A 144,179-nucleotide genomic window follows, 5' to 3' on the forward strand; every position below is an offset into this window, starting at 1 on the left:
GCATGGTGGCACAGAGGGTGATATGCTCCATAACCTTCCCTGGCACTGAGGTCAGGCTGACAGGCCTGTAGTCCCCTGGATCCTCCTTCCAACCCTTGTTGTAGACGGGCGTCACATTGGCTAGCCTCCAGTCAACTGGGAGCCCCGTGTTAGCCAGGACTGCTGGTAAATGATTGAAAGTGGCTTGGTGAGCACTTCAGCCAGCGCCCTCAGTCCCCTTGGGTGGATCCCATCTGGCCCCGTAGACTTGTGTGTGCCTAAGAGGTGTAGCAGGTTGCTGACCATTTCCCCTTGGATTATGGGGGCTTCATTGTTCTCCCTGTCCTCGTCTTGCCTGTTATAGAAGTTACTCCTTCTCTCCCCAGGAAAAGTCTGGATCCAAAATAATGGATTTCTGTAAATGCCTTTTTATTCCATAAACTGAGTACAAAGATACTTTATTCACTTGAAATCAAAGGTAAATTAATTTGACTTCTAATGTCTTCCTGGAATCTGCTGTTTTGCTTACATAATAATTCCTATAAATTATTAGACCACCTAAATAATTAGGTATTTAAGAAGTGTTACTTACCATCCTGAGCAAAGATTGACAACTTTTACTGCAGAAAAATTGTTTTACAATTTGACTGCAACTGAAGCAAAGACAATCTTTTTTTATAGAGAATTCCTTTTGCTGTTACTAGTGCTAACCATCTGAAAGAGTCCTGTTTTTGACAAATAAAGATACTATATTAAATTCTTGTAGTGTCATCCACTTCCCTTTCTGGAGATCACAGTTCAAATTACTAAATTTTCCAGAGCAGAAAAACATGGAATGGAAACACTTCTGCTTAAGATATTGTTTATTGGCAAAGAGGAAGCACACCTTAGATCTGCTAAGAGTTTACTGTGGTGAGCTTGTTACTATAACTGGAATTTTATGAGTCTCGTTATTAGTCCGGATCTATTTATTACAGAGGAAGAGAGAATAACAATGCGGTCAGAAGTGTTACCCACACACTCTGCCTAGAGTTGTACACAGCCATCCCCTGCTCCTCTGGGCCCTAAGGCTGATGGTCTCATCCTGGTGGGGGGTGGGTTATGAGAAGTTATCTGCGTCTCCAGTCCTTTGTTCTTTTTTTTACTGGTCTGCAGCTCCACATGGCCTCTGAATTTACTAGATAATGGTGCCTTTTATGCATGTTAGATACTGTTCCTTTGCCTATCTCTTTGTTTGACTGCTAGACATCTGGTAGCAGTGGCCAGGTTCAGCCAAGAGCCCCCATCTGCAGACAGCCCCCAGGGGGTGAGGCAGGTCTGGGGTTCAGATGAGAACTGAAGTCAGCACATGACCCCAGCACCCAAGCTTAGGCACAGCCCTGCGATCCACAGGCAAGTCCATGGTGACAAGGGAGGTCTGAGTTTGAGCCGCAAAGTCAGGCCTGTTGGTCAAGGTAAAGGTCTGGATCAGCTTAACCTGGACTGAGGACAACGTCCGAGAACGTCCCCTTAGCGGGCTTTCCTGCGTGAAGATGGAGGGGGAGTCCCCTCTGTAGAGAGGCTCTCCCTCATGGCTGGGTGCCCGCACCATCCTCTGAGCTGGCCCTGAGCCCAGTACAGGCTATGTGCTCAAGGCCCTGACACCAAGAACTGCTGAAAATGGTAATAACTAACAGACTTTGACCCCGATAGCTTTTGAAATGCAAAGCAGGCACTTCAGCCATCAGCCTTTCCAGTATTTCACAACCCCTGGAAATGTAAGGGAGTTTCATATCTTCACGTCCCTATAACTGAAAACTACTGAGTGTGACAAAACACTTTTTGTAACATTTTTAAAGCTACAACAAAGAACATTTAAATGCCCCTGGAAATCACAGCGAAAGCTTGGGAGAGGCAGAAGGATCTATCTCACTACTTCTTTCTTTCATCCTCCAATTCCTCAAAGTGGGAGGAAAACACCTGTGTTCACAACATGCAGAATTTAACTGTATTTACATTATAAAGCTTTAATTACACAAATTAAGGTAGTGATATTTAAGAGGCAATTCTTATGTTACATTATATTTCCCTGCTTTTAGAGGGGAGTATTTCTGTAACATCTCTTAGCCTTCAAGAGAATAAATGCTGAGCTGCTGCTTGCCGGGTTTCATGAAGCTGTGGAGAGAATAATTTGCTACACAAATATCTCTGCATTAATTTTAGTCCCTAGGTGAAGAAAAATGAGATATTAGACCTTCAGACTACAGCTAGACAAGCTAAAAGGGTCTTGCAGCTTGAAGTGAAGCTGGGACTGGGGCTATTTAAAATAAGTGGGGAGGTTGGATAGGGCAAAGTTTGGTAACGTTTATTTTCCTAGCTTGATTTCCAGGACCAAATTTCACAAGAAAGCAACATGAGTATGTACTTCTACTCTGGGCTTGCTCTGCATCCTTTTTAGGCACATTCAGCATTGCAAGGAATGTGTGGACTCTGGGCTCGAGCAGTCCTCGCTGCTCCCAGGGGGCCAGAGCTCAAGCTTGGCAACTCAGGTTTTGAGCAAGCTAGAGACTGACTGAGAATGCAACGCATGCAAAGGTAATTTGTTTAATTTCCCCCTCCACAAAGGTCAAGACTGATGTCTAAGGCTAGAAGCAGCCACTATATCAATGAGGATGATCCTTGTGTGAGTCAGAACATGGAGCTTCACTTGGAGGGTTAGGAATTTCAGTGATCTTTCAAAAAAATCAGTGGTTCTCCTCTGAAGATTTCAAAAGGAGTAGTAAGCAATTCCTAAGTGTAATAGGACTGTGTAGTGGGTTTGTATGGCAAGAGTTTTGTAGCAGAGGTCTACAGGTGTGGCTTCTGTGAGAGGATGCCAGAAGCTCCCCCCATGTCCAATGGAGCCAACGCCAGCCGGCTCCAGGATGGACCTGCCGCTGGGCAAGGCCAAGCCCATCAGCGATGGTGGTGGCACCTTGGAGATAGCAAATTTAGAGAAGGAAGGGGGGTGGGGGGGTGAATTTTGCACAAAAAAAAACCCGCAGTGGAAGAGAGGAGTGAGCAGGTGTGCGAGCAGCAGCCCCGCAGACACCCGGTGGGTGCAGGCAGGGCTGGAGGGGCTCCAGGCGCCGGAGCAGAGGTTCCCCCCCAGCCCGCGGTGAAGGCCGCGGCGAGGCCAGCTGTGCCCTCAGCCCATGGAGCCCGCGGGGAGCAGGGACAGACATTGGGAGTGAGGCGTGAGGGTGAGCCCGGGAAGGGGTGGGGGGAAGGTCTTTTTCTGATTTGAATGGTAATAAATTAAACTAATTTTCCCCAAGCCTGTTTTGCCTGTGACAGTAATTGCTGAGTGACCCCCTTGTCCCCTTGTCCTTATCTTGACCCATGAGCCTTTTGTTATATTTTTGCCCCCCTGCCCAGCTGAGGAGGGCACTGACAAAGCAGCTTTGGTGGGCACCTGGTGCCCAGCCAGGGTCAAACCACCACAGACTGCTGATTGGAAAAACAGTTGTGGTAGAAATTGTCTGCCTGCTCTTGATGCCTATAATGAGATTTTAGAAAAAGATTCATAAAGAATGCATCTGCCAGGGTATAGCTGCCTGCTGGAAGCAGGTTTTGCTACCACTTAAGAGAGGAGGAAGGCTGAAGCCCTTATTACCCTGGTGAGAAGAAGTTTTCTTGCTTACAGCATTAATAAAGACTACTCAAGTAGCAGTAGAAACTGCTCAAATGTGGTAGTCTTGGGAATTTTGAAAGTATTCTCCAATGCTCAACAAAAAATTACTTGGGTGCTGCGTACTCTGCCTTCTTCAGGATTGACCCCAAAATTACCATCCTAGAAGTCCTTCATTTTGGGGCATAATCCTTTATAACAAGATTTATTTTGAGAGTGTTTTCTTTCCACCTGGAATGAACCTGTACCCAGGAGCAGCTTTGGTCTTAACTCAGGGCATGACCTTACAATATAAAAGCTTTCATTGTCAATATTTAATTCAACATTTACTAAATGGCAGGTGGATGCTATACTGACTTCACTGGAAATAACTTGGCAAAGATTTAACTAGCTTTAATCTACATGGAAGGTAATGTTGGAAATAACCCTAATATAATGACAGCATTAAATGCATGGCTCATAAGTTTTTTTCCTAAATGATGACATACCAGACTTGCATGTGTAAATGAGAGAAAATGGTTAAAACATCACTAATGGCCACACAGCAAAAGGTAATTATTAACTGCTTTTTCTTGCAAAGAACTGGGAAATACCCTGCTGCAGCTGATTCAAGGCACTGTTTTGTAAGAATCAGTAAAACGTATTTTTAAACACTTAATATTCTTGTTCCTCCTTCCTCCCCACCCCAATCTGTTAGATCTGTTTATACTAACATCTACATATTGGGAACTTTGAGGGTTTTAAGATGATAAGACTACTTAATAATGATGGTCAGTGTCCTGGCTTTTCTCTCAAAACTATGTTTTTAGCAGTTTGGGAATACAATACATTTCCATAAAGACATGCAGCCATGAAAGACACCAAATTCCAGTTTTGAGGGTTTGACTAAGTGAGAAGCTAGATGTTCTCACTTTCACTAGTGAAGTACTTATGTACATAACTAATTTTCCTATGGAATTGGGTTTAAAACTAAACTGTATACTGCTGCTTTGCCAGATCAGGGCATTTTTATATAACCAAAACCTAAGCATTAATTTGGCTTAGCAATTTGAGACTACATTTCCAAAGGGGCCTATCTGCGTAGAAACCAACTACATCTTTACATGTGAATAAGCATTCACACATATAGTTAGAGACACTGTATGCTCTCTGGTTACCACATTTACGCCAGCATTTCTGTTTCCAACCTCCTAATTATTCTTGAACCTGAAATTAAAATTTCACAGACTGCTGCCTGAATATTAGCCTTGCTTGTAAAGATTCTCTCTATTTTTTCTGTTCTGTTTATAATTTCCACCAAGAATATCTTTGCTACTTTCTGCTGTGGTGTCTAACAAAGTAATTCTTGGTTTGTTTGTCCTACTGCTTGGTCATGACTGCGTAAATTGCCCTTGAGATGGTTTCTTTGTATTCTTGCTCAGGTTGATACAGGACAAATGTATAACCTTGAATCTAAAACTTGGGAAAACTTGGAACAAAGAGGTAGCTTTATTTAGTCTGAAAAGATTAGTTCCAGCGTGGAATGGGCTGCTCTTCAATAATCATTAATTCCTGCTTTTTGAACAGGCACGTCTTCCCAAAGCCTACATAACCACATGTAACATGTTCTATAATGTAGCAGTGCCAGCTTCATAGCCTTGTCTTGTTTATTTCCCTGTCCTTATGGTAATTGTGGGTCATGCTGAGTAACAAGTCCTTTACACAAATGACAGATGCTACTAAGTAGTAGGGCATCTTGGTTTCAGATGTCACTTTGCATTAATTTAGAATTTGTGAACATTTCCGTTAAAATGTTGATGATCTAAAATGTAAATTAAAATATATATAGGTCTGGAAGGCATCACCTGTCACTTGTATCTGAGATACAAGATCTGTTTGAAACTCACCTCTCTGCCCACTCTCACACCAGAGATTAAGAGAATCTCCTATTGTCTTATAACTACCGTGTTACAGAGAGCTAAAGTACAAGACTTTATTATTTTAATGTTAATTATCAAATATTGGGTGCCAAGTCTAAAGACACTTTTAGATAAAATATGCTAGGGGATATTAGGGAGAACTTCCTGTCTCTCAAAAGTGGTGTTTTCATTGATTAGCTTCTTGTAACCCAAGAAGGATGCCTATATTTAGCTGAAGTAAATTTGATGGTAATATCTTTTGAGAACTTCACTGAAATTTATGGAACAGGGTCAAAAGTGATCCATAGGAGCTGCCAGAACAATCATAACCTGAAATACAAACCAAGCATCGCTTGTTCAGTAATGCCACCTTCCCTAAAAGAACACAGTTACTTCAAATCCTAGACAGAATTTACAGTTTCAGCAAACTTACATCTGTACAACTGCCTCTCTACCTAACACATCTTGGATAGCTTATCGTCTGCAAGCTTACAGAAAATCCAACTAAATTTGCTACCAAGGTCCTTGAGGAAACAATGATGACCCTAATTTAACATAAGTTGGATTTTCAAAGAAATCAATACACCAGCGGAGAAAAGCCAAAGCAGGGCATACTTCTTCACATCAAAGAGTGTTCTTACCTCTGCTTAGCTCTGGGGTGTAAGGAACTGATAGCAAAAGCAAAGTCAGAACTGCCACACCCTTGTCCTGACCAGTGTTTTGTTTAGTATTTAAACCAACACTGATATGGAGTTCCTCTCTATGGCACAAAGCCAGAAGAGTAGACAAGGTAAATCTTTTTATGAAATACCATGAGGTTTGTTACTGTACAGTATGTCTTGCCCCAGTCTTTCAAAATCTTGTGAAGAGGTGACTCCCAACAAGTAGCACACACTGTCTCACGTGCACAAGTACTGGCCCAACACATCACTGTTAAAAGCCTTTTGCAGTACATGGAATGCTGTGGGTGTTCCTCCACCTGGTCACTTGTAATCCTGTAAGAGTATATGAATGCGAGTCCTAGCCTTAGGCACTTGCATTTCAAAAGTCTGATGGTTTGAATGTGGGAAGCAAAGCTTTTTCACATTGTGTGGTGACTGAAACAAAGACCTATTGTATGGTATTGCAGCCATACAAGGCAGTTTGTTCTCAGTTGAGTAGGAAAGAATTATTGCATGAATTCCAGCTAAAGCATCATACTATGCTTTGGTTTAACTGTTAATCATTTATTACTTCTGAAAAGGTATAAAAGAGTTAAAGCTGGCTTTAAATTTAATTCAGCAATTTAACTGTCCCTATTTCAGAGAAGTGGGCTGCGGTAGCAACCCTGACAAGGGCTGCTTCTGAACTGCTTTGAACTTGAGAAACCGCTGGAAGTGAAGAATACTTTGGATAAGTGGTGAGTAGCGCCTGGAAATTGGACTTGATACTTTGGAGCTACTTCTCAAATTTGGCAATGTTCTCAAGGGTTTGATTCAGGGAGGGAGGAACATTTATCTTGGTATAAACCAATTTTGTGAAAATTGTAAGCAAATAATTTCCCGTGATCCTCTCCTGGTTATTAGATTTCTATGGAAAATAACTTTATTTTTTCCCCTAGTTTATATTTTTAAAACCCACACAAAGCATTTAATTTTGAAATAGAAATTCAGTCTTTCCCCTTCTCAGTATAAGAGATCAGATTGTGACTTGTATGGAATACTGAAATCCAGGTACAATAATTCATCACCTTGTAAACACACTTTAGGACTGATGCCACAGATAGAGGGAAAAAGCGACATACTTTTTTTTTAATGTTATGTCAACTGATTATTTAAAAGAACAGGTGTTTCTGGAAGTTGGGGGGTCTACAGTATTTGAGAATTTAAGAATCAGAATACATAATTTGAGAACTCTTACTAAATAGTTCAGCACCATAGAAATGCTCTGTGCCCCATTAAAGTCATGCCACACCTAACTCCGGCAATGGTATTTTAATATTGGGACTGTTTGACTTTTTGCATAAGCAGTATAAGAAACATTGACTAGTACAGTATTATTTGCACCAGAATACATCTAGCTTAACAGAACTACTTGAGAAGAAAGTAATCCCTTCAGTTTCTAATGGGGTTCCAGAACACCTATTTTAACCAGATAGTTATGTCACTTAATCAAGATCTAATACATAAAGTGTTCCTGATTTGGGCAACACAGAAACTTGAAATGTATTCTTCACACTGCATACTCTCATTAATCAATCTTTTCATTAATCAATGGTGGATTTATTTTGTGTGGGTATATATGTGTGATTTACAGTACCAGGGAGAGGAGCACATTTATTGAAATAGACGCGATAGACTAATGACAGAAGCATCTAGCTTCAAGCAGAGAGGTCTTCAGCTTGTCTGTTACATTGCAAGGACAGCTCCTGTTTTGAAAGGTACAAGTGTTCACCCATGGAGAATTTCAGCTGTAGGTGAGTGGAAAAAAGGTAGCAGCACACAAGCTACAGGACAGAAGTAAGATTCAGAACTTTTCTCCTCTGTCCTCTTTTATTACAATTCTAGTACTGAATCAGGAAAAAAAAACAAACAAACAAAAAACCCCCCAACCAATAAAGGTCTTCTGAAGCACCTACCGATTTCCAGTACAATTAGATATCAGTTTACCATGGCCAAATAGGACTTGCTGAGTCTGTCTCAGTTATTTTTATACCACCATTTTTTCCAAAGCTTTGTGATTCACCATACTGCAGTGTCGTCTCTCTTTTGTCTTTCTCCCATTTAAAAGATACCAAACTATTCTGTGCTACACCTGAAAGAGGTTTACTCTGAGGAGTGCAAAGCAGTCCCTTTCCATTCCTGAGAGGCTGTGCTGGTTTATAATTACAAGTGAATTTTGTCACTGGAGGCTTCTCTTCACACATTTTCCTGTCCATTGTAGCACAATGTTGACACAGACATAATCTTTCTACAGAGGTAATATATTTTGCATTCGGGAGACAGACATGGAAGCTGCATATGCCCATCATGAGGAATTTTTGTCAGCATAACCTTTTATATTGCTGATAAACTGCCTGAAGCCTGCTTGTGTTGTGCCTTAGTTGGAGTGACCAGTGACTTGGTGTAAGTCCAGGCACATCTGAACAAGATGGCAAATGGGCCTTCACTGGCTACTGGCCCAAACAGTGCTTTATGGTCAGACTGGACAACAACAATAATTGATCTATTCCAGGTCTTATACACTTCTTATTTTGGTTTTTGGGGTTGATTTTTTTGTTTTGGTTTGGTTTTTTTTAGTAACTGTGGCTTATAACTTAGCTTTTCTGAGGTGGTCAACTCCTTCATGATTTTGTCATCTAACATAACAAATATGGCCATTTAAAATTTGAGTTCATCTGAAACAACTCCCTTTGCATATTTGCTTCTTGTGAACACAACAGCTTTCCAATGTCTTTTGTTTTTCCTGACTTGCCGTCAGTTAATGAATGCTGAATGTTCTGTAGAAGTTCAGAACCAAACCTAGATTACCTAGATTACAGTAGGTTTATCCACACCTCCCTCAAGTCAGTTTGCTGTGCCAGCCATAATGCTCCTGCTCCGCAAACTGCTGAGCCATCCTTGCCAAGGCTAACAATTTGTAGGACTCGGATTGCATGTCCTACTAATGAAGTCAACCCATTCATTGCTGAATAAACTGCTGGATAAGTAGGTAAGCAAACTGTAGCTCTGATCATAATGCTGAAACGGATGGTGCCCCCTGGCCTGGCGTAAATCAGCCATTCCTGACTCATGGGTCACCTCCTGACTAACTGTGGAAGCTAGGAAGCAGAAAGATCTAATCTTCCGTAATAAAGAATGGATCATGAATGAATATTTTTGGATCCACAATTTAAACAACTTACCTGGTACTAGCAATATGAACTTCAGGGGGAAGGAATACACTTTTCCACCCCATCTTTTAAAACCTTTCAATGAACGGCTAGCAGCAGCAGTAGTGCACATTTCAGACTTTCATTCCCCTAAGTGGAACTTCACTTCTTCAGATTTTGTTAAACACTGCAATTTGAAGACCGGGTTCCCGCTTGCTGTAATCATGTCTCTCTTCCCTGCACACAAGTCAGTAAGACTACAAAAGTAATACTGACAAATCCATGCAGGATTTCAGTGATTTCTACTCCCTCCTCAGCCCAGATTTCTTTTTTTTTTTTTTTTTTTGCATCACATTGAATGTCTGTCCTGGATATCATAACATGCCTTCTTCCACAGTCAAGTGGATATGTTCAAAAACAAGTGGAACAGGAGGGACAGTTCAGTCTGAACAATTCTGCAGATGGTGCACTGCTAGTAATTAAACCTTCCAGACACAGGAGACATATCTTAAGAGCATTTTAAAGATGGCTCAAAGAACAAGACAAAGAATCAGACATATAAAAAACAATGCCGTGAGGGAAGGTAGATACAAGTTATCCTTGCCTAGTGGCTTAGCTGTGAGGCTGCGTTATGTCTCTTTAGATGCTTGGCAGACTGTTCTTGACTGAGCCTGTGCTGTCTGTTCAAGTGCTACGCCCCATACATTATTTGTCTTGTAAGCTCTTAAATTCCAGTTTGATCACACTTTGTTTGTGCTTTATTGGAACCTTCGTTAATTTAATTATCCACATTATCTATATATGAGATACAGTATAGCATGTGGGAGCTGCAGTGAGCCAGTCTGATGTTATTTTTTGCTATGCTTGTTAAATGTGATATGAGACATGTGAACTGTTTGATGAGACTGAGCATCTCTCCTAGAAAGTGAAATACATTTGCCTTGAAAGCTCTTTTAGAAGAGTAATTTAGCAGGGATTGACAAAGGCCCTTTGCAGCAGAGTAAAAGGAGTTGTTTGCAGGTTTTTAGTATTGAGTGCACTGGGAGGTAAAGAGGGATGAAGGTAATTTTTCTGGCTTCGGCACTTACAGTATGCTGTCATGTCTCTAGCTTCTCTAACTTAAAAGCTCAGCCTGATGTCTTGGAACCATTTGATATAATGTCCCCAGTACTGCCAATGGCAGTACTTCTATCAGACAGGATTTCTTCTTAGAAAATGTATTGTTTGTGTGATGGCCTCAACACAATTTCCACTCCAATGTGCTGTTTCACTAAATTGACTGTTACTCCCCATGTATTATATAGCTCGCTATCTTGTAGACTCTTGTCTACAAGACAACTTGCATCCAAGATTGGATCTACTGATACCATAATGACCAAGTAAGCAAAGATCTTGAAATGTGCTGTCATCTGAAGATGTTGAGATAGAAGAACTTGGTAACCCATATTCCAAATGAACTGAACAGACTGATGGACTGCCCAAGACTATACAAAGAAGCACAGTGTAAATAACAGATAATCCATCCTCTTTGGAACTCCAGAAATCAGTTTAGTTTCTTAATAAATGATGATTAAAATGTCCTTTAACATTATTAAAGCATGTAAGGGGATGTTCAGGCAAGAATTTTCTATACAGAGCAGTAAATAAATGGACCTCTCCTTTGCAAATGCATTCAGGCAATGCCCCAGCTACTATAAGGTCTAATAATCATTAGAATCACACCACCAATTAATCCAGATGTCCTGGCTGCAACCCAGCGATAGTAAAGTAGTTCCACCTGACTATCTAAACTCCTTTTGTAGTTGCAATGGGTCTGATGCTCCTATTCTAATAGAGACAGCACATTCACTGAAGGGCCTGATACTGCAGCTTTTTCCCCTTCACTGCTTAGTTGGGGCTAGGAACTACTGCATGCTGCCCTCTGAGTAGACTACTTAAACACAGTTAGCATGTACGTTTCGATTGCTGCTAATTTGGTGCTGCTAATGCCTTCCTGAATGAGGAATCTGACTTTGAAGGGAGTAGCTAGACTTCTTATAGGCTTTGTCAAGTCCCTTCCTGGGTCAGGTTTATGATTTATTAAAAAAAGAAATCTGCATCAGCTGAACAGTACCACAACTTTCCCTCTTTTCTTCCTCAGCTATCACCTAACGAGGTAACGGAATGGAGAGCAAACAGCAAAGCAATGGTGAGATGAAAGAAAATAAGGTGGTGAAGAAAAAAGTGGTGAGTGGAATTCCCCAAACCTTCTGTCAACACATTTGTTTGCTATTTGGGGGACTGGAGGCAGAAAAATAACTTTTGGAACCTATCTGAATACTTGCAGGTGCAGGCTCAGTGTCTTGAACGCAGGAATGCTGCTGTTTCCTTTCTGCCTTTGGTACCTGCACTGCACCTGGTACCACAGGACTCTCATTTTCTCCTGTGTTTCTCTTTAACATGTATGTCTACTTTAAACTAGCCCAAAAAAGGGTTTAGGCAAATCATACTGGGATTACCTGACTTTAGGGATTTGACTAAAGCCCTCCCTTTTATGGGAGGGACTCTGTCATTTGAGAGCAGTGGTACCAGTTTTGAAGGAGAGTTTCTGTGCCTTCAGAAGGAATTTGTTGGAGGATCTATTCGTGGGAGAAAAGCTTTGATTTTGTCTCTGATACCTTTCTTATACAGAACCCACAAGCTGGTGTGTTCTTCCCCTTTTTGCCCTTCTGCTCTGACATGCGCAAGAAGAGCAAAATTATGCTTCTTTCCATAGGAATATGGAGACTTGAGCAAATGGAGGCTTCTGGGATGAAAATTTGAGGGGTATAGAGAGTAGCGTGTGTTTAGTTTCTGTAACTTCCTAACAGCAGCTGTAAAAGGTCAAAAAATGGGAGTGTGTTAAGGTGAGAAACTATGTATGCATTAATCACATGCAGACATATTATTTGTATTTGAGTACTAACAGAACTACTTGCACTGCACAATTTTAAATGAAACTAAATAAAATACAGGTGTGTGATTCATCTCAAATACACTCCATGCATTTTAGAGGCTTGATTCTCCTGACTTGACCCTTTTACTGCTTATGATCATTCAAAGACATTACAAATTATGTCTGGATCACCTATCTACGATGACATTTCTCAAAAAGTACAATAATTTTACATGTTAATGAGTAGCATCTGGCTTTCTACTCAAATACTGCTCAGCTTGATCTGAGTCAACGACACATTGAAGTTGCTGCATCATAAACTGCTTTCAAACCTGCAGTGCTTTACGGCATTACTTATTGTGGCTTTGAGAGCTCTAAGCTAGCTGTGAGGTCCGTAGCCTGTCAGAAGTGGCAACAGCACAGATTTACACCAATATAACCGCAGCCAGCTGGGAATAGTTCCTTATGCACTTAATACTCATCCACTGCCAACCTGAAGGTGTAGTATAACTCTGGGGAGGCCAAGATGCCCATGCTTGCAAATAGGTACCTTCAAAAATAATAGCAGCAGCTTTTACCTTCCGCAGGTAGCGTGTCTCATCACCATCTGTTACACAGCTGTAGTATGGCATACATCCATGCGCCGTGCGGTTAACGTCTTAATTGGCTACAAGGCTTGTGGTATCTTCACTTGCCAGCCTCGGCAACACGGGAAAACTCTTCCCCTCCTTACTCTAGCGTCTCGCCTACAGAAAGGCAGCCCAGGTTTCCAGACCGCAGCCGCGGCAGCCACCCACTCCAAGCCGTGGACCCCAGCCCCCATGCCACTCAGTGGAAGGCCGTGAGGGACACTCAATCGTGACATTTCCCCGCACTGGTGGGTAAATCCCTGCTGAGGGAAGGGTCCTGCCAGGAAACCACCCGCACGGCGCCGGGCACGCACATTTGCTGAAGTTACGTACAAGCAGGCAGATAGGTGAGCTCGCGCTCCTCCGTCCCCTGCGTCCCGCCCGCACCCCGGGGCGGCGTGCGCCGGGCACGGACTCCCTGCCCCCCCGGCAGCCGCCTCCCCCCGCGGCCGGCGCTGCAAAGCCGGCCCGGGCACCCCCCGAGCGCCAGGCGCCCCCCCCGCCCCCCCCCCGCTCGGCCACCGCCTCCCGCGGCCGCGCCCCCGCTGCGCCCCGCGCGCTGCCCGCCGGAGATGCGCGGCCGCTGCGCACGTGGCGGTAGCGGCATGGACCGTGCGGCGGGGCCGGAGGCGGCCACGCTGGTGGCGCGGGGAAAGGGGGGCGGCCGCCGCCGCGCTGGCAGGAGCGTAAGTAGCGCGGGGCAGCGCGGCGTCTCCCCCGGGCCGTTTTGTTTTGGAGGTGACCGTCGCCGTTTCAGCAGCGTGTCATCGGCGGAGCGGGCAGTAGGGCGGGGAGCTCGGCCTGCGCTGCCCGCGCCTGGGGGACGGGGAACCGGGGTGGGGGCTGAGTTCAGTCCTTTCCCGGCGCGGCGGGGTGGGAGGAACGGCGAGGCTGGCGCACGGCGGCGGGGGGGGCCGGAGCGACGCCGAGCCCTTCCCCGCTCGGGAAGTTGTTGGTGCCGGTGCAGAGAGGCCGGCGGCGGGCAGGCGCGGGGGCAGAGCTAAAATACCGCGGCCGCCGCGCCGGGACCCAGAGGACGGGCGGAGGGCAGCGCCGGCCGCCGCTGCGCGGGGAGAGCAGCCGCCCCCGCGGGCGGAGCGGAGCAGGGCGGGGGCGCCGGCCGCCCCCCCCGCTGCCTCCCGAGACCACCGGGACTGGCCGGTCCCCGGGGCAAGGGCAAGCGCGGGGCGAGCGGGGTGGCGGCTCCCCGCCCGCCGCCGCCGCGCCGAGGGCAGGGCAGCCGGCGGGGCCCCGTGTCCGCGCGCGCACCTGCCGGCACGGCCCTTCTCCGGGCTTAACGGTGCTGGGGTACCTGCTGCTCTCCTACAGCTGCATCTCCTCAAGGGTGGCGAGTAAGGTGCGCCAATTCCAGCTTCCCAATATCAGTAGAGAGTCTTAGAAATATCCGTTTAAGAATATTAAAACTTCCACGTAGGAGCGTGCAATGTTTACTCCTTATGGCTGAGAAGGGGTTTATAACTAACCAAAGTACAGTATTCTAAACCGTGTTTTGAAAACCAAAATGCGAACTGTCATACATTTAAAAAAAAAAAAAAGACAATTTAAGACTTATCGTAGTTGACAGTGATGTTACAGTGTATGCTGAGCTGGGATGGGAGTTGGCAAAAGCATCTTGTAGAGCATGGTGCCCTGGGATCTGTGGTAAGAACAAAACTGTGGACTTTCACAGGTAAGCACTTCCCAGGTATCTGGAGGTCTTTGCTGTGAACTGACATGCAACTTTCCTGCCTGAACACTTACTGCTGTGGTGGCGGTCACACCTACCTGCCCTTGCGCTGGTGGCTGCTACGCATGAGCACACGGATGGCAGTGAAGTCAAGGAACACCTATAAAGGAGGCGTGGTTGCCACCTTGTTTCCTGGTCACTGTAAAACACATTGGATTTTTGGGGGTGGTTTTTTCCTTTTTTTTTGTTAACGTTGTCACAGGGTTAATATTTGTCTGAGCAACAGATTTTTATTTTTTTTTTTTTTTTTTTTTCATTCTGTCTTCATTATGCTTTCATCTTTTATCTGGTGTTGCTGAAGCCTGAGCAAATATTTAAAATAGTGTATAAGGAGAATGAGGAGACAGGTCATGGAGAAATTGAAGTTCGTGTTCCAAGAACTGTGAACTGTGAATCAATTAAGTCTGAGGTTTTCTGCAGAGGGCTGTATACTTGAAAAATTCTTGGTATTGAAGTAGGTTATTTGCGATATTTTAAAATAAAGTAGATGTGGAGTTTTCTAATTTGGCAGCACTTTGTGATTTGTCCTGCCTTAGCTTCCACTTAGCCACATGTGCATATAATTTGCCAGCGCTGAGAGGTTTAAGCATTCACTGGAGTTTTTAATAACCACTACACTGTATGATCTGAATTGTTCTGTTTGCAGGATTTTTCTGATGGGTCTAACACTGTTAGAGTAGAGCGCTTTAGCAATATTGCGTCAACATTACCACACAGCACTTGTGAACTTGCACTTACCATTTGTGAACCCTTTGGGAGCAGCCTGGTAGACGTCCAGGAATATTCTCAGTGTTAATAGTTCAAAGTAGTAGCAGCTTCTGCTAAGTGTAGGAACACTTGCACATAATAGAGAAATAATGGACACCTAATATGAGGTGTTATCACCAGAAGCTAAATAAAGTCCTATGTCAACATTTCTACTTTTTGCTACCAAAGTAATGGTGCAAAGCTCTGTGTGTGTGTGGCAGGTTCATTTTAAGAAGCTGGCTAATAATAAGAAATTGTATTTGGCTTATGTAACGAACTCCACAGGATATATTTCTTAATGAGGCTTTTTTTCCCCCCTCGTACACTTCCTCCTGACCTGACTGAAAACAGGCTGGTTAATGAACTGTATAATGTCTTTAAAAGGTCCCGCATCATGTGGAAGAAATTAAAAACACTCAGCTATCCCACAGGGCTTGTTTTGAGCTCCACAGGGCAGCTGTGGAGCACCCCACTTTTGCTGGGTTGTACACTGTGGTCTCTGCCCTGGCACCTGAGAATCTCATCCTTCTTCATGGGTCATAGTGAGCCTACAACGATCGTGTGGAACATCAGCTCTGGCACATGCTAACAACCACAGTGCATTCACTTGCCCTTCTCTGCTGGTGATGCTGGTGGAGCTTGTTCAGTCCATCATCACTGCTTGTATGCCATGTGCTGGTTACACAAAACCTAGTTCGTGCTCCACGTCTTCGTTTTCCAAAGTGAACATACAGCTTTGTGCAGCTGACAGAATTTATTGACTCATTAACCCATTGTGCCTGCTGTAAGTGATATAACTGAAGCTGAGTTTATTAAGCCTGCTCAAGCAGGCCTTTCTCCTTTAGAAAGGATTGATGCTTCAGTGAGTGATGAGGCTGGGCATAAAATGACAGTGAGCTGTGTCTGAAGTTCTAGATTCTTAGCAGTTTTTGTTTTATTCAAAACATGTTAAAAAGCCACCTACTTTATCATTCAGAAGTCAAGAAAAGTGAGGTGTTTTCCATGATCTGCAAAACTTCATTCACAACTGACCAGCCACCAAAACACTGACTTTAACATCTCTTGGGGATAGCAACGGTCAATTCTGATGCCCTCTGATAATCCAGTAGGAGAACTGAGTGGCAGAAAGTCATACTGAGGAAGGTGGAAAGGACCCTGAAAATGCAAAATCTGTCAAATAAAAGCAGTCCTACGTTTTATTCAACAGCTAATGTGGAAGAAGTTGTTAGCATAGGTGGGCTAAAAACAGGATGAGGGGGATGGAGGGGAGAGACCTGAGGAGGGAGAAGTACAGGTGTGTCACTGGGGAAAAGGGCAAATGGCATCTCCACCAGAGAGTGTGTGTGTGTCAGCAAATTGCTGCTGGAGAGTTGCATTTGGGTTACAAAACCTAGTTTGTAGGCATAATTTTGCTTTTTTGGTCACAATTTCACTAATCTTTATACTCACGGGACTGGGGGGCACACGATCTGACAGGTTTTCACAGAAGTCAGGTCTACCCACGGACCTGTTGCATCAAATATATACAACTACTTGCTTTGTTGCATTAGTGCTATGTTGCCAAGTTACCTTTCCTGAGAATGTGCTTCTTCAGCATTTTACTTTTTGGGTTGCTTACACAAAAATCTGTGAGGTTGAAAGAAGTTCAGATGTTCACTTATGCCTTGGTAAACGTTAACTGAGATGCTGTCACTCAAATTTACTGTTCCTCATCGCAGCAAGGGGAGGTGTTTCAGGGTATTATTTTGCCGCAAGGATATATGCCTGCAGAAGCTATACAAGATAGTGTAAAGAGTGTTTAAAACCTGAGGCACGTTAATTTAAAGTATACTAACAACAGCTGCATCTTTCTTTGTTTTTCAGAATTGGTCTGGGAGTCTTGTTGTTGCCTCTTTAACTGGTGCTTTCGGATCATCTTTTCTTTATGGTTACAATCTCTCAGTGGTGAACGCTCCTGCAACGGTAAGTGGCTGACAAAACTGCAATTTAGTATCAGTAGAGGGCAGCCTTGTCCAGCTAGTGTGCACTCCTCAACATGCTGCTTTTATGATCTTGATGTAGTAAAAGAGGTTAAATCTCATATGTTAACTTTCCTTTGCCTGAAAACCTCTTTCTGCTGTCCATGAGGGTTTTGCACAATTGCAGTAGCTGTCATGAAACTAAATGTTGCTGCTGAGGTGAGAGAGTGCACGTGGTTTGCTTCTCATTCTCCCTAAGCCCAGACTTAATACTAAATCTTCTTGCACACTTTTGCAGAAGGTATTTTTAATAGTCTGTCTTTATGACTAGCGAGTACTTGGTGGCTCTATGCACATGTTCAGCAACTTCTGTTCACTTCATTCAGTTCTGGAAGTTTGCACAACATTTCATTCCCACAGTACTGACATTATAAATAATGCCTCTGGCATCATCTTAAATAATGGGCCTCTTCTTCTGTGTTTCGTGGTGATGCCTTGTTTAGTTCTGAGTCCAAAACTGCTGTGTTGACCATCTGTTGGCTGCAACATATGGAATAGATTTGATGAATAGAGTACTGTGAAATCAGTGTGCAGTATTTGGGGGAATTTCATTAAAATATCAGTTATCGCAAACGGCACTCGGAACATTTGGGTTTTACACTGGCTGTCTAGAGATCCTCAATTCAGTCAAGCATAGCAATGGGTAATAGCATAGGTAAGCATATACCATAGCATAGGTAAGCAATTCAGTGGGGTTGCAAGCAACACTATTTTGAAAAGGTAGCTAGTAAATTTTGGGAACTAACTGTGGAAATGCTATTGTGAAACAGTTCCTTTCCAAAGCTAAGCTCCTTCTTTTATGGAAATCTCTTATGAAACCGTGTGGTTAGGTTTCCACCTATGCAGGTTGGTTAAATTAAAGATGGATACAATATTTATGCAAATAATGAAAGAAGATTTTTTTTTTTTTAAATGATGTTTCATACGTGTATTTTATTTGGTAAACTGATGACCCGAAGAACTAGGAAGAGGCTTACTCTGTTGGAAGCTCTAATTGCCCCCTTCTTAACTTCTGGGAATTTTCTTGGAAGTTCCTGTTCCTTTTTGTACAAATAACACAGGGTTGGACAAACTGGGTATTTATTCTAGCATGACATGTCTGGGTATCACTTCACCTCGCATTCGTCAGAAGATAAACATAGGTTAGAAGAAATCAACAGGAATCCGAATTTCTGTGAGCAATGGTATTGATTGTTCTGATGGTAGACATTCTTCCTGCACAGCCTCGGTACTGTCAACAGAGGGGTGAGAATTATCTGATTTCTAAAGTGTTAAGTGCCATTTAAAAAATGGACTGTCCTGGTAGTCAGGGCTATCCTGTCACTTTCTGCGGGAGTAAAGGAAAGAAAGGATGACAGGATGCGCTCTTTGGCAACACTCAAATGGTTAGGTTTGAGCCATTTGATAGATTATAGTGATGACCAGAGTGTGGGTGGGGAGGATGGAGGTGCAACCATACCATGAGAAATGCTAAATTCCAGGCGTTGTGGTTAGTAACGCTTCCAGGATTGTCCATTTTTGCTTGAAATCTTTTCTGTTGATTTTGGACTGAAACCGGGCACTGTGGTAATGGCTTCAATCATACCGTTGACAGGTTTGCATGAAGTCCTCCTTTTTGCATTGTGGTGTTTCAGTGTTTGAGCATTTTATGTCTGTCTTATTCATGTTGTCACACATTAGCTAGGGCTAAGAATAGTCCTACTGACAGGGAATGCATAGCTGTGTAGTTCAAGAGCAAAATACCAGTGTGGCATCTGGTCCCCCCTCTAGTCCCAGGGTTAATCTGTATCATCCATTTGCCTAGGACAGACTACCTTCCTGTCCCTGTCCCCAGAGCTGTGGTGACTAGGTTGAAGGGAAGAGTCTGGGCTCTGCTGGTAGCCGTGGTGGGGAGGAGCGAGCTATACCAAAGCTGTGCTTCTTGCAGCACAAGAAAAGGAACCTCTGCCCCATCTGTTTTCCCCCTGAATGTCACCAAATCAGTCTGCTGCAAGGCGACCCTTTGGGAATAGCGATGTGAGGTGACTTGAGGTAGACCAAAGGGGAGCACCTGTAAACAGCAGTCCTGTAAGAGGTTATATTGGGAATGCAGTAATTCCTAGAAGTTGTGAGCTAAGTTTCGTTTATAAACTTGGTAGGACAAATAACTTCTTCTGGTGACATGCAGCTTACAGCTTGCATTATATGAGCATCTCTCTGTAGGATGTTGGATATCTGCTGCCCCCATTTACTTCACTACAGTTCCTTTTGATGTCTAAATTTCTCCAGCCTTAGAGAAGGACTGTATGATGCTTTGAGAGGTATTGAATAAATGGTTGATAATGACTAAAATATGGGATGTTTCCAGGATCCTGGAACTGAACATATCAGCACAATGACTGAGCTGGGGCGGGGGGAAGTTCATTTATGACTGAAGCATTGGAAGAACTGTTTGTAAATTCATGTGTACATTTCCTTTTGGTGTGGCAACTTGTGCCAGCTCATCAAATTACAGGGGAGTACCCCTGCAGTTCTCACCAGTGAACTTCACTGCAGGTGACCTCATAACATGGAGTCAGTCCAACTTCCTTTTTGTTGCAAGAAGGGAATAAACTGCACCAGCTCTGCTCAGAGCAGAATTGCTTTGCACTCAGCCCCCTGCTATTCTGTGGGAAAGAGCAGTGACCCACCGCAGGTATGCTTCCCCCTGCCCATAGCACCTGACAACATGAGAAACCAGCATTAGAAGCCTCCATTAGCTTGTTCAAAGAGTTACAAGAATTTGTTAAAAACATATGGGAGCATTTGGCAGTAGACAAATGCAATTGAAGCTGTCTTTTTTTGAGCTGAATTTCTACAATTCATTTCATGGACTGACTGCGGGCAAGGTCTGTAGAACAACGATGTGCCTTGTGCTCTGTATGGGAAGCAAAGTCCCTGCTACTGACTGCCGGGCGGTGCTTGCCCCCTTCCCACAGGTGGCTGCAGCTTGGCATTCCTTTTAGAGCTGATACAGGGAAGGTAAGACTCTTGCAAAAATGTATAGAGTGCTACATCAGCCAGTTCAGTAGCTGTTTCTGTGTGTGAGTAACCTTCATAACTATGGGTAAGACAAGGAAAATGTTCTCCTGTATTTAAAATATATCCCTTATACTTATAAGGCATAGATATTTTTATATCTATATTTCCCACCCCAGCACTAGTGCTTTGATGAGCTGAGGCAGCCCAAAATGAGATACTGGTATCAGTCAGCTACCATTCCTTGTAGGCTTTGGTTAGGGGCTATAATTTTTGTATACAGCTTTATGCCATTAGTGTTGTTCAGACAACTGATTAAAATACCAAAGGAGCCTTTCCACAGAATTAGTGGATTCAGATCCAGTGGATTTGGTATGTTTCATGTGCAATTTCTCAAAACTCGTATGTGTTACTAGCTTCCCATTTCTTGGCAATGGGAATCAAGACACCGGTGAGGTACATGCCAGCACATTTATCTGCTACTGTTGACTGTAGTAGTTTGTACTTTCTTTTCTTGAATATTTGCAGTTATTTTATGTCTCCTTGTAAATAACAAAGCTATGCTGAGACAATTAGTCGTAACACAAGGGGAGAATAATTTGCATACTATTTTTAGCCATTATCATTAGCAAGAAATGCTAATAGTGTTCTAAAAATGTGTTCTTTTAGTATTTATTAGTATCAGAAATGAACTTCAAATAAATAAGAAGATATCCAAATCTAAATATAGTCTGAGTACTGATGTTAAAGAATAAGATGTATTTATTGTATGTACTTGATTTAATGGCAGATTAATTTGGAGTTTTACTGTGAGATTCTTCTAAATGGATTAAGCACCAGCTTGACTTTTTTTCCTTCTTTTTTATGCTTTTTTCTGTCTGTATAGATATATGTTTGTATAGAAACATGTAAGATAGGATGGGAGAAATATCCCTGTCCTCCTTTCAATAGAGGGCATAACAGACCTAATAGAAACTTGATAGAAGGAAGACAGTAAGTGGTACATTCTACCTCTACCTTTCTTAGGTACTTTGCAGATGGAGAGGTGGTGTTTCAAACTAAGTCCTCAAATTGAATAGTCCATGTGTCCAAGGCTGGAATACCTAAAGTCTGAAATTCCTAGTTTGAACAGGGAAAATGTAGTGTTAAGCTTATACTGCTGAGTCCTGTCCCAGGATAATTTAATACCTATGACACGTACAGGACAGCCAGGTGATCAGGCCCAGCCAGCATGGGTTTGTGATCGGCAGGTCCCGTTGGACTGGCCTGATCTCCTTCTATGACAAGGTGACCCGCTTAGTGGATGAGGGAAGGACTGTGGATGTTGTCTACCCGGACTTTAGCACAGCCTTTGACACCGTCTCCCACAGCATTCTCCCGGAGAAACTGGCTGCTCGTGGCTTGGACAAGTGAACTCTTTGCTGGGTTAAAAGCTGGCTGGACAGCTGAGCCCAAAGAGTCAATGAAATGTGCAGTGAAACTGCAGAGTTCTTCAAAAGACACACAGGCCAAGCTGCAAACGGACACCCAGACAGAGCATCCAGTGTATTCCATAGGCACACTCAGACAGCTCTTTCCAACAGGATGGGTGGTCCCATGCTGTTACAGGTGATAACAGGAGCCTCAGCGGCAGTGGCATCTCCAGCTGGACCGGCGGACATTCCCCACACGCCGGTGATGCTGAGCTCCCCTCGGGCGGTGTCATGTCCGTGCCCAGCTTGCTCAGAGCTGCGGCACGCACTCCCCAGGCAGTCTCTGGGGTGAGCAGATTCTCTGTGCCAGTGTCCGCAGTTGTCCCTCGGGCCCCACCGTTGAGAGATGAGAGGAGATCCTCAGGGTCGCAGGCACGGGTGGAAAAGCCTGTGACCACCAGGAGACGGGTGCAGAGCTGCAGACCTCTGAGGTGGAAACTGTCCTGCTGGGTGCGCCTTGCCATGTGCCTGCAAAGCAGCATTTCGACAGCAGCGTGGCTCTCTGGCCGTGGCGTGCTGCTGGTGAAGCTGGCCTCCCTCCGCCTACTCAAGGCTCAGCCTGGCTGTCCTGCCACACCGCAAAAATCATTTCAGTGCAGATGTCCATCTTGGAGGCGGTTGTCAGCTGGAACCTGCAGGACTGGGAGGAGGGCAGCAGCGTTAGCTGGCAGTGGCGCGACTCAGGCAAAAGCAGCCAGGCTGTTTTTACTAGCATTTGGGTCCAGCAGACGATTTTCTCCACGTCTAGGCAGGAGTGTGTGCAGAGGGTGTGGAGGAGGGGCGACCTCTGGTCCCTCGGCAGCTGGTCCTCGGGGTGGTGGAGAAAGCACAGTGTGTCTCCCAGCAGCTGCTGCCTCAAGCACACGCACTCCAGCCCCACACGGATGTTGGGCTGCTCTTCTGGCAGCTGCCCCGTGGTGTCCGGCTCCAGGGTGAAAGAGTGCCCGGGGGGTGGCCACAGGAACACAGGCAGGTGGTAGGTGATGCTGTCCCCGTGCACACTCCAGGTTTCATGGGCACCCTCCTCCCCAGTGGCTGGGTACGGCTCTGGCATGAAACTCCTCTTGCACAGTATCTGGCAGACCTTAAGGAGGTCACCCACCAGCTCCTTCAGGGCCTTGCACGTGTCAGGCAGCTCCTGCATTGGCGGTGGGGTGGGCACAGCCATAGAGCTGACACCGCTGTGTGCACCATGGAGGTCTTCCTCCTCCCTGTCATCCTCCTTTCTGTCCTGCTCACTGCGGCTGCCAGAGGCAAGCTTCATTTTCCTGACCAGCCAGCAGATGCTAACGAGCAGCACCAGGGCCCCCGCAACAGTCCAAAGCGGCCACTGCTGCAACGCGGGAAGGAACGTGCCCCTGCTCCGGTCAACCTCCTGCATCACCCGAGTCGTCTGCTCATCCAGATACGCCTTACGCTGCCGCATCCGCTCGTCCGTGGCCGTATCTCTGTGGTGAAGGCCCTTCTGCATGGGCTGCATGGCCAGTATAGCCAGGATGAGGGCGATTGCCGCAGCCATGGCCTAGAGGAGGTGGGAGAAAAGGGGGCTGAGCAGGGCTGGGTGGGAGGGAGCGCGGGGCTGGGGGAGCGGGGCAGGAGCCGGCTGGAGCTGGGGGCCGGTAGGAGAGGGGGTGATGGAGGTGCGAGGGAGCAAGGGCAGGGTTTGTGAGCACTGTACCGGCGGGAGCTGCGGGCTGTCCTCATAGAGTCTCCCGAGGCCCCATCCCTGCCACAGGACAGCGTCCCATGGAGCCACAGGCACCCGTCCCATCCCCAAAGCCGCTCTGGGCACCTGCCCCCAGCGGGAGCCCCCAGCAGCTCTGCCCCAGCCCCGAGGGCGGTACCGTGCCCTGCCCTGAGGGGCTCGCCTCTCGCTCTGGGTTAGAAAGGCCCTGGGCATCTGCCCCGTCCCGCACCCAGCCCAGCCTTCCCCCTGCATGCTGCACTCACCGAGCGCCGAAGGCAAACTGCAGTGGGGCTGCCTGGTGATGTCCCTGAAGACAGCTCCCATTGTGACACGTCCTCGGTGATGTCACAGCCGCTGGGACAGCATCACCCACCCAGCAAGTTCCAGCCTTTGTCCCCACCGCCCGACTCAACGGGTCCTGGGCATCGCACCAAGAACAAAGCAGCCTGGCGGGAGCAAGTCCCCAGGGGCTTCTTGACCAAGCGAGCAGACACCCCCCAAAACTGAAATGAAGACGGGGACTGCAGGTGGATGTCCCTGACTTATGTAGAGAGGTGCAAAGTTTTCTGGGCCGGGTGGTCTGACTTCGAGCTGTCTTGAAAAGAGGAGCTAGGAGCCCTTGGGCAATAGACAAAACTCCTCCTCCCTGTGCTCCTCTCGGATTCCTTCTGGCGGGGCAGGACTGAGCCCTGCAGACACTGACGGTTAAGCCAAATGCAAATTGTGTCCCTGGTGCAGGTGGGAAAGATCCGGCGGCTCCTGTCTCTGGTTACCAAGTTGCCCCCTGCAAGGGCACGTGAAGGAGCTGGAGAGGCCATGCCGGGGACCGCGTCTCTCCGCTCCCCTGAGATATTTCCATGGTTCAGGACAGCCCTCTGTACAGCGTGCTGCATCGTGCTTCCCAGAAACGTGGCCTGTACTGCATGAGTGCACGCCCTGAGACCCAGACAGCTCAAAAGCTTTCTTTAGCATTGCTGAATATCCACCAAGACCGACATGGGTGCCGTGTTTCTGTCTGTTCAGCATGTGCAGGACTGTACATCTGATGGGCCTCCCGTGCAAAGCCTTCTGGAGGTGAAAAGAGGGAGGGAATTGTGCCCCAGAGTCCCTTTCTGTGTCAAGCTTCTTGTTGAGGTGATGGGGACCTGAGGTCCCAAGTGGAGGGAACCTAGAATCATGGAATCATCTAGGTTGGAAAAGACCCTTGGGATCAACAAGTGCAGCCATAAACCCAACACTGCCAAGTCCACACTAAACCGTGTCCCCAAGTGCCACCTCTACACGTCTTGTAAATACCTCCAGGGATGGTGACTCAAGCGCTTCCACTGGGCAGCGTGTTCCAATGCTTGAGCACCCTTCCAGTGAAGAAATTTTCCCCAACAGCCACTGTCATCCTCCCCCGGCACAACCTGAGGCCATTTCCTCTCATCCTGTTGCTTGTTGCTTGAGACAAGAGACCGACACCAGCTTTGCTACCGCCTCCTTTCCGGTAGTTGTGGAGAGTGAGAAGGTCCCCGCTGAGCCTCCTTTACTCCAGGCTAAACAACCCCAGTCCCCTCAGCCGCTTCTCGTAAGAATTGTGCTCCGGACCCATCAGCAGCTCCGTTGCCCTCCCCTGGACACGCTCCAGCACCTCTGTGTCTTCCTCGTCCTGAGGGGCCCACAGGTGAACACCGTAGTCGAGGCGCAGCCTCACCAGTGCCAAGTACAGGGAGATGGTCGCTGCCCTGGTCCTGCTGGGCACACGGTTTTGGCCTTCCTGGCCACCTGGGCACGCTGCCGGCTCGTATGCAGATGGCCGTTTTCTGCCCCAGGCCCTTTTCTGCTGGGCAGCTTGGCAGCCGCTCTGCCCCCAGCCTGCAGCGCTGCGTGGGGTTGGTGTGACCCCAGCGCAGGCCCCGGCACTGAGCCTTGTTGAAGCGCACACACTTGGCCTCGGGCCATTGCTCCATTCTGTCCAGGTCCCTCTGCAGAGCCTCCTGCCTTCAAGCAGATCAGCTCTCCCACTCAACCTGGTGTTGTCTTCAGACTCACAGAGGGTGTGCTCAATCTCCTCATCCAGATTGCTGGTAAAGACCTTAAACTGAACTGGCCCCAGTGCTGAGCCCTGGGGAACACCACTTGTACCCAGCAACCAAGTGGATGTAACTTATTTACCACCACTCTTTGGGGTCAACTGACCAGCCAGCTTTTTACTCAGTGAACAGTACACCCATCCAAGCTATGAACAGTCAGTTTTTCCAGGAGATGCAATGGGAGATAGTGTCAAATACTTTACTCAAGTCCGGGTAGACAACATCCACAGCCTTTCTCTCATCCACTAATTGGGTCTTCTTGTAACAGAAGGCCATCAGGTTCGTCAAGCAGGACCAGACTTTTATAACACTGTTGACTGTGCCTGATCATTTGGTTGTCCTGCACCTGCTACGTGATGGCACACAAGGTGATCTGCTCCATAACTTTCCCTAGCACCAAGGTCAGGCTGTAGAGGATGTATTGGAGATGCTGAAATGGCAGTAGAGGTAAGGAATAAAATTGGTGATAATATTGTGTCAGGTTGCCAAAATACCTTAACGTTTGTTCAAGACTGGAAAAATAACTCAAAATATAGCCTTCATATCACAGTGCTGCTTCTTTTTAAATAGCCTCAGTTACTGAGAAAGTTAATGTGACTTAGTTTTTAGGGGACAAACGTGGAACATGCATGCAAAGAATCAATTATTTGTACCTGATAAACCAGCAGACACTGTAGTAGAAAAGTGAGAATTTGGAGAAGAGCTGGCATGGTTTTTGTGAACGAGAACTATGACTCAGATATCTATCAGAGTTCTCTAAAGTTTCAAGAGGGCCTTGGACTTTCAAAAGATACCCTGGAAGGGCCCTTATGGAAGGGTCTTAAGGAAATTAAGCTTCCATGGGAGGAAAGTGTAGGTCTTAGGATAGCTGAAGCATTAGAGGAGAGGTCTTAGGTTTTCATTCCTTCAGAGAACCAGCTTGTCTGGTGAATAGATTCATATCAGGGTCTTAGGTGTCCAACTTCATGTTTGATACATCGCTTACGTTATTCAGCAACCTGTACTTCATTCAAAAACCAGGTTATGTAAATTTGAAGAGGAGAAGCTATAACAGACTTATAAAAGTGATTTGGGATCCTTAATTTTAACAGTGTCAGACAGCTAGCTCTTTTTGACTGATACTGTGGGCTTTTTTCCCCTATCAGTATCAAACAATGGCTGTCAGCTCTTGCCTCCCTCATCTAACAGTTATTTGTCTTGGATGTAAATTCTTTGGGAGAAAAATGTTGCCTTTCATTGCTTGGCTTAGTAGGTCCTTGATTTTGCATAGCTCCTAGATGTGGCACTGTCATAAATACAATGCAAAAGTGGACACAACCTCCCTTCTTCCCTCAATGCATGAATGCCAGTTGTTTTCAATTCACTCTATCTTGTTTTTTCTAGTGTTATGCTAAAGAATTTATAGAATCACTCACTTTTACAATACTAGCCCTTTGGAAAAAATAGACTAGTGAAAGGCACTTAATTTTGAGCAAATCTGAGATCTGCATTCTGGGACTGAAACAGAAAATAGAAATTATGATAAATGTTGTTTCATGGTGAGTACAGTGTAGAGTTTTGCCAAAACGATTCCTACTTCTATAACTTTTAAAGCATCTTTAAACATTTCCCAGGGAATTTCCCAAGTTGCATGTGAACTCCATCTGGCAGGAATTGGTTGCAACTCCCTTCCTCTACGTTACCTTTACATTTCTGCCAATTCACCAACTTCTTCAAGATGTTTTCACCTGTACCTGCTACTGGAGCCTCCTTTTCTTCCTTTGCTTCCTTAGTTCCAAGTTATTGGCACTACAGATCTATGAAAGAACAGTAAAAATAATTGCTTTTAGCCTAAGACTCTGATTAATGATCATTGGCTAATAGTAGTTAGCATTTAAGATTTGTGCATGTTCTTTTTTTAAAAGTCATGGCAAATGCTAGGCAGTGCAGTTTTCCTTGGCTTGTCCAAAAAACTGTTGTGCTAGGATGTGGTATATCAAATGCATGAGGTTAAGAGTATGTATGCAAGCAGTGAGCAGAGCTCAGCTGACCTCCAGTACCTTGCCAAGCACAGGTGACATAATTTTGTGGAGTCTCCCTTCTTAGAGATGTTCAGAAACCTCTGTACACAGTCCTGGGGCCTAGGCGGCCCTGCTTGAGCAGGGGAGTTGGACAGGATGGCCTCCAGAGGTTCTTCAAACCTCAACCGTTCTGTGATTTTATGTCTGAGCCCTTAGCCCCAGTTCAGGCTGAAATGTTTATGTATGTGTACCTAGTAAGGGTAAAGCAAACTGTTGTTAATTTTGTACCAACAACCTAAATGTCAACATCCTTGATTTATAGGAGTTTGTCTTTTAAAAGCCTCTTCTAAATTCATATACACCTATGGTTTTTTCTCCGCCTTGTTTATGTATGTAGTTAAACATTTGTATGCTTTGACTGGTTCAGTTGGTCTGTATTGCAATTGCATCTAGAAGTGAGGCCCCATTTTCTGGAGGAGGGAGACAGAAGAGCAAGGGTGATTCCTGCCAGCAAGCTACTGGGGTTTTTTTGTTCTCTTCCTCTCAGTTCTGTTCTTAAAGTGTGATTTTGTACATGTATTCTTATTGTTATGTATTTTCTTTCAGTATATCAAGAAGTTTTACAATGAAACTTGGGAAAGAAGATACGGTTTCTCAGTGGATGAAGGCACACTGACTCTCCTCTGGTCCATAACTGTTTCTATTTTTGCCATTGGTGGCCTTGTGGGTGCCATTATTGTTACCCCAATTGTGAAGTTCTTTGGACGGTAAGTGTGTTGGAAAACTTTTATTTTCTAAAGCAGTTTCTCACTTAGGCTCTCTAGAAGGCTTTACTTTTCTTTTAAAACCCTCTTCAACAGAATGCAAATTTAAACATAACATCTTCAAATTATGAAAGCTCATTTCTAAGAGTTCTGAATTTCCAAGAGTGTTTTTTCTAACCCTGCAAGGAGTAAGTAATTTTCATAAATGTATGTTTTTAATATCATGGATTTAAGGATGAATTATAATGACATAAATATGTCAGTGTTGGGGAGTTCCCAAAATGGCATAACTGTATGTAGCTTAAAAATGCCTGTAGTTACATCAGCTTATTGCTATTTGAAGTATATTCTCTGGTTCCTACATACATACATTTACCCAGAGTATGCTTGTTTAGTTCACATTCATACATAGAGACTTGGTCATCGCACTTGAGTTCTTAGGGTGTGTGGGCTGGCTATTTGCCATGCCTTTGAAGTACAGCTCTTTAGTTAACTGCAATATGATTTATTTTAAAGCTGTGGTATAGGTTTGGAATTGTATACATTTGGATATTTTGGAACTCCACACAACATCGAAGAGGCAGTGTTTGTTAGGCACTTGTTGGTCTTATGGATATTTAAGAATAATAACCTGGTGTGATATGAATATGACTAGATCCAACTGTTGTGATGCTGGTATCTACATAAAATATGTTTCCCTTTTAGGAAATGTACTTTGCTGCTCAATAACGTGTTTGCGGTGACAGCTGCATTGTTGATGTCCCTCTCCTTGTTAGCAGGGTCATTTGAAATGCTCATACTGGGCCGAGTTATAATGGGTGTTGATGCAGGTAAGCTTTTATCGTGCTGTACATACCTGAAATGCTTACACAATGCATGATCCATCTCTTCTCCCCCAGCTAGATGTTTCTTTACTTTAAAGAGGCATTTCAGGCACTAACCACACAGATGGGGACAAAACAGCAGACTAAGAAGTTGTTGGATCCCATGCTAATACCAGTAGGATTAAGTGGAAGGTTTGGTACATCATCATTTACTCCTAGCAACATGGTCTTACCCATTTAAAAGTAAACCATGGAGGCAATGCTGCACCAGAATAGTCTTGCAGCAAGCAGCGAGGGTTTCAGCAACTTCACAGATTGCTAGATGGTGAAAAATATTTACCTAATGTGCAGACAGACTTAATGAATTTAGATGGTTTTACACTCTCAGTGTAATTATGTGACTAAACAGTGGAAAGTGCTCTGACTTTTGCATCGCTATGCCCCATTTTTGGCAAGCTTTGGCTATGTTAGTAAGCACAAACTATGGTTGTTTGAAAGTGAATGTGTCTGTCACAGGCAGTGTGAAGTTCATGGGTAATTTTGGTGCTGACTGCTAATTTTTGTCTCAAATTGCTACCAAACTTCTGGAGCTGTGTAAATATTGTCAGTATAATGTATTTGTTTTCTCCTTGCTTTGGGCAGCATTCTCACACTTAATTTATGCCTGCTATTAAGAGTTCATTGCAGCTGTAAGCCTGTATTGAAAGGAATGTCTGCTAATACCGTTTACAGTAAAAACATTTCACCTGTCTGTGTCTGCTTTCTCTGCCTGATGCATTGGGGTGTTTTTTTTTCCTTACCTGTACCAGTGCTAACTTGATTTTGCTTGCTTTGGGATGAGCAAATTTAAAACATGTGTTTTCCAGGTGCTGCTCATCTCTGAGTAACCTTTGGTGCATTTCATCAAATAGCCTACTCGCATCACTGTAGATCTCTTAACAGATAATCAATCCCATGGTCATTAAATGGTGCAAGAGTAATTAGACATGCGGAGAAGATAATTCATATTATCTGTGGATAGGTATAATTCTGTTCTTTGCCTGTTTTTGTGCCACTCTTGTGAGCAGATTAGCACTTCAACTTCCTTCAATAGATGTTTGTTTCATACCTGACATAATGAAAAAGCGATTTGATGTAATATATGGGCTTTTTCTTCCTTTATAGGCATTTCTCTGAGTGCCCTTCCCATGTATTTGAGTGAAATATCTCCTAAGGAAATCCGTGGTTCATTGGGTCAGGTCACAGCAATTTTCATCTGTATTGGTGTTTTCACTGGTCAAGTTTTGGGGCTGCCAGAAATATTTGGGCAAGTGAGTATTTAACAGATGTTTTCTGTGAAAGGACACAAGCATGCTTAAAGTGTTACATTTTCATATTTTGACTGAGTTCCTTACAAAAGTGCAAACCAGAAACATTGGGGTTTTGTTTTGAAACAGTTTGAAAAGTGGTTTCTTCTGTGTCTTTTAAAAGCATGTGTGTGTGACTGAGTTTGGTAGATGTGGGATGCAGTTTTAACAGCTTGAGCAGCTTCTGTGTGTGTATATACGCAGATGTCATGTGTGTACCCTTCTTGATATACATTTATTTTTGCTGGTTTATGGTTTCTTTGGGCATTGTGAAAGTGCTTAAGAGTTTTTTGTGGTTTTCATTTGTAATTTTTCAATGTGAGACAGAACTGGAAAAGGCTTGGTTAGAGTTCGTGTGAGGACCTGAATAGGAAAACTCTTGCTCAATGATTGTAGTGTTCCTTGTAATGCCTCTTCCTTTTAGACTAAGAGGTGGAAGAGCAGAGTTAATATGTACCTTTATGGAAGGAGATTATCTGTTCTGATACAAGAGGTTGTCTTGCTTTTGTAAACTGAGATTAACTTGTTGGCCACTTGATGTCGTCATTACTCTGAATAAAGGAAGTCAAGGTTTATTCGGGATGGCATTTAGAAATGCTTTTCATCCGGAGATGAATCTTCAAGGCAGTGTGGAGGAAATGTCTGCAGCAGTCCTCTCACAATGAAACCTGGAATAAGAATCTCTTCTGACAGCCAGCAAAAGTAGTAAACTGTTGAAAAGTGAGGAGAGCTTGTCCTCCTGGGTCCATCCAAATTCAACTCCTTGTAAATACACAATACCATCCTTTCTGACACTTTTTATTTTTGTCTGACTGGCTCTCCTATACTGCCCCTTTATCCTTGGGCTCACTTACCCTGTTCAGCTCTCCTGATGGCAAATGGTTTGATTAAATGTATCCTTTATTGAAGGGCAGATTACTTAATTCCACCCCCCGCCAAAGCAACGGATTTTAGGAAAAAGCTTCAAATGCCTTTCACTGACCTTAATTGCGTGGCTTCTACAGATGTCTCTTCTCTTGCTTTGAAAGCTAGTCTGTTACAAACAAGTGTATTAAATGTCAAGAGGCTCATGCAATTTTCAGAATTTATGTCAGGCCTTATGTAGTAGGGGTTTTTGTTTTGTTAGGGGTTTGGTTTGGGTTTTGTTTTGTTTTGGTTTGTTTTTTTTCAAACATGCATACACTAAAGGTGAGGTGTCATGCAGTTTCTTTTTCCCCTGTTAGGTCTTTGGGATATTTTGAATAGGAAGTACTTATTCCTTGGTTTCAGCTCATTCTTGTTCTTTTTATTTCTCTTCTCCCCTTCCCTTCCTCCTGACTGTTGTCTCTACCAAATTACTGAGGTTGCATTTGTCCTTCTACAACCTGCTGTAGTATGCAGTTAATTAATACTACACCAATAAAGATAGCTATTACTTTACGTAAGAAGAAATACACTTTATCTGTAGAATTAGTTCTTTTCAAGATGGGAAACATCAGCATGTAAAAGGAGCAAAGTTTTGGCTGGTGTGAACTAGCGTACTTCCAGCAAAATCATTGGAACCAGCTTGAATTTTCCATTTGGGTATGCGGGTGTTTTTTCCTTTTAATACGTTAATAAAATTTAGCACTGAGGGGAAACCTCAGGCTGTTTGAAAGATGATTTCTAGTGCAGTTTTAGCCTTCTCTGAAGGTTTTGTCAAAATTTCTGTTGTTTTCAGTCAAGCCAGGATTTTCTTCCCTAGCTTCATGTGGTTCCCACTGAAGTCAGTGGGCAGTTTGCACCAGGAACAGCAATCATTGCCACAGAACATTCCTACAGAGGGTATGTGTGATAAGTTCACTTCTATTGAAGCTGAGAGGTGGCAAACATGGTGTCCTTTAGTCCTTGCAACACTTTCTCTCCTCCCCAGCAAACACCTTGCTCCAATTTCTGTCACTTTGATTTGATCAAGTTCAAAAGGAGGTTCAGGATGTTTGCAGGCTATTTTCTAGTTGTCACCTTCTTTCTGATTGATGTCATGACTTCTGTTCACTAATGATGTAAAAGCTTCTTAGCAATTCATTCTCGTATTATTTGATTTTTTTCCCCTCCCTTTTCTTCTGTTGGAGAAGTCTTTGTTGCATTTGAAGTGAGGCCAGTATTCCAGGTCCACAGCCACCATATTTTGGAGACAGCTATGCATTCATGGTGTATTATTGATTTCAGCTATAATTGGGAAGCAAACTTGTTTTTCTCAGAAGCCTGAGGTTATTTGCGTTATACTTAAGCCACTCTGTAATAAGCCAACCTGTGGCAGTGGTATAATTCTGCCTTTGTAAAATTCATGAACTGTTTAAAGCAATTAGACAGGTAAGTTGTGATCAGTAAGAGCTTTTTGCCAGTGGTCACTCTTCTGCACAACTACTTGCACTAGCATGTGGAGAAGCACCTTTGTCAAGTTTGTCTAACAATGTTCAGCATTTTAATGATCGTGTAAAACCTCTCAGGAGTATTTTTTGTTGCTCTGTGGTTGGTTGGTTGTTTCTATCAGAATTTGTTGTAGATAGTACTAATTACGAATACTTGTTTTCTGTCATAGTTTTGTAACAATTTTCTCCTAAGCTCTGTCATGTAACTATTACTTGTAACCTTAGCAAGTATCTAAGACTATATTAACCATGGTAGCTAAGCAATGATGGTTTTGAAGAAAGGAAGGGCAAAGACCAAGCTGGAACAGGAATGGACATGGGGAGGGCTGCAGGTATGGCTGAGATCCTGTCTTGTAAGAGGAGGGGACAGCAACATTGCTTGTGTGGCCAGGTAACTAGAGGGAATTGAGAGGAATGGACTGCACCATGTTAACACAAGGAAGAACTGCATAAGGAATAAATAGCTTAATCTCAAGGACAATGTGACTACAAGAATAACTTGTTATAAATGCTCTGTGAGTAATTGTGTGCTGAAATTAAGCAGAGTGATGTTTGGAACAGACTCCTGGCTGAAGTAGCTTGAGCAGAAAAATTTAACTCTTACATTGGAGCTTGATGCATTTGTCTGGATTATATGAGGTTATTGCCTTCAGTGGTTGTGTAGAAGTCTCTCCACAGAAAAGGAGAGTGTTTACATCAGCTGTGGGACATAGCCTTACAAGCATTTATTAACAACCTAACTGATAACTTCTTCCCATACTGAATGCAAGAGTGTTCTTTTAAATGCAGAACTGTCATAAAAATAGCTCAAAGCACTGTTACTTGAGGCAATACAGAAAGTCCTTACTGATTTTTGTATCAAGTAAGTTAAGGAGACCCAATTTTAGCAATTCTTTATTTATGAAGACCAGCCCAGGTGAAGCAGGAGGTGTATAGGCAGCCCCAGGTTTGGTGCTGGGGGGCGATGGTCAGCTTTGACTGTGCTACTGTCTTAAGGCTGGTTGGCCGTTTCCTATTCCTTCAGTCTTCCCAAGCTTTCTGCTGGAAGTGCTGAGGGTTGACAGTCTTCTGATTTCTTTCTAATACTTTTCTCATGCCAGTTCTGTCAGCTTACTATTCTTCTGGTCAACTGTTATTGATCCCTTAATATCTTCTCCTTTCCCTTCCCTGCACCCCCCACGCCCTGCCCGCCCCCTACTGCGGTGTGCTTTGTTTCTCCTCCGCTATCACTTGTGATCTTTCCATTTCAGGTTAGACTTCATCTCCTTTAGTAAAACAAGCTCTTCAATCTCTTTCTCACTCTATGTGCCTTTCTTTATAGTCATTCTGATTTTAAATTTGAACCCAGGAGAACAGGATTATACAAATAACCCAGATGAAATGATACTTCTAAAAACAGAACTATATGAAATACTTACTTCCTGGTTTTCCTGGAAGTGTTTTGGCTGAAGTATTACAGAAATGCATTTACTTTCTTTTTGTGTGTCATGCCACATTGACACAAACTTGTCAAAACTAGTATATCCAGTTTTAGAATGATAGCACAAAAGAGCAGATGCAGAAATAATATAATAATCTAATAATGATTGTACAACTTAAATACAGGCATTCCTTTGGATTCTGAGTATATAGACTTTTATTCTGTTTGTGTCCAAAGGTACTAATTTTAGTGTTGAGTCTGAAGAAGGTGTTCTGTTAGCATGCAATGCTTACTAAGAGTGATTACCTGAAGGAGAAAAGCTGCAGTGGTGACAATGGTCCTCTGCTGCGGTGGTTTGATACTCTTACTTTCTTTCCTCTGTCTTAATTCCCTCCCATCCAACAAGTCCCAGCAGTGCTTTTTATTCAATATTCTAATTTTGTAGGACATAACCTACAGGAAACTGCATCTACTATGTCTCTGTTGAGGTTTGGGAAATTACACAATGGCAAAGCTGGCTGGTGATCAGACTACACAGCACGACTTTACATGCTTGTGACCTGCTTCTCTCCACTACCCTGACTGCTGACAGCAGTGTGCTTGTTTTCATGTGCTAGCGTCTTGGTTTAGTCTTCTGTAAGCCAGGGCCCTTAAATTCTTCAGGAAGTCATGGCAACTCTAGATTACAATTTGGTGCTGGCCCACAAGTGTGCAATCACATTATCTGCTGTAATGTGGGCACTGAATTATTGCTACTGACTACAAGATTATGTAATTTGAGACATTTTTGGTTGTATAGCACATGCAGCTGAGTGTAATTGAATAATATGGGGTACAGAGGGAGCAGCAGTGGTCAGAGACAGGAAGTGGTTCTTCAGGAGAAAAGGCTCCTGTATTTGTATCCTTACAAACATGCTGCTTTGGGGAGCCTATTATAGTATATAATTTGCTAGTTCTTACTAAGATCTTAAGAGCAAAAATTAGTGTAGGAGAGAGGAAAAGTAAATTAGGAATTTAGCTCATCGGTTCTGGTCCCCAATTATTTTTTCTTTGAACAGGAGTTGCCTACATTTGGAGCAAGAGTTTGAGGATGTGGTTTCAAGTACTCCTGTAAATGCTCTAATATTGAGACAGACTTGCAAAAGGTGACTCCAGGTTACCCTGGTCCCTGCCGTTCCTCTGGACTGCCAAGTTTGTATGGTGTTTCTCATAAGCACAGAAGCAAAGCTTCTTTATATTCTTGAAATGAAATGCAAGCCTCTGAATTAAGGACTAGAGCCTTCCCAGAAGAGTGTTTTAAAACCTCTGCTAAGGATTCCAGAGACATGTTGGTGCGTGTCAATTGCTGCTCAAATCTACAAGGGGATGGTATCTGCTAAGAACAGCTCAGAAAAACGCCCATACAAAGAAAGGAACCTCCAAATATGATCAGGGCAGAGGGGAAAGAAACAAAACCAGAAAATAGAACAAGAAAACATTTCAGCTCTTATTCAGGTAATCACTGACTGCAGCAGGTGTTTGTATGCCTTTTGGAGCCTGGATTGATTCTGTTATCTGGATGGAAATCTGCCTGCACTTCCTGCAGGCTTGGTGCTAGACACACCAGTTAAGAATTGCTTGAGGTAGTGATTTTGAAGATGGCAATCCTTTTTAAAATATTCTCTGGGTTCCTCTCATCCAGCAATGGGAAATTTCTTTCATCTTTTCACAGTAACACGTAAGGCACAGAGTTTCTTACTGCTGAAGCAATTTCTGTATCATTTGTTTTGAGGCATTTGCACTTAATTACAAGCTGTGAGTTGCTGATCGAGGGCATGGAGGTCACCTCACCCAATATGCAGCCAAGGGAAGCTGCTGTGCAGCCACCAGGCTAGAGATACATAGCCTTGGTGGTGCTGACAAGAAACGCTGCCAGGACCCTCTGAGTTGTTGCATATTCATAGTTCAGTAGTCCCCGTGGGAAGATAAGGTCTACTTTGTTACACCAGCCCTGTTGGTGGGATGTAGTGAGTGTTGATATATCTGTAATGGAGACATTAAATGAGGTGTTCTGTTTATATCTTTTTTGGACCAGCTGAGATTATGTATTTACTGAAGATTATAAATCAACTTTTTATTGGTTCCCCTAGACAGACACAAAGGTATTTATTCATCCCTTTTCTGTACAGAACTCATTAAGTAATACATCTGAAGACAGCTGTGAGTCTTTGTATTTGCCAATGAGTTTCAGTCCATGAAAGTTGTGCTGTGAGACCTCAATTCCCAAAGTTTTAGGACCAACACATGGCTGATTTGCCATATGTAATAGTCAAATGTTGCGGTTTTGCGTTTGGGAAGGAGAACATCCTGCATGAGAGGCTTTCTCTGAATGCGAAAGTGGAAGCATAGTTATAGAAGAAAGAAAACAGTGGATACATATATATTTATTTATTTTTAGACATTGTTGAACAACAAACTTAATGACAAAGCATCTAATGTTTGGATAAAAGTTTGTCATCAGTGAGGACCACATTCTCATAGACAGCTGAAACAGTGCCCACCTAGCTTTTGAGAAGATAAGATTTCTATGTAGCAGTACTCTGTTTAATTAGTTAGTTGGCAAAGCAGTAGACAAACTTTCATGGTAAAGGAAGACTTTGAAATACCATGGAAGTTGAGAGCAGTTGCATATAATTTGTCAGACTGTTCTCCTGATCCTCTGAAACATAGTTAACACATATAACTGAAACTGAAGCATCTGTAAATGTTGTCTATGTATTTAAGGTTTGACTTTTTGCTGCTTTGTCAGACTACAGAGGTGGACTTTTTCACTTATTATAGTTGACCTAATAACAGGCAGTGTCTCTGATCCTCATCTTGCCCTGCATTAATGGGACTCTGCTTCAGATGTTTATAAGCAAGTAAACATTTTAGATTTGCCTGTCTTAGTGCTTGAGTATCTGATAATATTTATATGTGTGTTATTAAGCAATAAATCTAAATTTATTTGACCTGTGACTTCCTTCCCAGTGTGCTTCACGCACTGGGGAGACAGTACCATTTAAACTTTTTTGAAGGTTCTAGATGATTAACATTTCAGTTTTAATTTCCATTGTCCTTTATAAAATCACTCATTATTGCAAATTCATGTCCTAATATGTAAATTCGTCCTTTACAAATCTGATATTAATGCTGTGGAAAATCAGTCAAGCATCATAAGGTAGTAGTATCATATTGAGTAGTAGGGTGTATTTTCTAGCCTTTTGTTTCTTCATTTGCTTTTGAAACCACTGGAAAAAAAAGAAGAATCAGGACATATATTCCTGATCAGTGTTTTGAGGGATTTCTTAACTTAAAGTAAATATCAAATCATGAGATTTTTTTTAAAAAAAGTTTAAAACAGATCTGTTGCCATTTAAAAAGTGTCAAGATTAAACATGCAATTGTTTCAGTTGTTTTTAAAACAACAGATGTGCTTTGGGGTTCTTTTAAATATTTTTCTTAACCTTAATATATCTTAGTCTAACCTTTATAACTTCAGTTTGTCAAAATATGATCACACAGAAAAGGAATTGCTTCTAATGTAATTTCTAGATGCCGTGAGGAATTTTGCTTCACCTCCTGCTGCAGCCTCAGGAGGATGCAGGTCTCTGGAGTTGTGTGTTGCATCTGCCAGCCCCACAGGGACATCTGAGGTACCCTAGGGCATCAAAATGATACTGTATGCTCATGTTTGAGGAACTGAATTTTACCCTCTTCAATTAGTTTATTTTACTATTTTATATTTTATTATTTATAGAAGTTAACCTGAGTCTAAATGCATAGCTGAAAGGAAGTTTTATCAGAAATTATAACTCCAACATACCTCTAATACTTCTTTCTAAAGAAGCTCAAGTATATATGCTGGCTGCTGATCGTAATCAGAATTTGAAAGCTCGCCGTTTCCCATTGCTTTTCTCAGAAATTTTTGCTTTTCTCAGAAATGAATAAGCAGTGAAAACAAATTATGCCGTTTAAGTGTGCAGTAAGAAGCTAGTTACTCCAATAAACGGTTGGACCAAAGCGCCTCCTGGGAACTTGTAACAGACACTTTAATTCTCCTTCTCAATGTGTACAACATGATCTAACATGCAATTTAATGAACAAATCATGGGATTTGGACACCAAGCACTTTCAAGGCTGTTTTAAGTCCTGATCCAAAGGTGGTTTTCTCAGTAACAAAAACCTGCTGCTGACTTCTTTAAGTTTTAGATTAGGGTCGTACAGCCTTAAGTCTGGTAACATTTTGTGCTGTTTAATACCTGGGAAGATATCCAGACTTGAGTAATCTTGTTGTCAGACCTGTATCTGTAGTAATGATGTATAAAAATAAATACACATGTGGGTGTAAGAACAGAGGTGAAATACGCATGCTATCTGGGTTGCCTCTGTTTTAAACGAGAAAGTAAGCAATCCATAACACTGTTATTAAAACACATTTTGACAGAAGTGGGTTACAGAAATGGTCGTGCAAAAAGAAAATTGTATCCAGCAGGGATGCAGCTGTGAGACGGGGAGGTAAGTGCACTCTGCGGCCAGAGGAGGTTGTAGGGCAGTGTCTGGATGGGCACAGGGAAGGTGAGAGGAAGGTAGTTGCCCTGCGCATGAAGCCTGAGATAAGAAAGTACTCGTTTCTCAGCTGCCTTATGATCGTCACCACTGTGCCATACCCTTGACTCAAGGAAGAAAAGACAGTTCTAATGCTAAGGAATTGGTTCCATCTCAATGCTTTTTCAGTCCTTGGCCGGAGGCTGGTGAGGTTCTCTGTCACCTTTAGGTGTGTTTTATGTGGCACAGTAACAGTTTAACAGAGAAATGCTGGACTTGTGCAGTCTTCCCGACTTTGCACACCCACATAAGTCTACGCAGTCTGTTATGAGTAGGGATGTGATTTTTTTGTATGGCAAATGGAATATTTCTGTGAGACTGACAGATGTGACACAAAAAAACCCAGAGACCTGCATCTTTCTGGGGTTGCTGTGGGAAGTGAGGCAAGATGCTTCATGGCATCTGGAAATTATACTAGATGTAGTTCTTTTTGTCTGTGTGTGTGCATGATTATATGTTCCTGCTTTTTATAGGAACATGAAAAAGAAGAGCCTGCCAAATCACTAGTTCCTGGACATTTTGAGTATCTTGCATTGGATGCAAGAGGGCTTTGTCTCTGCTCCCCACTTATAAAATGAGTAAAATATGTCATTTGAAATGAGAAAGGTATTATACAATAAAATCACTGCTGTTTGTAAAGTGTTTAGCACTGTAGTAAACCCATCATAACCACCACCACTGCCACAGCCCCCAAGGAATTAATTCCAGAATTAATATTTAAGTACTATTTAATAGTGACTGGTAAATAGACCTGCTCACTGAGACATCACAGGTCGTCCTGTGCACTGAACAAGAAAAAGAGAGAGTATTTATGTGTATAAGTTCTGCTGCACATTTCAAGCAGTAAAGCTAAACAAGCCCTTGGTAGCTCTGTGAGGCAGCGTGGCTGTTACGCTGGGGTGCGAGGTGGGGCTGGAGTTCATGGGGCAGTACCATGTGCTACCCTGTGTGCAGGGTGCTGCCTAGGAGGAGGTGTCTGGGGCTTGTGTTTGGGGTGCAGTAGTTTCCCTGTGGCTCTAGAATGGACAGGAGGCAGGGATGTGGGAAGTGTGCCCTGGGGCAGTTGGGATCAAGGATGCTCAGCTAGACGTGAGGGTCTCCACAGCACAGAAGACCAAACTTAGGGTAACAAACAAGAAGCCTGACTGTGCTGTAGTGGTTGATACTTGCATGGGATGCATGTCCAAATTATGCTTTTGAAATAAATAAATAAAATTATTTAGAGAGAGAGAGAAAGAGCAGAGCTTTTGGCAGTTGTGTATGTCTGTACTCAATCTTTTTGATCCCGTCATACATGTTATACTGAGATACTTAATTGCCCTCACTAGATCTTTCAAAAACTGAGTGCCCACATACAGGGCAGTACAGCATTTCTTCCCATCTCTGTTGTATGACCCCGTCAATGACTCAGTTCTCCCTTTTAAATTTTTTATATCAATGTGTATATTAGCCTTTTCTGTGTTGTGTATTCAAATTCTATTAAATTCTTCCTAATTAGTGAAAATATTACATGTAACTGATGCTTAAATAGGTAATATATGAACCAGTAGTTCAGCTGTCAGCAGTGCCTGTAAACATTTCCCCATATAAGTTTCTTTTCCATCTTTTAATTGTTACAGTAAGTTCCATTTTCTGCATTGTAGCTGATGGTTCTCTGACATGGTAACATTCGCTTTACTGTATTTTGGTATAGCTTAATCTCATCTCATTTGCAGTTGATAAATCCATGTCATGCTTTATCCACCCCACCTCCCCCCTTGTATTTCTGCAGTTTTGCTCTTTATTATATCAACCTTTGAATGAGTCTGTGGTTGTCAAAATTGCTCTACTATTTAACTGCCTTTTGTAAATACATCAAAACTGTGTTTTTTATGCTCCAGCCTAAGCAAATATCCATAATGTGACAGTTCAAAATTAAAATTTTACTGTCTTGACATGTTATTTGTACTGATTCCAAGCAAGTGATGAATCAAGTCCCCTGTAATTAAAATATTTAATGTTTTTTTAAGTTTTTCCTGAGATAAAATGGGATGTGATTGTTTTCAATTCTCTCAGCAGTGCCTGTGTGCTTCTCCTTACTGATGACAGCTGAGATGAAGTGTTAACGTGTCTTCTAAATCACACCTACACTGTCTTTTGCCTTTACCTTATTATTGTTTCTGAGCATTGTCCCAGCTTATATCCTGGTCTGTTCCTTCTTAAAGACATTAGGGAACCCTCCTCCCCCCTGCTTCTTTTACTTCTTTTTATAGGGTCTAGTTCAGCTTGATTTTCAGCAATTTTTTATGGATCTTTTAAACTCATTTTAGCCCTTTTCTGTAGAGTGATGAAGAATTTGAACGTGGATAATGTAAATTAAGAAAAAGGCAAGTAGAACACATGTTCTGTAGTGTTAAACAGGTGTCACCTGAAAACTTTTGATATGAATGGAGAAGTTTCCATTGACTTCAGTGGCTTACTGATCACTCATACCAGCAATGGCAAGTGGGAACATATTTATGACTGTTTACCTTAGGGTTTTAAAAGTCAGCATAATAAAAAGTAAATCAGAAATCTTTCATAGGAAATGAAGGAAGCTCAGTGTCTTGTGGAAGTAGAGGGCTTTTTATTAGACTGTCAGGATTTCTTATTTATTGTGAAGGGTAAGTTCGGAGGTGCAGTCTTGTTCATAGCTTTTTCCAAAAAAACACTTTCAGAAGAGTTATTTGAGAGAAATGGACCAACTGAAAAAACATACACTATGGGAGACTTTAAATGGCATATAAGCATATTCCAAGTAAGTCTCCATAAGTAGGCAGTGTTCATAATAACAATATACAGAGGATACTTTTTTTTCCGTAAGAAGTGTCCTTGACATTATGGAAAGAAACTATATATCATATATAAAGAAAATATGATGTGCTGATGAAAAGTAAGTTTTTAATCTAGAAGTATTGTAAGAAATTATCATGCTGTATATATTTTTTTATATGGTACATAGCAAGTGTGTTTCATAGAACCATAGAATTGTTTGGATTGGAAGGGACCGTAAAGATCACCTATTTCCAACCCCCCTGCCACGGGCAGAGACACCTTCCACTAGACCAGGTTGCTCAAAGCCCCATCCAGCCTGGCCTTGAACACTGCCAGGGATGGGGCATCCACAGCTGCTCTGGGCAACCTGCTCCAGTGCCTCACTACGCTCAATATGTTTATATTATAGGAAATTACTCCAGGCAGACACAGACTGAAACTGATGAGTTATACTGCCTGTTTTCTTAGGTTATTCTTCACAAACAGATGCTTACTTTGATTATGTCATTATTAACTGTTCTTAAAGTCTTAATCTTAGTTCAGTTTTCTGGTTCTTGAAGTAAGATTTAGGCTCATCTGTTTATAAACAGACTGTTAACCGCTCTTGATTCTCCTGTATTAGGTAAAGTTCTCCACTCAACTGCATTAAAAAAAAATAATTGGGAATGAAGAAACAGGATCTTGAAGTCTTCATGGTAATGGAGGCTCTTAGGAAGACTAATAATCTCAAGCTTTAGATTGTTCGAAAAAATCCCTTTCTCAAGTTGTTTTCCCATCCAGGAGTTATTTAAAAAGAAAAGATCTCTATCACTTAAAGGGCAAGTGAAAAGTTTGATTAGGAGATAGCCCACATATTCTGCCTGGGACTTGTTCAGTTATCTCAGGCCCAGGTTCAGGTTTGGGGCTTGGATTATGCCCTGTACCATGTGGTACATGGTATTTTAGACATTGCTGAAGTAGGAGTATATAACATAAAAACTATCAACAGAAAACAGTTTGGGGGCTTTTGACCTTTGATTTGACTGTGAAAAAATAATATTGAAATAAAATTTATCCAGCTCTGTTTAGGGAGATACGGGTTCTGAATAAATAGATTCATTCTGATGAAGGGACAGGATCCAAACCCCCAGTGCCTCTTGCAGCTCAGTCAGCAAGGATGCAGTGCAATCTGCCTTTGATCTAGCCAAGCTTTTGAAAATGTGCTAGACATGATTCCTGAACAGTAGGCCAACTGAAGTCTCAGCAGGCTTTTCAATTAAGAACCAAGTCTGAGATTAGAAAACATTGAATTTAATAGATGAATGCTGAACTTGGAGAAAAGGAGTATAACATTTCATCTTGGCATTCAGTTGGAACAGAAGGTATCTTAAGAACAGGTTGAGGGCCATTTTGCAGGAGAAAATAATACTGCTGGCACCTTTCTCCTTCAGCTACTTTAAAGTATTCTGTCTGGAGAGTAAGCCCAGAGCCAGATGAGCTCTCTACTACCTTTCCCAGCCTTTTCCTGAAAGAGCTTTGCTCAGGTCGCTCTCTGTAGCTGGTTTTAAATAATGAATGCATTTGAGGATGTTAACAACTTTGTTTCAGTTGCTTTCAAAGAAAATTATCAAAGTCAAGTTGTATCTGAAATCTGCTGTGAGTGGGGATGACTTGTAGAATAGTATTTGAGTACATATCATATTTTTACATGTATAGTTGTTAATGCTGAAGGAGCAGAAGAACATTTTATGTATTGCTGTTTTCCAGCTGTCTTGTGTGTGTCTCTTCAGCCAGTTGATAGCTTGAATTCTGTCTTCCTTGGCCCTTGAGTAAGGTGATCTGAAGGGGAAGTCTTCAGACTGCTTACTAAGCTCAAGCAAATGACATTACTCTGCTCATTGACACAATATGTTGAATGATGAAAAGTTAACACTAAAGCTATTTTTCTTCCTAGTGTCACTGTGGGAGGGTATTACTGACTTCTGTTTGCATGTGTTTACAGGAATCTCGATGGCCTTACTTATTTGGAGCAATCATTGTTCCTTCATTGATACAAGTCATGATTCTGCCTTTTCTTCCTGAGAGTCCTCGTTACCTCCTACTTGAAAAACATAACACAAGCAAGGCAGAAAAAGGTATGAGGTGTTACTTTCTTGCGACAAAGGCTGTTTATGGTAGGGGTGCAGGCTAAGTAAATTCTGCAATCACAGTAAAAGCAGAACTGTTCCAATAGGAGAAATTCTCTTGGGAATTATTTTTCCCTCACCTTTTTTGTTTGTCTGTGTGTGTGTAAATATGACTGTTGCTTTGAATTTTTTTCTAAAATAAATTCTCCAACAAATTAACCTATAGCATTATGTGATGCAAACCCAACCAAATCATCTTGCTGTTGTGTGTCAGCCATTATGTGCAGGGTTCATTTGGGAGTGAATGGTGATTCAGTCTTCATGACTCTCCCTTCTCTACAGTTTTTACAGTTTGGCTAACAAAACTACCAATTCTGTTGCCGGTTTATTTTCAGTAGTCAGTGTGTTTGACCCTGTGCTTCTGTAAATCAATAACCTTTCTAGGTCTAATAAAAACCTTATACACCTATTTAACTGAAGCCTTCCGATGCTTCCATATGGCTTGCTTTAGTTTCAAAGTCACAGACCAGAGTGTTTTGTTCTTACTTTAGGTTCTATCTATAAAAGAGTTTGCTTATGTCATCACAGCTACTGTATACTCTGCCCCAGTAAAATTACTATGATCAGTTTGAGTTCCAAGATATCATCACATTATGGCTGAAAGAATGTTGAAAATCTGTTTTTGCTGATTATAAGGACACATTAAAAATAGTGTACAAAGAAGGAGTCTGATTATAATACCAAAATGTTTGCAGAATATAACTGGACTTTAAAAATGATTCCCAAAAACTTCATTAGAATATAACTCTTAACATTTTTAGTCACCAACAAGTTGCTTGCAAAATTACTTGCAAGGTGCGAATCAGCACCTGAAAATTAAATGTAGTAATCTTTTAGCATGAAATTAGTACAACTCACTCTATTCTGTTTCTTCTGCTATGAAATGAAAAACCATCCTGTTTTGTTTTGATGAGCGCTCTGAAGCAGAAATGGCACTCTAATGAAGAGGCTCCTGTGTTGTCTCAGTTTGGTGATGAATGAATAATTCTGTAAATGTTGGAGCCTGAGATGTTTAGATACAGTTCAGTGTTTAAAAAAAAAATGTGCAAAAGCAACAAGGCTTTGGGGAGAGTTCTTTAGCTTTACAGAGTCAGCAGAGATTTAGTGAGGCAGAGAACAGCTTTTCCAGGGACCGTGAAGGATAGGGCTTGCCTACCACCCGTGATCAGGGCACCCAGCAGGGATGCAGTAGTGAGCAGCTTGAGGCTGGCTCTTGAGTAGTAACTTCTGCAGCACCGCAGCTGGGCTGGGAAGAAACACCTTTGGGTGCCAAGTTTAAACTGGCTCATTTCTACCTGATAAATTCTAGATGCATTTCCAAAACTATGGCTGGCAAAGAGTCCAGATCTGCGATGGTATTGCATAATGTCACACTTGTTACAGGGATCTGTTGGAAATCCTGCCACAGCACCTGGAAACCTCAGCACTCACAGTGATGCTGGACCTCATAGGTAGAGTTTAAAAACTGTAAAAAATTGGCAGTAAAATAGCACCACCTGCCTTGAAATTCACACCATTTACTGTTACTGGTAATGGGCCAGCTGCAATCCGGGATGTTTTCAGCATACATGTTCTGAAAATGATTTGAAAGCTACTCTAGGGGCATTGGAGGTGGATCTTGGAGTAGAAGACATCAGGAGAGCAAAGTTACCCACACTTATTTGGTGGTTGAAGGGAAATGAGTTTTAGCAATTGGCTTGCTGGTTACGAGAAGGTGGCTTTCATGAGCCACCTTAAAGACTATAAATTTAGATACTCAGAAAAAAAAGAGGAGACTGGTATAAAAAACCTTTCAATGTAACTACTTATCAGTAGAAGCTTTTGGACCTGATTAATTCTAAAAGAAATTAATACCGAGATACATTTTAGTACAGAGTGATACTCATTTTGAGTATAGTTTACAGAGCTTTCAGAACAGCTAGGGTCTGGTGATTCTAGACAGAGGTTTGCAAAGGACCATAGGAAGTCAAATGTATACGTCCCCCTGAATTTCTCTCCTGTTCCTTGCCTGTCAAGCAGCCATCCTTCCAGAACTGTCCACCTTGTTGCACAGGCAAGGTTGCCTGTAGGATATCAGGTGCAAAACAGGTAAGGATGATTCTTAGACATTGTTTTGGAGTTCATAAAATCTACCTGTAAGGCAGCATAGATCATATCATCATATACTTCTGTGTTATAAAGTATCTTATTATGAAGCATGCTAGGAACACAAGCAATTTTCTTGCCATTGCACATCCTTTGTAATCTCCCCTCTCCTAATGTAGATTTGCAAGCAAGTGGATCTTTGGATCTCTGTTCAGCATGTGAGTAGCTGGGGAAGGAGTTTGATTCATGGAACTATTGGGCAGAGGACTCCTGTGATGTTAGACCAGTAGTGGGGGTTTGGAGCCCTCCTCCCCACCCCAGGGAATGTGGAGAAATCCAGATTAGGTATGAGCCAAGTTTCAGCTATCTGGAGTAAGGTAGTGGAATAATGAAAGCAGGTAGGGAGGGGAATTCACAAAATAGGGCAGTGAATAACTTTGAATCAGCAATCAAGAAAAATCATCTGGATGTTAGCATTATCTGCAGAAATGAGGGAGGAAAAGCCTAAGTATCAGAGGGATCAGAGGAGTTTGTGGGTTATTAAAAAAACCTACTGCTTGTAAGCCATATAATGACAATGCAGTATTTTCCCTTTTAATGACTACAGTAATGCTTTTAAATTATTTGCCTCTTAAGTTAAAGCTGCATATTAATTTCAGAAATGTGCAAGCCTTTCTTCTGACTAAATCCTTTTTCTTTCCCCCAACGGATCAAGGCTATTCATGCAAATACACATTTCACTGTGGATTATATCTTGTTGGAGAAATATAAAACTGTTATTTGTAAAAGGTCTGCTGTATTTAAGGCAGATGACTACATTAGTCTTTATGAAATAGTCTAAAATGTACATGTATGTCAAAGCTTCTAAAATGGAGATGACAACATTAATCTTCCTAATCATTTTAGAGCAATAAAAATCCAGTGGGATAATGTAAGTCATTGAGTTCCCACAAAGTTCTGCTCCTGCTTTCTTCCTTCCTTTTCTTCTGTCCTCAGGAGATAACCAGACTATAACTACCAAAATATGAGCAGCCTCGTTCTCTTTCTTGGCAGAGCTGTAAAAGAGCATGTCTTTTAACTGGAAAATAAGAGACTGAACGAGGGAGCAGGACCAAAATGTGTTGTGTAAGTGATGAAAAAAGAGAAGGAGTGAGGTTAGAGCAGGCAGACATCATGTGCAAGCATAAACCACACCACCATGAAGCTACTCTGTGAGCAGAGGAGTAGTGAGGCCTCAGATGAATGATGTCTCCTGAGTTCCATTAACAGGGGTCGACCCGGTTCCCTTCTTTTCCCCTTCTAGCAGTGCGAACAGTGCATTCTGTGGGTGGCTGAGCCAGTGTCTGCCTCATCAGCTGTACAGACACCGTGGCTGACTTGTAGTTGTCTGCTTTCAAATGCAATGCTAACAGCAAGGATCTGCTTATCTTCCTGGAGGTCTGTATCCAACTCACTGGGATCAACAGGAGCTGAGCTGTCTCCCATATTCCTGTCTCACTGCTGAATGTGGGAGAACTAATTTATATGTTGTGAGGGGAGAACAGTAGACTGGACCAACACAATCTGTAAACCTGTTTTGCTCAGGAAGCTGAAAGTCTAGTAATGGGGAGAAGGTGGAGCCATTCCAGCTCCCCGCCCAGGTCCTGTAACTAACATGGTCCTCTTGAGGTAAGAACAGAAGGGAGAAAAATGCCTAGTATTTAACCGATGTGATCCTTCTTTAATAATGCTCACCAGACAGCAGAGGAGAAATGGCTATTTAAATGGTTGAGGAAATGGTCTTTGGAAGGAGATTGTTACTCACTTGCTAGAGAGCACTAGGAATGGAGAGTAACAGGGGTAGAAACAGGAAGAAAAAAACCCTGCTGCTGTAATCAGGCAGTTTACCATCCAAGCTGTAGGACAGTAAGACAGGAATTTGACATGAGTTGTCTATTAGTTCCATGCCAGGTAGACCCCTGGTCTGTGACTGTAGCAGTGATGCAGTATAAATAAAAACAGTTGTTGTTGTTGTAGTAGTAGTAGTAGTAGTGTGATTAAACAGAATATTTTTATGAATAACAACATTGGTTATAAACACTTTCAGTTGGAGAGTTTATGTGTTTCTTTTGGAGAATACTGTTACAAGGAGGAAACTTGCATTTTTGATGCAGCTGCAGGTCGTTGTAAATCAATAATGGAATTCAGCTGGCACCCCAGTTTGCCAGAGAACAGAATATTCTTAATGTCTTAAGGGTCAAATAACTTAGACAAAATGTCACAGCAACATCTGTTGGTGACATACAAAGTCTGCTCATCTAGTGTGTTCAGTCATACATTAAAACTCCCATGGTTATAAAAGTAGCATTACAACAGGTATAATAAGAAGTGTAGATTTAAGAATCAGTCTTAGAAAGATGGATTAGAGTTGATACTTTTCATGTGATAAAAGAGCGAGTCCATTCCTGATTTATAAAAGGAGGTAGGTAATTTTTCACAAAGTTCCTCATGGGGCCCACATGGACAGGAGAGAGATTAAAACCAAAGTTGCAGCAGGAACAAATTACTGCAAATCCAGTGATTTAGATAAAGTTGTAAGGGCTGACAAGGACATCCATGATTTAGTTTTGTTTATCTGTGGGTTTTGTATGTCTCTAAGCATTATAAGCTGTGTTTATTGGAAAGGAAGAGACAGCCATGACTACTGTATTTGCTGGCTTATGGTAGAGGCTCCATCTCAAATGGTTGCTGGTTGCCAAAAGCTGGAGTGTTTGTGGTGTGTCTGTTTAAAACCAAAACTTTTCTTAAATCTCCTGTCTGTTACAAAGGATACTTGGGTCACTGGACCTTTGATACAACTCAGTTTACCAATTGTGTTATTTTAGGGTGGCATGCAGGTATTTTGTTTTACCTGTACATCTTGGGTAGTTTCAAGTGAATCTGAACAGGCCTGTTTTTTATTGATGGTCTGTGAAACCAGACATAAGAGCAGATAAAGATGTAATCCCAAACTGGATGATAACTCACAGAAGATCCGTATGTTGCTTTACTTAGAAGGAAGTGACACATGGGAAAAGCCTAAAACCTTTTGCTTGCAGTTATATTTACTGAATTGGAATAGCAAATTTGAGATTTATTCTCAAACTTTGCTACATGCTAGTAGTTAATATTTTGCTACATTTAAACAGGTATTTAAATGTCTTCTGGCAATGTACATCTAAATTAGTCTCATGGCTATTCAGTACTGTAATAAATTAGTGGTTTATGAAAATAACTGTTTTTTCATTTTGCCAAATATTTTTGTGTTGACATGAAGTTTCTACAGAATTCAATTCAATTCTGCGTATTGAATTCAAAAGCATTGAGACAAACAGCAATGCACTCCATATGTTTACTGTCACTCAGAATACTAGCTAGCATTAACAGGAGATGCCTGACTTGGTCTGTCCAGCGCAGTATTGTGTCTCCCACAGTGGTCAAAAAAGATGCTGTTTAAGCAGAGCGTAGACAAAGCTTTGTGTTAAAGACACTGGGTTTAATATGCTTAATCATCAGTGAAGTGAAGGTGAACGTGTCCCTGGGAAACAGATGACAATAATACTCATGCAGCTTATTTTTAAGTTTTTAAAGGCATAAGCCTACACTACTACCTGTGACCATTTCTCTCTTCTGCCTCCTCTTGCCTGGGGCTGTCTCTATCCTGTAAATCACACAATAGCATTTTGATCCTTTAAAATGTCTTCTCGAAGTTCACTAATGCTAATTCAGTCTTTACGATAACAGCTGCTTTCTTTGCACAGTGCTGGAAGTACTACAGTGGAAAAAGAATTAGTAGTTCCCTTTGTAGTTGAGTTCTTGAGTGTCTTCAGTTAATTTAAAGGCCTAACTGGTTTTCAAGGCAGTACTGACTGATTTTGTTCAGACCTTTGAACCGCTTTCAAATGTTTTACCTTCACTTAGAGGAGATGAATAAAAACTGGTAGTGTAAATGGAAGGGTTTCCTAGCTCTTTTCCCCTTGATTGGAACCATCCGCTTTTTTAGCTATTTATAAAGGCAGTGTCCCGACATTTGAAAGCTGAGCATCTAGGACCTTCTGATCCAAGGGAATTAAAAAGAAATCTGGGAAAAGTCTAAAAGTTGCTACAACTGTAACTCCTCAGATGGTTTTAAGCATGAAGTGAAAATAAAACCTCCTTAGAGAGAGAAGCAGCCAGTCACAGAGGGATATGAGTCACTGCAATGGGGAGAGGAATGACTGCTGTACTTCTCAGTGCCAATAATGCAGGGGTTTAAAATGTAAAATGAATAGAATTGAACATCACACATTGAAAGACCTTTGAGTTTTCCAATCTCCCTGCTAATGCAGAATTTATTTCCACATTAATTATGTATAAAATTGTGATTTTTACTGTACTGAAAAAATGTTAATGGAAGAAAATTGAAGATCTGTTGAGCAGCAGGAAAATGTGTTTTTCCAGGAAGACCGAGTGTTGTCTACTCAAAACTATGCATGTATAGCATAGCATTTTCTTAGCATTTCTTGACTTGTTGGTAATTTTAAGTATCTGTCAGAGTTTCCTAGTGACATTCAAATCTCTGGTCCTAGTACCAGGGAGGAAAGAAAAAGAAAGAGTTGTCTGTATTTTTCTTGCTTTGTACTTGGTAATTTTGGTAATTGCATTTTTTACTTCCTTGTTCCTCTAGAAATATAGCAAGCTCCCTTGTGCAGAAAAGACAGATTTCTTTCTTTTTACTTGACTGCACCTATATTTTTGACTTGTGTGCCCTACAGTAATGCCGAGGATTCCAAGGACAGGAAAAATAAAGAAAATTGTGCACTGACCTAATTCACACCGATAAACCAGATGCTTAAAAATCTGAGAAGAGTGTGGTGATAGATGTCTGGTTGTTCTCATCTTTATCTGGATTTTTCTTTATTGGTGCTCTAATAAACACTGAGGGAAGTGTAATTTAAGCATGAGGCATTGACTTTAACATACCATAGACATGCGTTATTCTAAGTTTACATTTCTTACTGGTGTCTTTAAATACATCACATTCATTTTAACAAGAGTTTAGAATGTCCTTTAATAATAAATGGGCAGTGGCACAAGAACAAAACTCAGCAGCTTTAATTCTGGGTTCTGAGGTCTGAATTTGTTAACTCATTTCTGATTGTAAGGCCTGTGTGAAAAAATAAATCTCATGCTGTTTCCAAGGGTTTAAAATATTTTGACCTCTCCTCTCCCAGGTGAGAAACTGGATATCAGAGTAAATGAATGTTATTAATTGACTCAATGCCCAGAGGTGGTCAGTGTTCACCCCTTAAAAATATGATCCTTCTTGTTAAGCAGAGTCATGTAGGGCCCATTAAAATGTGATAGAAGTGCTAGCTGCCTCTGAAGATCTTGGCCCAGAGCTGGAGTTCCTCATGCTGCCAGACTGGGAGCTAACAGAGTGTGGAGCGTTGCGCATTTGCCAAAGGGATGGAGAGGGGTTCTCTGGGGGGTCGGAGAAACTGGTTCATTTGTGTGACCTATCCCTCACAACATTGAAATGCCACTACTTGGTCTTTTCACCTACTGGGTAAAGTTAAAATTTTGTAACTTCAAACCATAAATAGAGTCCAGGCGTTTTAACCATGACTAGTCAGTGTCTCTGGCTTTCTTGACCATCCTGTCAAGATGATCCAAAAGAACGTATACTGAATGAAAAATGTGAAGGTCATTTATTTATAAGCAGTACTAAGCAAAGCTGTGGATAAGAGAAAAATTGACTTTTAGGAGAACTAAATCAACTTATTCACTTAATGAAAATAACAATTTTAAGTGACCTGCTGTGTAAAGGATTGTTTTTAGAGTTAGCATCCTACTGGGTTGTAGAGCCTTGCTGCAGGGGTATATGTAATGTAATGGTTTCTCTGCAGTCATTCCAAGATGATGAGCGTTTTAAACATCTCTTAAAAAGCCAGCCCCTGGGGTATGTTCATAAGATTGTGACAAAAGTATCATCAGCATATACAAAATCCATAAAACAGGGTTGGTGGAGATACACCACCTCCAATAGGGGATATCTCTTTGTACTACTTCTTGGAGGAGGTGTGAGATGGAAAGCTTTTGTTATTCACAGTGGAAAGATATCTCAGTAAGTCATCAATGTGCAATAATATAATACTAAATGGTCTGTTTTTCTGGGGAGATAAGGTTGTTTGTTTGCTTACATTTGCCAGGTAAGTTCACTCCCATGTCTCCAGTGTTGACAAATAGAAAGTCTTGAACCACGCTGGGTAATTCTTTCTAATATTAGTCATCCTGACAAAGTGAATTCTTGTCTATATGCTAGTAAAAATGAGGTAATGTGAAGAGTAATAGCTATTCCTTTCAAATGTTTGCCTTTTCTTGCTTTACCAGACTTACCTATGGTTTTGCATCTTATTACTTCTCTATCCAATCTATCTCCAGCAACTAAGTCTGCTGTATTGTTGGGCTGCAAAAGTAGCCAAGTCAAATAATGTTCAGAACTGTTTTGCAATTAAACCCTTTTTTTTTCAGGTTACACAGGGGTTTGACTGCACTGGACCCTAGGTTGTATTAAAATACATATGAAATAATATAAGGAGAGATCTGGTAGGGTGCTAAATAATTTCTACTCTTGTTGCAGTTTCTGAGACCAGTTGCAGGGATGAGTCAGATCATACCCAGAGCAGAATGATATTATTGGCAGAAGAATAATTAATATGTAGCCCATGTATGTGTCCTGTTTGTGTCACACGTTTTCATTTCTGTGAAACAAGTCTGTTGTAAGTGCACACGTAGTGCCAAGTGCCTGGCCTGAAATACGTGTCCTCTCTTTGTAGCATTTCAGACTTTCCTTGGGAAAGATGACGTGTCTCAGGAAGTAGAAGAAGTTTTGGCAGAGTCTCGAGTCCAAAGAAACACCAAGTTAGTGTCAATACTTCAGCTGCTGAGAACCCGTGCCGCGCGATGGCAGATCATTACGGTGGTCGTCACCATGGGCTGCTACCAGCTCTGTGGGCTAAATGCTGTAAGTGTCCTTCTTCAGTTCATGGCATCTCCTGGGTTGCTTCTTTCTTTCTTCTCAATACAAGATTTCTGTTATACCGTTCAGCAACCTCTATGACTTTCATTTTTGGCTGTTTCTTACTTGTAGTGATTTTGTTAGGCCAGCATGTGGGAAGGTCCATGGAGATCTGTATCATTTATTGGGGTTTTTTTTAACAAAAAAAAGAAAAAGGGAGGGAAGCTATGTTGTGTTAACTTGGAAGGAATACATGAAAAGGTAGCGCAGAGCAGCAAAGAGTGTGCAGCTTCTGCTTCTGATACTCCGATTCTTTGTTTCTGGTCAGTTAAGATCTGGTCTGCTATGCCCCTTGCTTGTTCATGTTTGTTAGGTAAACTTGGTCTTTTAAGAAGACGTTTCTGCTTAAATCAAATGGATTAATTCAGTTCTGTACTTGTAGAAGTCAGTAAAAGTTCCTGCAAGTGATTTTAAGAGGTTGCACTGGATGTTTGATTTTTGCTGTTCTTTTATACAATTTGAGGCGTAAGCTGTGTTTTCAATATGCCTTTCTCAGAAAGTGGAGCAAAAGAGGAAAAAAGACGCAGAACAGTTAATAGTGGGAAGTCCTGTTGACTATTAATATGTCTGAGGCTAATGGATATCAAAGTCATCATTTCCATCTGTCTGAACCTATTGCATCAGCTAGAAGAGGGTCACAGGGCAATTTAGGTTGGAAGAGATCTTTGGAGGTCATCTGGTCCAAACTCCTGCTCAGAGGAGGACTGACTTCAGGGTTGGCTCAGGCTACTGAGGGCTTTGTGCCGTTGAGTTTTAAACATGTCCAAGGGTAAAGAGTCCACAGCCTCCCTGGGCAACCAGTGCCAGGTGTTTTCACCACTGTGGAAAGATTTTTCTTTATATCCAGTCAGAATTTTCTTTGCTGCAGCTTGTGACATCTGGCTTAGGTGCTTTATATTGCACAGCACGAATGTTCTCATGAAGCACCTCAAAGCAAAACGGGTTTTCATCATGGTTCAAAGGTGTACAATGCTTATGTATATGAAAGGCAGTATTACCACTGCTGAAAGGACCTCTCACTCTGGCTTTGTGCTTTATAGCATGCTTCACCTAGTTTTTTCTTCCCAAGGGCTAATCAGTGATAATAAATGTAAATGCTTGTGATACCTAAACCAACTAGTTCAGGCTTATCTCAGGTATCGCTATAACTTTAAAACTCCCAATACAAAGTAGTTCATTCAAGACCATTTGAAAGATTAATGCAATTAGAACTCTGGTATCAAAAAGTTTTTGACAAAATCCTAGGAAGGAAAGATTTGTATAGGATTTGTATAGGTGGTGTTTTCTAATTGTAGAATTTCAGTGCTAATGACAGGCTATTTTGTTCCTTATTGTGGATACTTATTTTAAGAAAAGAAATGAAATTTTCTTGTCATCCAATCTTTCTAAGATTTACCAATGCATAAGTGAAATAAAATGACACTTAGACGGTTCAAATAATAAAGCACATTGCTTAACAATAAAAACAAAAAATGGCACAGCTAAATTTTCAGGGGAAATAGAAGTTTAATGGAGGAGACTTCATAGATGACAGAAATTGTCCAGTATTCCATGGCAGAAAAAAGCCACACTCTCATAGCTTAAATGGAGGCAGAGGAGGACAGTGAGACATGACCAGTCCAGAATGGATGCCAGAGTTCTTGTACAGTGTTATTGTGTGCCCACTTTCTGAAAATATGCCTCAGAAGAACTTTGTCAGGAAACCTGTGTATCGAGTTGATTGTTTCAAGCCTTACCTTTTTTTTATTGTTTGTTACTCCTCCCATGCAGTGCCAATAAACATGAAGAAAATATATTCACACAAAATTTGCATTCTGAAATTGATTATTTAAATAGTTAATAATAATAGTTAATTGTAAAAATAATCAAATTATAAGAGAGGTGAAGAGAAATAGCTGGACCACTTGAGTAAGAGACCAGGTTTCAATTCTTTGTCTCTTTTGCATGGCTCTCCTGGCTGATACTGTTCAAGTCACCTGAAGCTGAGAGATTAGTGGACAGGTACAAGTGTGACAGATACTGCTGAACCTGGGTCTTGGTCTGCCTGATTGCATCTGAACTAACCTGCTGGGTGTGAGCCAGCATCAGCAAGGTTTAACTGGCTGTGAACGCTTCCTTCTAACTCATAGCTCCCACCAATTGCTTTGTCTGTAGTGCTCTATTAGTCAGTCTGGTCTTTTCCACAGCTACCATCTGCGCTGGGCATATGGGAAAGTTGGACTTCTTGCAGGCAAGAGTCTCAGGTCACTCTCTGGGGAAATTACCAACTGGCAGACTTCTGTAATCATCCTGCTGGTATCTGAGAAAACTTGCTTCCTTTTAAGGCTTTTACTTTGCAATAAAAATTCTTTTTGCTTAAAAACAGTACATTTGTTGGTTTCCACATGGAACATAAATGATGGTGAAGCCCTGATCGTATTAGTGTATTCAATTATAACAAAATGCCAGGCAGTCTGACCTAAATTTACATAAATAAATTAATCTGTATTAGTCTCTTTTCATCTGATAAAATTCATGATACATATCATCCATAATAAATTTATTAATCTTGCACTATTGTATCTCAGTTAGAAGACACAAAACTACAGTGAAATTCTCTTTGGTGATCTTTATCCTTTTTCATATCAAGAAATGTACTATACTGCGTATCACTTTAAGGAAATAATTCCCAAAGTGGGATCCCTGGGCATCTGTTGCATCTGTCCTTAAAGCAGAGGGCAAGAAACCATGCTGGGGTCAGGTGTCTGTACAGCAATGCATGTTTTAAGTATGCAAATAATCTGCCATGGCACACTTGGTATGGAGAAGACTGGGCATTGGGTAGTGTAGGAAGGGGAGAGTATACAGTGTGCAACACCGTATATGTCTGTGTTGTTGCCCATCTTTTTTGTTTGTTGCTTTCTTTTCCTGCTGAATAGTTGAATTGCTTAGGAAGAAATGTATGTAGGGAGCTGGATGAAAAATAAAAGGAATAGAAATCTGAATGAATGCTAGAGGTATCAATGGTGTGAGAAAGTTTGGGAATACCACTGATAACATATACCACATGCCACTTTAAACTAAGAGATTATAGCTTATGATAAGCAAAGAAAGCACATTTCATACAGATAATGGCAATCTACAGACAAGAATGCTAAATTGTTCCCTCCAGACTCACAGAGATCGTACTACAGAGATGCAGCTGTTCCTTAATGACAGCTGTTTAACTGACCAAAGTGGCAAAGTTTTACTTCAGCCTATGAAGCAGCAGCAACCGACCATAGGTGCAGGAAATTAGATGTCCCAGTGTTGATTTGGACTCGACAGCAGTTGTTTCTGGGTTTTTGGACCTTCTGCCCTATTTTCCACAGCTCCTTCATTCCAAAACTTTTAGCCCAATCATTAGCAAATTTTGTTAGCTAATGAAATCACTAGCTAAACAAAAAAAAACATGTCAGAAAAACAACTGGTGAAAGTAAAACAGTCATCATTAGCCTAGGAAATTTGTCCCAGTAATATTCTAGAGCAATGTCTTTCGCTGTTTAATGATACACAGGTTGAAAAACATTCACTTTTATTGTTTTGAAATGTGTACTTCTTGTTAATTTTTACACTAATTTATTTTTGTGCTGCTACAGAGACTAATAAGTCACTACATGCTGTCTTTGCTCTGCCAGTTTTTTAATCCATCTGTATTACTACCCCTCTTCCCATCAATGGCTAGTCATGCTCTTCTGTAAAACCACTTGCAAAATGTCTTGTGTTCTAGTTGTCATGCTTTTGCAAATTGCATTCAGGAGTTGTCTCTTTGCCCTCTTCTCTTTCAAGGGCTGTATACTTGCAATATTGCTATCCTTCTCAGAAACTCTGCCTGCTATGCAAAACTGATACCAGGAACAAAATGCCTAAACTACAGGGTCTCTGACTTTTATTGCATGAAGTTTTCAATCTTGTAACTTGCCGTATGGAGAAAAAATTTACTTTTATCACAGTTTTGTCTTACTTTGTTTTCCTTATGTACTGACTAGGTATATGGGATGTCAATAGTTTGTCAGAGTACTGGGTCCAAAAAAAATTATTAGTGAGCGTAAACACCGCAGAGGGAATTGGGAGCTGATCCTTGGTTTTGCTTTAGTCTGTGCTCTGTATCAGCAGGCCAATGAAGTGCACAGTTAGCACCAGTGCATGCTACATGAAGGCAGATTACTTCATATGGAGGTTTGCTGCTGTCACTTATTGTCACTGCATCTGGTGAGAAATGATGTGCCATCAGTAGGCATAGAAGTCTACAGTCAGATTCTCTTTATCTGTAAGGTGATCTGGTGACTTTAGTCCTTGGTATTTTATTTTACTTTTTTTTTAAATGTAAGGTGAGTTGGATTTTCTTCTTTGGTCTGGGAGAAGCAGCTTTGCTGAAGGGCCAGTTGAGAATATAGAATTACTTTTTTTTTTTTTTTGCAAAGCTCCTGAATTAGTATCTTGAACAGATGTAGCATATGTATAATATGCTGATAGGCAACGGGGTTTTCCTCATGTGATCAAAACACTTCCATTCATCAGACAAGCGTTTTCTTAGCAGTGCTTGCCCTGTTAGGGCTTGTCACACGGACAGCATATGGTAAAATATATTGCTGCTACTTTTATGTTTAGTGTCACCATTAACTCTGGCTTTCAGGGTTTTTTTATTTTATTTATTTTTATTTTATTTTATTTTATTCTGATAATCTGTTGTTTCAATGGTTTTTCATATTCTCTGGTAAATATGTTATCTTTTTGTTCTCCAAGGCAGTCTCTTCTTGTTGCACGCTTTTGGCCACCAAAATCTTTGGCTAGTTCTTTGCTGTCACCTTGAGTCCAACTGAAATATTATATGGTTTTCAGATTTTATTTGTGATGTGAATGGGGCTCTGATACTTACCAGATTTCTTATTTTGGAGTATTACCACCATATATTCTCATCTGTATATTGTCACCACTGGGTATGGTTTTATTGACCAAACATGAATGGCTTCCTCTAAGCTAGTAACCCTATGCCCCTGTGTTGCTGTGTCAGCTCCTATCTATCTAGCCTATGATTCATTTCATCCTAAAAGCAGCTTTTTACTTTTCACCGAGCAACTCTCACTCTAAAAGTGTCTTTTCTTTGTGTTGATAATGGTGATTATTTCTGGGGACCTACAGCCTGTCAGCCTGACGTCGGTGCTGAGAAATGTCATGGAGCAGACCAGCCTGAGTGCCATCACACAGCACATGCAAGCCAACCAGGGGATCAGATCCAGCCAGTGTGAGTTTATGAAAGGCAGGTCCTGTTTGACAAATGTGATCTCCAATGGCAAGAAGACCCACTTAGTGGATGAGGAAAGGGTTGTGGATGTTGTCTACCTGGGCTTTAGTAAAGCCTTTGACACAGCATTGTCTCCCATCGCATTGTCCTGGAGAAACTGGTGCTCATGTCTTGGATGGGTGGACTCTTTGCTGGGTCAAAAGCTGGCTGGATGGCCAGGCCTGGAGTGAATGGAGTTACATCCACTTGGTGGCTGGTCACAGATGTTGTTCCCCAGGGCTCAGTACTGGGGCCAGTTCTCTTTAATATCTTCATCAATGATCTGGACGAGAGGGTCGAGTGCACCCTCACTAAGCTTGCAGACACCACCAAGTTGAGTGGGAGTGCTGATCTGCTTGAGGGCAGGAGGCTCTCTAGAGGGACCTGGACAGAATGGAGCGATGGCCCGAGGCCAAGTGTGTGCGCTTCAACAAGGCTCAGTGCCGGGGCCTGCGCTGGGGTCACACCAACCCCACGCAGCGCTGCAGGCTGGGGGCAGAGCGGCTGCCAAGCTGCCCAGCAGAAAAGGGCCTGGGGCAGAAAACGGCCATCTGCATACGAGCCGGCAGCGTGCCCAGGTGGCCAGGAAGGCCAAGGGCATCCTGGCTTGTATCCAAAACCGTGTGCCCAGCAGGACCAGGGCAGCGACCATCTCCCTGTACTTGGCACTGGTGAGGCTGCGCCTCGACTACGGTGTTCACCTGTGGGCCCCTCAGGACGAGGAAGACACAGAGGTGCTGGAGCGTGTCCAGGGGAGGGCAACGGAGCTGCTGATGGGTCCGGAGCACAATTCTTACGAGAAGCGGCTGAGGGGACTGGGGTTGTTTAGCCTGGAGAGGAGGAGGCTTGTGGGGGTATCTTACTGCTCTCCACAACTACCTGACAGGAGGTTGTAGCAAGGTGAGTGTCGGTCTGTTCTCTCAAGCAACAAGCAACAGGATGAGAGGAAATGGCCTCAGGTTGCACAGGGGGAGGTTTAGATTGGAAATTAGGAAAATTTTCTTCACTGAAAGGGTTGTCAAGCATTGGAACATGCTGCCCAGGGAGGTGGTGGAGTCACCATCCCTGGAAGTGTTTAAAAAACATGTAGATGAGGTGCTTAGGGACATGGTTTAGTGGTGGACTTGGCAGTCCTGGGTTAACAGTTGGACTTGATGATCTCAAAAGTCTTTTTCAACATAAATGATTCTATGATTAGGGTGATGTCTTGACTGCAGTGAGGTTAAGGTGAGAAATCTCACACCTTCTGACCAAAATCGAACCGTTTTTGCATTGCCTCTCACCATCTCTTTCCTGTTCTCTCTTCTGTTGTTACATGCCATCAAAGTATTCTGTAAAGCCACTCAAACCTGCTTTTTAAGCAGTGTGGCTCAGCCATACCAAACCTATTTGTATCCTCCTGTTCAAGCTTAAAGTGCATTTCTTTGATTTACACCTAAAGTGAATTAAGCTAAATTGAGTTAATGCTACTTGTAATTCTGCCTGGATCTGCAAGCAGAAGTACAGCAGTGTTGTGACTAATACACCTGAAGTTTGCACCTTCCCTTCATTTGTTGCCCTGACCAACCCTTGGTCTTTTGGGAGTGCTCAGTGTTTTAACAAGCCTGTTCTCTGGCAGATCAAACGCTTGAAGTGAATACTGATATGTGGTAGTTCAAAACATAATGATTAATAACTCATTTTCTTCTCTCTGGTACAGATCTGGTACTACACAAACAGCATCTTTAGTGAAGCTGGAATCAATCATGAAACAATCCCCTATGTTACTCTAAGTACTGGTGCTGTTGAGACTGTGGCTGCTGTTCTTTCTGTAAGTGTGGTTATAAAAATCCATTAACATGCTTGCTATTTAAATTTGTGATTTTGTTTCCTTATACAGGTTAAAATATAAACAGAATAGTATATTGACAGTTGTGTGTAATGGTTGATAAAACAATTGAAAATATTATTTCTAGGTTTAATCGTAAACCCAGTTTCATGGCTTGGGATTTTTTTTTTTTTTTTGGAAGACGATCTTTAGTTTTAGTTGCATAAAAGGAGCATAAAAAGTTGACATATCCTAGGGCGCTTTGTATGAATGTAGTGGAAGAAGGCAGGAACAGTAAGACCTGAACTATATTAAGTGATAACTCATTAATTATTTCACCTGGTAGAATAACTTTACTTGGTAGAAGTTTATTCACATCTTGATCTTCATGTGCCTGCTGGAAAGCGGGCAGTGTTGTTGGAGAAGGCTCAGGCATAGTACAGCTAGGTGTGTTCAGTGTGGATTGCAAAAACAGCCATATGTCTTACTGGGCATGTTCTAATGACATGTTTTGTATAGCAGTTTACAGGCAGTGAGGAAAATTCTTCAGCCGTTTCAAAATATGGGAGTAAAAGTTTGTAGCCTGCCTTGGTGGAAGCATAGCCAGCATGCTAGAACAACGTTTTCCCATGTTATGTAAAATTCTGCTGTCTCATTCAACAAGGGCAAGCAGGCATCCTTTCATAATATGTGAGCTCCTTGGTAGGTTGTGTACCTTTGCTATGTACTGAAAGTAAAGGAAGATGTTAATAGAAAACATTATCCACACAAACTTTTTTCTTTCCTATTTCAGAATGGAAAATTTGACTAGGAAAAAAAATGAGCAAACTAAACCTGAAAGTTTTAGTAGGTGAATACAGGATTGATTGCTAACAGAAAGACATTTCTGTTTGCATGGCAATAAATAAGAAACAATGGGAGGGGTCTTTGGAATGGAAAGTTGCAAACAAGCTAATATTCTTTTCTTTCTTTGTTACAATTTTTCCTTGTCTTCATATATTCTATACCAAGTGTATTTGCACAATACTGGACACACTAGACAAGCATTTTTAAATGTCAGAAGAATGAGTTCAGCAAAAAAATCCTTTCCAGTGGCAGAGCAACTGCTTACGACCTATAAAATGTTAAACTAAATCCAGCTATCGAGTATATTTTCTTATACATAAGGACTGTAAGGTCACAAAGATCTTCTTCTGATCTTTGTGAATGTACAAATCTATTTATGGGCAAACCATCTTTTTTTTTAATTAAAGGGACATTCTTCTCAATATGTGGAAATAGTGAAGTATGAAAGTCCCTGCCTCTTACAGTTTTTTCTTTCTAATACTGCAAAAATGCTTCTTTGTTTAAGACATATGTAAAAATAATAACGATAATCCTGCCAGTGATTTAAGTGAAGAATGCACCTCATTTTTACGGAAATGGATGAAAATTCATGGAAGTGATTCCATGATATTAAAGCTGTTCTATTAATAGAGTCTGACATCTTTTCAGTTCCTTCTTTGCTATCAGTTTCTTGGGCTTATTCAGAGCATACTGTTCACACATAATGAGGTGGATGTGTCTGCCTGGGTTCCTGGTATGTGTAGTAACTTTTTTTGTGCCTAAGAGGAGTGTTTTTAATAATTTTTCTGTTTATGCTACTCGGTCTGAAAATGCTGATACATTGACATTTCTGCTCCCTTCAAATTTGCACTTTCAGTTCAAGAGAAAAGTTGCTTTGTAGCCTTAATTTTATTTCAGTAATCTTCATAAATGTTTCATTGCTGCTGTTTAAAAGAACAACATGAATTTCGTTTTTCAAATGACAGTTTTGCAGCTTTTCATTTCTACAAGCAGTTTCCTCTAAATTTTTTTCATGTCTAGAACTAAGGGTGGATATTTCCTCCCACTCCCAACCTCTCAGCTGCTCTTTTTCCTTTTTTTTTATTTAAAAAAAAAAAGATCTATTTGACAGCATTAAATATTAAGTCAGGTGCATATGTCTTACATGCTATCCAGAGGGAAGAAGGGAAGAGGCAGGAGAAAGCAAGGGGAGACCTTAATTTTCCTGATATTTTTTTATATGTTGTGCTTGCTAGCAGAAACCAGGTTTTACTAACAATAATTTCCAGGATTTCAATAGATACTCCTATCAGTAACAGAGGCAGATTTTTTGTTCTCGTAAATGAAATAGCTATTGGAGAAGTCCACAATGAAATCATGTACCATCTCTTATCATTATGCATGTGTTAGGTGGTCATGAGACTCTGAGCCTCAGTAAGAATACTTAGGTATTGATGAACTCCATTGATGAGCCCTATATGAATGCCGAAGGAGAAGACTGAAATAAATTTCAGAGAGAAGCAAAACAATATTTAGGAGAAAATATCATTCAAACTGTGAAAAAAATTGAATTTTGAAAGTCTCCCTTTATGTTTCCTGGGAGCATAATAGTAAAAATGTTGATGTGGTCCCTGAGAAAAGGTGAATAGCATCACATCCTTCTTACAGCCTTTTATTGCCTCAGATCAATTTGTATGCCTGCTAGCAGCATGCTTTGCCTACAGCTTCATCCCTCTTCCTCTCAAGCAAAAGCCACATAAACAAGACATTGAAAAATTAAACAAATGCATCATCTTTTCCTTTCATTCATACAATTTGGCCATAACTCCTGCTTACACCATCACTTCCTAGATTACTTAATGAAATACCTGTATTGTAGCATTGTGTACTTGGTGCCCTGGCTTCTCTCTGGGAAGAATGCTGTAAATTTTCTGTGTGTTTTTTTGGTTAATTGTAGACTTCTCCACCCATTGTGCTGAACACAGATTCAGCTTAGAGGATTGACTGGACAAGCTAATTTCAGTTTGCTTCTGATAAAGTTTGATATACTCTGGAATGAAATACTAAATAGATTTCCTTCTCATACGTGTATCGCAGCAGTAAATTATCTAACCCGATGCCATGCTTTTAATCAGGATGAATATACCTAAATAATTCCCTGGCAAATATGTGTTTATTACAAGTCTGTTCTATAAATTCTGCAGTAAGGGGACTCCACAAACTTAGTTTTCTTTAAGATTGGCTACTGTGGCTTCTTCATAATTTTTAGTAATTGACGTTAATTTAATTTAATTGTTGTCTTACTCAGTGGACAGAAAGAACAATGTTGCCAGTGCCTGCCTTTGACAAGGCAACAGGCTGAACGGAAAGGGAGAAGTAAATGTGTGAAAAGATTCCTCCCCCCCTCCATGACACCAGCATAGAATAAAAGGGGATGTTATTCAAATTAAGCGTCCCACATCCAATTTTGCCATCTGTGGCACCACATTTGGTCTTTATATAATGTTCACAGAAACAGACTAACTATGACTATATTGAGAAGATTATGCCATAAAGCATATCCCATAAGGTGATGCATCAAGGTGTTACTAATGTGTGTTCCAGAGCCTGTGACAAAGCAAAGCAAGGGATTCATTCACCCCTTCCCACTGGCAGGCAGGTTCAGCCACCCCCAGGAGAGCAGGGCTGCAGCACAGGTAACGGTTACTTGGGAAGACAGATGCCATAATGCTGAATGCCCCCCCTTCCTTCTTCCCCCAGTTTATATGCTCAGCATGATGCCATATGGTATGGAATATCCCTTTGGCTAGTTTGTCACCTGTCCTGACTGTGTCCCATCCCAGTTTCCCATGCCCCTCCAGCCCTCTCGCTGGCAGGTCCTGAAAAACTGAAGAGGCCTTGACTTAGCAACAACCAGAAAGAAACATCAGTGTGCCATCAACATGGTTCTCACACCAAATCCAAAAGGCAGCACTGCACCAGCTACTAAGAAGAAAATTAATTCTATCTCAGCTAAAACCAGGATAGTTTTATAACATGAATCTGACACAAGACAAAACTTAATGCTTTTAACAAATAAATCATCAACAGAAGGAGCTTTGCTTAAAAATATCTACAATTTACTGAAGGGACATAATAGGAATAAGGTAATGGATTTTGTTATGCTGCCTTAAGGGCTGTTCCCAGGCACTGATGAGGCAAAAGCAGCTGGCTAAAACGAATCCCTGCATGGGCTACATTTTGGTCATGCTCATCCAGCAGGCATTGAGTATGAGACCCTCTTTAGTGAATGGAAAATTTCACTGCCAAGTGAAGCTGCTTGAGGATGCTTTACTGCAAAATACTTCAGACTGTGCATAGAAACTTAGCAATCAATTCCACCTTTTGCTGATAGTAATCCCTAGCCTGTTACCTGCAGAAGATGTGTAGGAACTTACCCTGTCATGGCATTAACACAGATAAAGACAAACTGATGTGAGAGTGAGGGTAGGCAAAGATTTGTTTAGAGCTTGTACTTATGTGGTCAAACTTGGTGCTATGCCTCTAAATTCCAGTATAGGTACTTAAATTAAATAACCTATTTCTTTGTTTTACAACTGTAAAATTAATACAGTAGACAAGTAGATATACATAAAAATATGAATAAAAAATATTTATAACTCTGTCTCCTGTTCCTCTCCTTTTCCTGCATACAAAATAATACACATTGTGTCATAAATAGACCTGACAGTGATATAAATGTGATTATCCATTTTAAGCCTGCTGCATAAAATGGAAATAACACGGAGTTAGCTTGCTGTATTAAGTCTGAATCTCAACATACTGTCTTACTCAGGCCTGTATCCAAAAAACATGGGAAAAAAAGTGTGGCTACTCTTGACATTAACATATAGATCAAACCTCTTTACAGAGCTGAGACATCAAGAAAATCTAACAGGGTTTTCTTAGTATAATTTAGAACCAGGAAATAAGAAGAGAACAGTATTTAGTGACCTGTTTGGATTGTAGAACTCGTTTACACATTAATTTTATTCAGAGAAGCTTTTCTGATCTTTATTAATGTGCTCTGCTTTCATTATGTCAGCTCCAGTATCTGCATCTGACTCAAGTGAAAAGTTGACATTTGCTTTTTTAACTTCATTCGTGTTTTCTGCCAGATAAAAGTAAGTTGTGTGAACTGTTAACTTAGTTTGCATATCAGTTGCCTTATTATCACCAAACGTTTCTGTGTAAAGGGAATTTTGGTTGCAATATTTTTTTACACGTTTTCAGTAATTTTAGCTGTGTTAATTACCATGACTGTGGGTACAGGCTTCTACAAATGCATGTTTATAATCACACATAAACAAGTACCAGCCTACACAATTTGGCAAATAACTCAGTGTGCTATCACAGAAAACAGTTGTAAGATTCTTTTTTTGACTGTACTTGAGCATATACTGAATTTCTTGTTATTTCATTTACTCTACCATATAGTATATTTTGACGACTTACAGGTCTTCAGTAGGTAGCAGTTACCAGCACATAGCAGTGGAGCATTTAGAACTATAAATACTTGAAAACTGGTGAATCATCTTCCATTTCTTATTAGTCATAAGCATCTTAGTGGGTTTTGCAAGTTAACAAGTTCTGTATTTGTATAATCGTAACTAAAAATTAATTAGTTGTCCATTTATAACCTGAAACCCAGCATTTTTTTCACCAGGAAAGCTTGCTGTTATAGCAGACATGTTAGAACTTTCTTTTCAAGTATTTGCTGAAACTTCAGAGTTTACCTGAGCTTTTTTTTCCATGAAGAAAAGGGGAACAAATAATTCAGCAGAGAAATTTGAGGTACCGTTGTGTTGTCATAGATTTTCTTAAGAAATCCTCAAAAATAAATTTTAGTTAGAAATACTGTAGACCTGAACAGCTTGATGGACTGGCTGTTGAAGCGTCTGTGTGCTTAAACAATTCAAAAAACCTTTTTGGCCTTTGTGAAAGATAGTGCCGCCTGAGATGCTTTTCTGTTGTGGACAGCCTCCCAGTTGAACAGCTTTGATTAGCCAGTGGGCCTGGGCCCTGGGCCCTGGGTTGCTTCTGTATTGCCTCGTGACCAGCAAGGCCACAGACCCATGTCTTTCCAAACGCACACACTGCCTTTCACGAGACTCGCAGACCGCAGGTGTGGAGCGTGGTTTTGGTTGTTGTGCTTGGCTTTTCATGAGCTTTATTCTGTGTAGTATCCCATTTCAGCAGAGGCTGCTGTGCTTCATTTGAATCTCTGCCATAAGCAGATGTCTTTTGTTGGGTTGGAACTGGTGATGCAAAAGGTAGGTCACGCATTTGAACAAAATAGAGGTGTTCTTAGCTTAAAAATGGAAGGAGGCATTAATCTTCTCATAATTATGCAAGTTAATCATGTCTAATTGAGAAGTCTTCTGAGTCTGTATTTCCTAGATTTATTAGTGTTGTCAGTGTACTTCATATCATCTTTGGAAATGGTAATAGGGTTCCCAGAAATTCTGGTACATCATAGTGTCCCTGTGGATAAGGATAAAATTCCTGCATATTTTTTCTAGTGAATGAAGTTGATCCATTCCATAAATCACAAGGAATGCCACCAAGAATTGTAACTGGAAATTCTTTCAGGCAGAAACTGCAAGAAGTGCCCAGAAGCTGAAGCATTCAAGTTCTTCATTGCTACTGTATTACAAATGCTTCAGGAGCCTGGCATCATCTCAGAGAAAAGAATAACTGCACATGGATTTGCTTTATTTCTTCCCAAAATGTCTGAGTAAGAAAGAATTTAAATGTACAAGAAACTACTCATATATAAAAACAGATATGGAGCCCACAGACCTTCTGTAACTGTATCTTTGTTAGGCTGGTCTCAGTTAAAACTGAGTGCCTCATCAGCTCACCTAGATTTGCCAAAGTATGTTGTCCTGTTTTCAGTTGGGGTGGAATTAATTGTCTTCTTAGGAGGTAGTGCAGGGCTGTGTTTTGGCTTTGATGTGAGACTTTTCAGTTCCTCAGGCCTTGCTAGCAAAAAGGCTGGAGGGCACAAGGAGCTGGGAGGGGACACAGCCAGGACAGCTGACCTGAACTAGCTAAAGGGGTATTCCATACCATGGGACGGCATACACGGTATATATAGCTGGGGGGCTGGCTGGGGCAGGCAGATCGTTGCTCTGGGACTGGCTGGGCATTGGTCAACGTATGGTGAGCAGTTGTGTTGTGCACCACATTTTTCTTTCTCCTTTTACCTCTGGATTTTTTTCTTTCCCTTCCCCTTTTAATTATAATTGGTATTGTCATCATTGTTAGTGTTGTTCTTTCATTTTCATTCTGTTTCAATTATTAAACTGTTCTTATCTCAACCCTCAAGTTTTACACTCCTTTCCGATTCTCCTCCCCATCTCTCTGGGTGAGGAGGAGTGAGTGAGCAGCTGCGTGGTACTTAATTACCAGCCAGGGTTAAACCACGACATATGTCCACACTGCTTATTCCTAGTATATGTAGGCACAAGGGCATACACACATCTTTATGGAGGACATAGTCCAAACTGCCCTTCCTAACTGGGATTGGCTTTGCTTTGAGCTTTACAACCAAAAAATGTCACTTTTCCCCCCATGTTTTGCTTTGTATGAGAGGCATCTGTGAACCTTTTTCCCTCTAAGAGAAACATTCATTCCTTACCCCATTTTAATACAAAATACACCAGCTGGTGTAACACCAAGATTTTTTTAATCATGATCACCAATCCAGAATTGAAAAAAATAAGGGAAATTGCCTGGTATGTCAAATTACATGTGCAGCACCTATTGCTGAACATGTAATTCATATCAAATTACATGTGAAGGATCTGTTGCAGAAATCTCTGTGGTTTCATGGACCTATAATGTAACTTTGTATACCTCAGAGCAATAAAAAAATGTCTCCTGGTTGAGTGTATGCGTGACTGCATATGTTTGCAAGGTGGATTCATTAATCATAGTGGAAAATACGTGGCATCTTGTAGAAGTTTTGACAGTGCAGAAGTTGCAGTTTTGGAACATTTGGACCTTGAGAACACAATGTGAAATGCTAATAACATCACTGTGGGTCTATTTTAAACATGTATCTGAAATAAATTCTATTATGGGAGCTGTGGAAACTGTCAAAATGAGTATACTTCCTAATTTAAAGACATAAAGAATGCTAAAGCTTGCCTCAGAGCTGCTTTCCATGTTCTGCAGCGTCACAGTGCACGTCTCTGGTGTGGAAGCCCAGCTTGCCAGGGTGCAGGGTCGGCATGTTTTGAAGCCTGTCCTAAAATCTGCTGGTGAACCCGATGCTGTGGGAGATGCACTTGCCACACAAGGTGTTTCTTCCTTGCATGACTTTGTACTTTCCTTTAATGCATTTCTTCTAGATGCTGACAGTGAAACTGTGTGCAAAATTAGGTTTACTGCAGATTTCGTTTTCATTACTCATTTTATCTTTTGCTTAAAGGATGTGCACAAGAGGGATTTCAGTCTGCAATAAATAATGTGGCAAAGTTGCGTGATTCTGGCTTTAAGTTGTTTGAAGTGGTACATTGTGCGCTTTGTAAAATTGTTTTATTATTCTCATAAGAAAACCAACTGTAATTAGTAATTAGAGTAGTTTTCAATGAGAATAGTGTGTCAGCTGTTCTGACCTGAAATATACATTAGCCTATATTAATGAGTCAGACTAGCAAAGACAGTTTCACATTGCCGTTTTTCAAGAAACTCTTAATTGTGTTCTTCTCTAGCAGGTAAGTATTGCAATTTTATGATGGCTCTTAAGGAATTTGATCTGTCTTCAGGTGTTAAATACAGATTCAAAGTGTGCGTGAGTGCATAAATACCAGTGTTACAATCACTTGTCTGAGCAGAGTTTTCTGATGGGTGGGTTTCTTTTATCTGGATAGTCTAATTACATTAACTGTCTGAAATCATGACTAAATGTTTCTTCTGTGTTTTGAGAAAAAAGAAATTTAAAACAAAATTTGGACTTAATCTATGCTAAAAAGCTTTTAATCTTAAATTTTAAACCCTTGAAGCTTAAATTCAGAGAGATGTTGAAATTAAGAAATTCAAAATACAAAAGCAAGGGACTGTAATTTATTTCAATGTTTTGACATTTTAAAATTACATATTCTAAAAGTATTATTTTAAAAATCTGGTGTACATTTGTAAGCCATTCAATCAATGTAGGTTTTTTGTGTACTGAAAAAAAATAATCAAACTTCATGTAGTTATCATCATACTAATTGTTTTCATATAGCTAATGTACAGTGCTTGTTTTATTATTAAATTGTTGCAAAAGAAGTTAAATATAGTAGTAAGTTTGAAATCTACCACACTAATGGCTTTAAACTTGAATTTATCAGTTGCACATTTTTCCTATCTATATGGCCATATTTGTTCTGAAGTAGGAAATCCAGACATAAAACCAAGTACCACTTTAATGGTTTCTTAAGTTTTTCAGTGATCTCAAATAAGGATGTTGTGCTGACTTGTTTTTTTGAATAGGTTAAAATAAATTGTGTAAACATAATTGTGAATGCAATTATGAACATGTCATAGCTGATAAATAATATAAAATCAGCTGTCATTATTTTATTTTTGATGTTCGTATTCATGACTGTGGAGCAGATCCTCCTGGAAACTATGCTAAGGCACATGGAAAATAAGGAGGTCATGAGTGACAGCCAGCATGGCTTCAGGACGGGCAAATCGTGCCTGAAAAATTTGGTGGCCTTCTACAACAGAGTCACAGTGTTGACAGATGAGGGAGGAGCAACTAACATCACCTACCTGGACTTGTGCAAAGCATTTGACACTGACTCGCACAACATCCTGATCTCTAAACTAGAGAGACATGGATTTGATGGGTGGACATCAGTGGATAAGGAATTGGCAGGATGGTCACACTCAAAGAGTTGTGGTCAACAGCTCAATGTCCAAGTGGAGACCAGTGACAAGTGGCGTTCCTCAGGAGTTGGTACTAGAACTGGCACTGTTAAACATCCTTGTCAGTGACATGGACACTGGGATTGAGTACACTTTCAGCAAGTTTGCTGATGACACCAACCTGTGTGATGCAGTTGGCATGCTGGAGGGATGGGTTGCCATCCAGAGGGACCTTAACAGGCTTGAGAGGTGGAACCGTGCAAACCTCATGAAATGAAATGAAAGAAGGCCAGGTGCAAGGTTTTGCATGTGGGTTGGGGCAATCCCAAGCACAAATACAGGCTGAGCAGAGAATGGATTGAGAGCAGCCCTGAGGAGAACCGCTTGGGAATATTGGTGGATGAGCAGCTCAACATGGCCCAGCAGTGTGTGCTTGCAGCCCAGAAAGCCAGCCAAATCCTGGGTTGCTTCAAAAGAAGTGTGGTCATCAGGTCGAAGGAGGCGACTCTCCCCCTCTACTCTGCTCTCATGAGACCCCATCTGGAGTACTGCATTCAGCTCTGTGGCCCACAACATAAGAAGGACATGGACCTGTTGGAGCAAGTCCAGAGGAGGGCCATGAAGATGATAAAAGGGCTGCAGCACCTCTCCTTTGGAGATAGACTGAGTTGGAGTTGTTCAGCTTGCAGAAGAGAAGGCCCCAGGGAGACCTTACAGCAGCTTTGCAGTACCTAAAGAGGTCCTACAAGAAAGCTGGAGAGGGACTTTTTACAAGGGCATGTGGTGACAGGACAAGGGGGAATGGCTTTAAACTGAAAGAGCGTACATTTAAATCAGATATTAGGAAGAAATTATTCACTGTGAGAGTGGCAAGCCATTGGAGCAGGTTGCCCAGAGAAGCTGTGAATGCCTTATCCCTGGCAGTGTTCAAGGCCAGGTTGGATGGGGCTTTGAGCAACCTGGTCTAGTGGAAGGTGTCTCTGCCTATGGCAGGGTGGTGGAACTCAATAATCTTTAAGGTCTCTTCCAACCCAAACCATTCTATGATTCTGTATGTACTAGGAAAACATACTATGTGGTACGAGTCCTTCAGTGCTTTATCAAGAAAGTCACATGCCACTTTCTGTTTTCCAGGGCTTAGTTATTGAACGACTTGGGCGCAGGCTTCTTCTCATAGGAGGTTTCGGGTTGATGGTTGTCTTCTTCGCAGTACTTACTGTCTCTCTGACTTTACAGGTAACACTCTGGTCACTGCATATTTTTACTCTCTTTTTTGTCTGTTTTGAATACCAGCTGCTCAGTACAGGTTTGCTTAGCATTCCTACATAAGCCAGTCCTGTTAATCAGTTTGGCATAAGGATCCAAAGGTCTGTCTTTTGCTTATTTATGAATCTGTAGGTTTCAAAGTAATATGGTTAGCCATAGCAGCTTTTGCATTAAAAAGCCTTAGGGGCTTTGTATCATTCAGTCTCCCTAACTCAAAGATACATACATATCATGAACTATTATGAAGACAATTTTACCTATAGTTGGGTAAATAGTTTACCCATATTCTGTTCTTTTATCTTTGTTTGTAATGCAGTCTTTTTGAGATTTCTTTCATGCGTTACATCATGCTTATTCTTAGGTTTGGATGTTTTTTCCCAGTAGAGAAAAATTTCCGTGTTTGCTGTGTTTCCATTTACAGTTCCCTTAAAGAACCATTTATAGTTTGTTCTCTTTTCCCCCGTACCTATTGTTTGTACACGTGGCCTGCCTTGTCTGCAAAATCAGATTATGGCTAAAAATCCCCAGACTTTGGTTTTCACGTGCTTTGCTAAGGTTCAGATACAGCTGTCCTACTGAAAGGCAGTCTATCATGTCTAGACTTCAGGCTAGCCTTTATTTGGTGAGCTTTGAGGCTCTTTGGGTCATCATTGCTCTTTTTAAACATGACTGAAATACCTGAGGAGGATGGAGGTGCCAAATCAGTTCAATGGCAAGAAAATCCTTTTCCAAGTTGGCTTGAACTTCAGCACATGAAGTTGTAAACTTTTAGGATTGTGACTTCTGTGGTGCAAGAGCTTGTCTAGTGTTTCACTACAGGGATTCCACAGAGACCAAGACCTTTAATACAAATAATCTAATAAGGTTCTACAGAAATACTGCAATTTTCTAAAGTAATCCTAGAGTAGATTCTGAAATAGATAAAGAACTGTGGAAAACACTTATCTGTTATCTGTAATATATTTTTACATTTTATATTTTTAATACTGGTACATATACAATATACTTAATGTGAATGTCTTGTATCTACCCAGAAAACGGTGCATTGGCTTCCTTACCTCAGTATATTTTGCATCCTTGCAATCATTGCATCATTCTGCATTGGACCAGGTAAGTCTATATTTTTTTCATGTTTCTTTGTACATCAAAGCACAGTTATTTTTGCACCGGCACTATATTAACAAATGGCTTGTAAGGAACTTCATTTTACCCTTTTCTGAAGACTGCAAGGGGTCTAAGACAATAAAAGGTGATAGTAACACAAAGTGATAGCAATATTCCTGACAAAACCCCACATACACATGCATTCCCACTTAGACATCAGCATAATTGAGAACTAGTGCCTAAATTGCAATCAGTACCAAATTAAAATGTGGGCTATTGTAGGATCACTACGATTTTGTAAATCTATAAAAGACACTCATTCTGGAAGTTATTTTATTTATCAATGCTTCCTTTAGCTGTTCAGTGCTGGTAGGATGCAAATGGGACACTGGTGGAGGGGGAGGAAGGGGACAGTTGTGTCTGGTTCCTTTCTTCTGTTCCTTTCCAGAGACAGAGCAGCACTGTGCAAGAGGGTTTACACATACTTTCTTTAGGAAGATGATGGAAAAGGTAGTTGTCCTGATGGTGGAGCTGCTACTTGTCTAGCAGTTCTCTAGTGATTGCATGCATTTCTTATCTGGTGCCCTTGGGTAACTGTTTTTGTAGGTTGTAATGAAATCTTCAGAGCTATTCTCCCAGCCTAGTTTTGATTACTTGGAGTTGGATATAACTTTATAGACAATCCAGTATTCACAGGCTGTAATATTTGTATTTAATTTTCTCTAACAAAGAACACGTTTCAAGTGTAAAAAAGTAATAAAGCCAGACCTTTCTCAGAAGTGTGGAATGAAAAGACAGGACAACAGTCAAGGCTCAGCAAGGGCAATTCTGACTGTATAGAAGAGAAAAGATTTTATACTGAGAGTGGTTAAATGCTGGAATATGTTGCTCAGAGGCCATGAAATGTCCATTCTTTGAGCTATTCAAAACTCAGCTGGGCAAGTTCATGAGCAACTGGCCCTGCTTTGATCAGAGGATGAATTCCAGATGTCCCTTCCAACCTAATTTATTCTGTGATTCTAATTGCAGCATATCTTTGGAAAACACATTTTAATAGATATGCATAATATGCAAATACTTGCCTGAGCATAGTATTTCTCTAAACAGTGTTGCTCTAGCCTTCAGATACTTGGTTGGGATTGGATCCTGCAGTTATCAAATAATGAAATGTTAACAAAAATGATTTGCAGATAAAGAAGAATTTAATCCAAATTCAATTCATGTACAGAGATGTCAAAACAGCACTTAAATTTTCAAAGATTATCTTACAAACTGTTCTCCACAAAAAAGCGAAAAATCAGCAGCTTTTTAGTTTTTTCACAGTTCAGCTGTAAAACTGAAAGACTTCTGTTCCCCTGAGTTCTCGGGTTTTTTCACGCACCATTTATTGCCTCTTTTTCTTTATAAAGGGTTTGACATTAATCAACTATTTGTATATCTTCACCACTGAAGTGATCTAATTAATTGATTGTGGTTTATTTGGGGAAGGAAGGAGTTGCTGATGTTTCATGTGACTCTAATGAAACATTGCTGTAATTCTATGGATCCTCTTTTGGAATTTCCTCTGAGGAAAGATAGTGCTGCTTTAGAGGAAAATGGGGAGACCAAAATATTCCTTTTCCCCTTGCTTCTTGGAGAATACTTGGTCACTGATCTCTGTGCTTATTCCTCTGCATATGGTAGCTGACTAGAAAACAGACAAGTCAAACAGTCTTGACTAGGGTCGTTAATGTTGGACTGTAGGTGGCCTATGAAGACTATTCCCCTCCCTCACCTCCAGCTCTTCTTGCAAGGCAAATACTGCAGGAAGTCTTGCAATGCCTTTGTCCTTCTGTAAGGACAAATCTCAGATTCTGCTAAGTCCCTAGTATTTCTGACATATGTTTCTTAGTTTATTTTTTTTTTTAAGAGGGATTCTGTGGAAGAGAACTGCTCTCGTGTTTTGGATACCTATGGAAAGTCAAATGTTGACTTGAAACTGCTTGAAAACTTCCCTCAATGTTTTAAGTAGCTCAAACAATTTGAATGCAGCTACTTGCAAAATCTACCTTTGTTTTTTCTAAAAAAATTCTGTTGAAACAAATTGTAGAGGGTTTTTTTTCATTTTACAGACATGTTCCACTGATCTGTAGAGTTTACAGATCAGTACGTTCTTACATGTTGTATTTTCAGCATGTTAAAATGAACCCTCTACATTTCCACTTCACCTCACCCATTCTTCAGAATGGATTCTGGTTTCCTTCATGCTGCTCGGGATTTTCTATTGTATTTTGCACTCTGTTTGGAGGAAAGTGTCTGCAGATACATGAACACAACACCTTTTGTTTTGATATTACTTATTTGCTTTCTACAGAAATTCTTTGGAATTAAATCTTCTTTTGTGTTTTTCACTGTGCTCATTGCTCTTAAACCCCAAGAACATTAGTACTGTACTAGTAGCTACTTAGTTGGCCTCTCCACTTTTCCTCTGTGTGTTCAGACATTTGTAATACCTGACAATAGTGGGAGTATTTCAGTAGCATTGAACATTGATTTTCTTTTTATGAAAATGTCGGTAATTGATACTTCAGCAGCTGAGAAGAAGTCGTGAAGAATCATATTCTGAGTCCTCTGTAAATCAATAGCATTTTTTTAGCTGACTTTTCATTGATTTATCTTCAGTGAAACTTCTCTGTTCTGTTTAGTGGTGCTTAGGAGATCTGAACTACTTTGCTACCTCTTAGCTGGGAGGAGTTATCTTTCAGAATATGAAAGCCACTTTCATTATTAGCACTGTTTTAAGATGGATGAATAAGAAGAGAGCATATATATTTTTTTCTAAACAAATATTACCGAAAATTGAGACATCCACTTTGCATCCGCTGCTTTTTGTATCACAAGGCGCAACTTCAGTATTTGAGTGCAATTACTGTGTCAAGTTTTGCCCCCCTTCAGTACAGGAAAGACATGAATAAGCTGGGGCAAGTCCACTGGAGAGTCACCAAGTCAGTAACAGCAGCCCTGCGAGAAAGAGCTGGGTGAGCTGGACTTATTCAGCCTGGAGAAGAGACAGCTTTGGGGCACCTAGGAGCAGCCCCAGTATGTATGAGGAGTGTGTTGCGATGACAGAGCCAGGCTGCTGTTGGTGCTGTCTGGTGGAATGCTTGAGAGACAAAGGGTGTATGTTGAAACAAGATGCAGAGTGACTATAAGGAAAAGCTTTCTGCTTATAGACAGTCAAGCAGGCTACCAAGGATTTTTGAGTCCTTAAATTACTACACAAAGATCAAAACCGAGTAGTTTGTACTTATGCTGTTTTATTTGAGAACTCTATAGCCCAGTGGGAAATTGTATTTCTGAATCTTCCTAGATAGGGCAAGTACTACTCAAAAGCAATTATCGATTGATTTAAAATCAGCTTTATTTTGTTTAGTAATACACTGTGACAAGACTGAGTGAGATACCTTATATGTGACAGATATGACACATGTATATATCAATCATACACAAAGGAACTAAGTTTTTTCTTATGGAAGCATGCAGTGGCAGTGGAGTATCACAGTACACAATAACATAATTTCTTTTAATGGGAGAATCAGTGCTGACAATTAACCTTATCTTTCGTTTCCTGCTAATGTAGAGTTTTAGCAAGAGGGAGTCAGTAGGAAAGAACATGTTTTTGAACACATCTCCAGTGCAGTGCTGGAAGAGAGAGTCTGGAGAAAAGTACAAACAGGGCAAGCAGGTGAGACACTTCTTAAAAGTGGTATACATTTTTTTGGCTTAGGGTCTTCCTGAGACATAGTTTCTAAGATTTTTGTAGTCTTCCATGGATTTTTCCATTCTCCATCTGAAACTGTGCAAAATTTTAGCCTCCTTTCGCAAAGAAAACTACATGTCTGCCATCTGTCATAAACACATCCGCTGTTGTGCTTTATGTGATGCCCTTTAGGTCTTGCATTGGAAGAAATGGGACAACTGATCCCCTTTCTACCTCTTTTAAATTTCTTGTGATCTTGTAGCCTTTATCACCCCAGATTTTTCCAGACTGAATGGCTATGTCTTATTCCCACCTTCTCAACGATATTTTATTACACTCCTTTAGCAGGAAAATCTCACACTTCAATATCTAGTATTCTGTTTTAGAACTCTGGTAGTTTAATGAGAAAAGACTGAAGTTTAGGAGTAACTTTTCCACTTCTCTGGTTAGTAAAAGGGTTTTTCCCCAAGAAAATACATGCATCATCTTTATTATTAAGTTGCAGGTTTTTAATGTTTTTAGCCTTTTGTAGAAATTGTGTCATTTGTTTGTATTGGTTAAACAGGTACTGTTGCCATGGTGTTACTTGCACTTAGTATCTTACTTAATTCCTCCTGTAGTTATGTAGAGCATTTCAGCATTCTTCAGAGTAAATATCCTATGGGTTGTAATGATTCTGTAGATACAGAACTAAACTAGGACAAATTCTGTTTACGTTCATTGAGCTATTGCTGCTTGGAAGAATTATTCCATCTGAAAATAGTAAATCATGAGGAACTGAGCTTATAAAAATACCGCTATAACTTTCTAGGGGATAAAATTGCCTTTAAAAATACAGTATTTTCTCTCTTGTTAGAACATCTGATACTTTCTTGATAGCTTAGATGTTGTGTAGTCTCCCACTTTCTGATAGCATATGGATGAGTCCCATCTGCTCCTTACAGTTAGGATCAGCTGTTACTATAAACTGTGGAGTTTTTTATTTGTTTCATTTTTCTGAACTTGGCTTTTCAGCTTGCAGATGTTTTTTAAGCACGTTGCTCTGGACTGAAACAGTAATGCATGCATATGATTTGGTACTTAATTATTTTTTTTTTCAAAAGGCAAACAGCAGAAAGCTTTCATTTACTAAAAATTAAAGAGATCCTTATGTTCAAGATAGTCAGTCTATCATCTGAAAGAAAAATACCCTTCAAAAATCACTTACTGTTTTATAAATTAGGGAGCCATGCTGTTCCAGACAGTGGCTTCATTGTGCCGATTGGGATAATTATACACATGAAGGTATTTGGTTGCAGAGAAAAAGACTGCTTTCCAATATTACTTTTGATTATGGGAACATGTTAGTAAATAATTTTACAGTTGTACTTCAAGAAAAATGCAGAAGCTTCATGGAAATGTTTTTCTTGGTCATACATTTGACCTGAAATAAATATGAGATACGTTTCAGCTGAAGTGAATAGAAAGGACTGAGGGGATTGGTTCTGGCTCTTAAGTAGACAACAAGCAAAAACCCCCAAAATTAATGGAGAAAACAAATCAAAGAAAAATAGTAAGAGAACATTTTCAGTATCTCTGTAAAGCATTTGTGCTGTTCAGGTTAAGCATCATGAGCAAATGCATTGATTTGCAATGCCTTTACTGGGTGGGTAAATAATGCACAGTTCCTTGGGAATTTGCGTTGTGATAGATGGGGTCAAGTACATGTGAAAAAGTCTTCCTTCTTTCACTTTGTCTTAGATATTATTTAAGGAAAAAGGAAAAGCTAAAAGCAGTTATCCCCACTTTATCAACTAAACCTTTGTGGCTGCCTCTTTGTGGACACTGAACGCTGGCATGTTGAGCTGTGCTCTTTCTGGAAAACCACGCTAAGGTCTGACTAAAACAAAAAATGTGTAGGTTCTGCCTACTTTTATCTGTTTGCCTGAATTCCCAGTTCACCCATTGTGCCTTTGCAACAGTTGCTGTGCAAACAAGTGATTTTTTATTTTGCTGGGTGAATTGAAAAATATCTATATGTATGTGTGTGCATTGGGTGATTGAACGTAGTTTTGCAAAGCTGCTGGAGACTGGCCCTTTTATCTAGTAGCCAAATAGTTTTAAAAACAAAACAACAACAACAAAAAGCAACAACACCAGCTGACCCAGAATGTGTGCAGTCCAGTTTCCTTTTTAGCCTGCAGGGATGTGACCCCACTTGTCGGGGAGTCTGTCATGTATTTTGGGATGAGGGGCTTGCAGTCTTTGGTTTTGATGCTCTTCCAATTTGTATAAAACAATTACATGTTCATCTTCTGAACCAGAGAATGGCTTTTCTGCCATGTGTCAAGAGATTCACCCCAGATGGTGGAACACGGTCCAGGAAAACAATCAATCAACTGATTAATTTGGGATTACAGCAATGTTGGTATGGACTCCCAGATAACCTTCCCAATGGAAATAAGCATGAGAAAATACAGTCAGACCTTAAGAACTTTGGAAACTTGGCATAAAGCGTTGCCCTGTATTATCTTTGTTTGAAGAGAGGTATTGATATTTCTTCCTTAGAGGAATAGTCTGTTTAAGTACAGCACCTTTCTATCCACTTTTGATAAATAGATAAGGCAGTGCTGCAGAGAAGGGGAAGGAAACTATGGTGAAGGAGGTTATGTATGATGCTAGTCTTGAACTAAGTGAAAGGGTGGGAGGCGGTGGACTGTTTCAATAATTTTGCTGGCTTTGAAGTAATCCTTCCTTTATTACCTTCTTTCAGAAATTGAAAAAGTCTTGTCTTGTTTAGATCAAATCTTCGCAAATTTGGTGGCTCTGGAAACACAGTGATCTGGAGCACTGGGCTTATTTTACCATTGGGAATAAATAGAAACAACTCAAGACCCTATTGTTACAGTAAGATCTGTAAAAGGTGTTTGTATAGCATGAGTGTATGGCCCTTCCTTCGACCACTATAGCTGGGAGAGAGGTCAGCCACACGTGTGCACAGGCAAGTGTGTGGTAGTGTTCCTCCTTCCATCAAACATTCCCCAGAAGTTCCTTGGAGTCTTCTGGGAGGGAAAAAAACATCTTTTGTTACAACAAACAGTAACACTAGGGGAAGTTCCAGAAATTTGAGGAGCTGCTTTTATATCCATTGCCTGATTACAGTAAATCAAGCCATTTTTGTGCTGGAAATTTGTGTTATTTTGGTGGCGCTTCAAGTTTGAGAGGAAAGGTTTTGTTGAAACCTCACTTCATCTTTCACATTTTCCCCATTTCTAATAATAGGCCGTGTGTAACTGCATGCAGTTGGAGAGAAAAAGAGGCTAAGAAGCTCAGGAACAGGGTGAGGATTTAAGGATGTCTGAAAATGTCAGTCAGCTAAGGGAGAATATAAGAATGGTATCTGTAAATATCACATGGAAGGCTTCTCCATAGCTGTTTATATTTTATCTAAGTAATTTGAAAAATTGTTTATGCATGTTCTTTTTCATATTTTCATAGAGACCTAATGCATCGTATTGTCATGCATTGCCTGTATTGTAATTTGAAAAATGCTCACTGTGTTGTCATGTGTCATGTCATCATTTTTGAGATGATGACTTGGAACTGAATGTTGGAGCACAAAACTGCTCATGCAGCAGTTTGCATAGGAAGGCTGAGAGAAGGTGAAGAAAACAGATTTTTATGTTAAAAGATACAGAATAATTTTTTAGTTTCTAACCAAAAAACCTGAAAATATGATTTCTGTTTTTAAATACATGGGCAAAAGGGAAAATAACACTGAAAAGGAGAATAAGCTGAAGGTAAATGTTGCTGCAGAAAATAATAACAAAGACTCAAACTTAGGTGCTAGCTAGCCATGAATAAACTTGGGCTAGAAATTGGAAGAAAACTCCTGGCCACTACAGGAGCTGAGTTCTGTATCAGCTTCTTAATGGAAAGAGCAAAAGAAGAAACAAAATAAACATGTTTTATAAATCAAATGCTTCCTGAAATAGCTGAGGATTGGATTTCAACCAGATGATCTAATCTGATCCTCGGTTTCTTTATCTTCAAGTCCTGTGTTCTTCCTCTATCACTGAGATGTTTGATTCTCTATATGAAGTCTTTCTTTGCTTCCATTTGTCAGAAAGCCCACGTGTCTACAAAGATGAGCATGTTCTTACAGAGGATTTTCTAGCTGGTCATTACATGGAGTGTGCAGCCCCTGACTCAATTTACATCAATAGCTGCTATTTTTAAATCAGTGGTGCTAATGGTGAGAAGAAAGCAGAAGTCTCTGGTTAATCCTTATGCCGTGGCTTCAAGGCATCTGACTTTTCTGTCTTATGCTGTGTAACATCTTAGAAGTAATCATTTGGGTCCTATAATCATTCGGGTCCTAAATCCTGTAGGTATTTCTGTGGATGAGTAGCACTTCCCTTCAGAAGTCCTGCTGACTTCAGTGGTGTTTGTGTAAAGCTGAATTTAGTGTGAATAGGATCAAACCTTAATCTGTGCGATTTTGCTTCAATTCCTACTTTAAAAATAAGTTTCTTTCCAGTATGCATAAGGATGACAAAATCAGATCAGTGCTATGTTTCCAGTCACACTCTCATCACAGAAAAGGGTAATCAATAAAATGCACACACTGATGGATTTTGAAATAAATAGTTAACTTTATGGTAGTGAGATCTTAATTTTTTGACTGTTGCGTTTCATAGCAGTTGCATTTTCAGACACAGTTAAGAAACATTGACAGATCAGACCATTTCAGAAAAATGTTTCTCTTTTTGTCTCTTTATTGAGAGTTTTGTCTTATAATTGAGTTTTATAATACCTTGTCATGTTTATGGACTGTGAGTGAAGTCTTTCCTGAATACTGATACAATAGAAACATGATGGTGTAATATTCAGCATGTGTTAAATTGACATTATGAAGTAAACAAAAGAAAACTCAGAGTATATCATTGCTCTGCCCCGAGGTGTATCAAAGATATTTTGGTATTTAAAGTTTAAATCAGTCTGTGCTCTTACTCTGAATGCCAGTGTGCAGCTGTGTTGACAGCAGAGTGGTTGTGATAAAAGGGTCACTTTGAAAGTCATGAGGTTTGTTCAATCTGAAATGCCATCAGGGAAGAAAAAAAATCTCTTGGATGTGAAACACAAAGGTGTGATAGCACACATGTAGACATAAAAGTACTGAAATGAAAAGCAGCATCAGTATTATTGCCTGAAACGGGCACTTAGAGGAGCTTTGTGTGATGTTTTAGCTTTTCCAGTTAGAGTGAAATGTAAGAATTTCTAATACTCATGGTCTCTCACAGAAGCATTCTTTTAGTCCTTCTTGAGAAAGAGTTTGGAGCTTGCCTGAGTGGAAAAAAACCCCTTCTCTTTGTACTAGAAAAGTGTATGATGTTATAAAGAAACAAATAAAGCCATGTTGCTGTATATTGAATTAAAAAGTGGTAAACTTGACAGTTTAGGTTAATTTTTCAAGATTTCTTTTATTCTATAAACTAGGAGCCTTTACAGTCTTTTCAGCAGATAAGCATCTTTTGATAATGTCAGATAGCTCCTGCATCAGATACAGAGAGTATTTGTACAGAAATAACCTTTAGTTTTCCCGGGTATTTAAGAGAAGTTTTGGTCTGTTGATAGTTGTAAGGCTTTTGTGGGCAAAACAGTAGATTTAAAACATGCTGCACTAAAAGCAGATACATATTCCAACTGTGAGTTACAGCTCAGTTCAGGAACTCATAGTAACCTGGAGATGTGTAATTATTATGCAATACATACCAGTGTCAGTTAAAGATTTGCTGAGGGATCTGTGCCCTATCCCCTGCCCCACTGTGCCACTCTGTTGCTGCAGACAGCCATCCATCCAACACCAGTAGCCTTAGGGTTGGCATTTTACCCTCCCAGCTGGCAGCCATCACGGCCTGCCATATTAATGCCATTCCTTTTTACTGTGTGGGCTGTGAAGCACAGCCACAGGAGATCCGATTTTCCTTTTCTGGGTTTCTTTAGCAATGGAAATAGCTCCTACCTACACTTGGGGGTAGGAGTATTTTCAACTACTTCTACTAAGTCAAGGAGATGAAAGTATGGGAAGTTTAAAGGCATCCCATGAAAATTTCTCTTTTGGTTGCCTCTCAGTGAACAAACTGAGGTTTGGGGCTGTTAAGAAATAAAACTAGAATTGCTTTTAATCTGGCCATGCCTTCACACCATGCTTCTTTTTTTTTTTGGGGGGGGGGGGGGCGGGGAGATAATGTACCCCTTGAAAATATTAAATACAGTGTAATTCAGCATATACTTTGGGATTAATGCCTGGTTTATGTTTTGTTTGAATACACCTCTTTGTAGAGCAGCATAGAGTAAATGTGTAGCTTTTAACAGTTCTGTTACAGAAGTTCTGAAGAAAAAAGAACCCCTAGTACCTGGTAGGTGACTGTGTATATGCTGGGTAAAGGAACTGCTGGAGATGACACATGGGGTTCTTAGCAGCAGGAAAACTTACAAACTATATTTTTGAAAATAGATTTTACAAATTATCTTAATTGAAGCTTTCAAAATGTGAATGCTTTGACACTTGAGAGCACTCCTCTTACCTGAACTAGTGTGTTTTCCTGAATGATTATTAATTATTTGCTGATGGCTCACAACTCCAACACTTAAGACATCTACTGCTGGAAAAATGCACCGAGGTATTTTAGAGCTTCATGTAACCGTGGAAAAAAGATTTATTCCAAAGCTGTGTAAGTGACTTAGGTACATTATTCAGATTAATGGGGACTAGATATAGAAAGCCCAGTTAAAAAATATACTGTTTCTTCTGTCAATTAATATGAAATATTTATACTTAGGAAAGTGCAAACTACTAAATATATAGAACAGTAGATGCAGAACTAATGAATGTAAGACAATAAAAATACTTTATTTTCCTTGTGCCCAGGCACAGTGCAGGGCAAAGAAAAGTTTTCTAAGCTCATCTCATCTATTTTTGGCTAAGCTGCATGGCTAGCATGTAAATGCAGATGTTTACTAGTTTTACGTTGCAATGGAAGTTGCTTTAGGGTCTAGACAGTGTTTCTTGTTAGCCAGTCTAGTATGTAGAAAGCTAAATAAACAACAGTAGGAGACTTTCATGGGAAAAAACAGATCAGAAGGACAACTGCATGAACAAGGGTAGCCTGATGGTGTTAGTTCAGCCAATTAGGCAGTTGTTTCTTTTGAATCTTCAGTTGTTATCTGACGTACTCCGAAAACTTCACTTTTTTTAGGAACACTCAGTTACGGCTTTGGCGACTTTTTTCTGAGTTTCATCAGAAATAGGGTTTATATCTTTCATTGCAGCAAAACTGTTACCGTCTGTCTTAAAGCTGGTAATTCTAGTCAAAGGGCACCTTCTGGCATGCTCTTCATTTTCTTTTCTGTTTGCTAGCAAACAGATATTGCTGTTTGCTCTGTCCATTTTAGCTATTGGACACAGTAAGGAAGATAAAGTATTTTTATTGGCCTACATTCATTAGTTCTACATCTACTGCTCTCCATACCCTGTCTACCATCCTGGAGCAGCAGCCAAAGTCTTTAATTACTGACACTTGAACCCTCATGTCCTAAAGACTTCAACAGTTACCAGAAACCATAAACATTGAAGACGTGGTCTGTTACCCATCTTAAACAGGAGAAGGAGGTCAGAAAGAGACTCTTCTGTCCCAGGCTCTCCGAAAATTTGGTGCACTGTTTTTACTCTTGGTGTGCTTCAGGATGAATGCAGCTATACAATAACATAATTGTGCACTGCTACTATGATTAATTTGTTTTTTAAAATATTTGTGGGGAAAGCCTGGCATGCCACACTGAGTTTTCAAGACTGTTTTAGCTTGCATAAGTTCACAACCAGCAGCATTCTGTGCTAATGGGCTGTCAACGTGAATTCCTGACAGGGAGATCATGTCTGATGACTTTATAGTTCTTTCTGTAGATTATTATAGAAGTGGTAATGTAGATTATTGTAGAAGTAATAAGCCTGGACTAGAAAGGGGTTGGTTTTTTTCCTGCTTTCAGTCCTGTCATAGTGATATAACTGTATGAATATTTCACTTACCTAGGACTGAACACACTTTTTGAGTTTTTAGTTCAGGTATTTCCATGATACTGCCATCTGTATAGTGGATGAAAATGTAAGGGACACTTCTGTGCTTTTATTAAAGTAAAAACTTTCTCATCATTGATCTCATCATTGAGGTACTTGTTTTCACTAATGTAATATTAACAGAACAGATGTTAATCAGTGTCTGATCATCATTGTTACTGAGAATAATTATAAATTAGTTATAAAGACTCTTAGTCATAGCTCAGTAAAGAAATGTTTTCTTCACGTTCAAGTAGAAGAACAGAAAGTCAGGCTATAAATAGGGTACTGATGATAAAGTGAGTCTGAAAATATAGCAGAAATGTTTAAAAGGCTATTTAAATGTAGTCAGAAGTTTAATGTATTTTTAATTGTATTTTATTCTTCAGTCGTTATGCAGAATTATAATGGTGAAGAAAAAAGAAATATTGCCAGATAACATAGTAGAAATTTAATTATGATGTTCAGTTTTTACCAAAAAAAAAAAAAAAGCTAACACAAAAAAAAATCAAAGAACAATAACAAAAAAAATTACAAAATGCCCACCAGATTGCAAGTGAAAACACCAAAAAAAGATGTATTGGATTTCTAAAGTAGCTGGCAGAATAGCCTAGGTTTGGACTGCTGGTTTCTATTACAATAAAGAAAGCAAAGGAAAAGCTATTAAAAATGGAAGATATTACTCAGGCTTCCAGGAAACAGCTGTATTTAAAAGAAATTATTGTAATTCATGTAAGGAATATCTTAAAAGTACTGAAATTATTTGGGTTCCTCAGTTACATAGTAAGTATTTTGACTTCATTAAAAAAACTTTCAGAGAAAATTCAGAGAAAAAATATTCAGTCAGTAAAATGACTGATCATAAAATTCTGCTTGGAAGCACTGCCTTATGGAACTAAAATTACAGGAAAATGCACTAATTATTATTCAAGAGGGAGAGAATTTCACTGAAGAGGAAATTATTAGATGGTTTGGATAAGGGTATTCTTATGTCTTTTGCATTACAAAATCACATGGAATATCTGCTTTAGAAATAGTTACCTAAGTGGACATAGAATGAATATTGTGTGGTTTATTATATTTTAGTTAATAGCCTTGTTGTTGTATGTCAACCATTTTAGTGTAAATTAGCTGAGAACAAAGAATTAACATTTTAACTAATGATACTGCAACAGAGCATATAAATTTTTTTTTTTCTTCACCGTTGCTTAGTTTATTTATTTACCCTGAATAATGTGGGTTACCTTGCACCAACTAAGTCCAGAATACCTCCAGAACTGGCTTTCTATATGCTGTTAGAGTAACAGGTTTTATAGATGCTATAGGCATCAAAGGTCAGTTAATCAATGCAAAAAACCCTTCCACACAATACTGTATTAAAAACTAGACTGTTAATAACTATAGGTACTAATTAATATATTCTTGGGGTTTTGCCAGGTTTTGTGTTATTTATATTTTCTAATTTAGTGGTATGGTTTGCAGTTTTGGTTTGCTGTAGCCTGACTTTGCTTTAAATGTTGTTTATTCAGTTGAGTGGCCTTTAATCTAAGGCAGAAATGACATGCTCTCCACATGGTACAAATTAACGTGGTTAATGAACTATACCATTTTATACAAGCAAAGTGCCTGTTTTACTCAGTCTGCAGTAGATGAGATAAACAGTTCTCCCATGGAGAATAGCTGGAGACAGACAGGAGAGTCTGTAGCATGAAGTTGTGACTCAGTACACCCCTATCACATGTTCTGCTCCCAGTTCTCCCAAAAGAATTAGCTGGGCAATATAGCCATTGTATCTTACTATGTAATGCTATTTGGTGGGGTATTATTCTATCAAATACGATGAACAAGGTAAAATAATCTGACAGGTTACGGAACACCTCTTTAAAGACTGAGATAAGTATTTTGCAAACTTCTCATTCTGTCTGTAGACCTGTAGAGATGGAAGAAACTTGGTGTTTTCTTTGTGTTTGTGGGTTTTTTTTCTATAGCTTAGATCTGTAGACAATAACAGCCTTTTCCTCTCTCACTGAAGAATGTTGGATTGTTTTTCCAGCAGTTTTCTTCCACAATCTTTGTCTCACTTCCATTGCTTCTCTTCCACAGCTGCCCTGTAGATCTTTTAGCCCTTGAATTGCAAATACTGAAGCTTTTCATTGAGACAGCGCTTTATCTCCCAACCCTATCAAGATATATCAATCTTCTCTACATGCCCTGCTTTGCAGTCAAAAGCTATTTTGCTTGATCTTGTCTAGAGCTGCAGACTTTTTTTTTTTTCCAAAACAGAGCGAAGTTGCAAAGTGCTTGTCTGTTTTCTCAAAACATCTCCCTTTGAAGACTTTTTTCAAAGCATTGAGCTAGAAAGTCTGGAAGCTCTAAACCAAATCAGGGCTCTCAGGATTTCCAAATTCCAAAACTCCTGTATGGGCAGAATTTGGAGTGCTGAGTCTTGCAGGAGGCCACAGGGCTGTGTGGCCACAAGTGGTCCTCCTGGTGGGGCTGCAAATCCTATGGCTGGCTGTGGGGCCACTGCCTGAACACAAAGGTTTGTCTTTAGCCTGTATTGAAAGATGAGCTGCTGCTGAGGGAGAGTTCCTTCTCTTTAGTGGTACTCGGGGCACAAAGTTTCCATTGCCTTTTGAGGCGATTTACCAGTGTGATACATCTCCCTGATTTGTATTGGGCATTTATTCTTTTAACATTCTAATTTCATAAGTCATATATATAGCCATACGTTCAACTCCCAGTTTAGTACTGGATAAAACCAGAATGAGGAACTCAGTATTTTTCTTTCTTTTTTATGTTTTCTATATTCAGATTTTTGCGCTGAATCAAGTAACTTCTGTTGAGCAGTATTTACTTGTAACTGCTGACTGAACGAAATAGTAAATAGGTGGACTTAATTTTTCATAAGAAAATATTGATACTTGTGCAAATTTAAATTTATATTTGACAATCTGTAGAATGTATACCAAGAATATAATTTCTGTTCTAGCATTCCAATTTCATGCATAAAAGACTATTGCATTGAGATTGTGGATGTTTACCAGTGCATGACTTTTTTTCTAAGTGTAACTGGCCTGATTATGAAAGGAAATTAATAAAATGCAGAGATATAGAAGCATTGTTGCATGTCTAATTGTGTCATGTGTGCTTAATCTAGTTCCATTAAACAGCTCATTGATATACAAGTCCTGCAATGACAGATTTGTATTTTCCAATAGATGTAGCATGGTAACAGTTATAACAGTCTTTAATGACACTGCAGTATAAGAGCTTCTTCTATTATGTTCACTGCAGTGCTGAAAAGAACGAAGAATTAGAAATGAATCACTGTAATTATTGTGGTCAATGCATTACCTCTTTAAATTCATGTTCAGAAGCTAACTTTTGAAAAACTCCTACAGGAAATCCTAATATACATTTTTTATTTTATGATCAGAGCTAAAATAAAGGTGTTTCACTGCAAATTGTGTGGAAAGCCTTCCAGGGGAAGTGCTAATGCCATGTTCATCCCCCATGAGGAAGAATATCAGTTAGCTTTTTGGTGAAATTATTTCACCCACGTTCAAACATGTATTAAAGTTGCAAAACCCATGACAAAAAGTGTGAAGACTTTCAGAAAATACAGAAGTTTGGTTGGATTGCTTTTGTTGTTGCTTTTGTTGTTACCAAGCATCAATGTTTGAACACAGGGCAGTATGGACCCATCTGGCCTCATGATTTTGTAGGGGACTGTCCCAGTTTGGTTGCTTTGCATTTTTCTTTGTTTGCCTAAATCTCTTTTTCACTTCACTCAGTTGTGGAGTGTGTTCTTCAGTCATATAGCTCTTGGCAGGCATTCATATCCCCTGCTCTGTATCCTAGTAGGGTCAACTCTCTGCTTTTCCAGACGTATATCTATATACAGCAATGATCTGGCTTAATTCGGTTTCTCATGTTTCTAGATCTGGCCTGTCTTTCACATAACTCATCTATTGCTTTTCAGGCTCCTTTGTTCCTCCATATAATTTCTCTTAAGTCATCCCTCTACAGAAACTGACTTTCTCTGTTTTGTGATGCTATGAGGATGCCTGCCCATGCCATGAGAAAGTTTGAAAGAGCTCAAAGGAGCTGCTAGTTTGTTGGGGTTTTTTTTGACTTTGCAAAATATTTTTACCATCACTAGATTAATGGATTCTTTTTCAAATTAGATTGAAGAGCTTTTGTGGCAAGTATGACTAATAATAAATTTCAGTCATGATTAATATGTATCTAGAAATTACATTTGAATTTCAAGGAACCTTTTTGCAGGATAGTGCCCATGCATTTTAATTTCCATAACATTTATGCTTTCTGATATGTTTGTGTCCTTTTGTACTCTTTGGGATTTTTATGATTTTTTTTGGTTTTTGCCTCTGGCTTTTTTCCTCTCTTGTACAATGTGTATTTTCCCAAATGGGTCTCGAACAGCATTTTTTCATTATACTGACAAGAACAGCAACACCTCTGTAGATTGTCCTACAGCAAAGGTGTGACAGAATAAATGATCATAAATAAATTATCTTACATGTTTTCTGTGTTTCCAGTCCTTCAGTTCCTTTCTCCAAGGCGTAAGTGCCCTGGCAAGCCACTGCCTTGCATGGCTTTTGAGACCTAAAACAGATGCTGACAGAACAGTTGTGATTGTTGTTTTGCCTGCCATACCTTAGGGTTTGAACCCAAATCCCAAGCGTATGGTAGAATAGGCAGTGGAGGCCACTAAGGATTGAAAGACCACATGCTGCTTGAATTTCATTAAGTTATGCGTGTTCAGCTGCTTATTCTGCATGTTCAAAGTGCTATTGGGAGCAGTCACTTTTTTTAGTCACAGAATTCAGATACTACATATGGCTTGTAGAAAGATACTAAGCTGTGGTTTGGATGGTCTAAACTCTCCGTATCTCAGTCTCCTATGTATAAAGTAGGAGTAAATAAATGTATTTACCCTGTACTTCTTTTGGTGTGACTTAAACTGGCAGTCTTTAGGACAGAAAGTTCAGTTGAAGCCTTTGCTACTGATGCGTTCTCACAAAAAGTCCCAATAGCTGATGATGAAGAGTGATGCCTACTAACATATATAGCCATTTTCTGCATCATGTTGCCTTTCTTTTATGCATGTATTCATGGTCTCTGCATCTGAAGGATCTGGGAGGGAGGTATATCTGATACCATGCATCATCTGCATGTCCTCTTATGTGTTTACAAGTTCCTATCTCATACTGCCATAGGGCAGCTTCTGATGTGTCTGTTTTAAGTGCAGTGCCATTGAACACAAGGGGCTACATGGCACTGCATCACAGAGATATATTCACAACTGTCCAAGGGTAAGGCTAGTACAAAAGATAAGCACATAGATCAAGCAAAAACATGCAAGGAGAAGATCTGGCAGATGGATAAGTCTTTGGTGGTGTTTTTATCTTAATTTATATGTATTTTGGCAATCAGGATTGTTACAGATGTTTTTGAAAGGAAGTGTGGCTATTAATATGGTTTTGATTGTTCACACTAATTTGTTAAAATGCTTAAAACAGAGAAAGGACTTGCATAGTATGTGTGTACATGGATCTTGTTTACGAAGCTGAGTGATGAGGCAGGTAATACCAGCACACATGAGGACCTAGTGGTGGAAATTGGTAGCCCAGAATACTGAAGACCTGAGTGATGTTACTAGGTTTGCAGTTCTCCAAACTGTGGTGAAATAATTCTGCAAATAGATGTGCAACAGTAACTGAAATATGTAGCCAATCAGCAAATGCAATCCATGTTTTATTCTATAAAAATAGAAATATTTGTTGAAATACCCTATTGGAATGCAGGAAGCCAAAGATCATAAACAGAGACTTTCAGCTACTAGACAGCTATTACCCGGGGGTTACTGTCAGACCAGCAATATGCCAGTGCTGTACAAAATAGTCCACTGCCTAAGTGGAAGGAAACACGAGTGTCAAATGTGGTATTCAACTGAGCTTGTTATTACGGAGGTCAGAGTCCTTGGCTGATGGGATAAATAGACCTTGCCAGAAGTGCCAGCAGTACATCTAGTAAGGCAGTGTTTTAAATAAGCATCAATGAAAAGTATGCTCATGGAGAAGCAAATGTTTTGCCTTTTTCATTGCTGAAATAAAGTGGCTAGAGTTAAAAAAAACCCAACTGTTTAATCTCTTTGGAGCTGTCTTTCCAACTGTTACAGTCTAAAAGTATTTTGGAGTACTGCTGAATTTTCAGAATTGCAAGTGTTTTAGTAGAAACAATCATTCTTATCTTTAATGAACAACTTGTCACATGGTATTCTGGAAACTGTTGTGTGGATTCAGTGCTCCATTATCTGCTTACCATCACTGAAAGGTTGTAAAACAGGAGGTGCAGTGGTGTGAAAGAGTGAAGTGTCATTTTTCTAAAGTATGATTTTGACAAATCACATTTTACTGGCTCAGAAGTCCCTGCGTGCACCTGAGCAGAGAGCTGTAGAGCAGTGCTAGTCACTGAGGTGTGCAACGCAGAGCACGTTCATCTCTGTAAGTGAAACAGCTATTTGGCAGAGGAAGTTTACTAAAACCACTGACTTGTTGGACTCTGTTTCAGGTGGCATTCCATTTGTGCTCACTGGAGAGTTTTTCCAGCAGTCGCAGAGGCCGGCCGCATTCATGATAGCTGGGACAGTGAATTGGCTCTCCAACTTCGCAGTCGGACTGCTCTTCCCTTTCATTCAGGTACTCAGCGTCCTTGATAGTTGATACACTATGATATAGTTGGTATAGTGTGATATATGATGTTTGAATAAAATTTTCACATGATATTAAATGTCTTTTTATTAAAGTGGATGAAATTCCCATCATGTTTGTGATACATTTCAGTTGTGCTACCCACTTGTCTCCTTGTTTGAACGTCTCAGAGAAAATTGACCCTCTATGGCAAATTCCCCACAGGATTGCTTTAGCAATGCAGTCTGATATCTGTGTCTGGAATTCATGGTTACTGATGGTGATTGTCGCTGCCTTTTTCTTCAGCCTTTAGGCTACCTATCTTCTGGTTTACACTATACTTTGAGAATCCTTATTAGTCTCATTGGAGAACAGATGGTCTCTGATTCTCCCTCCCTCTAAGTTTGGCTTCATGGCTTTCTTTTTTTCAATCTCTTCTGTCAGGCTTTTACCTTCTTCAGTTGGTTGCTTCTTGCTGCAGCCTAGTTGCTGCATGGATGAATTTGTTCCTGTCTCAGCTTCCCCAGACTTCACTTTTAGTGGATTGCTTTGTTTCCTTGGCTGAACTAGTTACACGGAGGACAGTTTCATCAAGAGACAACTGGTGTTCGTATTTTAACAGGATAAGTTATTAAAAAAAATTGAATTTAAAAATAATTTAAAATAAAATTTGAAGTTCAATATAGAACAGCATTTTCCCCATCTGATTCCTAAGAACACTTGATCACTGTCAGCATGTCATCATACAGCTTCAAGAGTTTCTCATTCAAAAATGAGAGGTCCTTTTCCTGACCATGAACCTCTCCCAAAGACTGTCAGCACTCTCTGGAGCTCACATAGGAGCTGATTCTCTGTTTCAGGAGCTGAAGGACAGCTGATCAGTCCCCTGACTGACTATGTCCAAACTCTTCGAAAGAGCCATCCTGTTCCACTGATAATATTTTAAGAGTGAAGCTTACAACTACAAAACAAAACAAAGAAGTCCTAATTAGTTTTTTAAAACGCACAGGGGAAAATACTACTGGCAGGGGAAGGGCGTAGCGGGGAGCAAGCCTCCCTCCAGGTTACTTGCAGGTCCTCACACCCAGGAGAGAGATTTTGGTTTACTCTTCAAATCAATGCAGAGTAAGAGATTTGAATACCAGGCAAGGTGTTACTGCTGTTCGTGCGTTCCTATAGCTGAAAATTATACGATACTGCAATATTATATGAGTAAGAATATTTGCAGATACTATAAAATTATATCATATTGCAAGATTTTGTATATTCATTTTCATTTGACAAGTAGAACTGCTTTTATTAAACAGTACTGTTTTTTATTATGTTATTATGTATTTTATTATTATAAAATCTCATAAATTATATGACATACTTTATGGGAGAACTTGAAAGCTTTATAAAGTCTGACTCTTGATCTAAGTTTGACAATTTAAAATTTCTTCTAAAAGGAAAAAGTCTCTAATAGTTTTGATTATTTGCATCACCTTCTAAGCTAACATGAGTATAAAGACTGTCATCCTTCCAAACTCTGCACTCTTGTAACATGAACTTCAATTAGACTGCTCAGAGCTAGAAGTCTTAAGAGCTTGTTCTAGTGCTTACTGAAATCAATGAATTTTTTTGACCAGCTTCACAGTAAAGGACTTGCCAGCTTAGACATTTAAAGTGAGATTTTCAAAAGCAGGTGGAGATATAATTCTTTTTCTGCAGAGGTCACTAGAACATCTACCAAATGATAGAAAGAATTAGACAATTCCCTTGTGTTTTTGAAAATCTGTCCTTTGTCATCAGCATCAGTCTGGTCCAGGAAGCAGCCACAAGCTTGTCCAGCAAGTGGATGCTCCCATGTGGTTTAATACCTGTTTCTCCAAGAGGATGGGGACTGACTTTAGACAGTATGAGACATCAACTTCCACCCTGGCTGGCCAGGCACTAGCAGTCCCACGCCCTGCCTCTGTGGCAGGTGACAGGGAATGAGGTCTCAAATCTAGGGGCATATAATCAGAATACTTTTATTTATTATGTTTTTAAATCATCCAGCGACATTTAAGGAATAATCTCCAAAACTGCAGTTTCTGTCTCCTGCACAAAACAGATTTACCTGAGCTCTGGCTGTCCATCAGATATGAATTCATGCAACTCAGGGATCTCCCTTCTTGTCCTGCTAATCCTACCTGACAGATTACCTGGTGGGAAGTGTTTAAAAAGGCCCTCAATAAATTCAAATTAAAAGGCAAACTACATTCTCTAACTTTTCATATGCATATTAAAGCTTTTTGAGTGATTTAGTACACATCCATATGAAGTTTGCTGTAGCCTTGGGGAATTTATCATGTTGTGTCATAAAAATTTCCCATTGTGTTACCAGTTCAGGTTTAATGAAGGTAAATTACATTTCCACCTTGCAGAGGTTTTGAGTTTTTTCTTCTTTAAAAAGTAATAAAGGGAAAAGACTTGGAGTTTGCACCTAAAGATGAAAGCAGTGTTACTCTGACTTTGATTTTTAAAGCTTTTTCACAAGATCAGAACTATCACATCTCCTCTTTCAGCTTGTGAGTCACCTGTTTCTTTACAGAAAAGCAATACCCTCTTCTTAGCTCATTTTTGTAAGTCTAAAACAGGAAAAAATCTTTTAAGTGCCTTCACAGAACAAATGTATAATCCCTTCTGTGTATTTAAATAGTAGCCTGATTGGTGGAGAAACAGCAACCACTTTTTTGATCATTGGTGTGCTTCTACAAAATTATCCCAAACATTTGGGAAACAAATATGTTAAGTTTAGAGTTACTCAAAAAATCAAGCAGTACTTAGTTCTCCAAATGTCACCAATTAACTAGCTTAGATGCCTAGCTTTTCTTCCCTCAACCATCTGTAGGTATGTATAATAGAACACTGGCTTGAGTCATACATTAAAATTTATGGATGAGATTGAAAAGCTAGTATGCAAATCAATTTTTGACAAATTTAAAGAAAATTTAATTATGGCTACTGTTCCAGCCCTTATCACTACCTATTTGAGAAGAGAAATTTGTTTTGCAAAGGATCTGAACTAAGATTAAAATGATAGCTGATACTATATTGAATTCACAAATACATTTGATATTGTGTTACTAAGAGGTGTCCAATAGTAGGTGTCAAAAAATGTGCCTTCTTAAAATTTTTTTTTAGTGCGAAATAGAATAATTGAAGAAGCATTCTTGCCTGTGATCTTGGAACATACAAAGAAATTATAAAACATCTGGGTGGAGGTCTGAAGGCCTTTCAGACTTGTGTTTAACATAGAGCTTGACCTTGTGAAATGTCAAACGTCACCTTGAGTGATGCTCCAAATAATGCAGTTTCTTGAGATCTAAAATAATCATTTCCATCATGGACAACTTGTGTACAGATCACCCAAGCATGTTAAGTTGTGTCACAGTTGAGCTTGCAGTGGGAACATGGATGTGGTTTGAAATTCCCTCAGAGACAGGTTTGTTGTCTGTTTTCTCGAGAAAAAGTGTTGGGTGTTGTCCCTACTGTTAAAGTCCACCTACTCATTTTAAAATAGTATGCATTGATGGAAATGGCTTGTGGTTGCGTTATGATATCAAGAGATCTCAACATGTGAATGACAAGCTCAGAGGATTAATTATCTTCTCCATGATCCTAGCATAACTTGTGTTTCCTAATGGTTTAGCTTCTGTGACTATAAAACAGATTCTTTGTGTGGTGTCTGTCTCAGGAAGTGCTAAGCTAGCTGGAACACTTTGAGCAAATGGAGTGTTACAAAGTAGCCTCCAAGTGTTTGCTCGTACTTGAAGAGAGTTTATGCTCAGTCTGCAACCTGTGAGTAATCAACTTCCCTTTATTTTTTGTGTGTTCAGAAAGCATATTGAGAGTGAGTTTCTGTAGTCACCCACAACAAATCATTCCATCATTTATTCATGTCATCTGTCAGGAATAGGGGTAATACTTTATGACTCAAGTGAGCAGACATAACAAACCAAGGAAGTCTTAGGAGCGAAAGTTTTGGGCAATCATGGGTTTAATCATGGAATCATTCCTGCTGGAAGGGGCCTCAGGGAGTGCCTGGTCCAGCCTCTTGCTCAGAGAGGGTCGGCTGTGTGATGAGACCAAGTTTCTTAGGACCTTGTCCAGTTGTGTCTTAGAAGCCTCAAGGATTTACTTACTTCTATATTAGTCTCTATTTAAATTCAGATGAGTCAATAATCAAAACTGATTGTAGCTAAAATTCAACCAGAGTTTGGCTGTTTTCTGAGAATACTTTTTATCTCAGTTTTAAACATTGAATATTATTCACTGTCAAGCCTGAGTTAGAATAAAACTGGCAAAAAAGTTGGAAAAGAAATTGAAACTTCCTGTCACTCATCATTGTATTTGATAGGGTAAATTGCAACAAATGTTTCACTCTGTCTTGACAAATACATGCTTTCTGGATGTTAACAGGTGCATGTTCTACTCTCCCTCTGTAAAACTAGATCTAAAAAATTAATCGGGAAGAGTCTATGGGACAGATGAGTCTATGGGACATATATACACCTAACTGTATAATCTATAATCTTCCTTTTCTGACAAAATGATCAGATACTGCTGATTATAGAATAATAGAATGAGTTGGGTTGGAAGGGAGCTTAATGACCATCTAGTTCTAACTCCCCTGCCATCGGCAGGGACAAGAGAGATTGTACGATTAGATGCATTGAAGAAAAGCAAAATCAAAGTAGGATCATTTTAAGTTCTTGTATAATTTTTGTGAATTCTTGTGAATTTTGTGAACTTTGTGCACGTATGAGATACAAAATATTTGTAGTAGTGAAGTAGAGACATTTGCATTAAAGCTCTCATGTTTCAGAATAAGCAAGGGGCAGCCAAATGGTTCTTCCTTATACACAGATCTGCAGGTATAACTGGGACACATAACCTTATGAGTTACAGATCGGTGATATTAATGGTTTGCAGAAATGAGTATGAGGCAACCGGTTTCTTTAGCTTCTTCTTGAGAAAAATACTAATGCCATTTTGATGAGAACTCAGGTGTCAATGATGCTACTGGTATTTCCTGTAGGAGTAAGCCATTGTGAAGATCTTTTCATGCTACGGGCAAAAATAGCACTGTCCCCAACTAGGGGAGCAGGAAGCCCTCCTTCACCAAGACTTACTTTACATGGAGGTCTTCCTTGTCACTGGGTGTTTCCTCTTTAAATGCCTCAGTTCTGTCTCTGTCCTAATCTCATTAACAGTGGTTAGAACTAAATCACAAGTCAGGATAACAAACCTGGATATGTCAGATTTTCAGATTAAATCCACTAACTAGAATAGATAATACTAGCAGAATAATTACTACTTCATTCCTTAATTTATTTCAGCCAACAGAAATTCTAGAGGGAAAAAGAGCATATATATTTTTTAATTTTTTTGTTGTTGTTTTGGTGAGTATGTAAGTTTTAGTGAGTAATTCTAGGTATTTCAATATGTGTAATATATGTTCGTCTGCGTGGTCAGACTGAAGCATTTTTTCAATAATTACAGTGTAGGTATTTATAAACCCTCCAGCATGCTAAGAAGCTTAATACATGACATCAATTAGTCTTTGACTAGAATTCACAAAGAGATTTAAAAAAAGAAGCAGGCTTTTTACATGGGAAGCAAAAGCATGCCTGTTTGTAGGCAGCATAAAGGAGAATTTTGAAGGTCTCTTCTTTGTGTTCTGCATGCTTTCTTCCTACCAATGTGCATTTTTAATCTAGATGTGCACTTGCAGGCCTTTCAAAATTTTACTAATCACAGCAGTGGTTATGTGGCTTCTGTTCTTCCCAAGGTAATAGATTATGTGGGTTAAGTTTACTGGCAGTTGTTCCAACATGTACAGCCTGATAGCAAATCTTAACTTTCTTTCTTGGAAAGTGACTTCACACTATGGAAGTGTGAATGTTTGTATAGTAGACATGAGAGTAGGTATTCTTTAAGGTCAAAGTCAGTTAAGAGCATCTTCATCACTGTCAGTGGGAAAGGTGTTAGTCTGGAAAATAGGTAAAGCTATTTTCCTGCACAAAATGGGTTGACTGCTAAATATGGATACATTAGGAACAATATTGGTGCCTGTGGTTCCCTTTTTTTTTATTAGCACTACACAACGTCCAGCAACAAAGCTCTTTCTCTCCCTACTTAACGCACACCCCAAACCAGACTGGAGTTGTATTTGCATCGAAACCTCTTCTTAGAAGAGGGTCTTGAAATGTGAGAAACTTAAATTTGCATTCCTGCTCATCTGGAAACTGTGTTTCACTTTCAGCAGGGCACTTGGCCCCATTTTCACAGGTGGTACTGTTTACTGGTTCAGTATATGCCCTTAGGAATCTTACTAATGCAATCAAGGGCAGGGCTGCTAGATACTGATATCATGCCATAATCTGCCAGACCAAGCACAACATACTCAATGGTAGATGAGACCACACATTCAAAAAGTCAGGTGATGGAGTGGTGACGGGATACTTCTTTTAGTTGTGGTTATAAAGAAAGGATAAAGCATTTAAGAAACTATAGTATGTATTTTTGAAAAGAGGATGCTATTTTATTGCTGTCTGCATCATGTCCGGCAGCCTGCCCATTTGGTCAGAGCTGAACAGTGACAGCAATCAGAAGCCCCAGCTTCTTATCTGCCTGTGTCCCTGTCCCAGGTGACTTTTGCTGCCTGTCAGATAGGAGTGGAGCCTTGTTTTTCAGGCTTCTGCGACCCTCATGGAGCATAATAAAACCTTTTTATCAAATTCCATTGGATTAATTGATTTTTTTATTGATTGCTACAGTGAATGTGAAGTTTGCATTTAATGAAGGTTCAGCACAAGGTCCTGTGCAGTAACTTAACATCACAAAGAGTTAGTTCAGGTAACAGCTCTAACAGGGAGGTGCTTTGATACTCAGCTTAGTTTAGAAAGTTTCCAGGCATGCCAGACTCACTTTCAATTGCTTCCCCATTTTTTATTTATCTTGGGTCCAGGCCTGTTTCTGTTCACTGATTTTACCAGCAAGAAGGATGAAGAAGCAGAGAGAATGCATGTTATATTTTCAGATAACCGCATCAAGGAGGATATTAGGAAACCTTTTAATCGTGAGAACAGTGTAACTGTGTAATGATGTGTGGAAAAATTATAGCTTGTTCATTACTGGAGTTCTATAAAACAAAGGCAGACAGATGTTTGTCAAGAACTGAGGCTGCCTTAGTCATGGGAACGGACTGGCTGGCATCTGTGTTCCTGGCTTTCTATGAGTTTATTGACACTCTGAAGCCTTCAGGGCAGGAAATGTCTCTCATTAAGTGTAAACACAGTATGTGGCTCTTTTAAGTCTCCTTTAAGCTTTTTTTTTGTTAACCGTTACCATGATACATCAGTGTCATTGCAAGAGGGGCTGCTGCAGGTTGTGGTGGCAGGAGAATCCAAACTCCAAAAAAAAGTAGAAGACAACTGCAATTATTCCTCTCCTTGGAAATGATGACAGCATAGTAGGAATACTGTAATGATGCTTTGGCCTAAAAACTCTTGAAAAATGCAGAAGAATTAAGAGGGAGAAACAGCAACAATTGCAGTGCACTTGGAGTGAAAGAAAGCAAACCTAAAGGTATTCCATCAGAAGAAAAGATTTGAGAAAGGAAGGACTAACTGAGAACAACTGAGGCGGGAGAAAAGATCGCATATTTTCTTCAGTTCAGAAGGATCAGAAAGTATTAAACTTCTCTGACACATTGGAATAAACCTTGTGAATTTCAGAACAACTTGAGCAAGAATAGAGCATCCATGGAAATTTGAGGAATCTCTAACCTGAAGGCCTTCAAGGTTATATTAGTCATCCTTCTGTAAGCTTATTACTGTTTCATATATTCCTTCTTTTATGGATAATGAGAGGAAACATATCATTTTCCCTTTGGCATTAGTGACTCATTAAAAAACCCACAAACCAACAAATATGACCAGAGGAACTTAAATGTTCTTCTCTGGTTTAAGGTAGAAGCTGTCAAACATCACTTACTTCTGCATTAGTATTTCCTAATTGCACTAAAATGTGTCTCACATGTGCAGTATTCAGTTAACAATGAAGGTTTCCAGTGGATTTCATACTTCTCTATAAGTTATTGATTAATTCAAAATCACATCTAGTTCTGTTTTAAAGTCAGCCATCAGATACTTTATTTCGTGCAAATTTTTGTTTCTTTAATCTTCTGTTGAACAGAACAGACTGGGGGTTTTGACATATTTTCCATTGCTGACTGAAGAGTTTATGTAAATGTATTTCAGGCAGTGAAGTCTCTGTAAATCGCTCGCAAACCGTAAGGAGTTTATCCACAGGATATTTATTCCAGTCCCTTATTTAATGAAGAACTCCTTAAACAGAAGAATAATGAATGGTTAAATAACACGTAAAACAAATATGCATGCTTGTCCATAAGCCTCCTGCTTTTTCTTTCTCACAGGCACGTGTATAAACAGAAACCATTTCCAAAGCACTCAGATGAACAAAACCCAAATCTTGTAAATGTGTACATACACAAATGGATACAGGCACACACTTACTAATTTAGCCAGACTCAAAATTGTTACTTGTGGATATTATTTGGCATCACCTACTTAGATTTTCTGTTTTATTTTATGTTGCCAGAAACAAAATCTGACGTCTTGCCTGACTTTGCTGGAGCTTGTGGTTCAAAAATCTATTCTAAAGAGTGAGTGATAGCTGGTAGAAATGTGTATGCTGAGGAGGTGCCAGAGTGTGGAGAACAGGGAAAACTGGTAAATCAGAAATTAGAGCGTATGTATATGTGGAAATAGGTGCAATGAGCTGAAGCATGCAGAGGGAACAACAAACGACAGCAGCAAAAAAGCATATCAAAACTTCTTGAAAACATCTCGTGCAATAAAATAGGCTTGTGTTAAGCTGTTACTCCTCAGTAACAGTAAATTGGCAGGGTAGGCTTCTGTAATCTCATGGTGTAGAATGACCTTTAATTATGTGTTAGCTAGAAAAAGGTGCTGTTTATTTTTTGTAATGCATTGTGTAAATACAAAGAATTACTAAGCATTAATAATTGGCAATTATTTTCATGACATGTTGTTTTCGTTACTTACTAATGCATTCTTATTTCATATTTCAGTTTCTTCCATTAAATTGTTATGAGGCATTTAAAGACTATATGGCAAATTATTATTGTACTGCAGGGCAACATAGCAGATTTCTCCAGAAGTTTTTTGTTATAGTAATTTTTTTCACTTTCTAGAAGAATGTGCAGTCTTTTTTGGTGTCAAGAGTTACACTGTATAGTCAGGGCATATTCAAGAAATACTTAAATTGCTATATACTTGATTGAAATTGGAATCTTAGCATGGATATATTAAACTACAATGTAGAATGAACACACTTTCCTTTCCCAGTAACTCACTGGAAGCAAATGTAAGCCAGAGAGGAAATAAGGACATTAGTCATTTTTACCCACTGTGAGTACTCTTGGGGGTTTGTACTTCGTTAAGTAAACATCTCTCATGTTACCTTTGCCTGCTGCTCACCCCATTGCCCCATGCGCATCCCTCCATCTCCCCGGGTTATGGTGATAGCATCTGGCTGAACTTAGGCTTGCCTCTGTCTCATACCCTTCTTTGCTAGCCCCTGTGCCATCCTCATTCAACTGGCCTTCAGTCTGATGAGTGTGCTTTAGCAGGGGGATACCTCTGCCTGGTTACTCCATCTCGGCAACAAAAACTTACTGCCCAGAGCCTTCCTTTTTCATCTTTCTGCCCTGCAGAGAGGAGCTGCATCTTTAGTGTTCCTCTGGTTCCCTCTCTGTGCCATCAGTAATTTTCCAGAACAACTCTTCTTCAGGCTTTCCTCCCAATACAAATGTTTCTAATAACCAGGGATCGCAGAGGAATGCCCAATTGTGATTACAGGACCACTAAGTGGAAAGGTGATTTTACTCCCAGCTGGGGTTTGACTTTTGCCTTTGGCACCATGGGGCTACACATCTACAGCAAGGAAAGAGAGTTTTGAAATCATCGGAAGCATTGGGAAAGTGGTCAATGGAGGTCTTCAAATCTTTCCACATGGTTGTACTGATGTACATGAAAATGATGTAGCTCACTACCAAAATGACAAAGAACTGAATTGCTGCTATGGTTTCCGAGGAAAAAGGACAAACTTAAATGAGTTTCATTTAGAAATGGAAGGAACCTCTTTTTCATCTTGTCAGGGCTACATACAGTCCCTGAGGACTGCAGGAATCTTTCCCCTCTTTTACTTCTGTCACAGGAGAAATTTGTGTTATCCCAAAATGGGATGCAAAGCATCATTTTCTTGCAGCATTTTTGCAGCAAGACCAAGGCAATAATAGTAATAAACTGCAAGATGTTTTGCAGCTCTCTGGCAGAGCAGTAGATAGAATATATCATTTTTGCAGGGACTAATAAATGTCACTTGTAGCTTGAATGTTTTGTCCACTTTTTTTAAAAAAGCTTGATTTTACCAAGTCATAATAGTTGTATCCATCCTCCATCATCTGGGTTTTTTACGTTGTTTCCCTGTAATTGGAAATGGGACATGTTGATAAAACATGTATATATTGTGCTATAGATTCCAGAGAAGAACATTCAGACCTTAGTGAAGACTTGTGTAAAACGTTTAAGTTATAGATAAATTCCTGGCTCTTCAGGGTGGGGAACCAAGTGACTGGCAGAAATGACCTCTGTAATTCGTATCCAGTTCACTAGGAATGGAAAATTATGTGCTTTTTATGATGGAAGAACAAGTCACTAGATTTGGGGCAGGCTTCAATAATATCAGAAATTGATGGAAAGTCTTGGGGCTGTCCTGTTGCACCCCATCGATGTCCCTCCCATAATAATGTGTGTTTTCACAGAGGAGTTCAGTCAACAAGGTGATAGCATATTCTGAGCCATAGCAAACATTAGGAAAACTTTTAAATTAATTAAAATATCCAATTAATATATTTTCTCAGAAAATGAGAACAACGAACAGTGTAAGAGCATAAGCAAAGGCGGCTATGAAGGAGTTCATATAGTAAATAGTGTATAACAAAAGATCAATTTAAGTATTTATTATGAAGAGCTGCCTGTATCCTCTCCAGTTGTGGCTGGGGAACACCTTTTCAATGAAGAAACCCTTGGTATTGAGTGCTGATATTTGCCTAACTTTTCTGCATAAGGATAATAAAATGAGGACACAGCTATAGATGTGCAGCTCATTGCAGCCCATCACAGTCAGATTGTGCCCAGTTTCTGAGCTGATGGGTGGAGGTCTAATTCTTGTGCCCTGGTATAGGAGGTCAGGGTCAGTGCTTTGGTTGCCAGACGCTGATGCTGAGAGGCAAAGCCAGATGCTGAGATGACAGGAAAGAACAAATATCTCAGTGGACATCACAACCCCCAAACAGAGAGTGCTTTTACTAGCTGGGTTTTTAATTGAGGAACTCGGAGACAGTACTCTGATTTTTTGTGTGTCTTCTTCATATAAGCTTTTTACTTAGATTAGGGTAGAAGGCATGTGAAAAAATTAAAGTATAAATTGTTACTAGCTAGAAATTGGGTAAACTTTGATTTTCTTTAATTTTTAGACTAGTTAAAGTGTCTTGAAAAATAACCTGATTGCATCAGTGATCCAGATGGAGCTCAGCAACACATGGGATACAGGTGCTACAAGGCTTGTAGCCTTAGTTCAGATTGCTTACTAGTACGATGCAAAGACCTATATGTGTGTTTATTTTCCCCCTTTCAGAAACTAATCTATTTCTGCCTGTGAAAAAATACTTCTGAGTCATTATACTTGTTACTGGAGGCTCTCCTGCTCTTCTGCTCTGTTTCTTCCTTATTTTTACACTTGAGATTTTCCTTCTTGTGCATGCAGATTTATTTACCCAGCAAGATTCTCTTTTGGTTTTCCTTATTATTTCCTTATTGTGTAATAATACCCCTTGACTTCTTCTATTACGCAGTACAAGAATTTCTATAACAAAGGTGTGCACAGAAGCCTATACATAGATTCCCTCAGCCAAGCTATTTTAAGCTTTTGCAACTATATCTGACTAAAGTAACTACAGAGCACCTGTATTAAAATAGCTAAAGTTCCCCTCAAAGTTGAGAAAATGAAATGCAGGCTATCAGAAGGTTAGGTATGAGAAAAAATGCTCTTAATTAGAAGCAACCCACCTCAAGTATAAAATACAAGGATCTGTGAACTGATTTTTATGAAGAGGTAGTGACTGTGTGAGGGTTGGGGTTGAAATTGCAGTTCATGTCTGAAAATGTCTCTATTTTTTACTTAGGAAATATGTTTCATACATCATGTTCTAGTGCTCTGTCCTTCTTCATTGTCCTGCACCTTCAGCAAAATCTTAAATTATGTCTGAATCTGAAGAAGGACAAGGGGTAAAGGACACACACTCTCATCCATTTGTTTCAGTGGGTTAGATAAATTTGAAGCAAAGTAACTAAAGTCAACTGTCTACATGAATAACTGTTTTGCTGCTGATCATTTTAGTAAGACAACTAACCATTATCATTTGACCTCATCACTTCAAAATCCAGTTTGACACCCATCTCATGACTATAATCTTCATGACAACTTCCAAATTCAAGCACCCTTTGCCAGTGCCAAGGAGCTGTGACATTGCAAGCTGAGAATTTAGAACCACATTTGGCATTTCCTGGGAAGAGCCAAAAGTTTTGTTTTAAAAATATTAATTTGTTAAGCTTGCTAAACCTGATTCAGAATTTGTTCATTTGCTCATTTGTTTTGCTGTATCTGCCCTAGAGTATCTATTATCCTGTTTTCAGTATCACACTCCTGCTTAGAATTTAACCTTTGCTACAGAATGAGTTGTCAGTAAGCAGCCTTTATTAAATAGGACATGATGGTGTTTTACTCAACTACTTTTATATTTTTCCAGACTACAGTGTTCACAGCATGTAAGCTATTAGTGGGAAGACTGTTCTCAGCTAGCAGACTTTAGAAGTGGCAAATTGCTAAGTTTTTTTAAATCAAACCCAGAAATTTGATCATTTCAATGCCAGGTTTTTTACTTGTTTCAGTTTATTTTTTAGCTTGAAAAAATGAGCTCTTTTTCTCATTCATTCTAGGCACTTTAAGCCTGTTCGTAGTGGTAGAAATTAAGTATTCTTTACCATTTTATTTAAAGGGAGGTGGAGGAAATACCTGTACATTCTGCCTAATGCACATAGCAGCACAATCTGGGGATATGTCTGTTGACCTCTTTGCTTAAGAAAACGTGGCTAGGCTGCACCTACTTATTCACAGACCTTGCTTAAGCAGCTACATCTCATCCTCAAAGTCAGGTTTGATTGCTTGCCATGCCTGGGCTCTGACTTGGGGGAATTGCCTGAGTCCTTCAGCTTTAATTCCTTTTTGTGGTAATTGCATGTGTCTCTTAGGTGAATTGTTTCCTGGTTTTTCTTTTTTTGACAAATACAGAGCCACGATCAACTGCAGCAAAGAGAAGATAAAAATAAGTAGTTCAGGATTCATCTGGCAGGACATTTTCAGAAATGTTGCACTTTAAATAGCCTCCTTAGAAAGCTGGTATGAAAATAGAAGGTGATGTATTTAAAAGTTCATGCTTAACTTGTAAAAATCCCACATAGCCATATCCCTCACCAGGCTTGAAAAATCCAGTGTAAATCCTGCTTTCAAGAGGTTTTATTAGCCTGCTGACTAAGTAGGAACAGGCTATGCATATCCAAGGTGCTTTCCTCCAGAAGTTGCATCAGTTTGTCTGCTGTCCTCATGCCCTCCCCTGGGCACCTGGGAGGGCAGGTGACCTTCAGTAACTCACAGAAAGCCTGGCCTTTCAAGGACCTTTGCCTGTGTGTCTGACCTTGACTCTGAACCAGTATCTGTGAGCCTATCAGGAGACAGAAACATTGTTATTCAGGAAACCACCTGAAACTTTGGGTACCTTTAAATCTTGGATATTCATGCAGGAGGGTGTAGTGAAGAAATGCTAGGGGGAAATGGCAGCAAAGCACAGACTATTGTAGTGCTTTATTCTTTCTTCCTTCTAACTCTTTGGTTTCTAACCTTGTATGTAAAATCCTGGCTTCAAGTGTTGCTAAAGGAATGTGTTCCTAGCTCTGGCAAGCCTGTCTGGTGTTGGAGAAGCACCTTTGTGAAGGTGGCAGCTTGTTCTGAACCCAAGAACTATGTGCAGGCAGTCTGAAGCCTGAGTGGAAGTGGCAAGGTGGGTATGGATGGGGCTGGCTCGGTGCCTCCTGCGTGGCCAGAGCTGCTGCTGCTGCTGCTGCTGCTGCTGCTAGGAGCAGAGTGTGAGGAAGTAACCCATCCTTATGTGGGAAAGCTGAGAAGTAACAGAAACCACATACTTTCCTTGAATTTACTCTGTTTTTAGTTAGAATTTCCATTCAGAATTGGCTTGCTTTTGCTTCTGCATCCACCCTTTCTTTTCTCTTCTAACCCTCCCCTCCAGCTGTTTGGATAGGAATCCAGTTTTTGAACACTGAGGCTTCTATCCCATGTAGTTAGTGAAATAATGTCACAAAGTATAGAAAAATATTTGTCTTTTTCAATTTTTATCATATATGTTGTCATTATTCTCATATCATTGAGAATGCACATGTCAGTAAAGGATCTTGAGACCGTGTCCATTGGGCCAAATACACAGAGTTGCAGAGTATCTGTGCTTTCCCACTAAAGACTGTAACTGAAGTTCTTCCTCAGTTTTTTACTGCCGCCCCAGCCCAAGATAAGCAAAACTCTGGGAGTTTAGTTCTAGAGTGGCAGCTGCACAGTCTCTGTAGATGTCTCTAGCAAGCTGGAAGGAGTAAAACAACAAAAGGAGACTGTGGATTTGGGGATTACAGATGTCAAAGAGTAAATGAGAGATACAGGCTTCATGAGTATAATATAAACAATATATAATATAATATAAATAGGAGAAAGCATAGTAATTTCATGGAACAAAGACACAGATCCATTTTCCTGTCAGATCTGTCTATCAGTACCTTTTCTGTAGTAGCCATCATTCGGTAACTCAGCATTTACTCTTCCCATCACATTATCCTACCTTCTGGATCATTTCATGGGTACATCAGATATGCTGTGACCAATCTATTAATTGTTCCACCTTTCCTCTAGCACCAGGCTTTTCAGAATACATTAAACATCTAAGCTGAGCTGTATCCCACCCGTGTCCCACTAAGGGCTTCTATTGAGTTAGGGTTTGGGGTTTAACATTTTCCTTCAGCTTTATCATGTACTTCTGTCCTACATCCTGTATCAGTGTGCAGTGCAGGTATAAGGTTTTCTGCTTGTAATGAGTAATTTAATACACATGTGACCTTCTTCTGTGCCAAATACAGGTTTAGGTGATAAGAGGTGAACTCTGAATGAGTTACGAAAGGCTTATGGATATAAGCGTTTGTCTTTCCTGTATGTGTACAGTAATAACCAGCTGGAAGGAGATATTATGACTGAAGACTAGCTGGTGAGAAAATAACATTTTGTAATCACCCTGCAGTGTTCCTGTCCAAGAATTCAGGCTTGGTTGTGCTAATCCTGCTGGACACAAGGAGTGCAAAGCCTTGGTCTCTTCCCACAATCCCACTTGCAGGATTTATAAAAAAAAATAAATTTTAGCTTATTCTCTGTGGAAATTCAGTTGGTGGTCCTCGGCGGCTACTGCTAAAGGGATCTGCAGAAATTAAGGAGAGCAAGTTTATTACCAATAAATGTAAATACATTATGTAAAATAAATGCAAGTAAAATATGCACTCATAAGAGTGTTCAGTTCAATTAGAAAAGGTTTAAGGAGGCATGAATCAAAGAAGATAACAAACACTAATTTAGATCATGGACAGCAAAGAAATAAACAGGAATAAGAAAACTGGGGCAATGCTGTGGCTGCACCACCAAGAGATGCAGGTAACTTGTGGCATCTGATTGCCAGGCTTATTCATACTAACCATTAATGATTCATTTTCATCACAGAGAAGATTTAGTTCCATGAAGATTTTAAAAAGAGAAAAACATGATTCCATATTGGAGCTCTACCATTCAGCTGAACAACAATTTCAAATGCAGAGGATCCAGATGCAAAATTTGAATTCTTAACATGACGGGATGATTTATGAGGCACTGAGAAGTTATTTTTTCCTGTCTAATAAATCCATTTGCTTCTGCCTCTGTATAAGCTTGAAAATCATTATCTGTTCCCATGCCAGAATATTTTTCCCCCATCGTCACCCATGCTGTTTGGCTTGTAATTGTCAGATTGCTCAGGAGTTCATGCTTCTAGGATTTAACAGAAAAAGCATCGATGATCTCAAGAGTCCATAGTCACTGTCGGAGGATGCGCTTTCCAGCTTTTCCTATTACAGCCAGGAACTGAAGGGCTAAACTAGATAATTAGTTATCCACAGAAATCATTGACTAGGCAGGCTGGCAATCAGCTATGGTGTTAAAAAGCAGCTGCAGACAAGGTTTTTTTCTTTCTTTCTTTCTTTCTTGTTCCACACATGAATCCATGTTCTTCTTCCACACTATATATGATACATACTGAGCAAGCAACACATAAAAATGGTCCTAGGAATTGCATTCACCCTGAGCCCCCAAAGTAAGGAGCTTAACCAGCCTGCAGTGTAGGACTGGTTTAGTTAACAATGATGGGAATGTACTGGAACAATGTGGAAGTCAGGGCTATATCATTGTCTAGCTCTGTCTTGTTTCAGATACATATCTTTAATGGCAATTGTAAATATGTATATATAGGAAGCTACATCTCCTTCCTCCACCCTGAGTGATTTTCCCTGGCGTAACCCCTGCCTTACAACACCTGGGGTGATGTGTGACTGCTCTGGCTCTCCTTGTATTCACTGCTCATGACCTCAGCACCATGGAAAGGTTGCCTTATTTCTGGAGGTGGAGATGTCCCTTTTAGTTTAATTCAGACTTGTTAATAAAAACAAGTCCAAAGTATGGGTTAATTGGATGTTTGGTTTCAGGGGACAGAGCAAGGCAAATCAATAGAGGAGGAAGGGAGATTTCCTCAAAGGCTGGCAGTGGCTTCACTGGTGCCACAATACCAAACCTCTACCTAGTTCAACAAAGTGCAGCTGGCAATATTGTAATTATCAAATGTTTTTCAAAACTAATATTGAAATATAACTGAAAGCTCTTAAATGATCTAATAATCACCAGGCAAGAAATACTTACGTTTCAGTGAAGCACAACTCCTACTAGTTGGTAAGAGCCTTTAATATCAGTTTATAAATGAACTTTTTGTGTCTATCTCTTATTTTTGCAGTGAAGTAAGATTCAAAACATTCAACGATGTCCTATACTTCATTTTCAGTTAATTCTTACACTAGGTTCTACCATGAAAGTGCATTTTGTGGATTTTTTCCTGCTGTAAGCCTGCATAACCTTAGAAATGATACAAATGTCTTAGAAATGGTACAAAAAAATGAAAAGGGTTTTTTTCCCTTGTTTATTTTCTGTTGTAAATCTCAAAGTTTGTAACTACTGTGATACAGATCCCCCTGGCTATGGTACGTTTCCCAGGTGTGTACAGGTGCATGGCATTGCAAAAGCATGCCTCGTTTTTTTGTACCTAGAAATTGCGAGGCAATATGCAGCACAACAGCCTCATTTCCAGAAATACCGTGGCAGCACGGGGCTCAGTTAAGCTGTGCACGTAGCAGGAGCCCTGCTGCCACCTGCTCGCCTCACACCCGTGGTGCCTGAACTCAGTCTGGTGTCTCCCAGCATTGCCCAGATTGCAGATCTGCACGCCTCTGCCAAGAACCTGCTTTTCTATCGATGGGCCACAGGCAGTGTTGGAAGAACTAACTATTCATGCATTTTTATGAATTTCTAAGCACTCTGACTTGCAGTGAATGCCAGCACTTACTGTACTTGGTTAAAAATTGCACCATACCACCCATTTTTTCTTTCAAACCATTCCTGATGTTGCTTTTCTTCTGAATTTTGTTTCTTTTGTAATGACCATCTTCTTTGCTTTCTTTTCACAGGGTGGTTTACAGACCTACTGCTTCCTAGTGTTTGCTGCCATCTGCTTTGCAGGAGCTACCTACCTGTTTTTTGTGCTGCCTGAAACAAAAAATAAGACATTTCATGAGATCAGCCAGGCATTTGCTAAAAGGAATAAAGTATCTTTAGAAATGCAAGAAATGAACCACCATGCGGGGGAGAGGAAATCAAGTGCAGAACAAGAATCAAACTTTACGTCTGCAATGGACAATGGGGAAACCAAAAAGGCAATTGTGTAAACCCAGGATGCTCTTTTGGGGAAAGTGGCAATTGTGTAAACCCAGAATGCTCTTTTCATTCAGTACGTTTATAGCAGTGCTCAACTTGTATTTTTTAATGTGACAGCCTGAACTGCTTCCCCCTTTAATATGTTTTAAGTGAGTATGGGTGAATTCATTAGCAGCTAGGGTGATGGTTGAGGAAATGAGAGGTGGGAGTAGCAGCAGCTGATTAAATAAATCAGAGCCCAGGTTTTCTTGGGCACCTGTGAAACAGGTGCTGTGGTGAATGGGGTGGAGAATATAGACTTGGAGAAGTGCCAGTGGGGAGCTGGAGTTGTGAGCAGCAGCTGGCTGAGCACCCCTGTGTGCTCCTGGGGAGGTGTGCATGCAGTCACTGGGGAGCAGGGGAAGGTGGCAAGGAAAAGGGAAGAGATCCCAGCAGGGTTCTGCTAAGAATTGATGCAAATGAACTTGAAATGGTACCAACTCATATTGCTCCATGTTTCCCACTGTGTCATTCAAGTTGCACATGGTATTTGAAGACCTGAAAAAAGACTCATGACACTCCCCTGACCTCCCATTCCTTTTCCAGATAATTTGACTTTCAGTTTGCTTTGTTTTGAACATCTCCCACCTTCCCACAAATGGAGAGCTCCAGGTCCTGATGCATTTCCTTGTCTGTCTTGCAAGTCCTGATCAATTAGAGAGTTGTCTCTAGTTTCTGGGTTTGCTGGCACTTTGTTGCTATGGATATATATTTTTTCTAATTTTATTTTTTAAGAATAGCTATAGAAGCTTTAATATGAAATGAAAACACTAAACCTCATGGTGAAGTGAGAGGACTGATGGTACATGTAGGGTGTAGCATTAAAAAAATAATCAAACACCAAATGTTCCAAGGGTTGGGGGGGTTGATTTTTTTATTGCTTTTCTTTGCAAGTTCCTTTTAAAACAAGTCTTAGAATCTGAAGCTCTGGGCCTAGTTTGCATTAATAAGTTTCTAAGCTTTGTAAAACTGTCTTCAGGGTCTGTCTAATTTCGTGGTAGAAAGCAGGCTATCAATGGTTAGGTGATCCATCCCCTTCCACATGGCAATTTTTTTTTTTATGAACATCATCTTTCCGGTTTGTAATTTTGATAACAGTTTTTCTTGATCCTTCTAGGTACCTGGATGCTGAGGGGGTAATAAGCACTTTTAAGTGAAATAGCTGTTTTATATGAAAAGTCAGTAAGTCTTAGAGCTGCTCTCGGATAGGAGTAAGGCACAAGAAGGAAGTATGTAGGTAGAGCCAGTTGCTTCCACAAGTTATACTTGCTAATCCAGAAGTTTATACATTTGGAGGATTCTGGGGGGAAAATTGTATATATATTCATATATACACACACATACATGCATATATGAATATATGTATTCCAAATATAGACATGCAGATTAATATTTGTATTCACATGTGTATATATACACACAATGCAGAATTGTTCTCCAGTATTTGTTTTTTTCAGATTTCCCCAAGTGATAAGCTGTCTGTTTTGTTCTACACTGTAGATTACACTGTAAATGAAAATCAGAGATCCTAATGTTCAGTTATTACTAAATTATGTGTATGGTTTTATACTGTGCGTTATTTATATGTGGCATACCTGCTACACACATTGTAAGCTGACCTATAAGGGCAATTTCACTGCTGGGTAATAGACGAAAATTTGATCTGAGCCTTTATTCCAGAATTTATGCTTTTTTACTGGGATAGAGGTACAGCAGCAAGTAAGAAAATGAAAATATGTATGAGCAAGAGAATTAAGAATGAAAAAATCAGATTTATAATATTGGTGCTACTGTTAAGAAACCAAGTGAATCATGATTATACCAACTGATAATCATAGATGGAAGCTAATCAAATACTACAGAGAAAACTGAAGAGAAATATCTTCTAATAACCACTTGGAAAATTATATATACAGCAAATGAACATGTTGTCTTTCAGTGGTTTTAGTTGCCTATTCCATGTGTTACATGAGGCTTGCTAAGTGAACAGCTATGTAAAAAATGAGTTTGAATGCCACCTCTCCAGACAATTTCAGGAAGAAATTCTTCCTCTTGCCCTGCAGGGCAAGACTGGCAAATTCAGACCCTCTCGTTCAGGTTGAGAATTACCTTATTTTGCAATAACAGCTACTAACTGGTATAATATGATCTGATTTGAGTCAAGGTGGCAAGATTGGAAACCATTATTATTATTATTTGGCACTTAGTGCTGTTCATTAATGTACATTACAGGCATTACTTGTTGATAATGTTGCCAATGGATAACTTCAATAAAATATCATGTTGGCCTGATAGGGCAGTTGTATTGCACTTCTGCAACAAGATAAAATCATCTTACAGTCGCACTTGGAGCCCGGCTCTGAATGTGTTGGTAAAGAGATGGCTTTATAGAATTTACTATCACAGGTCAGGGGCTTGTACGGCATTAACAACAGAGGCTTGTGTTTTTCTCTTCTGTAACCCCATTTTGCCCATCTCTTGCCCTGCCTGAGATAGCATACACTAGATAGGCACCTTCTGTGCAGCTGCAAAGAAGCTGCTACAAACCGAGTATGCCAGGGACGGTGGTTGCACGTTTCACCAGCAGTTTGCTGCAGCCCTTGGTACATGTCAAAAGCAATTCCAGTCTGCAGTTGTGTACGTGTGTGAGTGCTTTGCTCACTGGCCAGGGAAGGTGGCTGCAGTCTCTTCTGCCTTGGGTTGTAGAAGTTTCTAAGCAAACTTCATATGTGCCGGTACTGCACTAACTTTCTCATCTCTGACCCTAACAAAAGTTTTGTGTTGTTCCGTAATGGTTTTTTCTGTTGTTATGCTGCTATAGCTTCTCCAGCAATGAGAGGAAAAATTGGAATATATCAGCAATTCATCATTTGTTTTTTCTTGTTGAACGTATCAGATTATCTACAGCCCATGTCTTTGTCAGCAGGTGTTGTGTGGTGCCATGTTCTCTTTTCCTGTGTGTGACGTTGGGATGAGGTACTGTGAGATGGTGTTTGTACAGATACTGCAAGTGGGTTACGTGTGTGTGATCCAGTATGTTCCCGCACACTGCCTGCAAAATAAACCTTGGGAATTAAACTAAAATGATGTAGATTGTGTTCTGGGTAAATCTGAACCTCTACAGCTGTACAAGTTTCATTGTTCAATTCCCTGGGGTTTTGTATGTCCAGTACAAGTCCTACGCCTGGATGACCTGAGTCGTTGTGGGCTCTACAGTTGGGTGGTTGGGACTTATGGGGAAGAAAATCATCCCTGAAACTGCATATTTTTTTGAGCATAATTTACATTTTACTTCTCAAATCAGATTCCACACTTCATTCGTGTGTTTCTTTTGGGATTTAGAAATAAAAATAAAGACATCAGTGTGAGGCAAATGATTAAAATGAGCTTAGTAGTAGTAATTGTGTATAAGAATTGTTGAATCTGGTGGGGCTTTTTATGCAGGAAGTTGTCATTTGCAATGGATGACTTTGAGTTGCTATGATGAGAAATTCAGTCAATGACTTGCTGCTACAAAGATATGCAGAATCTGAGATCTGAAATATGTATAAAAACCTGAATTTCATATTTGAGGTTCTGACGCCAATTTTCACTCCACAAGAATCTGCTTTCTAGTGGGGGAAGATGTGAGCCATTCAGCCATATGGGACAATTTTCATCTTCAGAGTAAAATGAAAAAAAAAAAAAAAAAAAACAAAGGAAAAGCCACACCAAAACCAACTCTGAAATTTGCTTTCTTTCCTTTGACTATTTTTATGTGCTTTTTCATACAAAAATCACTGTATACACTATTAGAGCTCCCATCACCTCACACAGCAGGAAGAACATATCTGAGTAAAGCATTCTTAGGAAATACCTGCGGTCTTTTCCTTTCAGCCTGACTCCAGAAAACAAGAGTTCAGATACAGTCTAAAAGTCTGAACTATAAAGACTCAGACTATGAAGCAGGTTTGTTCACGCAAATATTCAGGCTGTTAAAAAATTTATGTTTGGGTCCATGCTTAATTCTGTCTGCAAGTTATTTTATCTGGCAGTGAGCCCTGTGAAAAGGTGAATTTCATGGCAAAAGCTTGGTAGTTGGACTCCGAATCAAATAATCACAGCTCAATAAGCAATCATGCATAATCTCAGTCACTACAGCCCTCTTCCTTGCAAGCTAAGCTGCATTAATCTTGTTTTTTTCACGACCTAAGAGAAACACTGACAGTGGGTGGTCAAACTCTTTCTTGAGATGTTCCTGCTAAAGTTGTGCTACAGTCAAATTCTTTTAAACCTAGGATTTAGATTCTTTAAAAGCATAGAAGAAATTGTTTCAGGAGACTTTTATCCAGTGATTAGTGAAGTCAACAGAAATCTCCTCCAGTGACTTCAACCATACACACGTACACAAGAAAAGCATGGTATGCATAAAAGCGTTCTAAGCTTAGGAAACCCAGCACATTTTCATCGTCTTTAGGTAGTAAAACGGTGGCTTGCTTTCTCAGTCTGGGAAAATAGTATAATTCTTTTGATGCTGTAAAAGCACTGATTTGATGCTTTGCTGACTTTGGAGGCAGGGAATTGGTTGGTTGGTGATTTGTTGGGGGTTTTTTATTTAGGTGGGAACACTAGTAGTCTGGTTCATATGCCAGAGAAAAGTACCAAGCATGAGTTCTGGAGCTGCTGCTTAAGATAATTCCCAAAAGGTAAAAAGCAAAATATAACTCTGTCAGACCTCTGAAACGTGCTACATTAATAGCATGGTCTTGTAAGGGTAGGAGATGAGCTGGCAGTGTGCCCAGGTGGCCAAGAAAGCCAAGAGCATCCTGGCTTGTATCAGAACTTGTGTGGCCAGCAGGACCAGGGCAGCGACCATCTCCCTGTACTTGGCACTGGTGAAGCCGTGTCTCGACTACTGTGTTCAGTTGAAGGCCTCTCACAACAAGAGGGACTTTGAGGTGCTGGAGCGTGTCCAGAGAAGGGCAACGGAGCTGGTGATGGGTCCGGAGCACAATTCTTATGAGAAGCAGCTGAGGGAACTGGGGTTGTTTAGCCTGGAGAAAAGGAGGCTCAGGGAGGACCTTTCTCACTCTCCACAACTACCAGAAAGGAGGCGGTAGCAAAGCTGGTGTCAGTCTGTTCTCCCAAGAAAAAAGAGACAGGACAACAGGAAACGGCCTCAAGTTACACCAGGGGAGGTTTAGATTGGAAATTAGGAAAAACTTCTTCACTGAAAGGGTGGTCAAGCATTGGAACATGCTGCCCAGGGAGGTGGTGCAATCACTATCCCTGGAGGTATTTACAAGATGCACTTAGGGACATGGTTTAGTGGTGGACTTGGCAGTGCTGGGTTAACAGTTGGACTCAATCTTAAAGGTCTTTTATAACCTAAACAGCGCTATGGTTCTATATTTCTATGAGATACTTTGTCTGCTGCTATGTAAGCTGCCACACAGAGACGTTGATTTTTGTTTCATATTCTCATTTCTTTCACTTAAAAATACGAGTCAAGCTAAATGCAATGCTCATGTCTTTACACTTGTTCCACCTTTTGTTTCGGACTTGTTCCTCCCAATTATATAAATATTTTTACAGTTCAGATTTGAAAACAGGAAAGCAATAGTTACTTAGGAAAAGCAAACATGCCCAAGATTACAAAAATTATAAATACAATTTTCCCTAGAGGCTTACATTTTCAAAGATGAGTTCAAGAGTTAATTGCTTAAATCCCAGTTTCATATGGTTTCATCCGTTTGAATTAATCTCTACAGAGTATATATATATGTGTGTGTGTAGAGAGAGAGACTTTTATGCTATCCCATGAAAAATGTTCAGCAGCTTTAATTCTTGTACATAGAAGAAATTGGGCCATTTGGATATTACGTAAAGTTGTGAACTAGACTCTGATGGTGCTCAGATACTTGCATTAACAAACTTTGCTAAAGTTTGCATGATCTTTGGAAAATTTTTCTAGCAAGGCTGTCTTCTTTGACCAGCCTTAGATTTTTCTTCTTGCACTTTTCTGAACTGCTAGGTGGAGATTACTATGCCAATTTACTTAAATTTTATGTATAAAAAATTGATTTATATTTATGTGTATGTGTATAATAATAATATACAAAATTCTTATCTATAGATAGGATTATAATATATAATTTACTTTCCTTAAAGGGAAAAGAGTGAAGTTTTTCTAAACTCTATGGAACTATGGATCCTACGATTCTATGATATTTTGTTAAACAAATGTGAGGTAAATAGCTAATAGAAGAAATTATATATTGTTTTAACACAACAGTGCAGTAAACCAAGGTTAGACAATTTATATTCTGTCACTGGCCGGCTGAAGCCTTATCTTCTTAATCGATACACTCACTGAGCTGTGATGGACTGATCATCTGGATACCGAACCGTCAACAAGAGATTTTCATATGGTTCTTGCACAGCAGAGGAATCATCTTGATGCGAAGTTGGGGGAAATCCTCAGGGTAGCTCCAGTTTTAGACATCGATGATAAAATAATTGCCAACATGTAGTGAAAGAACCAATTTCTTTTTAACAAGTAGGCTTAAGAGGAATTTATGAATAGTGCAGTTATCCTTAATGGTAACTTTTGGATTTTCTTTTGAGGCATCAGAAGAAAGATTTGTGTTGAAGACCCTCAAGAAGCAGGATGTATTAGCATAATGCTCAGTCTAGGCTAAGCCAAATATACTCTTCCAATATCTAGCGAAACTCAGATATATTTTATACATCGCAAGCTCCCCAACCTTTTGATGGGGAGGTCTCACTGCCACTCTCTCCCTTTCTTTCCTTCCTCCATCTCACATTCCCCTGCCACAGGTTGTGCTTTGCCTCTCATGCCAGCACACTCTGGGATGAGGTGCACCAGCATGTTATTAGAAATGACATTTTCATTAACTGAGAAGCGAAGAAGTATTAAGAAGCAGAAAAGGGGGTCACCTCTCAGCAGGATGAAAGTATGGCACTGTGCAATCCGTGACCCTCCTGCAGACAGGTATGGCTTCACTTTTTTGGCAGACTTCAGAAAGGGCATGAACACTGCAATGACAAAGAAGGTGGAGGAGACAGATTTTGTGACTGAGCAGCTGCCGACACATGAAATCTGTGTCTGAGCAACCATCCAAGTGGCTTAGACATTGCTGCTGGATTTAAGTAGTACAAAACATACAGGAAGGCATCTCAGGTATCATGCTGAGCTAGTGATAAAATCACTACTTGTTTTGCAACAGTAATCAAAGTAAACAAAGGGCCAAAAGGATAGCAAAGGACATCACAAGATAAATGTAGTATTACAGGTCTGGTCCCCCTCTCTAAAAAGGGGCATAGGAGGAGGCAGGTGATAATTATTTGAAGTTTTCTAATGGAAAATGAGAGTTTTAAAAGTTTAGAAGAAACATGGCTGAAGAAAACAGAATGCAAGACAGATGGTTTGTTTTGACAGTACATGACATAGGACACAGTCAACAAGCAATTAAAAATAAATTTTAAAGTAATAAAAAGTTTCAAAAATGCAGAACTAAAGCTGTAGAATTCATTGGCACAAATTAGAATTAATGAATTTTTATAGGATTAGATATTTAAATTTATCACAGCGCTCAAATTTGAATTAGGCAACAGAAATAAAAAAGGGAAAAGCTACAGCTAATAGGAGATAAGAAATTTCTCTAAGGAGCTATGTACCCTATAATTAGCCATTAGATCATTCTTTCACCTTCTTTGGAGATGTACAGATAATTTATGGAGACAAGACAATGCTCTGTCTGGATCATTGTTCAGAGATGCTGTCATAATTCTTACAGGTTGCAGTGAATACTACGAGCTGACCCAGAACACAATAGGAATGGGGAAATCCCAGCACTACCCAATAAATAAGTCAGACTTTAGGTCTCACAGTTGTTTCAAAAAAAAAAAAAAAAACCCAAACCCTAAGTTTTCTCCATGCAAGGGAGCTTTTCAGATGAAAATTGAAACATTATGCCTGGTGATAGTCACTGGGAAATTGTGTGCTGAACTTCGCTCTTTTAAGAGCTTTGCTGCAGTTACATGGTACAAGTTTCAGTCTCTTCTGATCACTCACAGCCTTGGCTAATAAGTGTTAGAAATGAGTATTAGTAAGGCAAAAAGTTGATAATTCAGCAGTAGGAGGACAATCAGCATGTCTGGCAAGCTTGTGTATTTTCTATGAACTAGGGCAGCTGGCTGTTTATTTAAAATTGAAAAAGCCTAATAAGTAGGTTTCTTAGGTACTCTCAAACTGTATTGCTAAATGGGGTCAGCTTTGCAGTCCAAACTAACAGCTTGAAGAAACAGAGTCCAAATGAAGTGGGTGATGTTGGCACACAGGATGCAGGTGGTGCTAAGGAGATGATCACTCTAGAATGCAAAATCGTTCACAGCTCTAGAATTTTTTTTTTATTATTTAGAATGACAAAAAATTGTAACTTTCGCTGTCACTAAGCTGTTCAAAACTACTTCAAAAAAGATTTTGAAGGCAAAGGTACTTATTTTTTCTTTCAAATGGAAGAAGTTGACAATACTTTCTTCCGTACACAAGACTAGATCATAGACACTTACTGGATGGCCACTTCTGATCAATTATGCCATGAACAGCTCCACCAACAGAAAGCTCTTTCCAGCCCCACATGATAATGAGGTATCTTTTAGGTTATTCCTACTTCATGATCAAAACAAAAATGACAAAATAGTCAAATATAAAGGCCATACAGCTCTGCAGTTCCTGGAGAGGTTTTACCATAAAATATTGTAGATGGGATCTGAGGTAGGTAATAGTTGGCCTTATTCTGAAGGCAACTAATTGGCATTTTCCCTTTCCATTGCAGGTCAGGATTTCACTCAAAACTGTTACACAGCATCGAATATTCACACAGATGCTTGCGGCAGTGTGAAAATAATTGATTACCAACATAAATGAGAGCTAGTCAGAAGGTTAAAAATGAGCAGGACTGGATCCTTGTTCAGTAAACAGCAGATGCAGCAGATATTGCCCATCTCCCCCTTCTGTGGTCCTATAGATTTGTTACTGAGCTAACCAGAATACTACTGCTATCACCTAAGAAGAGTGAAATTAAAACCACCTCTACAATTTGTGTTCTGCTTTGAGAAACTGCTCTGTAGCAATTAGTACAATGAACGGATTTGCCCTGGGCATTTATCTATAATATTTCATCTGACCTACATACACAACTCTATCGGCACACAGTCTGCCCTCCTTACAACTGATTGGGTTAGACCAAGTTCCTACACGTTGTCGCTGCTGGCAGCAGATCCGATATCCAGACCCTCTCCCTCAGCCTGGCAGAAGTGCTTGGCTTAGTCCTTTAATAGTTACTTAAAGGACAAAAACCTTACAACTTACTGAAATGATACATGATAAATGCTTGATCTGCTCTGTGACCTTTTGTGCTTCATACTTACGGAACTCAGGAGTTGCTTTATTCTGTATTTATGGGTTGTCTCTTCATTTGTATGTACATCTTGTATAGCAAAAAAACTCCAGCCCTTGCCTTTTGTGAAGCTGCAGACACCTGGGAGATCAGATTTTCTTGCATTATAAAACCAAAAAATAACCTTACATTGTACTTATTTAATACCTCGTCAAATACCCCTTCCAAAGTCTGTTTCTGTCAGTTGGATTTACCTGGGGGGCTATAAGAGCACAAGGATGAAGCAGCACAAGAACATATGTCATAAAGGTCTATGAAGGTGTTGAGGCTGGAAGAGTCCCTCTCCCTCTAGCTGCCCCTGTCCTGGAGGAAGCCAGCTCCCTCTCACCTGCAGGGCAGCTTTGGGGGCTGCAAAGCTTCTACCACACGTCAGGAAAAGGGGCAGCACTGCTCTGCCTCTCTGCGTTTTGCTTATGTTTCAAAGAGCTTCTCAGACAACACACTGTGACGGGTATGTGGAAAGCCGAAATAGCAGCTAAGTGCCAGGCTCTGACCAGCCAGGCTCTGCCAGCGGACCCTCTGACCTAAGGTGCAGCCTTAGCACGTTAGACTTAACACATAGCATAAACAGCTACAAACAGTTCTAGCTCAAGGAAAAATCAGTGCTTGGGGGAAAAAAAAACCCAGATGTGTAATGGCCAAAAGTTAGCGTATCTTCAGGCATGATAGTCCACTGACAATGACACTGCGATCTAATACTGGTCTGTTTAGACCTCAGTTTTATTTGGTGGAGCAAATACAGGTCTATCACTGTAGTCACTAATGGCTCTGCATTGGATGTATCCTGATGCAAAACAGAAGGCAAAACATACACTGGATAGCTAGATATTAGTCAGTTATTTCTTGTATACATTCAGTAGAGCGTGAAGAATGCTCATGGATTTTAAGTGCCTTCTGTTATGACAATAGTTGATTTTTTTAATAGTTATTTTCAGATAATTGCTGTTTCCAGATGTTTCTTCTACAATACATCCAAATAACAGTTGTGAACACAGAAACACACACCTCAGACTCAAGAAAAGTCTTGTTCTTGGGTTAATACTGCAGCTTTGTGATTCATTTCCAAAATTACAAGCGCACAGATCTTTTTATTCAAAACAGAATGTGTACCAAAACGGCCTGTCATTGTAATAATTGCATTCAGATCCAGATCCATCCCCAGAGCAACAGAAATCATATGCACAGTAAAGTAATAACTATATATGTATTTTCCTGTGCAGAGTTCTTTATACATGTATGTTTATATATATATTTATATATATATATGGATACTTTATGTGCCCTACAAGATTGAAAAAAAATAAATTTCCATATTCTAATAGCAGTAATCCATAAAATCCAGTAAACTGTATATCTGTGCACACACTGGATTAAGTACAACTTCATTAAATTGCACAAACTGAAGCACTTCTTCAGACCAGTTCACAGATTTTTATATTAAATTATTTATGTGTCTGTCAGGGGGTTAGTGATTTGCTTTCTTTAGTTCGAAAGGAGAAGCCATATAAATTGTCACGAATAGTTCTAGTCCTTGAAATATAAATGCAACTGTGCACAATTAGCAAAGAGGGATTGCAACCCCCTGCTGGTTTGGATTTTTCTGCATTCATTCCCAGTTATTGATGCAAAGTTTGTAATAGCTATCCATGTACTTCCATGCAAGCAGTCTGTGCAAATCTAGACCCAAATAATAATAGGCTGCAAATCATAGCTCTTGCTGAACTTCGAGCACCTTAAAAAGCCACTGAAAACAAGTTTTCATGAGTTATTTTCAGCCTAGTCCTATATAAAGCATATTCAGAAATTCTCACACAGCTTAACTAGCAGCTTTGAATGCCTCATGAATTTTTATGATCTTGTTAATACTGAAATAGTGAAGTTCTTTCTGTATTGATTAGTTTATATTGGCAGTAGAATGGGGAGTTATATTAATCTATTGATGCCTGCATCTTTCTATATACTTTAGCACAATGTTTATAGAAGAAAATATGTGTGATAACATAGATTCAGTGTCTTTGGGGTTTGACAGTTAAAGCCTAGGTTTACATGTGACGAGATGGCTCAGGTACAGTAAAACAATTTGTGATGTAGTTCTCCAAAGAAAAATCCACATTTTTTTTTTACACAAACTGGAGCTATTTTGCTTGTGTGAACTAGCCAAACAGCTTTACAGCTGCCCAGCAGGTGCTCACAGCCTGCCTGACCGGGTCAAAATCCCTGCCTCTGATGGACATTTTCAGGGGAACTGCTAAGGGTATGGAGGGGAAAATCACATTATTCAGCCTACCTGTTTTTTCCATTTCAAAATGACACCAACTCGTTGAGAACATCCTTTTCCTTAGTCCCAGCTTCTTCTTTTAACCCTGATTCCACGGCACCTTCACTCCTCACCCAGGTCCAGCCCTCTCCTCATGCTCTCTATCACTTACATTGCTTTCTGCTTGCTGTCAACTTACGTATCGTTGGCACAGACAGTGTTTTTCAGGACTGCGGTCCTGCAGGCTTTTGATAAGAACTGTGATTTACGCATTTTCACTCACTTCGAGCCCACCACACACATTTTAAGCCACTACTCAGGGTTCACAACGAGGTACAGTTCAGTCTGGCAGGTCACAAAACAAAGCCACGCTGATGCGGAACAAAACTGACACACAGGTTTTGAGAAACAAGGTTTTGTGGTGCTGGCAGACATCAGGCTCCCAAAAAAGAATGAAAGACCCAGGTCTCAGCATAAAGAAACCCACTACACTGAGAAAACCCAGATACGTAAGAGGCTGCTGCAGACAGGGAGGACATGAGCTGTGCTCTTGTGGGGCACAACAAGAACTAGTGGGGTTCAATCACAGTTTGATTTTTTTTTATTTTTATAGCAGTAAAGATAGATGACAGTAGAATAGACGGCTGTGGGAGCTGGGGAAAGTTCTCCTCTGGATTTTGCTATTGAAGAGATTGTACAAAAGTGGTTTAGATGCAATTAATCCCTCTCTGACAAGGCACTAGGTGGCTGCCATGCATCACCCACGGCCTTGTGCAGCACTTCTGGGGCTTGCGGGTTTCGACTTCTGGAGTAAGTCACTGGCAATACGGTACAAGGCAGGATAAAGCCAACAGTATCACAACAAGGCTATGAACAGTCAGAAACTACGTAGTGAGCAGGAATGCAACACGGTTTCTCTTACCATTTGAAGTGCCCCCAAATCCCCACAGCCCTGGCTGGGAGAGAGCAGCAAACCGGCAACGCGCAAGCCACAGATCAGACACAGATGTTCCTAACTCCATGTGGAATAACCTGTGTTGCAGCTCCTTTAATCTTTGAACCTTTTCTCTTTTTCCACACTATAATCAAAGCCTTTCAATGCAATTTTCTTAACTGACAGAATACAAGAGATAACTGTTCAATTTCTGAGTGAAATTCTGAGTGAGAAAAGCCTCTCTCCTGTTGTTCCATACATTTCTGTCTCCAGCAGGAGCAGGCTGTAGTGATGATAATTTTTGTAGTTGCTCAGAACTTATTTTACCCTGAAATTGTTTTACAGTGCAGCAGAGGAAAAGGTAGCCATAGCCATACTGATTGTATCACTTCCAGCTAAAACTGCTTCAAACGCAGCTAGCTGCTCTCATCCGTACATTATCCACAGAGACAGGGTTTAACAGTGTTCCTCATGACTGTGATGGAAAAAGTCAAAAAAAGGAAATCAATGGCAATAGGAGAAATGTTTTAATTAGCATCTAAAATTTAAAATGCTCAACGTATTGATCTGGAAAGTCTCTAGTAATTACAGCTGAACGTTACAACACAGAAATGACACAATACTCAACTACACTGTGTTTTAAAGCCATGTGGCAAAAAAAAAATATATATAAAAAATTGCTGCCGAATAATTTTATTCTCTTGGTGCAGCTTTAGTGCCAGCAGCAATTTGTGTTGATATTCTGGAGTGGGAGAGTCCAGTCCACTGGACGGGACCAGTGGGTGCTGTAATGCACTTCTCATTAAGGCAGTGTGGTTAAATGAAGGAGCAAACTCTACCATCAGCCATCAAGAACTTTCAAAGTACCTTGCTGTGCACTAGGAACTTGGTAGGCACAAATTTAATCTTCCCAAATGAGTCACAATAATATACACTCAAGCAACTAACATGCAGAAAATAACAGATAATGGAGTCTCTTCAATATATATTCCAAATCCCAATATCTGCTCCACGATAAATGTGCCACACAGCTGCAGAATATTAGTCCTTTCATTAGCAGAGGTAATCAACTTTGTATAGCAGAGTATCTGCTTCCAGTAGTTACCTAGTGCTTTACCTTAAATAGCTATCTTTTGGAAGATGTTTTAAAGATCACCTTTCAACAGCATGCTTGCATCAACTTAGTAATAGTTATAATGTCTATATCGGGGGTGAGCTATGGCCCATGACCTCACTCAGCATCTCAGGCGTCACTGTGGCACTGGGTAACACCACACAACCAGTGGTGGAGTTGGCCTGGTACGAGAGCTGCTGCGATAGCAAATGATGAAACATGCCTGCAAGGAGTTTTGGAAAACTCAGGGTCCCATCTGCTTGTCCTCCTCTGAGAGCAGAGCAGCAGTAATACCTGGATACCATGGTGATAAGTGAGTGATAATGTTACATTGCTTCCCATCAAAAGTATTGCCCCAGCTGTAACCAGGGCTGGATGCAGGGCTTTGTTTCCACGTAATTAAATTTTAGATCAACGAGCTGAAAAGACAGTATTTTTCTAAAGCAAAAATAATCCTCTAAATTCTGGTGATACTCTGCTATAGTGCCTGTGTAAGTTTGCATACATTGGCCCTGGGTTTATGTCATTATAATGGTGATAAAATCCTTCTCTTGTACACTCCTAAGAAGAAATGTAAATTTTATGCTAAGATGAGATGTGAAAAATTGAAATGTTCCTGATGATAGAGTGTGCTTGTAGGAGGAAAAAGACTTACATGCTTGCCAAGGCACTGAGAGACATCCACAATGGCTGCCCTTACTCCTGGGGCTGCCTGCCTCCCAGGTGACATCCTGGGGAGTCCTTCCCTCCCTTCCCTATAGGACAGCTGGGAAGGTGAGCCCCACTAGGCAAAAGTGAGCCTTTTTTTCCTTCCAAAACTGCCTCGCAATGGGATACTCCATGTAGGTGTAGGCAACCATACAATGGAAAAGGTACAGCCCCTTTTCACGGATTTGTGTCCAAATGCATATTGGTGTCAAAAGACCAAACCTACACAGATCAGCCAATAATTCCTCGCTCGATCCTGATCCCACATGAGCTACAGCCATCCCCAGGCTTGAACAGACTCTGTAGGAGCTCCTATATCATCCAAGTGGGAGCTTTACCCATGACCTGGCAGCTCCAGCCCAGTAATGAGGGGATGAGCTGGGAGAGGAGACATCGAGCTCCACTCTGTCCTCCCACACCCCACCAGCCCCCAGGCAGGGCCATGCAGCCCCCAGGCGGGTGCCAGTAGAGGATGGAGGTGGAGGCACAAGAGCTGCACAGACCACAGCAAAAGATTTTAGCTGTCACAAACTGTCAACAGTAGTTTATCAGAAGCACCTTTCATAAATATTTCTGTATTATTTTATATTACATACACACAAAATCAAGATACTGTAACTTCAGCGCGTTGCCTAATGCTGCTCTAGGGGCAGCCTGACCCAAGTTTTCTTTTCAAGCACAGCTAACAGTGCGAAAGGCTATGATGAAGCAAACAACCTTTACTCCATTTTTCCCCTTTGCAATTTAATTAGTACTTGTTTCATGGCTGACTAGAGATGCTGTGTAAATGTTATTACTGCTATTCATAGCATGTAATCGATCTACATACATGGTTTCTTCTGATGGTAATATACAAATAGCATGTCTTATGTTTTGAAAATCACAACTTAATTTGTACAATGTTTGCAAAATCTTCAGGTCAGAAAATATGGTATAAATATAAGTTGAAGAAAATAGTACATGGAAACAATTAAGTATGGAATTTACATAGACTGATTTTTTTTCCTTCCTAGATCTTTCTGTTGATTCTTACTCTTAATCAATCCCTGTTGATTCTGTCAATGGCAGACACTAAAGTGTAATGGTAATTACTGCCATTACAAGCACAGATGATCAGACTATTCAGTGCACAGGTTTTGTGCTTTTTAGAAAAAAAAAACACCACTCCTACTTATGACATTTATCTAAATGTGCTTTTAAAACAATTTGGCAATGGAATGATTAGTATTGTTTTCACAGCCAGCAAAATCAATTTTCTACCATCACTGTGATTTTCAGTGAGCACTAATGAAAAGTAAGAATAAAATAAATAACATATTTGAGTGTAGTGGGTTAGAATACGTGGGCTTGTCTAAGTAAGACTTGAAATTTGTGGGATCAGGCCCTATAAACCTGTGTTTGCTCCATCCCGTTTCCTTCCCTCTTCCATCTCCACAGAAAGTGACTTGTAAGTTTTTTCTAATTATCTCTTCAAGGTCAAAAAAAATCAAATATCTTCAATCTATTTTAAGATTATAAGACCACAACAAAAGCTAGCATATTGTTGCAGAAGTTTAATTTAGTCATTGCAAAACTTTCTTGCAAGTGCTTTCAGCCATTGATTGTGTCTTGGGCTCCAGCTGCAGAGGACTGGGTGAACCATTTCTAAATAGTTTACCTGGGAGGACAGGAGTGGCAGAAACTGTTTCTCTGGTATTCCTGGGAGTAAATCAGCGCAAGTTCTGACCCCTATTTACATCCACACAGCATCACACCGAATTCTGGGACCCTGGTCCTGAGCACTGGTGCCATGTCTCTGGAAAGCCAGGATTCAAGTATTTCAGAGCTACAGCCTTAAAAAAAAAATATCAGGTATGAATTGGATTAAATGTACACACGGGCTCTGAACTACCTGTAATAAACTGATATCCCTCCATTTCCAAGATACTTCAGATTTAACAGCCAGGTATCTGGAACTGATTTAATTGTAATATTACAGCTATTTTCCTATCAGTTTGTAAGGCATTTTATAGCATGTAATCAATGCGCAGTAAGTTCCACAATTTCTTACCTACAAAGGCTTGAACTCAACTCCCAAAGCACACCCTATTGCTACATAATGCGGTACAGGTAATTTCTGTAATCACTCTCCTGTCCTTTAGGATTAAATTTAGTGTTAGTACTTTCCCCCACATGCTTCAAAACAAAAACTGTGTAAAAGATGGTAAATGCTGCAGTTTGGCTCAAGACCACTATTAAAATAGTAAGCCAAAGCAAAATTCATTGTGCTATTGCAAACTACCTTTCAGATCACTCCAGAGAGGATATGTCTGTTGTACCAGCAAAGGAGATATACAGCAAGGGAGACATTTATCTCTTTTCACTCAAGCAGAGCAGCAGGTTATATTGAAGCTATAGAGGACACCATCACCTTGTCCCTCTTGTTGGTAAAGGTTTTAGACACAAAGTTTGTTCTTAAAGAAGTCAGTATTTACTAGGCTCTCACCCAAATCCTGACATTCACAAAGCTCTGCACACAAGTCCTGTATAACTCTGATTTGCACACTCACTGTGGAGCCAGAAGTTGTGTTTCAATTGAAATTCTAATAGGTAATGTTCATACCAGCTGCCTATTCTCTAGTGGAAACCTCCTGCCATACATCCATACATCACAGCAAACCAGCTGCTCCTCTTTCACAGCACAAATAAACTAGCTGGCTGCAACAAGCTTTTCACCATCGCATTCCAGGTTAACTTCAATAAGTAGTTCCCACGCCTTGCCACAGCACAGCCACCAGTCCACCACAAGGTTTCAACAGCTCATCTACTGTTCCTGCTGTTTCCTCCACCCTCTTCAGGCCAGTCCACCCTGCTTCTTGCCTCTGCTGCATACTCACTCACTCACTCACTCACTCACTCACTCACTCACTCACTCACTCACTCACTCACTCACTCACTCACTCACTCACTCACTCACTCACTCACTCACTCACTCACTCACTCACTCACTCACTCACTCACTCACTCACTCACTCACTCACTCACTCACTCACTCACTCACTCACTCACTCACTCACTCACTCACTCACTCACTCACTCTGCTTCTTCCAGATCTCTCTTCATTGGCTGCCCCTCTTTCACACACACCCACCCCCCTTAGAGCCATTTAACTACTTAGCAGGAACCAGCCACAGCTGCCCCTTATTCAGGTCAGCCAACCCACCGCCCCTGAAGCCAGCCCACAGCTGTATATGATCAATGTTAATTAACCTGCCTTCATTCCTCTGCAATTCCTCTACACTCCTCCATATGGTTTCACAGCATAGATGCTGGTGGGACCCAGGTAGCAACCAGGGCTGCTCCCTCTGCTACTGCTGGTGCTCCTGGTCGGTGGTGGGGAAGCCTCCCAGCTGCACAGCCCCCATGCGCATATCCCGGGGCAAACAGCTATGTACCACTTTCAGAGATGTTCCCCCTGCAAATCCCACATGGGTTGGGGGGCTAGAGGTGGCAACAGAGGTGCACACAGGAATGGCACCTGTCTTGGTGAGACCAGGTGGTCTGAAAATAGTAATATTCCTTATGATCTCTGATGGTTAAGGCTAAGCCTGTAAATCAAGGGGAACACGCGTGGGCACTCTAACCTCACTGTGGTCTACAACATCAAATCACTAGAGAGGTCCCTGGCTCAGTTTTGGCCCATGCCAACTGGCAGCCTCCCAAAAACTTCCCAGGCAGAGTTGTGGGGTTGGGACAAGCCAAGGACTGTCCCTGATGAGTGTCCTCTCATTTCTCTGTTGCTTCTTACTGCAGAGCAATGTGAGAAGTTCACGCATCTCAGTAATAGGTCCCTACTTTCTGGAGATAATCCTTGTGTGTAGCATCACTATCTCAGTCACACAAAACTTTCTGGTTATGGTTGGTTTTTTTCAAATATGGAGTAGGAAAACAGAAAAAAAATTTCCGGGTTCATACGTGTCAATATTTTCCTATTTGCTGGCCCCTAAAAAGTTTCCTCTGGCTAGAGATTCCTGTATGACACAAAGCCCACTGACAGTAAAATTGCCTTTCTTAGACACTTCCACGTACCTTCCAAAATAACAGCCAATGACCCAGTGACCACTGACAGGGCAAAGCCATTTCTCCAAGCACAGTGCTGCACTTTTAGGCTGAGGAGAGCCACACTTCAGTTCACCATGTTTTTCATGCTGCACTCGAGCTCCCTAAAAGAAACGGGCTGCCTTAATTCTTTGCGATAGTCAAATGGCAGGAGATGACTCATTTTCAACTAGCAAAAAACGAAGAGAGAAAGAAAATGCCAAAGTTCCCAAGTTCAGCACTCCAAAAATGACTTCAAATTTGACAAGCATGAGTGGAAAGAGCTCTTCACCAGACTCTGAACTGCAGGTCTGCTTAGCTCAGGAGCTGCAAAGCACAGGTCAAGCCAGTGAGATACGCAACGGAGAGCAAAACAGAGAATTACTGACAAGGCAACTGCCTTCACAGAACAAAAGGAAAGGAATCATTCTGACATGAATCTAAAAAGCCTGATGAGCATTTTGTTCTTAACTGGAATAAAAGAGGGGTGGATATAATTCTAAAAAGGGTGTAGAGCCCCGGAAGGAATCTGGAATACTCTTAGAGGACCTGTACGTGGAAACAAAAACACTAAAGCAACTACAATATTATTAAAGAAGTTCCCTGGGGATTTCACAAGTGCACAATTCAGGCTGCTCCTTAGGAGTAAAGCTGTTGCCATTCTCCAAAGAATCTCCAATGGGGCATAAACCAAAAGCCTGCTGAAAGCAAAAGGAGATGATTCATCTCTCAGACAGGCACCCATCTTGCCAAGAGCAACGTAGAGTAACCAGTTAAACCCCTGAAGAAGGTGACCAGAAGAAGTGAATCTCTAAGTAACCCATCACCAGCTAAAGATGCTGTCTTGTGACAGTGAAGTTTTCTACAGCTTGTAAGATTCAGTATATGCTTAAGCCCTTAATCAAATCACTACATTCATATATTTCTGACAGCCATGACATGGGCTTATCACACTGCTCAGAACATTTGCCAGTTTGACTTCAAGGCCTCGGTAAAGAAAAATCAGGTTTTCTAGAAAAGTCGGCCAGTTTGCACTCTTGAGGGGCACTGCATTACTACTGGGGTGCAGCCAGAAAAGCCACCACACTTGGGAGAAGCAGCTGCAGCTTTGGAACGGAAATGCAATGCAGCAGTGTTCAGCTTAGCTGTATACAGCAACTGCACAGTTTCTGTCCCGCAAGAAGCCCAAAAGAATAAGATGTCAAAGAATTTAGGGAGTTACGTGTAATATCTTAAAAGAAGCTAACAGAATACGGGTAAAAAGCTGCAACTATAATTACATAATAAGTAGTTTACTTGCTCTCTGGGCATTTTCATCTTCGCTTACTAATCTGTCTTCTGCTGGGACCATTAATAATGTTTCAAATAAGTCAGCAGCTTTCAAAGAACCATTATGTCTGTAAAAGTGAGTAGCTTCAAAAAACCAATTTCTTCCCCAAAGGCCATTAGCAATGCACTGCTGTTGCAGTAGTTTATGCGCCATGCTGATGAGGTGGACATTTTGAATTAGCATATTTTTATTTTATTTCAAATGAATTAGCATATTTTTATTTTATTTCAAATTAGAGGAACCATCGCAGGAAGGTTCGCTGCATGTTAAGGACAGCTGTCCAGGCTAACAACATCAGGCTGAGGGACTTCCCTTCCTGTTGCATCCATAGCCATGACTGAGGCCAAGGCCAAAGAATTTGAAGTTTCATTAAAGTTAATGAAAGTTTTGCATGCATGAGAACAGCTCCAGAGCAAATGAATGAATGGCCTGATGACAACTAGATACGCAAGTGTATTTTTTCCCAAATACCATCAAACCTCTGTGACGTAGGGAAGACCAGCAAAAAATGCACAAACAAGAATCTAGTGAGCTCTCCTTTTGGCTTCTACCACAGTCCTCAGGTGGGAATTCATGTAGTTGTACACAGCCAAGCAATATTTTGCAAAACAGGGCGGAGAAAGGAATGCTATTAACCTCCCGGAGTATGTGGGGTACATTTTTCCAGCTACTTGCCTGGTATAAGGTAATTCATGGACCTATGTTTTTCCCAGCCTTGGTAGAACAGTCTGCACTGAAGGGATACCAGCAAGTGCCTGTCCTGGCCTTCAAGAGAACATGGGAGATTTGACCAAGGGCACCCAGAAGCATAAAGGTAGGAGGCTCCTTTCCTCCCTGTACCTTTTCCAAGCAATACAGGGCTGCACCTCAGCAGAATATCCCACACCTCTCAGCCATGGTTTGCCTCATTCTGAGGATCACAAATTGCAAACACAGCTCAAAAAATTTGCATCATATAAAGGTTGTCCTAATGGCCAGCACCTAGGTATAAAATATTCAGGCTAGCCAGAAGTGAGCACCCAGAGAGGAGAGTCACACCTGAGCTGCTGTGGTCTGAGGCCACTGAAGGACTTCAGTGCCCACAGTTGAGGGACACAGCCTGGCCTCCAGGCTGAAGTACAAAGGCACAGGCTGGTGTACCACTTCCTTACTGTGCAAGGACTCTTCAAAAGGGCTACCCAAAGGGCCCCCAGCACACTAGAGAGAGCTGGCTAGAGCTGTCTTGGAGTGCAGCTTGGGCATCAACTCAGGGCTGTAAGATGGGTGGATGAGCTTTCAGCCCTTGGGGTCGAGAGACTGACATCTGCTGGGAAGGTTTCAAAGAGCTCCTCTGAGCTTGTTCCTTTCTCTTTCTCACCTGAAATACAGTACCCTGGTGGCTAAAGCACAGCAAGCAACAGATTGGACGTATTGCTTTATTTTTATCTGGGATGAGATATTCAAACTCCAGCTTCCCAGAACAAATTTAGAGAAAGCAGCTAAGCCTTTCTACAACATTGCTTAGGCTTCTGGGGACATGCCACAAGTGTCTTTGTGACCTTTACCTCCTCAAATCAAAGGAAAAATTGTCCATCTCTATAGTCCTAACTAGGAATTGTTGTAGTGCCAGCTCTGCAGTTCAGATCACAACTCAAACCTGACAATCATGAGACAGAGAAATCACCTTCCAGCCCAGGGAGAGCCAGGAAGGGGGAAATAAGAAACCAGATTTCATCACTAGTCTTCGTAGCTTTCTACGCCACCTCCATTTCTCACATAGCTGCGATAACTGTTAAGATACTTCCATTTTTTTGCACAGTTTACATCTATTCTCTTCAAAGAAAAATACTACTGATTTTTGATTACTTACTTGATTCATTTCTTTCTTAGTTTCTTACCTCCAGTGTGTAAACATCCTGTCCAGATATCCCCCTTTCTTCCTCCACATTATTCCTTGGCTGCAAGCAAGCCCCTGCTCAATGCCAATCCAACAGTGAGTCCTTCGGCTGGGGGCCACACTCCACTCCTCTCCCACTCCCCCCTCCTTCTCCAACACTGCTTCGCCAGCCCTCAAAGTCTATGGGTATGTCAGTAATTTATACTGAAGATACATTAGGGAAGAAGAATCATACTGATCCCCCAAGCCACAGACCATCCTTTGCTGTCCCAAAGAGCAGCCATGCGGGCAGCCACAGGACCAAGGTCAGTGTGATGGTGTTCAAGTACAATGACCAACATTGGGAGGTGTTCACAAACCTCAACTTTAGGGCAACATCCTGTGATCCCTTCCGTTTTTTAGAAGTTCCTGCCATAGAACATGACCTTTTTTTTTTTTTTCATTTTTTTTCTGTAGAATCCTGAAAAAGTTTACATGAATGAAAAATGGATAAGTTTTTTTATCCTGGCTGCTGCTTCTCAGTGGTTTATTGAGAACTGGGGTGGGATTTCCCAGATATACATAAGGTGTGTGTAGTTCGCTCCTTGTTTGCACTTCACCGTGAAGTGCAACCCTGCTCGCATCAGGTCACCTCTGCCCCTGGTACTACACTACAACACGTGTGCTTTACCTCCTCCAGCGCTCTGTAAACTCACCCACAGTGATGGCTACAGTGACCAACAGGCAGGGGAACAAGTGTGTTTATCATCAGGGGATTAGTAAAAACAGAAAGACAAACCTTACCTGGAAAATTGTCTGCTTTTGACAGCTTGTGTTATTTTTAGCTGAATTGGAAAGAAAATTGTGAAAAGAATTTTTGGCTTGGATTGGAAATGGGTATCTGAAAAATATCTTCTAAATAAGAACAAATGTAGCTTAATAAAGCGGTGAGTCAAGTTGCTGGAAGAAGAAAAGAGAAAAGATTTCTTTTTATAACAGTAATGATAATTCCACTGGCTTAAGCACCTCTCAGTGCCTGATTGAAGGTAATACTAAGACAAATGCCTGCATCATTAAAGACATAATAATCACCCATAAATTCAGGGCATATTCAAAAAATTGAATTTCATCAGATCATCCGTACAAACAGCAAATTCTTCACATCAAGTCTACCTTCACCTTGCTGTTTCCACCTACAGAAGGCACCAGGCAGCCATCAGCTTTTCCTCTTCCCAGTTTTTCTTCTCTGTTTAAGGCATGTTTCCAGGTCTGGCAGGCCACTGGGCTAACATCAGATACACTGGTATAAGCTGGAAAGTGATGGGGGCCATTTTTGCCCACAAAGAACCCACAGGCAACAAGTCCCAAAAGCTCATGGTGAGAGACCCTGTGCCCTGCCCCAACCCCCTCCCCAGCTGCCGGGGCCTGGGGGTTGGGGTGGGGGATCCTGCAAGCCCCACTGATACCACAGAGCTCCCTGGGCTTGGGACCATCCTACCCAGCTGCAAATGCAGCTTCAATCCAGCCCTGATGGATTTTCTTGCAGCTTTCTTCTTTGATTTATAACAGACTCTGTCTGTCAGCAAAGGTATACTGTAATTGCCTGCCACTACTATTGCTTTCATTCTACTCAGTTTTGCAAGCCAGAACGTCATCTTTTCCTCTGCTAGGGTAATTCCCCCCTTGTATTTAAAAGCATCAACAGCCAAGGGTTATGCTGGCCAGTGCAGTGAAATAACAAGGTCCATGAGCATGGTGCTGCTTTTGGTGGCCTTACGTTGAAGTGGATGAAGCACTGGGATGGTTTTACACTAAACAGGTCACACAATCATCCAGAAGCAGAAACAAAACTGTCCCCCAGTGGGATGGGGAAAGAGAAAAGGAAGAGTAACAGTGTGAAAACTCATGGGTCAAGATAAAAATAGTTCAATAAGCAAAGGATGGAGGGATGGAAGGAATAAAAAGCAAAACAAGTGATGCAGAGGCAATCACTGACCACCTCCCTTGTGTAGAGTGATGTCCAGCCACTTCCTGAACAAAATATGACTCGCCTACCTCATCTCACTCCTCTGTTTTATTGCTGAGCATGGCATTATACAGCATGGAATATCTCGTTGGTTAGTGCAGGTTATCTGCCTGGTTGAGTCCCCTCACAACCTCCTGCACATCCCCAGTCTACTCAGTGGGGGAGACAGAGTGAGGAGCAGAGGCGGCCTTGATGCTGTGCAAATACTCTTCAGCAAAACCTAAAACATTAGTGTGATATCAGCAGTGTTCAGGTCACAAACCTAAAACACAGGACCATATGTGCTGCTATGAAGAAAATTAACTCCATCTCAGCCAGAGCCAGCAGAGAAGAGCTGATTTTCAGATGAGATGTACAGCTCTGGCTGCAAATAGCTATATTAACAATACAGAATGCATAGACAGAAGCTGATCTTATTTTTGTTGTGTTTATCAAAACTGGCTCTGCATCTTCAAAGGCAGATTTAATGTAGCTGGGTGAGCTGGCCACTAAAAATCTTATGAACACAATACTAAATGTGATGTCAGAATTGTGTGGCACAAGTTGCAGAGTTTTAATACGGATGTGGGTTTTCTACAGAAAATGTAACGATACTTCTCTTAAACTGCACCTAGCAGCCTTGCCTTTAACTTACATATTTTGTGGGGGAGGAAAAGAGCTAGGGGTAATAAAATATCACCGATATAATTTCCTAACAATTTGGGAATCAATTGGATAAATACCAATTACTTTATATGTGTCTGAGTGAAATATTTTTACTTGAATCCACACATGTCAATTTCTTGTTTGGAGTCTGAGTTATTATTTTTTAGGATGGGAAGGGGGAGAATCAGACTTGGTGAACTGCTAGACTCATCAGATCTTGGCTGTCAGCTGCACCTCAAAAAACCTGTCGATGTATGACAAGCCCACTTTCATTATATACATCATCAGCTTTAGAATCAGATTTGTCCTAAGAAGGATATAAAAATGACAAACCCACTCAGTTACAAAACTACTCACTTACTCCTACTAGTGCAGGATGCTGCAGTTATTTTGTTGTAGTTACCTCCTGGTTCTAACACTGAAATAAATAGGCTTCCACATTTTAATTGCAGGAAGACAAAACAACAGTTGGCCTTTGCATGCAGCCCCCACTCCTTCACTCCTGCCACACACATATGGCTCCTGCCGTTACTGCCACTCACACACCCACAAATGCAGGACTGGGGCTCCCGTAAGACAGCACACTCTGTTACTTAACAGCATTTGATTTGCTTCCTCAGCCTAATACTTTTTTTTCCCCTAGTAAACCCTGCATATGAAAGTAGCTATAATCCTCCAGGCAAGGAAAGAACACTGGCTGAAGAAGATTCTTTAATGCCATGTTATCTGCACAGCGCTGACTCAAGTGGTTAATGATGTATGGGAATGTTAAGTAAAACTTGAGTCATTTTCTTTTATCAAGCCTGCCACTCCTTGGATGTGTAATTTAAAAAATAACTTCAGTGTTTTCCCAGATCTACACAGGGCAAGATAGCTAGTCTCAAAACTTTTCCATAAGAATCAAAATACATGGAAGAAAAAGATGATTCTCTGTCAGATGTCTCTTTGAGTTGCATTAGTGAATCCAACTCTTAATCTGAACTACACTCCCCAGTTCTGCTTTTTTTTTATTTTGCTTTTTTTTCCTGCTGCTTTTTTATGAAATAATGATTCCTACCTGTGCTCTTATTGCAACAATGAATTAAGATGGTGTAAAAGTGCCATAATTAAGTTCTGAATCAGACCTACAGTGGTTACAAGATACTTTACATAAACTAGTAAAGCAGAACTGTAGTAGAGCAGAGCTTTTGCACAAGAACTGTAAGGGTCATAAACACAACACACACACACACCCTACCACCCCACCTCCGTAAAGTGTAACTGAAAAGTTTGGAACTATTTACCTTACAAGCACATAAGCTCACAAATAAACCAGACTGGAGTTTGTGTTCTCTTTGCCATGTGACACAAGAAATAAGGAGGCATTAGATGAAACAGAGAAGCAGCACATCAAAAACTGACCACAGGAACCGATTTTTCAAACACTGTTTGACATCCTCAGATTACTAGGACCAAGCTGGATATTTACATAATCTTCAGTAATATCTAAAGTTAGTCAAAATTGCGGAGGAATCACTGTCCATCAAGGCTACAAGGACAGCACTATTTGTAGCAGGTGGTAATATCTTCTATTTTCCTCTATGGCAACGAGACTTCCAAGAACAAACACTTTGCTTCATCAGATATAAAAGCAAAATACTTTAGACTTGAAGAAGGGGTTTCCCCAGAAGTTTGACTATTTACTGTCTCCATTAAATATAAGATACTATAGCTCTCTCAGGATCTATAATAGTCAATGACAACGGAAATCCAGGATGGAGTATAAGACATCGTGCCTCAGACACCAGTTTTTTCAGCGCAACTTAACAAGGAACAGCTGCAGAAAAGGAAATGTCTTCATTTTGAGCTGCAATACTTGAAAGGGTTAGACAAACCATGCACACATTTTACCAGGTGTGACAGTTCCTTCCTTCTGGGATTTCAGTGCAAGACCTTCCTGCAGACCTCAGCAACCTCCCTCCCCGCTCCAGGAAAGCTACTGGCTCATTTTCAAATACCTTCAATACCAGACTGGTCAATATGACATAAACTTTCTTAACTGTGGAAGAAGTTAAATCTAACACTTTTCCCACATTAGGGCTTATTAAAAGTTTGACAAGAGACATTTAAGACGCCTTTCAGTGCTTTTCCTCCACTTTTTCGTACATGCTGTGGGAGCCCGACTATCTTGCATAGGCCACCCAATGGACTTGATTGATTCTATAATTATTAACCAGGTCTGGTTCCAACCAGAGGCCGAATACTAAGACACTTTTTATAACCCACCTTCTAGGTATCTTCTGCTGCTGTATGAAATATTTGCAAAGAGATGGAAATGGAAGGAAGCAACTGAGACTGAAATGACGCCAGAAAGCTATCAAATTACTGCTCGGTAACCCTAGGAAGGTTGGCTGTTGTTTTTTATCTTTAACTTTTTAAGCGTAGGTTAGTCAGACTGGACACCTCATCCTTCCTTCTAATCAAATTCAGAGATTTACCAGTGAGGAGCAAATTAACTGCACAACATGGGCTACACAGCACAAAAGCCATGGGTAGAAAAGCATTTCCAGCTTCTTTTTAGCTCTCCATTTTGGAAAATCCAAAACAAATGGAAGCAATGGGATGGGAATACCAGCCAAGTAATTTTATCACGGACTTTTGGTCCAGACTGTGCCTTTGAACAGGTGGGAACCACATCCAGGCTAAACTTTCAAAGCACATTATTTACACCAGGACCAGACCTTCTGAGCCCCTGGGAGAGGAGAACTGGACTGAAAAATGCTGCCAATGTGAGCCTGGGAATGAGCTGCCTCCAAATCTGTCCATGCTGGAGGAAGGAGATATACAGGTGTAGCCAGTCGATGAAGACCCAGCCTTGCACATGATGCTAAGACCATGAACTGTAAGTCTTTGTGTAGCTATTCACTTTTTCTTTTGTTTCAATCTCCTGTATTATCTTCTTGTGTATGGTTTTTCTAACTCATGAAGATGCGGACTGGTCATTGTATATTGCTCATCCTGTAGAGAAGGCAAGAAGGCGGTTTCCACTGTTCAGGGCCTCAACAGATACGATGTCAGTCCAAAGTGCTGGCAGCTAAGACTGGTGCAGATCCCACCACCTCCAACAGAGTCAGAGACTTAACTGAATAGCTGAGAGTAGCAGGAACTTTACTTAACCTGACACAAGCAACTGATGAGACCTCCAAGGACTTAGGAAAGTGTGCATCTCTTTTCTCAAAGGAGAGATTCTCAAAGGGAGATAGTCTGGTTCCAGTACTGGACAAAACTGAAGTCAATATACCACTCTGATGCACCTTGAATGGTCGATCCTCACTTTAGTCACAGCTCAGTTGCAGGTAAGGTAGAAGCCCAGTTCCAGTCTGGCCTGAGATTATCACTGCTTGCCGACTAGGAAGAATCCACAGAGCCAAAGGGTATTTTCATATGACGTGAAAGCCACTGACTCGAACACAGAATGAGACATGAAGAAATTAGTCTCCTCTGAATCTGGAGTTCCTTCACACAGGAAAAGAAAAGAGAGTTTGTGGAGGACAATTTCCACCATAATATCCTTTCTAGCCATTGTAGGTGAAAGAACGAACTTAAATTGCGAACATTAACAGGTTGCAAGTAACTGGTATGGAGGAGCAGTATTTGAAATCAAAACTTTTGAACTTTCAAGCAGAAACCTGCTACTGCAACTAATACAGACAGGTAAACTGTAATAAAACTAAATGATGATGAACTAAAGCAGCACATCCTGAATCCTCCAGTAATAAAGAGGTCACCAGTTATGAGGCTGATCACACAATGTGCTTTTGCGCATAGACTGTGTGGTGCTTGGGGGTCCTGGAACAGGGTTCCCAAAAAGGAGTAGTCGACTCGGAAAGAAGGGAGGCTGGAAAGAAGAAAGTTGAGATCTTGGCTAGAGGAAAGATCTGGAAAGTAGGTTTCCACTTGATTGATTAGTAGCTCCCTAAGGAGACTCTCAGACACTTTTAGAACAATTTATTATATCTAACCAAATAGAAAATAAATTTTCCTCCTCTACCAAACAACATTCTCTAGCGCTCTAGCTAATATGCTAGGAAATTAAGGAGAGGAGAGAGAACCAAAAAGACAATTTTAGAACAGAAAGTAACCTCTTTTACATCATCTTCACCACTGAATGATCTGTCCTAGTAGATTAAAGTTACAAAGTTTGTATTGCTGCCATCACTGAATTCATCGCATTTGCTTTTATACATAAGGCACTGAAGCATACATAGCATCTTTTAAAAAAGAACTGAAAGTCTGCTTTACCTCTTTGAGCCACAGAATAATGCTCTCAGTGCAGAAATGTGAAGTTAAGGGTGTCTTTCAGCCTCCCTGAGGCTGCCTGAATGTGCAAAGAGGCACAGAGGTAGCACAAGCTGTTCTCCAGCCAGACGGAGCTGGGAGGCACGTCACATAGGACAGTCCCCATTTTACATCCACTGGTCCCAGTGCGGCAAAATTCTGCTCCAGGGTGTTTTAATAGCTCCTGTACATGAATGGATGCAGTAACATGCAGGAGCCAGTGGTTTGCTTCAGCTCAGAGTGAGAGAATATAAAGCAGATGCTGAACCAGGTGATGCTCACAAGTGAGAAGGCATGATCCTGCTTAATCTGTGTTTGCAAGTCATTCAGTTTACACACTTCGGTGTGGCATTTCAGCCTGACCAGCTGGGATTCAGATTCATTTGCAACATGTACAGGTACACTTGAGTAAATACATCTGTAACCTAGAAGGTACTGAAGTGTTTACATTTCCATTTATGTGGCATTTAGGTGCCTACATTTAGGACAGTCTTGAAAAAAAATCCCACTTCACACCCAGCAGATTTTTAAGGCAATATTGTCTCCAAGTGCCTAAAGCTGTGCCATCACACACGCCTCACTGGTCTTCCTTTTTGCTGAGACACCTTCCCACCAGCTGTGGAGGGTTGGCACCTGGAGGCTAGGTATTCCTGCACTGCTGCCACTTGCTTGATTTGGCGAGCACACTCAGCCTGCCATTTAGTGTGCCTCAGAAACAGAGCCAGTAAGGACAGTATTTGCAATGTGTATCATAGCCTAGTGGTTAGAGATCCTGCTGAAAAGAGAGATTAAGCTCCTGCAACCTCCACGGAGAGCTGCTGAGCTGTAGCGTGAGCAGGGGCACTGCCTCCCCTTCTCTAACCTCGGGCACTGTTGGGCCAAGGCTGCGGTCTGCATGGATCCATAGGGACTGCAGGTACAAGATGTTGAGCTTTACCTGGTGCAGGTCTTTGTGCTAACATGGTGAACACATTCAAACAGAGGTACTGTAACTTCTCATCCAAATAGTGCATCAGCAAACCATTTAAATTTTGGAGTTTACTCTGCAGATCTCTGCAGGCTGTTACCATCACCTGGGTATCCTGACAGATGTCACTAAAAGCTTAAAAAAAGAGAGAGAGAAGCATTCTGCAAAGATGTAAACCAGCATGAGCCTTGTATAGTACAGAACTGAAGATTTTCCCAATAGATATTACATGATATAGAAGTATTTATGAAGTTGGGCTTTCTGCCTCTTAAACTCATTTCCAACTGTCCCATCACTGTACAAAAGTGTCTGTACTCAACAGGCAAACCATTAGTAGAAGTTGGTACCTTTGTATTTGAAAAAAAATATTGCTAATACTTGTATTTAGCAGGAAGCAGAATCTTTGCATCTTTTGTACTTGCACATTGGAAGATTTGGGCTCATCACTAAGAGTCAACTCTGTAATGTGATGTTACAAATCACAGCAGGAGATCAGCTTTTCACAATGAATATATGCATTCAATATACAGCAGGAATTTTTTACTATGTTTGATACCTTATTTGCACAGATTAAAGAAATCATAGTACTGACATACTGAGGCACATTCTGCCAGAGAATTCAAAAGGGACTAGGCACCTTCAGAAAGTTTCTGGCAGAGAGTCGGACAAACCTCTGAAATGCCCTACCATCACACAGCAAAACCAGCACATACAGCACAGTGGGAAGATGATCTTAAAGCCCTCTTTGTTCTCCACCCCTTGACCAAGTAATCGTTGCAGGATGATGTAGGGTGTTGCTGTGTGCTGTTTTCCAAGCTTTAAAGTAATGAAATAAATGTGACAGCTCTTCATCTGCTGCACAGTAAACAAGGCTGTGTGTTGTTGTACCTGCTTAATGATAAAATGAAGTGACAATATTGAAGTTATTCAGAAGCAGCAGGAGGGGACTGCACAGAGCAGGAGCCTGTGGATCCTGGGAGAGGAATGGGTACGTGGGTAGGTTGTCCACTCCCAGCCTTCTTCTGCCAGCTTTCCCATGGAAACCTCATCCATCTCTGTACAGCCTCCCAGAGCCCCACTGCCCAGACTCCATCCTGACCCTTTCCTTAGTCCCCTTCCACCCACTCGCTCTGAAACCTACTGACCCTCGTTACCAACCCTGACTCAGCCACCTGGAACTGTATCAATTCAGCTCCCACCAAATCTCTGGCTTCCTGGACCCTCAGCTGCTTTCTCTCATTCCTCCCTAGAATTCTCTCTCTGCCTCCCACCCAACTATTTTCTTCCCTGTACTCAGACATGGCTCTGATATTGCCAGGATGTTCAATCCTGCCTACTTTGTTCAGTGCTCCTGAGCTGGTCCTCAAATCTGCACGTTTCTATCCCGTTTAACCTATGAAACCCTCACCCTTTTCAACTATTACTTTTAAGAGAAGGGCATTATTTGAATTATCAAAGGAGCTGTTTAATACAGAAAATACTTCTACCTAGGATGCCATTTAAAATTTGGGCACTGTGTTACCTAAATTGGATATTTTGAAAGGTTATGCAATGCATTTTATCTTCTGATGAAGCAGAAACTCTTTGCACACTGTCAAGGAGTTTGCACCTTTGTTTCACTGAATCAGAAAGACAAAAGCATTGTTTACTATCTGTTGTTGAGAGACATCCAAAATGTACTTCTAAATCATCTCCTCTTCTTGCTATCTGTCTAAAAATGATTACAGACCAAGATCAATTAGCAAATCATTATAACAATGCTTTGAATATAAAATAGTTGAAAAAAAGAATTTTGTATGCTCCTTCTCACTGCATAACTCAAGTTCAGATTTTCAAAGATTCTCAACTCTGAACAGCCAAAACTCCTTCTGAACATCCGGGAAGACTGTACTTGTATTTGATTACTGTGATGAAAGAACACTAGTAAAATTTTAAGATCTGACTTGCTTCCTTTCTGGATGAATGTGCACACTTTGTATTTATATAGAGAGGAATATATTTAACTACCCTGAAAATATAACAAAATATATTTTTCTGTCTGTATATACATATGTATGTAAAAGAACATGCACATGCATGTAAGTGAATAAAATCAGATGCATATACTCTTTACAATGAAAACATCCAGCTTTTATTTTTATAAGAAGCCAAAAATTAAACCTTTTGTAGAAAAAGCTGTTTACCTCTATGCCTAATACCAATCCATTCTCATTTTGTACAATCATGCAAAATCCCTAAGAGCTTTAAAAAAGTCTAGCTACGCCTGTCCTCTGAATTACGTTTCTAGTGAATAATCTTGTGTTGAGGAGGGAAATGTTGTTACTTGAAAAAAAAAAAACCAACACCAAAAACCAGAAAAAGAAGATCTAAAAGATTCCCTTTGGGCTGGAGGCATAATGTAATTTAAATGTAGCTTGAGGTAGTTCTAGATTTGGTGATGAGGTACCCAAGCAGCTAACTCCATGCCAGGCGCTTCTGTTCACCGAAGGAGACTAATTATATGAAGTTAACACAGAAAGCAAAAGGTCAAGGCCAAAGGCTAGAAATGTAGATTTTTAATCTTACTAAAAACCTTGTGGATTGGAAAAAAGAGGTCAAAAGGTAAAAGAGGGCGTGCTGAACGTCCCTGTTAATATTTTACTCATGGGACAATTTCAAAACTGCAGCAGACCAGCCTTCTCCAATGCCCTCAGAAGCAACCATGCTCAGGCTGCAGTCGCAGCTCATCTCTGCTCTGCAACCACCAGACTCCTCAGGGGCTCTGGTAAAACTATGTATGAATTTAGAATTTCTTCCACTCAATATTAGGCCCCTAAACTACAACCTGCATGCAGCTCAAATATAGAAATGCCGAGGAGCTGCCGTAGCCACATCTGTTCGATCACTCGGCAGGCAGCAGCTAAACCAGAGAAGCTACACCAATCAGATGTCATTTGCAACCACTTTTTTCAGAACATAACCTCGAAAAAGAAAGTGTGGCTTCTCTTTCAGGTAGTAAAAGCAGCTGTTAGAAAGTTCAGACTTCCTACGCATTACATGATTGAGCATCCACCCTGGGAGCAAGGGGTCTACCACACAGCCAGGGTCTAGGGAGTCAACATTTGTAGTCGAGGCTGAGGTGCTTGTGCATCAGGATGCCTCAGTGCCACACAGTCCCCTTCACAGCCTGGCTGATGCTAGACCAATTTCATCCAAATTGCACCTATCTGTACATGTTGGTGACATTTCTTTCCTTAGTTTTCAGACCTTCCTCCTAACGTGAATCAGCAGACTATTAGTAGCAGTTTCACAGCATTCCAGCTTCTTCTGGCAGCAATGAAAGTACAGTACAGGATACAAACAAGTATGTATTGTTAACAGTGGGTAACAATTCATAGGAAGAATTTTTTTTTTATGGACTGGAATTTTTAATTATTTTTTTATGATTGCTGCACTGTATTTTGCAAACCTCACAAATGTGACTGTGATGGCTGTGATATAAAGGATTAAGTCCATAAAAACGTTTATCCTCCTTAAACAGCTAGCTGTCCACTACAAATATTGTTGAATGTTACCTGCAGTCACAACTTTACACACATAACAAGATAAAATCATCTTGTAAATTTTGTTTTAAACTAAGCTATCCTGGGAGAGCCTGGCAGGCTTTCCGAAAGAAACAATCCATCATCTGCTTGAGATGATAATATTATTTGTATTTCCAGTCTTCACACCACTAATCCAATTATTGCTCACTAGTCTTACCACTGCTATAATAAACAAAAGGCTGAAAAAAGAAACACATCTTTGGTGCCTCCTTAATAATGGAAGTGTCCTCATTTATAGGTATTTTTGTGCACATCGGTGCTTTTAGACCAAAAGTATACCCTTATCTCTGAAAACATTAGCTAAAATTTAGAGAGGTGTAATTCTGTTCATAAAAGCATAGTGCAGTATATAGTTACCAGGGCACTAAAAATGGAACAATCAAAGCAGAGATGCAGTGTGTGAACTTTGTGAAGCTCCTGGAAAGTTTGAAGCACCTTCCGAAGTTTGAAAACAAGTAAATCTGAATAAAAGAATTATTTCTGCATTACCAGTTGATGAAATACTTTGTTCAGCATGCTGACTTTAACATGTCATCATCCACTAGCAAAGAATACCAGTAGTAATATTCATAAGAAGCCAGGAGAAATAATTTCATTGCTCTGTGACCCAAGCCCACATCCATCACTGAGGTCTTCTACTGATTTAAATAGGCACTGACTAATCTTAAAGATCTGCTGAATCCAATTAAACAGTAGCAAAGATGGCCTCAGAGGAAAGAAAAACCTGCATAATTATTAACACTAGTGCAGGTGTATACCCTGCCTTCTGTGTGACACTGACAAAAATGCCCTCCTTGTTAACAGTGGCAAGTTTGGCACATACAGACAGCTGAGAGACTTCTGACCGCTGAAACCTCCACTCTGATGCCTGTTCCGAACACTGCCTCCAGCCTTCTTAGTCTCTTGAATGCTGAGTTTGTATGTGACTGACTCCTAAATGGTGTAAGATTGTGCTTAGTATTATTTCTACAAGAAGCCTTCCTAATTTCGAAGCCTTTTTTTGTTATATGCTACAAAAATACAGGAGTTTTGAGTAGGGAGCCTTCCTGCAGACACACATCAGATCTGGCTGGCAAAAGTAAAAAACTCAGTGAAAGCAAAGGATGAAGTACCAAACTTACCAAAAAATATTGCAATAATTTTTCTCCCTTCGGAAAATGTTTTGTGTTCACCTCTGAGAAAGTCATTTACATTTCTTTAGCTCAGGGGAAACAAAACCACTATACAACCCACCACCCCTTGCTAAAGCCAGAGCTGTTAAAAAGCTCTTTGGGCGTTTGAATAGTGAAAGTCTTCATGGTGTTTGCAGCATTTTACATAAAACACTGTACTTTTATGTCCTCCATGTCCCAGCTTCTCAAAAATGAACAAAGATACCTTCACATGTTCTGTTCTTTCCTAAAATGAACTCCTCTGTCATTAGTTTAACTCAGACAGAAAACGTACAGCCTACTGATACACTGAACCTCCTTTGGTACACAGTTGTCCAGGACTAACAGAATAAGCTGTAACAGAAGACTTTGCTGGCTGAGAGGGAATTTAACAGTGACGCATATTACACAGTAAGATTTCTAAACACTAACACAAAACAGGAACTGAAAATAACCTGGAACCTTGAAGGTCAGTCATCACTCCAGAC

At 40.6% G+C, this 144,179-nt stretch overlaps 1 protein-coding gene across 3 annotated transcripts; it reads left to right on the forward strand.

Moving 5' to 3' along the window:
• The first annotated feature begins 6,842 nt into the window (after positions 1 to 6,842).
• SLC2A9 (solute carrier family 2 member 9) lies at positions 6,843 to 112,360 on the forward strand. 3 transcript variants are annotated; one of them, XM_037384797.1, is made up of 13 exons: positions 6,843 to 6,925; positions 11,517 to 11,602; positions 17,277 to 17,375; positions 28,269 to 28,429; positions 29,132 to 29,256; positions 30,415 to 30,560; positions 43,807 to 43,939; positions 52,912 to 53,099; positions 60,155 to 60,265; positions 71,126 to 71,227; positions 72,292 to 72,367; positions 90,796 to 90,923; positions 108,977 to 112,360. In XM_037384797.1, exons 2-13 carry the CDS (start codon positions 11,540 to 11,542, stop codon positions 109,232 to 109,234), a joined length of 1,590 nt encoding a protein of 529 aa, XP_037240694.1. In that variant the 5' UTR covers positions 6,843 to 6,925; positions 11,517 to 11,539; the 3' UTR covers positions 109,235 to 112,360. The 3 variants fall into 3 exon arrangements, with proteins under 3 accessions (XP_037240694.1, XP_037240683.1, XP_037240672.1); XM_037384786.1 differs by lacking the exons at positions 6,843 to 6,925; positions 11,517 to 11,602 and adding an exon at positions 13,474 to 13,605 and having other exon boundaries at positions 108,977 to 109,241; positions 109,281 to 112,360; XM_037384775.1 differs by lacking the exons at positions 6,843 to 6,925; positions 11,517 to 11,602 and adding an exon at positions 13,474 to 13,605.
• Positions 112,361 to 144,179: the final 31,819 nt, after the last annotated feature.

This window comes from Falco rusticolus, chromosome 1 (genome assembly GCF_015220075.1).
Source record: "Falco rusticolus isolate bFalRus1 chromosome 1, bFalRus1.pri, whole genome shotgun sequence".
NCBI classification, from domain to species: Eukaryota; Metazoa; Chordata; class Aves; order Falconiformes; family Falconidae; genus Falco; species Falco rusticolus.

What these genes read in the sequence shown, in the direction of transcription:
- SLC2A9 (XM_037384775.1), top strand. Translation starts at nt 13,492, where the DNA reads ATGCGCGGCCGCTGCGCACGTGGCGGTAGCGGCATGGACCGTGCGGCG. An exon ending in TGGTGAACGCTCCTGCAACG is followed by an intron (nt 17,376 to 28,268) that starts GTAAGTGGCTGA and finishes ATTTTCTTTCAG; the next exon opens with TATATCAAGAAGTTTTACAA. An exon ending in CACAAGCAAGGCAGAAAAAG is followed by an intron (nt 43,940 to 52,911) that starts GTATGAGGTGTT and finishes CTCTCTTTGTAG; the next exon opens with CATTTCAGACTTTCCTTGGG.